Source organism: Tachyglossus aculeatus, chromosome 4 (assembly GCF_015852505.1).
Source record: "Tachyglossus aculeatus isolate mTacAcu1 chromosome 4, mTacAcu1.pri, whole genome shotgun sequence".
Lineage (NCBI taxonomy): Eukaryota > Metazoa > Chordata > Mammalia > Monotremata > Tachyglossidae > Tachyglossus > Tachyglossus aculeatus.
Genome location: NC_052069.1, coordinates 131,755,119 through 131,899,297, shown reverse-complemented (window position 1 = coordinate 131,899,297; position 144,179 = coordinate 131,755,119). Strand labels below are relative to the sequence as shown.

The window sequence follows — 144,179 nt, the reverse complement described above, 5'->3', positions numbered from 1 at the left end:
TGAGAAAACTGAGGTGCAGAGAAATTAAGTCACTTTCCCATGGCGATGCAGCCGACAAGTGATAAAGTTGGGATTAGAACCCAGGTCCTCTGACTCTTAGGCCTGGTTTCTTCTCAAAAGGAGACTGTTTCTTCACAGTTCAAAGCTTGGTGCTTCCAATAGAATGAAAGTTCTTTGGGGGCCATGATCATATGTACTGATACCGTGAACTCTATAGGTACTCAGTAAATAGAATTAATTGACTTAGTTTTATTCCTTCACCTCCAACATCAGTGTCTCTAAATTGAAGTCTTCCCTCTTCCTGTGCAGGGAGTAGACATTATTACCCAGAAATATTCAATATCTCCACGGTGAACTCAAAGGTCATTTTAAATTCAATAACTGTCTCCTCTCCATAGAGAATCACCAGCAAGTGTCCTGTCAATTCCTTCACTCATGCCATCAAATGACTCTAACTTTGGCTCTTCTTTGATCCATTGCAGAAATTCAATGTTGCCTCCCAAGAATGCCCAATGTCTCTACGGTGTGGGAATTCCTCCTGCTGGGATTCTCGGAGGTCCGGAAGCTGCAGAAGGTCTACGGCACGCTATTCCTCCTGGTCTACCTGGAGGCCCTGACGGGGAATCTCTTCATTGTTGCCGTCACCGCCCTCGACAGACGCCTCCACACCCTCATGTACTTCTTCCTCAGGCACCTGTCCGTCCTCGATCTCTGCTACATCTCCGTCACCGTCCCCAAGTCTGTCGTCATCTCTCTGACCGATCGTAGATCCATCTCCCTCCTGGGCTGTGCCGCCCAGGTCTTTTTGGTAGTTCTGTTTGCTGTTTCAGAGGTGGTCGTCCACACGGCGATGTCCTACGACCGCTACGCCGCCATCTGCCGCCCCGAATGGTGGGAAGATAGGGAAAGCTGTGCTCTGGTGGACTGGAAGGGGGGAGGAAGAAATGTGCGATGACAGATTTTACATCACTGAGATATTTTGAAAGCGGATAGGGCCATTCAGAGACGACAATGCAATGACCTCCTCATCTGCAGTTTGGTACAGTGCTTCTGTTCTGAGATAGAAGAGGACGAACCCTAGGCTATAACCTGTTCCTTCTGAAACCAGGGATTTTCCCGTTGTGTCCACCCAGCCTGTATCAGTGATTCCTTCCCAACACCCCATTTTCAGGACCCCTCAGCCCTTCCCAAACTGATAATATTAATAACAATAATAATAATCGTATTTGCTAAGTATTCACTATGTGTCAAGCCCAGTGCTTAGTACAGTGGTTGACACGAAGTAAGTGCTTAACAAATAACATATCAAAAATAGAATATATCCTCATAGCTTATTGGGTGAGTATGATTGGTTACTCAGAGTAACCAATGGAGAATCAGAGCCCTCAGCAGAGAGGTAGGGAGTAACAGATTGTCAAACTCAGTTAGTGTCTGGAGACTAGAAGCACTTTGGCCTAGTGGAAAGAGCGCGTGCCTGGAAGCCAGAGAACCTAGGCTCTAATCCTGACTTCACCGTTCATCTGTTCTGTGACCTTGGGCAAGTCTCTGCATTTCCCAGTGACTCAGTTACCCACTCTGAGGGACTGAGAGTCCTATGTAGGATAGGGACTGTATCCAACCTGATTATCTTGTAACTACCCCCAGCATTTGGCCACATGTTAGCTAGGTGACCTTGGTCAAATCACTTTACTTCTCCTATGCCTCAGTCTCCTTATCTATAAAATGGGGATTAAATCTTATGCCCTCCTTACATAGACTGTGAGCCCCATGTGGACAAGGACTACACCCACCATGATTATTCCTTCATTCATTCATTAGATCATATTCATTGAACGCTTACTATGTGAGGAACACTGTACTAAGTGCTTGGAAAGGAGAATTCAGCCACAAAGAGAGACAATCCCTGCCCACAGGAGGCTCACAATCTAGAAGACGGGAGACAGGCATTAAAACAGGTAAACAGGCATCAGTAGCATCAATATAAATAAATCGAATTATAGATATATTCACATCATTAATATAAATGAATAGATTTATAATTAGGTACAAATATACACAAGTGCTTCAGCGGGGGAGAAGGGGGTAGAACAAAGCGAGACGAGTCGGGGGGATGAAGAGGGGAAGGGGAGCAGAGGAAATGGGGAACTTAGTCTGGGATTAGCGTGTATCCACCACAGTACAAAGCTCAGTAGTTGTCACAAAGTAAGTGCATTACCAATACCTTAAAAAAAAGTCCTCACTGGCCTCTGGAAGGATTCAACCCCCTCCTATCTGGGTCTATAAAAACATGCATAACTGCAGAGGTGGTGAAAAAGTGCTGGGAGAGGTACTTTAATAAATCATTCAATCTGTAGCATTTATCGAACTCCTAAGGGGCGAGGAGTCCTATGCTAAGATTTTTAAGAGACTATTGTAGACTATCAAAACATAAACCCTCGCCTAAATCTAGAAGGGGGAGACAGACACTGCCTTTGACTCTTTCCTATCCCGCTGCTGCTCAGCACAGGTAAATCAACTGTATCTGTTTTTCCCAGAATCAGTTATGCTCTCTCATCCCTGACAATCACGTTCTTGCTGAAAACGTTTTTGACATACAGGAACAACTGACAGCCAAAATGACTGTAGCATCGTACCGGTGTTCGGTTGTAGGATCGGAGCCTGGCGGGCAGTTGCCATGGTAGCCAGGATGGGGATGCTGGAGGGAGGAGAGCTGTGTCGGTGATGGAGCCACTGGTGGATCGACCATGGGCCTGGGAGTCAGAAGGATATGGATTCTAATCCCTGCTCCCTCACAAGTCTACTGTGTGATCCTGGGCACGTCATTTCACTTCTCCGTGCCTCGGTTACCTCATCTGCAAAATGAAAGTGTGAGCCCCATGATGGACAAGGACTGTGTCCAACCTGATTAACCTTTATCTACCCCAGCGCTAAGAACAGTGCTTGGTACACAGTAAGCGCTTAATATGTACCAAAATCATTTATGATTTATTGTTGCTGGCATGTCATTCCCTTCCTACAAGCCTGCCCATTTTGGGATACGGTCTTGGTCTGAACTACTCTCTCCTACCCTTGTAGACTGTGAGCCCGTTATGGGCAGGGATTGTCTCTGTTGCTGAATTGTACTTTCCAAGCGCTTAGTACAGTGCTCTGCATACAATAAGCGCTCAATAAATACGATTGAATGAATTAATGAACTCTAACCTGTTCTCCGAGTGCGAGAATCTCCCCAGAATGACCCCATCGCTGGCTTCATCCTTCTGGTTCCATCCTGCCTCTCTCCACCTCCGCTCACTCTCACCAGGGCATATGGGAATGGCGGGGGGCACTGACCTCCTCTGGACTGGGCTGGTCTCTTCTTTCTCCTCGGATTTCTGGTTTCAGTCAGCCATAAGGGGACGGCCAAGAACACTCAGCCACTCTCCGTTCTCCCATGGATGATGACGTACTCTCCAGGCAGGCCTCGTCCTAGTAGATAAGCAGTCGCTGTTCTGAGGGGGATCCTTGGAGGACCGGCTTGGGCCGCTGTAGAGGGACCTCATGGGCAAGGAGACGCGAGAACACTCTGGAGATAAGAAGCTGGCACTCCCAACTGCAACAACTGTCCTGGCCCGTGATGTTCCCATGGCAACATGAGCATCTTCTTCTACATAAGTATACCCGTATGCAGAGAGACAGAGAGACAGGGAGAGAGTGATATGCTTTTGACTAGGAGAAGCAGCATGATTTAGTGGAAAGAACCTGGGTATGAGAATCCCAGCTCTCCCGAATGCTTGCCGGGTCACCTTGTGTAAGTCACTTCACTTTTCTGGGCCTCATTTTCCTCAGCTGTAAACTGAAGACACAATATCAGTACTCCCCCCTATATAAACAGTTCATGTGGGACAGGGATTGTGTGCAGCCTGAATGATTTGTATCTATCCCATACTTAGAACAGTGCTTGACACGAAGTAAGTGCTTAACAAATACCATATCAAAAATAGAATAGATCCTTATATCCTCACTGGGGGAGTACGATTAGTTACTCAGAGTAACCAACGGAGAATCAGAGCCCTCAACACAGAGGTAGGGAGTGAGAGATTGTCAAGCTAGTTAGTGTCTGGAGACTAGAAGCAGCTTGGCCTAATGGAAAGAACCCAGCCCTAGAAGTCAAAGAATCTGGGTTCTAAACCTGACTTCACTGCTCATCTGCTGTGTGACGTTGGGCAGGTCACTTCATTTCCCAGTGTCTCAGTTACCCGTTCTGAGGGACTGAGAGTCCAATGTAAGATAGGGACTCCTATCCAACGTGTATCCAACGTGATTATCTTGTAGCTACCCCAGCATTTAGCCACATGTTAACTAGGTGACCTTGGACTAGTCACTTTACTTCTCCTATGCATCAGTCTCCTTATCTGTAAAATGGGTATTTAATCTTTTGCCCTCCTGATTTAGACTGTGAGCCCCATGTGGACAAGGGCTATACTCAACCGGATTATTCCTTCATGCATTCATTCAAACATATTTATTGAACGCTTACTATGTGCAGAGCACTGTACTAAATACTTTGAATGTACAATTCAGCAACAGAGACAGACAATCCCGTCCCACAACTAGCTCAGAGGCTAGAAGTGGGGCGACGGGCATCTAAACAAGTAAACAGGCATCAGTAGCATCAATATAAACAAATGGTTTTATAGATATATACACATTATTAATGCAAATAAATAGAATGATAAATATGTACATATATACACATGTGCTGTAGCAGGGGGGCGGGTAGAGCAAAGGGAGTGAGTCGGGTGATGGGGAGGGAAGGGGGAGCAGAGGAAAAGAGGGGCTTAGTTTGGGATTAGCTTTTATCCACCCCATCACGTAGCTCAGTAGACTGAACAAAGTAAGCGTGTAACCAGTACCTTCAAAAGAATGCCCTCACTGGTCTCTGGAAAGATTCAACCTCCTCCTAGCAGGGTCTGCAAAAACATGCATAACCACAGAGGTAGTCCAAAAGTGCTGAAGAGGTAATTCAATGAATCATTCAATCTGTAGCATTTATTGTGCTCCTAAGGTGTGCACAGTCCTATGATAAGATCTTTAAGAGAGTATGATAGACTAACAAGAAATAAACCCACTCCTCAATCTAGAGGGGGGAAACAGACACTAATGTTATAGACAGAAGGAAGAAGGAAAAGTAAGTGCTTAAGTACAAGGGCATGTAAAAAATCAATGAGTGGTATGAATTGATTGCTTGTTATTTGCAGAGCAGTGTACTAAGGGCTTGGGTAGGGAGTACAATAAAACAGAATTAGCAGATTCATTCCCTGATAATGACAAGCTTTTAGGAAAGCAAAGGGAGTTAGTGGGTGTGATCTGGAGAGAAGAGAAATGAATGGGGAAACGTTCTGGATGATGATGATGGTATTTGTTAAGTGCTTACTATATGCCAAGCACTGTTCTAAGCACTGGGGTAGATACAAAGTCATCAGGTTGTCCCACGTGGGACTCAAAGTCTTAATCTTAGAGAATCACAGTCTTAGAGAAGCAGAGTAGCTCAGTGGAAAGAGCACGGGCTTTGGAGTCAGAGGTTTTGGGTTCAAATCCCGGCTCTGCCAATTGTCAGCTCTGTGGCTTTGGGCAAGTCACTTAACTTCTCTGTGCCTCGGTTATCTTATCTGTAAAATGGGGATTAAGACTGTGAGCCCCCCGGGGGACGTCCTGATCACCTTGTAATAATAATAATAAATAATAATAATAATAATAATAATAACAATAATAATAATGGCATTTATTAAGCACTTACTATGTTTAAAGCACTGTTCTATGAGCTGGGGAGGCTACAGAGTGATCGGGTTGTCCCACGGAGGGCTCACAGTCTTAATCCCCATTTTACAGATGAGGTAACTGAGGCATAGAGAAGTTAAGTGACTTGCCCAAAGTCACCCAGCTGGCAATTGGTAGAGCTGGGATTTGAACACTTGCCCACTGACTCCAAAGCCCGGGCTCTTTCCACCGAGCGACACTGCTTCTGATAGCATTTATTAAGCGCTTACTGTGTGCAAAGCACCATTCTAAGTGCGGGGGAGGTTACAAGGTGATAAGGCTGTCCCACGGGGAGCTCCCAGTCTTCATCCCCATTTGACAGATGAGGGAACTGAGTGACGCCCAGAGAAGTGAAGTGACTTGCCCAAAGTCACACAGCTGGCAATTAGCAGAGCCGGATTTTGAGCCCCTGACTTCGGACTCCAAAGCCCGTGCTCTTTCCACTGACGCACGTGCTGCTTGTAACCTTCCCAGCGCTTAGAACAGTGCTTTGCACATAGTAAGCGCTTAATAAATGCCATCATTATTATTATTGTTAGGAATCCCCGTTTTACAGATGAGGTAACTGAGGCAGAGTGAAGTTAAGTGGCTTGCCCAAGGTCACACAGCAGATAAGTGGCAAAAGTGGGATTAGAATTTATGTCCTCTGACTGCCAGGCCCGTGCTCTTTCCCCTAAGCCATGCCACTTCTCAGCGTGGGATGGGATGAGATTTCAGAAGGATTTTGAAGATGGGGAGAGCAGAGCCCTAGTGGGGTTGTCGATCAATCAGTCAATAAATCGTATTTATTGAGTGTTTACTGAATTCAGAGCACTGAAGTACACACTTGGAAGAGTAAATATAACAGAGTTGGTAGGCCTGATCTCTGCCCGTGATGAGCTTACAGTCTGTAATGGAGGCAGACATGAATATAAATAAATAAATGACAGATAAAAACGTATGTGCTGTGGGACCGATGAAGGGTGAATAAAAGGAGCAAATTCAAGCGCAAGAGTGAGACAGAAGGGAGTGGATTGAACGGGGAGGAAGTTCCTCACAGGACCAATGGCAAGAGCTGTATGGCTGATCAATCTCTGTGATCCGGGGCTCCTCTCCCTACTTAGGGATCAGAAATGGTATTTATTAAGCACTTACAGTATGTCAAACACTATTCTAAGTTCTGGGACAGATACAAGTGAATTAGGTTGGACACGGTCCTTGTCCCTCATGGGGCTCACCGTTTAAGTAAGAGGGAGAACAGAAGAACCGAGGCACAGAAAAGTGAAGTGAATTGCCCAAGGTCACACAGCAGCGTGTGACCTTGGGCAATTGAAATTAGAACCCAGGTCCTCTGACTTCCAGGCCCGTGATAAATCCATGAGACCATGCTGCTTCTCATTCCTCAACTTTACAGACTTCATCCTTCACCCCACCTTCTCACCAACTTGGATGCAAGCTTGATCTTGTCTACTCTAATCACTGTACATGTTTCCTATTACTGTCTTCCATCCACACGGAATCAGGGTTGCTACATTCCCGGTAGCAGTAAGAAATTATAAGTGTAATCAATCAATCGGTCAGTCATTCAACGGTGTTTACTGAGTGCTTTTTATGTACAAAGCACTATACTAAATGCTTGGAAGAGTGAATACAATAATTCAGTGAGGTGGGAGTGAGTTCTCAAAGTCACAGAAGCAACATCGCCTTGCAGGTAGAGCACGGGCCTGAAAGTCAGAGGACTTGGGTTCTATTCCCGTCTCTGCCACTCATGAGCTGACTGACTTTGGGCAAGTCACTTAATTTCTCTGGGCTTCAGTTACCTCATCTGTAAAATGGGGATTAAGACTGTAAGCGCCACGTGGGGCAACCTGATTACCTTGTATTTACCCCATTGCTTAAAATAGTGCTTGACACATAGTAAGCATTTAACAAATAACATTGTTATTGTTATTATTATTATTAATTTCATCATCTCCACTTGTCTGCTGTATGAATGTGACCTTGGGCAATTCACTTCACTTTTCTGTGCCTCTGTTCTACAACTATACCCCAGGTCACAATCTTTAGTCCCTTGTAATAATAATAATAACTGTAGCATTTCTTAAGCACTTATTATGGACCAGGCACTGTATTAAGTGCTGGGGTGGATACAAGCAAATTGGGTTATACACAGTTCCTGTCCCACATGGGGCTTATAGTCTTAATCCCCATTTTACAGATGAGGTAACTGAGGCACAGAGAAGTGAAGTCACTTGCCCAAGGTCTCGCAGAAGACAAGCAGCAGAGTAAGGATTAGAACCCAGGTCCTTCTGACTTCCAAGATCGTGCTCTATCCATTAGGCAGTGCTGCCCTTTAAACCAACCTGCTTAATCTCCTTTGCCTTCATATTTTCCACTGCTGGTATCTCGCTCACAGTTTCTAATCCCGGCTCTACCATGTGCCTGCTGTGTGACCTTGGACAAGTCACTTAACTTCTCTGTGCACCAGTTCCCTCTGAAAAATGGGTATTTGATTCCTACTCTTGCTCCTACTGTGAGATTTATGTGGGATCTGATTATCTTGTATCCATCCCAGTGCTTATTGCAATGCTTAGCACATAGTAAGGACTTAACAAATACCACAATTATTATTACAAGCCCCCATTTCCGCCCATACTAAGTCCCCATTTTCTGCCCATACTAAGCCCTCATTTTCCGCCCATACTAAGCCCTCCTTTTCCTCAGCTCCCCCTCTTCTCCGCATCATCCCATCCCTCTCCCTTTGCTCTTCTCCCCGGCCCCACAGCACGTATGTATATATGTACATATCTATAATTATATTTATGTTTATTAATACCTGTTCACTTGTTTTGTCCTGTTTGTATCTGTAATTCTATTGATTTCTATTAATACCTGCTTACCTGTTTTTTTTTTTCTGTCGCCCCTCTTCTAGACTGTGAACACATTGTGGACAGGGATTGTCTCTCTTTATTGCTGAATTGAACTTTCCAGGCACTTAGTACATTGCTCTGCACACATAAGCGCTCAATAAAGATGATTGAATGAATTAATTAATTTCCTGTTCAGATCTTGTACCACCTATGAACTTGAGTACTCACAAACCCCCTTAACATTTGTGTAGATACTGTGTATACCTTATTATTTACAGAGTAAAATATCCCCTTTTCTTTCTTCCTCTTGTCTGAAGTTTATTCTTGTGGCTTTTTCCCCTGTCAGATTGTCAGTTTGTTGAAGGCAGGGATTGTGTCTTCAAACTCTTTGTATTCTCCCAGGTGCTTAGAAAAGTGCTCTGCACATAGTCAGAGTCTAATAAATACCATTGATTGACTGAATGATCATGCCTACGACTTCCATTGTTCTTTTCAAAACACCTACTACAGTGCTCAGGCACAGCTGATTCACAATAAGTGCTCCTGAGTGGTAGACAGCTAACGTGTCTATCACCTCTGTTATACTGTCCTCTCCCAAGCTCTTAGTACAAAACTCTGCACATAGGAAGCACTCAGTGAATATGATTAATTGATGGATGAATTGATTCCTTTGGGAAAATTTGGGTAATTTCCGCTTGGGTACAAAGATCAGGTCCCTGACCAATACTGGGATCATTCAAGTCAGAAGATGACGATTTTCTCCCCAAAATGGAAGTCATTCCCTCCAAGGATCCTCCCCAGGGCGGTCATCATGTCCCGGTTCCTCAGGCTGTAGATGAGAGGGTTGAGGGTGGGGGGGTACCACGGTGTAGAACACGGACACCAGAAGGTCCAGGGTCGGGGAGGCGTCTGATGGTGGCTGGAGGTGATCGAAGGCAGACATCATGAGAAATACAGTGCCCACCAGAAAGTGAGGCAGACAGATGGAGAAGGCTTTCGACCGACTATCGGCTGATGGGATCCTCAGCACAGTGGAGAAGATGGAGGCATACGATGCTATGATGGAGACCAAGCACACAAAACCCAAACAGGAACTAATAGCAACGCTCACAATGATGGCGACGTGGTTCTCGGATCAGTTGATCTTCAGCAGCAAGGGGATGTCGCAGAAGAACTGGGGGTCGACGTGGGACCCGCAGAAGAACGGGAAGAAGGTCGAAGCTGAAAACAATACTCCAAACAGACACCCGGTGAGCCAGGAAGCGGCCGCTATCTTTCCACAGGTCCCTTGGTTCATGACGACCTCATAGCGAAGGGGACAGCAGATCGCGACTTAGCGGTTGTTGGGCATCTCCGTAAGGATGAACATCTCTGAACCGCCGAACAGAACCACCGAGAAGACATGGGTTTCACAGCCCAGGAAGGAAATGGATCTACGATCAGTCAGGGAGTTGTTGATGGCCTAGGGGCGGTGACCGACATGAGGCAGAGGTCGATGACGGACAGGTGCCTAAGGAAGACGTACATGGGGGTGTGGAGGCGCCAGACGAGGGCGGTGATGGCGACAATGAGGAGATTCCCCGTCAGGGCTGCCATGTAGAGCAGGAGGAACAGTGCGACCTGACCAGCTGCAGCTCCCGGACCTCTGAGAATCCCAGTAGGAGGAATTCTGTCTTCACGGTGACATTGGCTATTTTTCGGGAATTGACGCTGACTGCCTAATGACATTTAGAAAAGATAGGGATGAGAATTAATATTGCAGAGAAAAGTGCAGAGGAGAGGAGAAGATCATTGGGTTGGAGGGAATCTCGGTGAGGGGGCGGTTATGGTAAATTTTCATGCTCACTATGTACCAGGCACTGGACTGAGCACTGGAGTAGATAGAAGCTAATCAGGTTGTACATCTCCTCCAATTAACCTGCCTTGGTTCAGGACAGCACTGAAACCATTCCTGACTCCTAGAATTCTATTCCATTTGCGAACATCTGCAAGGATTGTGGTCACATAATTCTAAATAATTGGAGAAGCAGCACCGTCTAGTGGAACAAGGATGGTCCTGGGAGTCTAGGGGACCTTGGTCTTAATCCCAGCTCCGCCACTTACCTGCTGGGTCACCTCGAGCAAGGCACTTAACTTTTGTGTTCCTCGGTTTCCTCATCTGTAAAATGGAGTTTAAAACGATGAGTGCCATGTGGGACAAGGACAGTGTCCAATCTGATTATATCATGTCTACTCCAGCACCGAATATGGTGCTTGGCACATGGTAAGCACTTAATAAATACCACAATCATTATAATTAAGAAAGAACAAGAAAATTCCGATTATATCTTGGGTTTATATTGAAATTTCCCTTCCCTGCCCCTCACCTATCCCCTGCTCCTCTCCGCAGTCACCGGGCCTGTCCTGGGTTGGGGAGCATTTCGTGGGTGATTCCCCATGGAAGGACGGGCTCGGGGCTCCGCTGGGACGTCTGACCAGCCGGGAATCTTGGAAGGCCGGGATTGCGGGCTCCCTGTAGTCCTAGCCCTCACAATCTAAATCATTGTCCAGTCCGACGTGGTTCCCACTCTGGGACTCTTTCCTAGAACAACGTCACCGGACTAATCATCATTCCTTTTCCAGAATTAATAAAAACCCTGGAGATATGAACCTCATTTCATGCCAGGAATTAGGACCATCTGAATATCTCAGCCGAATCAGCATGGCCTAATGGAAAGAGCTCGGATACATGAGTGAGAGGACCTGGGTTGTAATTCCAGCTCCACCGCTGGTCTGCTGCGTGACCTTGGGCAAGTCACTTCACTTCCCTGTTCCTCAGTTCCTTCCTCTAAAAAAATTGGAATTCAATACATGTTTTCCCTTTTACTGTATGCCCCATGTGGGATCTGATTTTTTTGTATTTACCCCAGCGCTTAATCTAGAGCTTGGCAAATAGTAAAAGCTTAACAAACATCATTAGAAAAAATGGGGGGAGGGTAGAGAAGGGAAGCAGAGAATTGTTGGAGGAATGAAATCTAAGTGAGCCGCACTGCTCATGGGCCTTGTTCTAAGGAAGAGCAGTAGGGCAGGGGATGGGCACTGTATGACCTCCCAGAACTTTATTGAAGACTCTGGTGGCAAGCAGAACCAGAAGCCATTTTATAAAGATCTGGTACAGGACCCATTTTAGGATGCAACCAGGAGTGGCCATTTTGGGAGTGGTAGCAATCAATCAATCATATTTATTAAGGGCTTACTATGTGCAAGGCAATGTACTAAGCATTTGGAGACTACAATATAACAGAGCTGGTAGACATGTTCCCTCTCCACAGCGGGCTTACAGTCTAAAGAGAGAGACAGACTTTAATATCAATAAATAAATGACAGCTATGGACATAACTGGTGTGGGGCAGAGGGTGGAGTGAATAAAAAGGTGAACATCCAACTGCAAGTGTGACACAGAAGGGAGTGGGGGAAGAGGGCTTAATCAGGGAAGGCCTCATGGAGGAGATGCGCCTTCAATATGGCTTTGAAGGTGGGGAGAGTAATTGTCTGTTGGACGCGAAGAGGGAGGGTGTTCCAGGCCAGAGAGAGAACGTAGACAAGGGGTCGACAAGGGGTGGAGGTACAGTGAGGAGCATTGGAGGAGCAGTGTGTGGGGGCTGTGTTTTCGTAGGAAAACAAGGGCAAGGTGATTTAGAAAGGATTATTTGACTCTTGAGAAAGGGGTCTTAGCTCAAAACCTTCCTCGGGGTGACCTTCATGTCCCTGTTTCTCAGGACGATCCTCTCAGACCTCAGCAGCCTCCCCAAGGCAGCCTGCATGTCCCTGTTCCTTAGACGGTAGATGAGTGGGTTCAGGGCTGGGGGGCACGACAGATAAGAACGCGGACACCAGCAGGTCCAGGGTCGAGGGGGAGTCTGACACTGGCTTGAAGTAAGCAAAGGCTCTTGTCGAGAGTAGAAAGGTGACGACGGCCAGGTGGGGCAGGCAGGTGGAGAAGGCTTTGGCCCGACTCTCAGTGGACGGGAAGCTCAGAACGTCCAAGAAGATGCGGACGTAGGAGACGACAATAGAGATGAAGGAGACGAAACCAAAGCCGATATCCATAGCCAAGCTGCGTGCGACAACATGCGTTTCCGAACAGGAGATTTTCAGTAAGGAGGGGACGTCGCAGAAGAGATGCTGGATCACGTTGGACTCACAGAAGCTTAATGTGAATGTCCGGACGAGTACATCATCCCGAAAAGTCCTCCGTTGAGCCAGAAGACGGCGGCCATCTTTCCGAAGGCCCCTCGTTCCATGATGACGTCGTACCGCAGGGGGTGACAGATGGCTGCATAGCGGTTGTAGGACATCGCCATGAGGACAGACAGCTCTGAAGCAGCAAACAGAACCACTAAAAAGATCTGGGCCACGGAACCTTTGAAACAGATGGATCTGTTGCTGATCAGGAAGTTGTGGGTGAATTTGGAAGCAGTGACGGGCATGTAGAGGATATCGAGGACGGACAGGTTCCTGAGGAAGAAATACATTGACGTCTGGAGGCGCCGGCGTCGATGAGGAGATTCCCCGTCAGGGCCGCCAGGTATACCAGCGCGGCATGGACACGCTGCAGCTTTCGGACCTCTCAGATTCCAAGCCGGAGGAAGTCTCTCACTGCCATGTCGTTGACCATGTGGTCTGAGGACTGCCTGAGGGTAGCAAGAAAGCAATTGAGTATCACTCTGAGAAAAACAGAAACAAGTGAAATTGTTAGGTTGCATCGGACCTCATCGGACCGCTCAGATTCCTCTTTCTCCTTCCTCTGTCCTGGAATGAAGACAAGCACTCAAATCGACTTAATCTTCTCAGAACGTTCCCTGTTCTCAAATGTTTGTGAGGATTGAGATAATGCAACTCCTCTTATTTATCTATTCACACTGGACTATCTGCCTAGAACGCCCTCTCCGTTCATGTCTGGCAGATCACCACTCTCAGAAGAAAAGTCACTTAACTTCTCTTTTTTTAAAAAAATGGTACTCGTTAAGCATTTACTATATGCCAAGCACTGTTCGAAGCACTGGAGTAGATTCATTCATTCATTCATTCATTCATTCAATCACATGTATTGAGCGCTTACTTTGTGCAGAGCACTGTACTAAGCGCTTGGGAAGTACAAGTCGGAAACATATAGAGACGGTCCCTACCCAACAACGGGCTCACAGTCCAGAAAGGGGAGACAGACAACAAAACAAAACATGTAGACAGGGGTCAAAATCGTCAGAAAAAAATAGGATTAAAGTTATATGCACATCATTAACAAAATAAATATAATAGTAAATATGTACAATTAAAATGAATAGAGTAATAAATCTGTACTAATATATATATACAAGTGCTGTAAGGAGGGGAAGGAAGTAGGGTGGGGGGTGGGGAGGAGGAGAGGAAAAAGGGGGCTCAGTCTAGGAAGGCCTCCTGGAGGAGGTGAGCTCTCAGTAGGGCTTTGAAGGGAGGAAGAGAGCTAGTTTGGCAGATGTGCGGAGGGAGGGCATTCCAGGACAGGGAAAGAACTTGGGCCGGGGGTCGACGGCGGGGCAGGCAAGAACGAGGTACAGTGAGGAGGTTAGCGGCAGAGGAGCTGAGGGTGCGGGCTGGGCTGTAGAAGCAGAGAAGGGAGGTGAGGTAGGAGGGGGCGAGGTGATAGAGAGCCTTGAAGCCGAGAGTGAGGAATTTTTGCTTGATTCGTAGGTTGACAGGCAGCCACTGGAGATTTTCAGGAGGGGAGTAACATGTCCAGAGCGTTTCTGTACAAAGATAATCCGGGCAGCAGAATGAAGTATAGACTGAAGTGGGGAGAGACAGGAGGATGGAAAATTAGAGAGGAGACTGATGCAGTAATCCAGTTGGGATAGGATGAGAGATTGAACGCACAAGGTAACGGTTTGGATGGAGAGGAAAGGGCAGATCTTGGAGATGTTGCGGAGATGAGACCGACAGGTTTTGGTGACGGATTTTCGGTGTGTGGGGTGAACGAGAGAGCGGGGTCGAGGATGACACCACGGTTGTGGACTTGTGAGACGGGAAGGATAGTAGTGCTGTCTACAGAGATGGGAAAGTCAGGGAGAAGGCAGGGCTTGAGAGGGAAGATACGTAGTTCAGCCTTGGGAATATTGAGTTTTAGATGGCGGGCAGACATCCAGATGAAGATGTCTTGAAGGCAGGAGGAGATACAAGCCTTGAGGGGGAGAGAGAGAGAGCAGGGACAGAGGTGTAGATTTAGGTGTCATCAGTGTAGAGATGATAGTTGAAGCCGTGGGAGCGAATGAGTTCACCAAGGGAGTGAGTGTAGATGAAGAACAGAAGGGGACCAAGTACTTATCCTTGAGAAGCCTCTACAGTAAGTATATTGGCGGGGGTAGAGAAGGAGTCCGCAAAGGAGAGCTAAATAGGTTGAACATAATCCGTTTCCCACTTGGGGCTCACAGTCTTAATCCCCATTTTACAAGTGAGGTAACTGAAGCACAGACAAGGAGGGGCCTCTCTCTTTCGGCTTCGGCTGGTCTCGGCTGGTTCCGACACCTCTTCCATCTGTCTCCAGAATGCTCCTGGCTGATCCCAGAATGCTCTAGTGTAAATACCAAGTATTTCTGCTTAATCTGCCCTCAGTCACAGAGTCTGAAATACTCTGTTATCGAGCCTGGCTCTATGGAGAGAAGAGGGGGGTCCCTCTGGGAGGACACGCTCGGAGTTCCTCTCAGGAATTGCTCCATAGGAACCCAGCCAGTTTGTGGAGAAGCAGCGTGACCTGGTGGATAGAGCATGGGCCGGGCAGTCAGGAGATGTGGGTTCTAATACCAACTCAGCAAGCTGTCTACTCAGAGACCTGGGAGAAGTCACTTCACTTCTCTGCACCTCAGGTCCCTCATCTGTAAAATGGGGATTAAGACTTTGAGCCCCAATTGGGACGATTTGCTTGTATCTATCGTAGCACGTAGAAAAGTGTCTGACATATAGTAAGCACTTAACAAATACTATAAGTATTTCACAATCATTATCATCCCAGACTAAGCCCCCCCTTTCCTCAACTCCCCCTCCCTGTCGCCTCGACTGGCTCCCTTTGCTCTATCCCTCCGACACAGCCCCAGAACACTTGAGTGTTTATCTACAAATCTATAATTCTATTTATTTATATTACATGATTGCTTACTTGTTTTGATGTCTGTCTCTCCCCTTCTAGCCTGTAAGCCTTGAGTAGGCAGGTATTGTCTTTCTTTAGTGCTGAATTGTACTTTCCAAGTTCTTAGTACAGTGCTATGCACAGAGTAAGCGCTCAATAAAGATGATTGAAACAATGAATGAATGAATATCATTATTATTATTAATCTCAGCTCTATCACCTATCTGCTCAGCGACTTGATATCTATCTATCATAATTATGTTTTAATGGCATTTGTTCAACATATACTATGTGCCAGGCACTGTACTAAGCTCTGGGCTAGGCACGAGGTAATCAGGATGGACACAGTTCTTTTCCCATATGGGGCCCAGAGTCTTAATCCCCATTTTAGAGATGAGACAATTGAGACACAGAGAAGTGAAGCGACTTGCCCAAGGTCGCACAGCCGACAAGTGTCATATCAGCTCCTTTCGATTCTCAGGCCTGTGCTCTACCCACTAGACCATGCTTCTTCTCTTATCCCATCACTGTGTCCTGTACTTGAAACATAGTAAACACTTATGTACCATTAAACAACATTTTTAAGGTTATAGTCTTTCCCTCTAGATCCTGCTTTCTCCCTGGGCAATTATGACCCAGGATAATGATATTGCTGGCTTTTGTTATGCGCTTACTATGTGCCAAGCACTGTTCTAAGCGCTGAAAGGTACAAGGTCATCAGTTTGTCCCACATGGGGCTCACAGTCTTAATCCCCAATTTACTGATGTGGTAACTGAGGCATAGAGAAGTTAATTAACTTTCCCAAAGTCACACAGCTGATAAATTGCAGAGCTGGGATTAGAACCCATGACCTCTGACTCCAAAGCCCTGAGCCAAGCTGCTTCTCAAGATCTGTTCTATCTGGTCCTCTAATGGCCTCTGATTGTGGAACATTTCCTGTAGCAATGCTTTCTGGGCAATCGTCCTCCTCTACATCCCTACCTCATTGGTCCTGGCTGCCCTGTCTTTGTGAGACCACCACCAGCCCCACAGCAGCCTCTCAGAATCTTCTGACCACTCCACCCTTGGTTTCCGGGATCTGCCCAATTTCTCTCTGCCCATCGCCCTTCTTAACCTTCTTTGTATCTCCCATCGTCTCCTCTGAGCTTTGTGGCTTCCTGTCCCCATGCATTATTGGCAATCAATCAATGTGTTTTTATTGAGCACTTACTGTTTGCAGAGCACTTGAGAGAATACAAGGCAAAGGAGTTGGTAGAAATGATACTTGCCCTACAGGGGGAGACAGACATTAAAGTAGATCAGGGTTAGGGGAAATAGTAGATCATGAGACTATTTATACGAGTATCGTGGGGCTGGACTGAGTATCAAAGTACTTGAGGGGTACACAGCCAATTTCAGTCTAAGCAGAGGGGAGAGCAGACAAGAGAAATTGTTTCAGCCATGAACGTTCCTCAAGGCGGCCTTCAAGTCCCTGTTTTTCAGGTTGTAGTTGAGGGGGCTCAGGGTGTGGAGCACCATGGTCTAGAACACAGACACCAACAGGTCCAGCATCGAGGGGGAGGCTGACACGGGTTTGAGATGTGAAGATTCCGGTCGAGATAAAAAGGGTGACAACGGCGAGGTGGGGCTGGCAGGTGGAGAAGGCTTTGGCCCGAGTCTGGGTGGACGGGAACCTCAGCCCGGCCAAGAAGATGCTGACGTAAGAGATGACGATGGAGACGAAGGAGAAGAAACCAAACCGATACCCATAGCCACGCTGACGTCAACAACAATCTGCGCTTTTGAACAGGAGATCTTCAGTAAGGAGGGTAAGTCGCAGAAGAGCTACTGGATCACGTTGGACTCACAGAAGCTAAATGTGAACAACCCGACTGTGTACATCGCCCCGAAAAGCCCCGCTCTGAGCCAGAAGACGGCAGCCCTCTTTCACAGGCCTCTCTATTCATGACTACGTCATAGAGCAGGGGGCGGCAGATGGTGACGTAGCGATCATAGGACATCGCCGTTTAGGACGGACAGCTCTGAACCACCAGGCAGAACCACCAAAAAGACCTGGGCCATACATCTTCTGAAATAGATGGATCTGTTGATGATCAGGGAGTTAAGGATTGATTTTTAATCATGACAGAAACGTAGCAGATGTCGAGGATGGACAGGTTCCTGAGGAAGAAGTACATGGAGGTGCGGATGCGCCGGCCAAAGGCCGTGTCGGCGACGATAAGGAGATTCCCCGGCATAGCCACCAGGTAGAACAGGAGGAACAGCGCTGCATGGACCAACTGCAGCTCTCAGACCTCCGCGAAACCCAACATGAGAAATTCTGTCACAACTGTGTGATTGACCATCACAGAGTTGGGGTGGTTACAAGCAAATTGGGTTGGACACAGTCCCTGTCCCACGTGGGACTCACATTCTCGAGCCCCATTTTACAGAGGAGGTAACTGAGGCATAGAGAAGTGAAGTGACCTGCCCAAGGTTACACGGAAGACAGGTGGCATAGCTGGGATTAGAACCCATGACCCCAGGCCTATGCTCTATTCACTATGCCATGCTGCTTCTGTGGCATACTGTACTCTCTCAAGGGATCAGTACACTGCTCAGAACACAGTAAGCGCTCAATAAACGCCACTGATGGTGATGATTGATGATTGAGGGCCTTTAGCGGAGCAGGCTGGTATGATTTCTTCTTACGAGTACCATCTCCTCATAGATTCTAAGCTGTCTTCTCAGAGGCTACTTTTCTGTTATCTAAAATGATTTTTGTGATCAAGGGCATCTTTTTGATTCCCTCCTTATGATCCAGGATCCCCTCTTAAGTAACTCTTTCCTCTCTCTGCCTGTGTTTTTGTCCTCTTATTCACTGAAGATAATAATAATTATAAAAATAATTGTGGCCTTTTTTAAGCACTTACTATGGGCCCCGCACTCTATAAACACTAGAAACCATGACCACGGGCCTATGCTCTATAAGCACTGGGGGTAGATACAAGCCAATCAGATTGAACACAGTCTCCACCTCTCCGGGCCTATGGTCTATAAGCACTGGGGGTAGATACAAGCCAATCAGATTGGACACAGTCTCCACCTCACATGGGGCTCACAGTCTTCATCCTCATTTTACAGATGAGGAAACTGAACCACAGAGAAGTGATTTGACCAAGGTCACAGAGCAGATAAGTGGTAGAGAGGGGATTAGAACCCAGGTCCTCTGACTTCCATTTGTAAAACGGTGTTTAAGACTGTGAGCCCCACGTGGGACAATCTAATTACAGTGTATCTACCCCGGCGCTTAGAATAATGCTTGGCACGTAGTAGCCGCTTAAGAAATACTGTATTTATTATTAATCCACGCCTCCTAACTCAGAGACCTTTCTTCTTCGGGCGGTCAGTATCTTTTCCACAGAGACTAGTTTGCCACCCACATCCCACGTCTGGCTGCTCCTCTCACACTAAGCCTTCCCGTTCCATCCTCTCTGCCTTCCTGGCTTTTTATCTGGCCCTTCTTTACAAGCTGGATTTGTATTCTATATCTTCCATTCCGTGATTTTTGATTGGGAAGCAGCATAACCTAACTGGAAAGCATACAGGCAGGGGAGGGCGAGGACCTGCGTTCTACTCCCAGCTCCACCACCTACTCTTTTTTCGGTGGTATTTGTAGTGGTTATTATGTGCCAGGCACTGTCCTACGTGCTGGAGTAGATACAAGCTAATCAGTCTGGACACAGTCCATGTTCCACATGAGGGTCACAGTCATAATCCCCATTTTACAGGTGAGGTAACTGAGGTAGAGAGAAGCGAAATGACTTGCCCAAGGTCACAAAGAAAATAGGTGCTGGAGCTGGGATTGGAACCCATGTCCTCTGGCTTCCAGGCCTATGTTCTTTCCCCTAAGCTATGCTACTTTTCAGCTGCTTCTCACAAATGGACATATTCTTATACTCTGATGCTTCCCCTAACTGTAATTCATTTTAATATCTATTTCTCACACTAGACTGTAAGCTTCTTGAGAGCTGACATTGTGTCTACCCACTCTGTTGTACTGGACTCTCCCAAGCACTTAATACAGCTCTCTGCACACCGTCAGTTGTAATTTCCATGTGGGCACAGATCCTGTCTATCACCTCAGTTGTATTGTTCTCTCCCAAGTGCTTAGTACAGTGCTCTGCACTCCATAAGTGTTCAGTAACGACAATGGATGGATTGAGCGATTGGCTTTAACTCACCGGGGCAGTCCAGGGTTGGGGATGCTGAGTTCCTCCTCCTCGCCTCCTCATACGGGTTTGTGGCCGTGATGGGAAAGAGTCTGGTATAAAAACAGTGCTCTTGGCTCCTCGGAGACACCAGTCGCTCTGCTGGGCGGGACGCGGGGAGGGGGTTCCCCCGGGAGGACCAGCCCTGGGATTTCCCTGAGAGACTCCCTACCTGGAAGATTCAGGAGTCCAGAGGTGACATTATCACCGACGTTCAGCAAGGCTCAGTCTGCCCCAATAATGTTATGTCCCTCATCCTCGAGAATGTCCATGGTCAAAAATTCACTCAATCGTCTTTGGCGCATGGGAAACACTGTAGTAAGCGCTTGGAGATTAGAATACAACAATATATAGACATAGTCACCGCTTACAATGAATTTATAATGTAGAAACATTCTGATAAAGAACGAGACTCTGGCAAGCTGCCTAGTTATACAACCCTCCTCTGAGCTCTCACTCTCTCCATCTTTAGAGATTTATTAACAGCAACTCTCCTCAGGAGCCTATCTCCGATTAAGCCCCAATTTCCTCTTCTTCTACTCCTTCCTACGTTGCCCTTGCACTTGGATTTGCAACCTTTATTCACCCCGCTCTCACCCCCCTGCACTTAAATTCGTATCTGTAATTTGTTTATAGTAATTTCTGCCCACCCATCCCAAAAGGTAAACTTGTTGTGCGCAGGGAATGTTTGCTTGCGGTTGTACTGTACTCTCTCAAGCGCTTAGTACAGGGATCTGCACACAGTAAGTGCTCAATAAATGCGATTGATTGATTGGTAACAAGCGCTTTGCAACTACTACAGACAAATAGCCAATCTCCACAGTCACCACTGTTTGTAGACGGCTGGTGTTAGAATCAGTTCAGGCATGGAGGACCTTGACCCTGAGGTCTCAGTAACCAGGCCAGCCATCTTTCTCAACAGGATACTTCCTCATCACCGTTTACTCCCGGGGGACTGATACAAAGGGGTGGGGACCCAGCGTTATTTGGGCTAGAAGTATCTTCTACTGAGCCATTTTAGATGTATTTCCCCGCTATCATTCTCCTCTGGGTGACCTTCATGTCCCGGTTCCTCCGGCTGTAGAAGATGGGTTTTAGAGCCGGGAGCACCATGGTGTAGAACACGGACACCAGCAGGTCCAGGGTCGAGGGGGACTCAGAGAGGGGCTTGAGATAAGCGAAGGTGCCATTTGCTACGAATAATGTCACAACGACGAGGTGGGGCAGGCAGGTGGAGAAGGCTTTGTCCTAGCCCTCGGTGGCCTGCATCCTCAGTACGGTTTGGAAGATGCACACATAGGAGACAACGGTTGCGAGGAAATAACCGAAGGTGTGGCCGGCTGAGATGGTTTTTCACACAAATTCCTGGAGATTTCCACTGGACTACAAGGGACCGATGAGCTGAGGGATGACACAGAAGTACTGGGGGAGGACGTTGGACCTCCAGACGGGGACGGAGAAGGTGGCAATGGAGTGCGTCATGGCGCTGAGTGAGCCAAAGAGCTACGATGCAGCCGCCATCTTCCCATCGTCTCCATCATCCATGATGAGCCAGTAGAGGAGGGAGAGGCAGATGGCCGCGTAGCGGTCGAAGGACGTCGCCGTGAGCAGGGGAATCTCTGCACAGACACAGAGTATGAACGCAAACACTTGGAAAGCGCAGCCCAGGGACGAGATTTCTCTACCGTATTTCAGAGAGTAGTGAATGGACTGGGGGATGGTTACAGAGATGAGGCAGAGGTCCAGGATATAGAGGTCCCTGAGGAAGACGTACATGGAGGTATGGAGGCGCCAGTCGAGGGCGGTGACGGCGACAATGAGGAGATTCCCCGTCAGGGTCCCCGGGTAGACAACGTGGAACAGTGCGGCATGGACCAGCTGCAGGTCCCTGACCTGCAAGAAACCCAGCAGGAGGAATTCCGAAACCTCTGTGAGAATGGCGATTTCCTTCTGGAAATGAGAAATAAAGCGGGAGTCTTTTCCAAGTAATATCCAGGTCTTCGTAGTCACTAACACGTTATTTATTCTTCCCTTCTCGTTCAAATCCCGGCTCCGCCACTTATCAGCTGTGTGACTTTGGGCAAGTCACTTATTCATTCATTCAATCGCATTTATTGAGCGCTTACTGCGTGCAGAACACTATACAAAGCACTGTACTTAACTTCAATGAGCCTCAGGTACCTCATCTGTAAAATGGGAATTAAGATTGTGAGCTCCACATGGAATATCCTCATTACATTGTATCTACCTCAGCGCTTAGACCTGTGCTTGGCACATAGTAAGCGCCTAACAAATGCTATCATTGTTATCATTATTATAATTATCATTTTTATTATTACAGGCCAACCTTCCCACTCCACTCTTCTAGCATCAACTTATTCACTGTGCCCCGATCTCGTCTATCTCCTTGCCAGCCCCTTTTCCAAGACCTCTCCCTAGCTTGAAACTCCCTTGCCCTCCATATACACAAGACCACCACTCTCCCCACCTTCAAAACAATAATAAGGTCACATCTCCTCCAAGAGGCCTTCCCCAAATAAGCCTTCTTTTCCTGACTTTCTCTCGCTTTTCTGAGTCACCTATGCACTTGGATTTGTATCACCTCACCTTCAGCTCCACAGCACTTATGTACATACAAGAAATTTATTTTGACTGTCTCTGCACTCTAAGTGCTGTGCACAAGGCAAGGGCTCAAAAATACAACTGATTATTTTGATCGTGTCTACCAACTCTGTTGTACTCTCCCAAGCTTAGTAAGCGCTCAATAATAATAATAATAATGATAATAATAATGGTATTTTTTAAGCGCTAAGGGCTGGGGGGCTCACAGTTTTAATCCCCATTTTACAGATGAGGTAACTGAGGCACAAAAAAGTTAAGTGGCTCGCCCAAGGTTTCACAGCAGACAAGTGGGGGGGCCGGGATTAGAATCCACGTCCTCTGACTCCCAAGCCCATGCTCGTTCCACTAAGCCACGCTTGACTGACATGTCCTAATTGACCACCATATGTGTGTCCACTAGATCACACCTGTCATGTACGATGATGTGACATAAGTGTATCACGAGGATACGCCAAGTGTGGCCTCTGGAACCCCCGCTCCGCTTTAAGTAAGATCCCTTTCATCCTGGACCTATTCCTTTCCAGCTCTCTACTCCTCCTCGCCCTAACTGAAACATGGCTGTCTCCAGACGACACGGTCTCTTCTGCTGCTCTCTCCAGTGCAGGCCTCTTCTTCTCCCACTCCCTCAGACTCACCGGAAAAGGAGGAGGTGTCGGTTTCCTTCTCGCCCCCTAATGTCGCTTTCGCACTATCCCTCCTCCCCCTTCCCTTTCCTTCCCTTCCTTTGAAGCCCACATTATTCGCCTCTACCACCCCCTCCAGATTCTTGTAGCCGTCATCTACCGCCCTCCCGGCCCCACTTCCAACTTCTTTAACGACTTTGACCCCTTACTCACCTTCCTTCTCTCCTTCTCCATGCCCGCTCTGAACCTCGGAGACTTCAATATACACATGGATATCCCTAACGACTCCTCTGTCGCCCGCCATCTATCTCTCCTTGACGCAGGCAACCTCTTCCTCCACCCCACCTCACCCACTCACCAACTTGGTCATACCCTCGACCTCATCATCTCCTACCGCTGCACTGTGTCCACCCTCACCAACTCTGAAATCCCTCTCTCTGATCATAATCTTCTCACCTGCCTCCTCACTCACACTCCTTTCCCCTGTAAATCCGTATTACTCCCTCACAGAGATCTCTGCTCTCTTGACCCCACCTATCTTTCGGAGCGTCTCACACCCCACCTCGCCGCCCTCTCTTCTCTACCCAGTCTTGATGATCAGATTACTGCTCTCAACTCTACCCTTTCTACTCAGCTAGACTCACTCGCTCCCCTTTCCCTTCGCCGCTCTCGTACCACTAACCCACAGCCCTGGATCACTGCCACTGTCCGCCTACTTCGCTCTTATGCTCGAGCTGCCGAACGCTGCTGGCGAAAGTCTAAACACCATGCCAACCTCGTTCACTTCAAGTTTATCCTTTCTTGCCTTAACACAGCCCTCTCTTCTGCCAGACAAAACTATTTCTCCTCCCTCATTGACACCCATGTCCATCACCCCCGCCAGCTCTTCCGTACATTCAACTCCCTTCTCAGGCTCCCGGTTCCTCCCCCTCCTCCTTCCCTCACCCCCAACGATCTGGCCTCCTACTTCATTAACAAAATTAAATCCATCCGGTCCGACCTCCCCAAAGTCACTTCCCCCCCTTCTCCAACCCCCCGCCTCTCAACACTCTCTGCTACTCTCCCATCCTTCCCAGCAGTATCCTCAGAGGAGCTCTCCTCCCTCCCATCAAGTGCTACTCCGGGCACCTGTGCTTCTGACCCCATTCCCTCTCATCTCATGAAATCTCTCGCTCCATCCCTTCTCCCCTCCTTAACTTCCATGTTCAAACGCTCACTCTCCACTGGTTCCTTCCCCTCTGCCTTCAAACATGCCCATGTCTCTCCCATCCTAAAAAAACCCTCTCTTGACCCCACCTCAACTTCTAGTTATCGCCCCATATCCCTCCTACCATTCCTTTCCAAACTCCTTGAACGAGTTGTCTACACGCGCTGCCCAGAATTCCTCGGCAACAATTCTCTCCTCGACCCCCTCCAGTCTGGCTTCCGTCCCCTACATTCCACGGAAACTGCCCTCTCAAAGGTCACCAATGACCTCCTGCTTGCCAATTCCAACGGCTCATACTCTGTCCTAATCCTCCTCGACCTCTCAGCTGCCTTCGACACTGTGGACCTTCTGCTCAACACACTCTCTGACCTCGGCTTCACAGACTCCGTCCTCTCCTGGGTCTCTTCTTACCTCTCCGGTCGTTCATTCTCAGTCTCTTTTGCAGGCTCCTCCTCCCCGTCCCATCCTCTTTAAGTGGGGGTTCGCCAAGGTTCGGTGCTTGGTCCCCTTCTGTTCTCGATCTACACGCACTCACTTGGTGACCTCATTCGCTCCCACGGCTTCAACTATCATCTCTACGCTGATGACACCCAGATCTACATCTCTGCCCCTGCTCTCTTCCCCTCTCTCCAGGCTCGCATCTCCTCCTGCCTTCAGGACATCTCCATCTGGATGTCTGCCCGCCAACTAAAGCTCAACATGTCGAAGACTGAACTCCTTGTCTTCCCTCCCAAACCTTGTCCTCTCCCTGACTTTCCCATCTGTGTTGACGGCACTACCATCCTTCCCGTCTCACAAGCCCGCAACCTTGGTGTCATCCCTCGACTCCGCTCTCTCATTCACCCCTCACATCCAAGCTGTGACCAAAGCCTGCCGGTCTCAGCTCCGCAACATTGCCAAGATCCGCCCTTTCCTCTCCATCCATACCGCTACCTTGCTCATTCAAGCTCTCATCCTATCCCGTCTGGACTACTGCATCAGCCTTCTCTCTGATCTCCCATCCTCGTGTTTCTCTCCACTTCAATCCATACTTCATGCTGCTGCCCGGATTATCTTTGTCCAGAAACGCTCTGGGCATATTACTCCCCTCCTCAAAAATCTCCAGTGGCTATCAATCAATCTGCGCATCAGGCAGAAACTCCTCACCCTGGGCTTCAAGGCTCTCCATCACCTCGCCCCCTCCTACCTCACCTCCCTTCTCTCCTTCTACAGCCCAGTCCGCACCCTCCGCTCCTCCACCGCTAATCTCCTCACCGTACCTCGTTCTCGCCTGTCCCGCTATCGACCCCCGGCCCACGTCATCCCCCGGGCCTGGAATGCCCTCCCTCTGTCCATCCTCCAAGGTAGCGCTCTTCCTCCCATCAAGGCCCTACTGAAAGCTCACCTCCTCTAGGAGGCCTTCCCAGACTGAGCCCCTTCCTTCCTCTCCCCCTCGCCCCCCTCTCCATCCCCCCATCTTATCTCCTTCCCTTCCCCACAGCACCTGTATATATGTATATATGTTTGTACATATTTATTACTCTATTTATTTATTTATTTATTTTACTTGTACATATCTATTCTATTTATTTTATTTTGTTAGTATGTTTGGTTTTGTTCTCTGTCTCCCCCTTTTAGACTTTGAGCCCACTGTTGGGTAGAGGCTGTCTCTATATGTTGCCAATTTGTACTTCCCAAGCGCTTAGTACAGTGTTATGCACATAGTAAGCGCTCAATAAACACGATTGATGATAAGGATGATGATGATACGCGAGGAAAAGGTCTATCTGTTTAGTTGTTGTGTGTATCACCAGATGTTCTAGAGTGGCATCTCAGACCGTATGGTCTGGCTTCTCTGTATGTGTCCCAGATTTATAATTTCAGTACTAATGCTTAAAACCTAGGCTGGTACATTTCCAAGGACATGATAGAGGAATACAATTACTCTAGGGTTAGGGGGGGTCTTGATCTCCGCACTTGCCCCCATACAGCCTGGGAGAAATGGTCTAGTAAATAAGCACTTAGCATAGCCTAACATCAGTCAATGGTATTTGAGTTCTTACTGTGTGCAGAGAACTGTATTAAGCCCTTAGGGGAACAAGTTGACATGATCCCTTCCCTAAATAATCTTACAATCTAATGGTGGAATTATTGTAATTATTTATTATTAAGTGCCATTGAGTCAGCACGTATGTACATTCCAATCAATCAATCATGTTTATTGAGTGTTTACTGTATGCAGAGCGCTGTACTAAGCGCTTGAGGAGATACTGTGTAACAGAGTTAGTAGACGCATTCCCTAATCCCAGGGAGCTTAGTTAGAGTCCAGAGGGGGAGACAGATATTGGTATAAACATACAAACGACATCTATGTACAGAAATGCTGTGGGGCTGAGGGATGGGCGAATAAAATTCATTATATCCACAGACCTATTATATTATAGTACATTATATTGCATGATATTATATAATAAATTACAATTCATTAATTACATCCAGAATTGAGTTATTTATGTTTATGTCAAGCTGCTCCTCTAGATTATAAGCACACTGTGGGCAGGGAACAGGTCTACCAGCTCTGTTATATTGTAGAACAATACTTGGCACATAGTAAGTGCTTAACAAACACCATAATTATTATTATTATTACTCTCCCAAAAGTTTAGTAGAGTTCTCTGCACACATTAAAAGCTCCACAAATCAATGGATTGATCAGTGATAGGTGGTGGTTGCAGTTTGCTGGACTCATCTGCTTCTGCTGGGTAAATTATGTAAGGTTGCATCCTCCATTTGAACAGGTGCCTGGTCAAAAGAAGGACAACCCGTAGCTGTATCTGGTTGTTTGGGGTGCTCAAGGCACAGGGCGGAGAATTTGGGCTTTATTACCCAGAAGCCTTCAGGGACATGGGGATTGGAACCTCCAGGGTGAGCCCAGAATGCATACCTGTGCAGCCCTAGAGTATGCCACAGTGGAAAAAGAGGAAGGGAAGGGGTGACATCAGCTCCCAGATCTCCCCCGAGTCCAAACTCCGCAGACTGTGGAAATGCGTGAGGAGGATGAAATGGTTGCAACAGTGACTGTGTTGTCCTTTTTTTACTTTACGGTCTTTGATAAGCGCTCAATATTTTCCAGGCACTGTACTAAGTGCTGGGGTAGATACAAACTAATCAGGTTGGACACAGTCCATGTCCCACATGAGGGTCACATTTTAATCCCCATTTAAAGGTGATGGAACTGAGGCTCCGAGAAGTGAAGTGACTTTTCCAAGGTGACTACCTTGGGAAGTCCACAGAGTCCCACAGATGTGAGGAGAATTGGTATGGGGGAGGAGGATGAAGTTATGAGCTCTGATCAGCCCGTCTGGACTCTGCACCTTATGGGGTGGGAAACGAGGGTCTCAGCAGGGCAGTCTACTGGACAGGGCCCTGGAATGGCCCCTCTAATAATAATAATGATAATACTGATAGCATTTATTAAGCGCTTACTACATACAAAACACTGTTCTAAGCGCTGGGGAGGTTAACAAGGTGATCGGGTTGTCCCACGGGGGGCTCACAGTCTTCATCCCCATTTTACAGATGAGGTAGCTGAGACCCAGAGAAGTTAAGTGACTTGCCCAAAGTCACACAGCTGACAAGTGGTGAAGGCGGGATTTGAACCCATGACCTCTGACTCCAAAGCCCGGACTCTTACCACTGAACCACGCTGCTTCTCCTCTAGATTGTGAGCCCGTTGTTGGGTAGGGATCGTCTCTATACGTTGCCGATTTATACTTCCCAAGCGCTTAATGCAGTGCTCTGCACACAGTAAGTGCTCAATAAATATCTTTGAAGCTTAGTTAGGCTTCTTGCCCGCTATAACCTTTGGCAAGTTAATTAGCCTCTCCGTAGCTCAGTTTCTTTAACTGTACTCTCCCAAGCATTTAGTCATTCAGTCAGTGAAGCAACTGGGAGGGTTTAATATAATAATAGTAATAATTATGGCATTTGGTAAGTGTTTACTATGTTCCAGACACTGATGAGGAAATTGGGTTGGACATAGTCCCTTGTCCTACATGGGGCTCACAGTCTCAATCCCCATTCTGCAGATGAGGTAACAGAGGCACAGAGAAGTTACGTGACTTGCCCAGGGTCACGATCAGACAAGTGACAGAGCCGGGATTAGAACCCATGACCTTCTGACTCCCAGGCCTGTGTTCTATCCACGGTGCCATGCTGCTTCTCCTGTGAATAACGTGCACATTCACTGCCCACAACAAATTTAGTGCCTAGAGGGGGAGACAGACATTGATATAAATAAATAAATTCCTGGTATGAAAATAAGAGCTGTGAGGCTGAGGGAGATGTGAATTAAGGGAGCAAATCAGGGCAAGGTAGAAGGAAGAGGGGGGAAAGGAAATGAGGGCTTAGTCAGGGAAGGCCTCTTGGAGGAAATGTCCCTTCAATAAGGCTTTGAAAGGGGGCAGGGTCATTGTCTGTTGGATTTGAGGAGGGAGGGTGTTCAAGGCCAGAGGCAGGTTGTGGGCGAGAGGTCATCGGCACGATAGACGAGATTGAGGTACAAGGAGAAGGTTGGTGTTAGAGGAGTGAAATGTATGGGCTGGGTTTTAATCCAGTGCTCAACACAGAGTAAATGAATATCAAATGCCCAAAGGTCACAGATACAAGCGCATATATGACAAAGAAGGGAGAAGGAGCAGGAGAAATAAGGGCTTAGTCGGGGAAGGCCTGTTGGAGGAGATAGGATTTTAATAAGGTTTTGAAGGTGGCGAGGGTAGTGGTCTGTCAGATGTGAAGGGGGAAGTTGTCCTAGGCCAGGGGCAGAGTATGGACGAGGTGTTGGCGGTGACATAGACAAGATCGAGGCAAAATTGTACTACTTGAATCAGTCAATCAATGCTATTTATTAAATGTTTACTGTGTTCAAAGTACTGTTATAAGCACTTAAGAGAGGACATTACAATAGAGGTGATAGATATGTTCCCTGTCTACCCCTTTCTATCCTAATCTGGCACAAGAGTGTGTTTTTTTAGTACAGTGCTTGGCACATAGTAAACGCTCAATAAATATCGCAGAGGACAAGGGTTCTAATTTCGGCTCTGCTATTTGTCTGCTGTGAGATTTTGGGCAAGCCACATAACTTCTCTATGCCTCAGTTACCTCATCTGTCAAATGGGGATGAAGACTGTGAGCCTTATGTGGGACACTGGACTGTATCAATCCTGAGTAGCTTGAATTTACCCTAGTGCTTAGAGCAGAGCCTGGCACATAGAAAACACTTAACAAATATCATTAAAAAATGGAAGCACTCAATAAATATGATTAATTTAATATCTAGGTGCCAAAATCTTCGGATTGCACATATCTCTGTCCTCCAATGGATATACATTTAGTAGAGTGCTTGGCATACAGTAAGCACACAATAAATACAGCTGATTGATTGGTGGACAGAGTCAATGCTGATCTTCCACGCTTGAACAGACTGGGGGCATTCCATTCTACATGAAAAATTTCCACCTCAGGACCCTCCCCAGGGCGGCCTTCAGGTCCCGGTTTCTCAGGCTGTAAATGAGGTGGTTCAGGGTAGGGGGCACCACGGGGTAGAACACGGACATAAGCAGGTCGAACACCGAGGAAAAGTGTGAGGGCGGCTTGAGATAGCCAAACACGCCTGTGGAAAGGAAGATGGTGATGACGACGAGATGGGGCAGGCAGGTGGAGAAGGCTTTGGCCGGCCCTCTGGGGCTAGCATCCTCAGCACGGCCCAGAAGATGAGCACGTATGAGACGACGATGGAGACGAAACAACCGATGCACAGAAACACGCTGAGGCCCAGAACGGCGATCTCATCACTGTAGCATCTGAAACAGGAGAGCCGGATGAGGGAAGGGATGTCACTGAAGAACTGACGGATGGCGTTCGTGTCTCAGAAGAGGAGGGAGAAAGTCACGCCTGTGTGGATGCCTCCGTGTGGATGCCTCCGTTCAGCCCCCCGCTGAGCTACGAGGTGGCAGGCATCTTCCCGTAGGATCCTCTGTCCATGATGACTTCGTAGCACAGGTGGTGGCACATGTCAGCATAGCGGTCTTAGGACATCACTGTGAGGAGGACCACTTGGACACCCCCAAGGATGATTACTAAAAAGATTTGAGAGATGCAACCTGGGACAGAGATTTCTCTGCAGTCGGTCAGGGAGTTGTGAATTTATTTTGGGGACGGTGACGGAGATGAGGCAGAGGTAGAGGACGGACAGGTTCCTGAGGAAGAAGTACATGGGGGTGTGGAGGCTCCGGTCTAGGGTATTGACGGCGACGATGAGGAGAATCCCCGTCAGGGCCGCTAGGTAGACCAGGAGGCACAGCGCGAACTGGACAAGCTATAGCTCCCGGATCTCTGAGAAACCCAGCAGAAGGAATTCCCTCACTGCCGTTTGATCGGCCATTTATTCCTTGTGAGGAAATAGGGTCCTGTGGGATGGATGGAGGTGAAAATATTAAGTTATCCAAGCAGTGTGGTCTAGTGGCTACAGCATGGGCCTGGGAGTCAGAAGACCTGGGCTTAATCCCGGTTCTGCAATGTGTCTGCTGTATGACCTTGGGAAAGTTACTTCACGTCTCTCGGTCCCAGTTACTTCAACTGTAAAATGAGGATTAAATCCTACTCTTTCCACCTTTGCATTTTCTCCTCTTCTCCCCTGCTCCCTTTTGCATGGCGTCTACAAATGAAAGACATTAAATCAATACTATTGATTGATTGACGGATTGACTATTGTAAAATGCCGTCCTGGCAGGGAAATATTTGAGAAAAATCCCAGCAACTTTAATTTTTCTCCAAAACGAAGAATGCTGCCACTACAGCTGAAGACATCCTGAAGTTTTCATTCCATGGCATAAAATAACACTAATAATAATTATAGGCATTTGTTACGCTCTTACTATGTGCCAAGCACTGTTCTAAGTACTGGGGTAGATTCAAGAAATCAGGTTGTCCCATGTGGGACTCACAGTCTTATCCCCATTTTACAGATGTGGTAACTGTGGTACAGAGAAGTTGAGTGACTTGTCCAAAGTCACACAGCTGATAGGTGTTTCTCCTTCCTTATTGACCCCCTAACTCATAATCCCCGTCAGCTCTTCCGTACATTTAACTCCCGTCTCAGACCCCCTGTTCCTCCCCCTCCTCCATCCCTCACGCCCAACTATCTGGCCTCCTACTTCATTAGTAAAATTAACTTCATCAGGTCTGAGCTCCCCAAAGTTACTCCTCCCCCTTCTCCAACCCCCATGCTCTCAACACTCTCCGCTACTCTCCCATCCTTCCCAGTAGTATCCTCAGATGAGATCTCCTCCCTCCTTTCAAGTGCTACTCCGGGCACCTGTGCTTCTGCCTCATTCCCTCTCATCTTATGAAATCTCTCGCTCCGTCTCTCCTCCCTTCTTTAACTTCCATCTTCAACCGCTCACTCTCCACTGGTTCCTTCCCCGCGCTTTCAAACATGGCCACGTCTCCCCATCCTAAAAACCCTCTCTTGACCCCACCTCCCCTTCTAGTTATCGCCCTATCTCCCTCCTACCATTCCTTTCCAAACTCCTTGAACGAGTCGTCTACACCCACTGCCTTGGATTCCTCAACGCCAACTCTCTCCTCGACCCCCTTGAATTTGGCTTCCGTCCCCTATATTCCACAGAAACTGCCCTCTCAAATGTCACCAATGACCTCCTGCTTGCCAAATCCAACGGCTCCTACTCTATCCTAATCTTCCTCGACCTCTCAGCTGCCTTCGACGCTGTGGACCACCCCCTACTTCTCAACACGCTACCCAACCTTGGCTTCACAGACTCCGTCCTCTCCTAGTTCTTCTCATCTCTCCGGCCGTTAATTCTCAATCTCCTTTGCGGGCTCCTCCTCCCCCTCCCATCCCCTTACTGTAGGCGTTCCTCAAGGGTCATTTCTTGGCCCCCTTCTGTTCTATATCTACACTTACACCCTTGGTGAGTAAGGGAGTACTTCTTCTAGACTGCGAGCCCACTGTTGGGTAGGGACCGTCTCTATGTGTTGCCAACTTGTACTTCCCAAGCGCTTAGTACAGTGCTCTGCACACAGTAAGCGCTCAATAAATACGATTGATTGATTGATTGGTGAACTCATTCACTCCCACAGCTTCAACTATCATCTCTTCGCTGATGACACCAAAATCTACATCTCTGCCCCTGTTCTCTCTCCCTCCCTTCATACTCGGCTCTCCTCCTGCCTTCGGGACATCTCTATCTGGATGTCTGCCCGCCATCTAAAACTCAATATGTCCAAAACTGAACTCCTTATCTTCCCTCCCAAACCCTGCCCTCTCCCTGACTTTCCCGTCACTGTAGACAGCACTACCATCCTTCCCGTCTCACAAGTCCGCAACCTTGGTGTCGCCCTCTACTCTGCCCTCTCGTTCGCCCCTCACATCCAATCCGTCACCAAAAACTGCCGGTCTCACCTCCGCAACATCGCCAAGATCCGCCCTTTCTTCTCCATCCAAACCGCTACCTTGCTGGTTCAATCTCTCATCCTATCCCGACTGGACTACTGCATCAGACTCCTCTCTGATCTCCCATCCTCCTGTCTCTCCCCGCTTCAGTCTGTACTTCACGCTGCTGCCCGGATCCTCTTTGAGCAGAAACGCTCTCGGCATGTTACTCCCCTCCTCAAAAATCTCCAGTGGCTACCAGTCAACCTATGCAACAAGCAAAAACTCCTCACTCTCGGCTTCAAGGCTCTCCATCCCCTCGCCCCCTCCTACCTCACCTCCCTTCTTTCCTTCTATAGCCCAGCCCGCACCCTCCGGTCCTCTGCCGCTAACCTCCTCATTGTGCCTCGTTCTTGCCTAACCCGCCGTCAACCCCCGGCCCACGTCCTTCCCCTGGCCTGGAATGCCCTCCCTCCGCCAAGCTAGCTCTCTTCCTCCATTCAAAGCCCTACTGAGAGCTCACCTCCTCCAAGAGGCCTTCCCAGACTGAGCCCCCTTTTTCCTCTCCCCCTCCCCATCCTCTCCGCCCTACCTCCTTCCCCTCCCCACAGCACCTGTATATATGTTTGTATGGATTTATTACTCTATTTATTTTACTTGTACATATTTACTATTCAATTTATTTTGTCAATGATGTGCATCTAGCTTTACTTCTATTTATTCTGATGACTTCTACTTCTATTTATCCTGACCACATGTTTTGTTTTGTTGTCTGTCTCCCCCTTCTAGACTGTGAGCCCGTTGTTGGGTAGGGACCACCTCTATATGTTGCCAACTTGTACTTCCCAAGCGCTTAGTACAATGCTCTGCACACAGCAAGCGCTCAATAAATACGATTGAATGAATGAATCAATGAATGAATGAATGAAAGTTTCAGAACCGGGATTAGTGCCCACGACCTCTGACTCCCAAGCCCACGCTCTTTCCACGCTGCTTCTCATAATCAGTCAGTCAATGGATCAATGGTATTTATTGGCTATTTGCAGAGCACTGTAGTAAAGGCTTGGGAGAGGACTATACAACATAATTAGCGGACATGTTCCCTGCCCATAATGAGCTTACAGTCTAGAGGGGGAGACAGACATTAATATAAATAAATATGGTACAAGGCACCATATCACAGGTCACGGCAGGATTCATTCATTCATTCATTCAATTGTATTTATTGAGCGCATACTGTGTGCAGAGCACTGTACTAAGCGCTTGGGAAGTACAAGTTGGTGACATATTGAGACGGTCCCTACCCAACAACGGGCTCACAGTCTAGAAGGGGGAGACAACAAAACAAAACATGTGGACATGTGTCAGGTTAAAACTTCTCAGGGCAGGGTCTCTGCAACCTCCAAGGGACCCTCAAACAAGCAATCCTGGGAGAAGCAGCATGGCCTAGTGGAAAGACCATGGGCATGGAAGTCAGAGGAACTGGGTTCTAATTCTGGCTCTGCCAACTGCTTGCTGTGTGACCTTGGACTAGTCACTTAACTTCTCTGTGTCTAGTTCTCCTCTTACTTAGACTGTGAGCCCCATGCAGTACAGGGACTGTATCCAACCTAATGAACTTGTAATCTACTCCAGCTGTTAGAAGAGTAATAACAGAACAGTGGAACAGTACAGAACGTAGAGCAGTAGAATATAACAATAATTAGAATAATAATAATAATATACCATAATAATGAAAAGTAATGATAATACTGATACAGTAAGCACTTAACGAATACCACGTAACAAATAGAAGCAGCATGGCTTAGTGGATAGAGCCCGGTCTTGGGAGTCAGAAGTCATGGGCTCTAATCCCAGCTCCACCACTTGCCAACTTTGCGACTTCGGGCAAGTCACTTCACTTCTCTGTGTCTCAGTTCCCTCATCTGTAAAATTGGGATGAAGACTGTGAGCCCCACGTGGTGCAACCAGATTACCTTGTATTTACCCCAGTGCTTAGAACAGTGCTTGGCACATATTAAGCGCTTAACAAACACCATCCCCATCATAAAAAAGCTTCTCCGTTCTCAGTCCTAGCTTCAGTCCATTACATCTCTTCCCAGCCTTGTCATCCCTTGTCCTGTAAACAGTACCCTGAGCTTAGTCTAATAAAAAGAGCATAATACCGGCTCTGCCTGCTGTGTGACCTTGGGCAAGCTACTTCGCTTCTCTGCATCTCAATTTCCTTAACCTATTACCCCAATTATTAAAATCAGGAAAATCAAGCTCACCTTCCTCACCTTCCTCACCTTCCTTCGTCTTCTTAGAATCAGGTCTGGAATGAAATGAGAGAGCTTTGCCTGTTCCCTCTAGACGATCAGCTCGTTGTGGAGACGGAATGTGTCTGCCGGCTCTATCGTACTCTTCCAGTTGCTTATTTCAGTGTTCTTCACACTGACTAATTGACTAATGTCTGCCTTCCCAACTACAGTGTAAACTTGCTGAGTCAGTGATCATGTCCACCAACTCTGCTATATTGGACTCTTCCAATCGCTCGCTCAGTGCTCTGCACACAGTAAGCGAAGGATAATGCCACTGATCGTTTGACTAACATCTGTCTCTAATTCTAGACTGTAGGATCATTGTGGGCAGTGAACGAGCCTACCCACTCTGTACTAGTGCTTAGTGCAGTGCTCTTCACCCAGTAACACCCATTGATTGATGGATTCTCTCCTTAACTCTCACAATTACCCGGGTCTCAGCCACCACACTCACGATCTCCAGAAAGTGCTCTAAATCTCTGATGTTCATCCCATCGGAGCCCAGAACTGATGGCAAATACTCTCAGAACAACGTGCTGCACAAACAGAGGAGCGGGTTTTATGAACTGAAAAATGTACGACTCTCATCTTCTCCCATCCCCTGGGGATCTTGTCTGCTCACAGAGGCTAGGATTCCCTATAGGCCATTATGTTCAACCTCTAGAAGCAGAAAAATTGCAAACCTCACGGGAGAGATTGGTCCACCTAGATTTATCTGCCTAGATTTATAATAATTATTAATATGATCATAATTGCTGTTGCATTTGTTAAGCGCTCACTGTTCTATTCTGATATTTGTTTGGCAATCACTCTCCTATTGTCATTGTATATATTAAGCACTCACTATATTACCACTATGACATTTGATAAGCACCCATATTGTTATTATTATGACACTCGTTAACCACTCACTATGTTATTATTATGGTATTTGTTAAGCACTTATGAAATTCTTATTATGGTATGTGTTAAGCACTAACTACATTATTATCGCATTTGTTAAGCACTTACTATATTATTATGGGATTTGTTAAGCACTCAGTATAGTATTGTGGCATTGATTAAGCACTCACTTTATTATTATTATGGGATTTGTTAAGCAATCACTATATCATTACTACAGCATTTGTTAAGCACTTACTATATTATTATCATGGCATTTGTTAAGTACTCAGGATACTATTATTATGACATTTGTTAAGCACTCACGATGTTATTATTATGGCATTTGTTAGACAAAATAATATGATATTATTGTATTATATTATAGATATAATATAGGTTACTATATTATTATTATGGTATGTGTTAAGCACTCACTATATTATTATTATGGCATTTTTAAGCCCTTACTATATTATTATTGTGGTATTTATGAAGCACTCACTATCTTATTGTTAAGGGATTTAATAACAATAATAATACTATGGATAATAGTATTTGTTAAGGGCTTACTATGTGCCACTAGGCACTGTTCTAAGCACTAGGGCACTCTTCACTCACTACATTATTATTATGACATTTGTTAAGCACTAATTATGTTATTATTATGGGATTTGTTAAGTGCTTACTACATTATTCTTATGGAATTTGTTAAGCACTTATTATATTATTATTATTATGGCATTTGTTAAGTACTTACTATGTTATTATTATGGTATTTGTTAAGCACTCACTATATTATTATTATTATGGCACTTCTTAAGCAATTATGATATTATTATTATGATATTTGTTAAGCACGCACTGTATCATTATTATGGCATTTCTAAAGCACTAACTATATTCTTATTATCGATGTGGAATCTTCTTCGAGGATGAAGGACAACTATCAATCAATAAATGGTATCTACTAAAGACTTAAGTGGTTAGTACAGTGCTCTGCACATGGTAGGCAATCAATAAATACCATTGATGATGATGATGATGATGCAGAGCACTGTACTGAGCGCTTGGGAACATTCGATACAACAGAGTTGGTAGATGTGATTCCTGTCCACTTTTCGACTGTAATCTTCATGAGGGTCAGGGACTGTGTTTAATCCCCTCACGTGTACCTAAGTCCTATCATTTATTATTCATGCAGTTGTATTAACTGAGCTCTTACTATGTGCAGAGCACTGCACTAAGCGCTTAGTACAGTTCTCTGCGCATTGTAAGGACTTAGTGAATACAATTACGACTTCTACTACGTACCTGAGTATGAATTCCTGGACCCCTGGTTAAGTGAATTGTTCAAACAGCACTTAGAATAGTGTTTGACGCATAGTATGCCCTTAATAAATACCATTACGAATTCTACTATGTACCTGAACATGTACTCCTGGACTACTGGTTAAGTGGATTGTCCAATCAGCACCTAGAATAGCGTTTGACGCATAGTAAGCTATTAACAAATGCCATAAAAACAAAAAAACTCCAAGTGTGCCAGGAGATTGGCAAAGGCCTGTTAGGAATTGCAGTGTCTCAGGTGGTTTCACTTTGTCTCTGAGCTCCTTGGCTGTCCCTGGACTAGCACCCCAACTAGTAAAAGTGGTGACGGAGGGAACACAATGATACAACGATGCCCTGCAACATCTCCCAATCGGAGAGGGATAAAACAATTCACCCCCTCCACGGCTCGGCTAGTTCGTCAAACAGAGAGGAGGTGAAAATCAGAGATTTGCTCTTGGGGTTCCAACATTCAGAGAAGAGGAGGCAGACGAGATTGGTCGACACAATCCCTACCATCTCAGTTGGTGAACAGTATGTGAGAACTCTAAGTGCTATTCTGTCAGTTGTCAGGTTGTCAGGAGAAGTGTTGGGTGTGGGTTTAGCGGCCACAGTGGAGAAGCAGTGTGGCCTAGTGGAAAGATCCCGGGCCCGGGAGCCAGAAGGATATGGGTTCTAATCCCGACTCTAACGCTTGTCTGCTGTGTGCCTTGGACAAGTTACTTGACCTTTCTGTGTCAGAGTTACCTCAACTGTAAAATGGGATTAAGACTCTGAGACCCATGTGGGACAGGGACTGTGTCCAACCTGATTAGCTTGAATCTGCCCCAGTGCTTAGTATAGTTCCTGGCACATAATAAGGGCTTAACGTATACGATAAAAATATATTTTTTTCCTGAAAGGATCCAGACAGTCGCCATGCATCTCTAGACTGTATGCTCGTCTATTTTTATTTATTTATTATTTATTATGTGCCCCCCTCGTGTCAAGCACTGTTCTAAGCACTCGGGTAGATACAGGTTAATCTCTTTGGATACAGTTCCAGTCCCACATAGAGCTCACAGTTTACTTAAGAGGGAAAACAAGCTCATTGTGGTCAAAGAATGTGTCTATCAACTCTGTTGTACTCTCCCAAGTGCTTAGTATAGCATAAAGTGAGCGCTCAATAGATACCACTGGTTGATCTATATTGATGTGGGGATAAAGGTTGTATACTAGTGGAAAGAGCAGAGGGATGGGAGTCAAAGGGATGGGAGTCACTTGCCTGCTGTGTGATCTTGGACAAATCACTTAAATTCTCTATGATTCAGTTTCCTCATCTGAAAAATGGGCATTAAAATACCTGTTCTCCTTCCTCTTAGACTATGAGCCCCGTGTGGCACAGGAACTGTTTCTGATCTGATTGAACTTTATCCGTTCCATGCTTGGAACATAGTATGTGCTGAACAAATACCACAAGTGGTATTCAAATCTGGTTAATTGAACATATTATTATTATGCTATTTACAGTCTAATAAAAATGGGTAACCTCAAACTCGCTGTGTGTCATCAATCAATCGATCAATCAATGGTATTTATTTAGTGCTAAATATCAATTAATCGTATTTATTTAGCCCTTACTACATGCAGAGCACTGTACTAAACACTAGGGAGAGTATAGTACAACAGAGTTGGTTGATTTGTTCCTTGTCTACAAGGTGTTTATAGTCTAGAAGGGGAAGCAGCCATTGATTAATCAAACCATCAGTCAGTGGCATGAATTGAGCTCTGACCATGTGCAAAAAACTGTACTAAGCACTTGGGAGAGTCAAATATGTGTCGCCATGATCTTGCCCATCAGAAGAAAGTAGGAATAGTAGTATACGTATTTACGAAGAGCTTTCTGTGTGATTATTTGACACATTTTTAGTGGTTAAAAACGGCCTTCTCCAACACAGCTAAGATATCGTATCTCTGGGAAGGAAATGGCCAATCTCACACCGGTGACGAGATTCCTCCTGCTGGGATTTTCCGAGGTCCCGGAGCTGCAAATGGTCCACGCCATGCTGTTCCTCCTGGTCTACCTGGCGGCCCTGACGGGGAACCTCCTCATCGTCACCGCCACCGCCCTCGACCGCCGCCTCCACACCCCATGTACTTCTTCCTCAGGCACCTGACCGTCCTCGACCTCCGCTACCACTCCATCACCGTCTCCAAATCCATCCACAACTACCTGACCCACTGTAGAGAAATCTCCTTCCTGGACTGTGTCTTTCAATTGTTTTCCCTCCTGCTGTTCGCCTTTTCTGAGCTGTACTTCCTGATGGCCATGTCCTACGACCACTATGTCGCCAGCTTTGCACATAGTAAGCGATTAATAAATGCCATTATTATTATTATTATCTGCCGCCCCCTGAGCTACGAGGTTATCATGGACCGAGGGGCCTGTGGGAAGATGGAGGCCGCCTCCTGGCTGGGTGGTATCGTCAGCATCGCCATGCACATGGATGTCACCTTCTCCGTCGGCTTTGGCGGGTCCAACGTGATCTGCCATTTATTCTGTGACCACCCCCCCCAAGTGATGGAACTTTCAGACCCCAGTGGGAACCTCCAGGAAATTGGAGTCACGGTCTTCTCCACCATTCTGAACGTCTCATGTCTTGTCTCCATCGTCATCTAGTACGTGCACATCTTCCGGGCTGTACTGAGGATGTCGGCTGCCGAGGGCTGGGCCAAAGCCTTCTCCACCTGCCTGCCTCACCTCGCCATGGTGACTTCATTTACCTCCATGGGGACTGTCGCCCAGCTCAACCCGCCCTCAGACTCCTCCTCGACGCTGGACTTGGTGGTGTCCATGTTCTACACCATGCTGTCCCCCACCCTGAACCCCCTCATCTACAGCCTGAAGACCCGGGACATGAAGGCAGCTCTGAGGAGGTTGCTGGGAGTGAGAGGACGGCTTTTAGAAATAGGGACACATGAAGTTCGTCCTGGGGATGGGTACCTTGGGGAAAATATCCTGGAGGAAACACGTGACCTACTTCTAGGGAAGGCTCAGGCAATCGATCACTCAATTAAACTATCAAAAGTTCTTGATGGTAGTTGTTTAGCATTTACTATGTGCCAGGCACTGAACTAAGCGCTGAGGTAGATACAAACTCATCAGGTTGGACACAGTCCCTGTCCCACATGGTAACCACTCCCAGTTCACTAGTGGAACCCCGAAAGCAAACTCCATTTAACGGTATCAGTGGTATTTTGTGAGCACTTACTGTGCAGAGCACTGTTCTAAGCACTTGGGACAATACAACACTGTTGGTAGAAACGTTCCCCGAGCTCACAAACTATGTATGCAGGAACCCCTGAACTAAACCACTCAGACCTGTAATTCTAGAGCAAGGCATACAAGCCTGAGTAGCAGTGTGAAGAGTGGAAAACGCACGGGACATGGTGTCAGAAGGCCCTGAGTACTAATCTCGGCTTCACCACATGCCTGCTCTGTGACCCTGGGGAAGTCACTTCACTTCCCTGTGCCTCAGTTACCTCATCTGAAAAATGGGGATTAAGATTGTGAACCCAATGTCGGACAGGGGCTGTGTCCAACCTGATTAGTTTGGATCACCTCCAGCCCTTATTACAGTGTCTGGCCCATTGTAAGTACTTAATAACATCAACATCAAGCAGGAGAAAGAATCAGAAGCAGTCAAGGGTGTGTCTGTAAACAGACTGGACTTTGTCTCAGCAGGAACTGGCCTTCCCAGACTAAGCCCCCCTGTTCCTCAGCTCCCTTTCCCGTCCGCATCACCTTAACTCACTCCTTTTGCTCTTCCTCTCACCTCTCTGCACTCCACAAAACTTGTGTATTTATGCATATATGTATAATTCTATTTATTTATATTGATGCCTGTATACTTGTTTTGATGTGTCCATATCTATAATTTAATTTATTTATATTGATGCTTGTTTACTTGTTTTGAAGTCTGTCTTCCCCCTTCTAGACTGTAAGCCCTGTGTGGGCAGGGATGGTCTCTCTTTATTGCTGAATTGTACTTTCCAAGCGCTTAGTACAGTGCTCTGCACACAGTAAGCGCTCAATAAATGCGACTGACTGAATTAATGAATGAAGGATGAGGATCAAGGATGAAGACTTGTCATGCTGTCCACCCCATTATTCATTCAATCAATCATATATGATAATAGCAATAATGGTATTTATTAAGTGCTTCCTATGTGCCAAGCACTGTTCTAAGAACTGGAGTAGATACAAGGTAATCAAGTTGTCCCATGTGGGGCTCACAGTCTTAATCCCCATTTTCCAGATGAAGTAACTGAGGCACAGAAAAGTTAAGTGACTTGTCCAAGGTCACACAGCAGACAAGTGGCAGAGCTAGGATTAGAACCCAAGACCTTCTGACTCCCAGGCCCGTGCTCTATCCAGTATGCCATGCTGCTTACTATGCGCTAACATGTGCAAAGCACTGTACTAAGCTCTTGGGGTAGTATAATACAACAATAAACAGACACATTTCCAGCGCACAATAAGCTCACAGAGCTTCTGGAGGGCAGAACCAACCATGTGCCTTGGTTTCGTTGCACTCTCCCCAGCACTTAGCACAGAATCCATCTCTCAGTAATCAGTCAATCAATAGCATTTGTAGAGTGCTTACTGTGTGCAGAGCCCTGTACTAAACTCTTGGAAAAGCACCATACACTCGAATTAGAAGTTGCAATCCCTGCCCACGATGAGTCTTTCAGTCTAAAGGAGGAGACAGACATAAATAAATTGGAGATATAGTACAAGGATGTGTATGTAAGAACTGTAGACTGGACAGTAAGCTCCTTGTGGGAATGTGTCTGCCAGCTCTGCTATATTGTACTCTCCCAAGCTCTTAGTATAGTGCTCTGCACACACCAAGCACTCAAATACGATTGATTGATTCATGTGGGACTGGGGTGCATATTATAGTGCTTAAGGAAGACGCAACGATAATCATAGGTGATGCAGGAGGAAGGGCAGATAGGGGAAATGAAGCCTTGATAACGGAAAGCATCTTGAAGGAGTTGTGATTTTAGGAGGGTTTCATCACTCGGTAATTCCACTGATGAGGTAGTCAATAGGATAATAATAATAATAATAATAATAATAATAGCAATAATGATGGTATTTGTTAAGCGCTTACTATGTGCTGTGCCAAGGACTGTTCTAAGCGCTGGGGTAGATACAAGGTTATCAGGTTGTCTCAGGTGGGGCTCACAGTCATAATCCCCATTTTACAGATGAGGTAACTGAGGCACAGATAAGTTAAGTGACTTCCCCTAAGTCACACAGCTGACGAGTAGCAAAGCCGGGGATTAATGAATTTGAGGATGCTTCGAAGTGCTCGGAAGCTGGTAGCTAAGGCATCTCTCCCCGTAAGGCTCTCTCCCAGGAGTCCCTGATATGGCCGCCTCTGTGCCCAACTAATTGTTGCAACTGGAGGGCTTGAGAGTCCCGGGGGGGGGGCTCTCCCCATCTATGCCAACATATCTCTCTCTCTCCGGCGATCCCGTGCTCCGGAAATATTGGTTCCCCCAGCCCCCAAGTGTGAAGAGCACCTAGAGAGACATTCTGGTCCATCTTTCCTGATTGACTCTCAATTTCGTAGATCCTACATAAAGGGCAGTAGGACCCTGGAAAGACGAAGAGATCTAGAGCAGAGGCGATGGGAGGAATTAAATTTCCTCGGAAGTCAGCCAGACCCCTAATCATCTTCCCACCGGCCACCCACTCCTAGAGGGATTTGTGAAAAGGGTCTGGGGATAATCATTTATCTGCCTCCCAACTCAGTTGTTTCCTGCTCAGCTTCCTTCTCACCTCCTCGCTCACGAGGCTGAAGATGGACTCTCCAACACTGACTCCTACACAGCTCATCCAGTTGAATCTTTTCACCGGACCAGAGTGGGAATCTCTTTGCCTTTTCTTAGCACCAGGACTGGTGATTTAGGATGAAACAAAGAGCCCAACACTCCCCCCGGTCATTCTGTAGCCTCTATCGTATTTAGGAAAATGGAAATTGGGTATATTTGCTACTAATCCAAAGTTTTTATTGAGCACACCTTCTGTGCAGGGCAGGGGAAAGTGCAATATAGGACATCATCTCTACCTTCGAGGTGATTATGGTTTAGGCTGACCTCCGTGGATGGCCCTACCTCAAAACTCCACCCTGCCTGCAAAATCGCAGACGCTGAAGAAGTCAGGGAGAAAGGCTTGGCCATCACTAGCCCACAATTACTAGCCCTGTTCCAGCCAAACAGAGATGGTCCACTCCTAAATCTGAGCCCAGGAGTGGCTTGGAAAATAGTCAAGGGTACCAAGAGTGTGAGCTGAGGTTCTCAATGACCTCGGGAAGCTGAGAAGTGGAAGGCATTAAGGAAGAACTGAGGAGTGAGAAGTAGCGTCGGATTGTGAATAGAGACAAGGCCTTGGAGTTAGAAGGATCTGGGTTCTAATCCTAGCTCAGCCACTGGTCTGCCACCTGCTGCGTAACTCTAGGGCAAGTCACTCCACTTCTCTATGTCTCCATTTCCTCATCTGCAAAATGGGGTTTCAATACATGTTCTCCCTCCTACTTAGACTGTGAGCCTCATGTGAGACCTGATTATCTTTTGTCTGGCCCAGTGTTTAGTACAGTGGTTGGCATATAGTAAGCACTTAACAAGTGCTGCCTACTTGTTTTGTTTTGTTGGCTGTCTCCCCCATTCTACACCGTGAGCCCCTTGCTGGGTAGGGATTATCTTCATCAGTGGCCGAATTGTACTTTCCAAGCGCTTAGTACAGTGCTCTGCACACAGTAAACATTCAATAAATACGATTGAATGAATGAATGAACCAGCTAGAGTAATCCATCAGTGGTATTTATTGAGAACTTACTCTGTAAAGAGCACTGTGTTAAGTGCTTGGGAGAGTCCAGTATAACAGACTTGATAGGCACATTGGTCCCCAGAGAAAGTCGAAGGGAACAGAGAAGGTTAGGAAGGAGGAACAGAAAGGGAACGTGTTAGAAAAATAGATGGAAAATCTAATTTCTCTCTATTTCTGTTAGAACCTGTTGGGATGCAGAGTCGATATCCTACTTCTCCTTTTTCAGTGTTAAATGAGTAGAGATTCCTTCTAAGAATCTACCCTCAATGCCTCTTGCTTCAGGGTCAGCTACTGACTTTTATCCTGGCTCAAGAGAGGCGGAATGAAAATCCTTCCCTTTATGATCTGGGAAGAACCCTTGGGCCCAGTGCATTTCTGTAGAAAGATAATCCGGGCAGCAGAGTGAAGTGTACACTGAAGCGAGGAGAGACAGGAGGATGGAAAATCATCGAGGAGGCTGATGCAGTAATCCAGTCGGGATAGGATAGGATAGGATAGGATAGGATAGGATAGGATAGGATAGGTATAGGATAAGATGAAAGATTGAACCAACAAGCTGGCGGTTTGGATGGAGAGGAAAGGGAGGATCTTGGCGATGTTGTGAAAGTGAGAACGGTAGATTTTGGTGACGGTTTGGATGTGTGGGATGACCGAGGGAGCGGAGTCGACACCAAGGTTGCGGGCATGTGAGACGGGAAAGGTGGAAGTGCCGTCAACAGTGACAGGAAAATCAGGGAGACGACAGGGTTTGCGTGAGAAGATAAGGAGCTCAGTCCTGGACATGTTGAGTTTTAGGTGGCGGGCGGACGTCCAGGTGAGATGTCCTGAAGACAGGAGGAGATACGAGCCTGGAGGGAGGGAGAGAGAATAGGGGAGGAGATGTCGATTTGGATATCATCTGCGTAGAGATGATAGTTGAAGCCGTGAGAGTGAGTGGAGATGGGTACAGATGGAGTGAGTACAGATGGAGAACAGAAGGGGACCAAGAACTGACCCTTGAGGAACCCCTACCGTAAGGGGATGGGAGGGTGAGGAGGAGCCCGCGAAGCAGACTAAGAATGTACAGTCAGAGAAATAAGAGGAGAACCAGGAGACAACGGAGTCCGTGAAGCCAAGGTTGGATATTGTGTTGAGGGGAAGGGGATGGTTCATAGTATCAAAGGCAGCTGAGAGGTCGAGGAAGATGAGGATAGAGTAGGAACCATTAGATTTGGAGAGAAAGAGGTCATTGGTGACCTTTGAGAAGGCAGTTTCGGTGGAGTATATGGGACAGAAGCCAGATTGGAGGGTGTCTAGGAGAGAGTTGGAGTCGAGGAATTCGAGGCAGCGACTCTAGACGACTCGTTCTAGGAGTATGGAAAGAAAGGATAGGAGGGAGATAGGGTGATAACTGGAAGGTGCAGTGTGGTCAAAAGAGGTTTTTTGTAAGATAGAGGAGACGTGGGCATGTTTGAAGGCACAGGGGAAGGAACCAGTGGAGAGCACCATCCTTCCCGTCTCACAAGCCCGCAACCTTGGTGTCATCCTCGACTCCGCTCTCTCATTCACCCCTCACATCCAAGCCGTGACCAAAACCTGCCGTTCTCAGCTCCACAACATTGCCAAGATCCGCCCTTTCCTCTCCATCCCAACAGCTACCCTGCTCATTCAAGCTCTCATCCTATCCCGTCTGGACTACTGCATCAGCCTTCTCTCTGATCTCCCATCCTCGTGTCTCTCTCCACTTCAATCCATGCTTCATTCTGCTGCCCGGATTATCTTTGTCCAGAAACGCTCTGGGCATATCACTCCCCTCCTCAAAAATCACCAGTGGCTACCAATCGATCTGCGCATCAGGCAGAAACTCCTCACCCTGGGTTTCAAGGCTGTCCATCACCTCGCCCCCTCCTACCTCACCTCCCTTCTCTCCTTCTACAGCCCAGTCCGCACCCTCCGCTCCTCCACCGCTGATCTCCTCACCGTACCTCGCTCTCGCCTGTCCCGCCATCGACCCCTGGCCCACGTCATCCCCCGGGCCTGGAATGCCCTCTCTCTGTCCATCCTCCAAGCTAGCTCTCTTCCTCCCTTCAAGGCCCTGCTGAGAGCTCACCTCCTCCAGGAGGCCTTCCCAGACTGAGCCCCTTCCTTCCTCTCTCCCTCGTCCCCCTCTCCATCCCCCCATCTTACTTCCTTCCCTTCCCCACAGCACCTGTATATATGTATATATGCTTGTACATATTTTTTTACTCTATTTATTTATTTATTTATTTTATTTGTACATATCTATTCTATTTATTTTATTTTGTTAGTATGTTTGGTTTTGTTCTCTGTCTCCCCCTTTTAGACTGTGAGCCCACTGTTGGGTAGGGACTGTCTCTATATGTTGCCAATTTGTACTTCCCAAGCGCTTAGTACAGTGCTCTGCACATAGTAAGCGCTCAATAAATGCGATTGATGATGATGATGAAGATGGAAGTTAGGGAGGGGAGGATGGAAGGGGTGAGAGTTTTCATAGGATAAGAGGGAATGGGTTCCGAAGCACAGGTAGCACTTGAGAGGAGGGAGGAGATCTCCTCTGAAGATACTGCTGGGAAGGATGGGAAAGTAGAGGAGAGGGTTGAGAACGGGGGTTGGAGAAGGGGGAGGGGTGAAGTTGGGGAGCTCAGACCTGATGGAGTTAATTTTCCTAATGAAGTAGGTGGCCAGATCGTTGGGGGTGAGGGATGGAGGAGGGGGAGGAACAGGGGGCCTGAGGACGGAGTTAAATGTCCGGTGCGGCTGACGGGGGCGATGGACATGGGTGTCAATAAGTGGTTATATTGGGCATGGGTGTTATATTGTACTCTCCCAATGGCTTAGTACTGTGCTCTGCACACTGAAAGCACTCAATATGTCCGACTGACTGATTCCGAGTCCCAGGCCTATATTCTTTCCACTAGGCTATTGTTTCTGGGAAGGAAACATGTCTATCAACACTCTCATACTGTACTCTTCCAAGTGCTTAGTTTAGTGCAGTAAGCGTTCAATAAATGCAATTAACAGATGTATTGCTGCTTTTCCAGCCCATGAACAAATCCACTCCCTTCCTGATTCCTTTTGAAGCTTGCGGACATGAAAGAATGCAGTTCTTCCCACAGTATCAGAATTTCCACTTCACGTTGTAACACAAAAAGCCGCTGGGAAACAGAGAAGACATCTCACCGTCTGCTCCCTGCTCAATAATGCCCTGATGGTTTAGAGTTCGAAAGGTATTTTTAATGTGCAATAGGTTTTTTAATGTTATCTGTAAGCGCTTATTATGTGCCAGGTACGGTACTAAGAACTGTGATAAATAGAAGACTGTTCAGTTGGACACAGTCCATGTCCCATATGGGGCTCACAGTTTTCAATCGCATTTTACGGATGAGGCAACTGAGGCACGGAGAAGTGAAATGACATGTCCAAGGTTCATCAAGGCTTCCTGGCAATTTGTTGATGTGAGCCCGTTGTTGGGTAGAGATTGTCTCTATCTGTTGCCTAATTGTACTTTCCACACAGTAAGTGCTCCATAAATACGATTGAATGAATGAATTTCATGAGAAGCAGTGTGGCTTAGTGGAAAGAGTACGGGCTTGGGAGTCAGAGGACGTGGGTTTTGATCCCGACTCCGCCACCTGTTTGCTGTGTGACCTTGGGCAAGCCACTTAACTTCTCAGTGTCTCAGTTACCTCATCTGTAAGGTGGAGATTAAGACTGTGAGCCCCATGAGGGACACCTGATTACCTTGTATCTACCCAGCGTTTAGAGCAGTGCTTGGCACCCAGTAAGCGCTTAACAGATACCGTAATTATTAATTATTATTATTTTTACATCAGGGTTTCGGCTGTCGACAGCACACCTGCTCCTAAGGAGTTGACAATCTAAAGGAAAGTTCCTTGGAGCGGCTTCTGCCCTAAAAGTTTTTCCATCGCCGCCTTCACGTACTGACTCTTCAGGCTGAGGGAGTTCAGGGTGGGGGACACCACAGAATAGTAATGGTTCTCCTCCTCCTGGTTCTCCTCTTATCTCCCCGGCCGTTCATTCTCAGTCTCCTTTGCGGGATCCTCCTCCCCCTCCCATCCCCTTACTGTAGGGGTTCCTCAAGGGTCAGTTCTTGGTCCCCTTCTGTTTTCTATCTACACTCACTCCCTTAGTGAACTCATTCGTTCCAGGGGCTTCAACTATCATTTCTACGCTGATGACACCCAAATCTACATCTCTGCCCCTGCTCTCTCTCCCTCCCTTCAGGCTCGTGTCTCCTCCTGACTTCAAGACATCTCCATCTAGATGCCTACCCACCATCTTAAACTCAATAAGCCCAAGACTGAACTCCTTATCTTCCCTCCCAAACCCTGCCCTCTCCCTGACTTTTCCATCACAGTAGACGGCAGTACCATCTTTCCAGTCTCACAAGCCCTCAACCTTGGTGTCATCCTTCTCGCCTGTTCTCGTTCTCGCCTGTCCCGCCATCGACCCCCGGCCCACGTCCTCCCCCGGGCCTGGAATGCCCTCCCTCTGCCCATCCGCCAAGCTAGCTCTCTTCCTCCCTCCAAGACCCTACCGAGAGCTCATCTCCTCCAGGAGGCCTTCCCAGACTGAGCCCCTTCCTTCCTCTCCCCCTCGTCCCCCTCTCCATCCCCCTCATCTTACCTCCTTCCCTTCCCCACAGCACCTGTATGTATGTATATATGTTTGTACATATTTATTACTCTATTTATTTAACTTGTACCTATCTATTCTATTTATTTTATTTTGTTAGTATGTTTGGTTTTGTTCTCTGTCTCCCCCTTATAGACTGTGAGCCCACTGTTGGGTAGGGACTGTCTCTATATGTTGCCAGCTTGTACTTCCCAAGCGCTTAGTACAGTGCTCTGCACACAGTAAGCACTCAATGAATACGATTGATTGATTGATTGATCCTTGACTCCGCTCTCTCATTCATGACACATATTCAATCCGTCACCAAAACCTGCCGGTCTCACCTCCACAACATCGCCAAGACCCGCCTTTTCCCTCCATCCAAACCGCTACCTTGGTGGTTCAATCTCTCATCCTATCCTGACTGGATTATTGTATCAGCCGCTCTCTGATCTCCTATCCTCCTGTCTCTCCCTGCTTCAGTCTATACTTCACTCTGCTGCCCGGAATATCTTTGTACAGAAACGCTCTGGACATGTTACTCCCCTGCTTAAAAATCTCCAGTGGCTGCCTGTCCGCCCATGAATCAAGCAAAAACTTCCTCACTCTCGGCTTCAAGGATCTCCATCACCTCGCCTCTTCCTACCTCACCTCCCTTCTCTCCTTTTACAGCCCAGCCCGCACCCTCCGCTCCTCTGCCGCTAACCTCCTCCTTGTGCCTCGTTCTCACCTGTCCTGCCTTCGACCCCCGCCCTACGTCCTTCCCCTGCCCTGGGATGCCCTCCCTCAACACATCTGCAAAGCTAGCTCTCTTCCTTCCTTTAAAGCCCTACTGAGAGCTCACCTCCTGTAGGAGGCCTTCCTAGACTGAGCCCCCTTTTTCCTCTCCTCCTCTCCATCCTCCCCCGCCTTACCCCCTTCCCCTCCCAACATCACCTGTATATATGTGTGTACAGATTTATTACTCTATTTATTTTACTTGTACATATTTACTATTCTATTTATTTGGTTAATGATGTGCATATAGTTTTAATTCTATTTGTTCTGACGATTTGACACCTGTACACATGTTTTGTTTTGTTGTCTGTCTCCCCCTTCTAGACTGTGGGCCCGTTGTTGGGTAGGGACCATCTCGACGTTGCCACCTTGTACATTCCCAAGCGCTTAGTACAGTGCTCTGCATACGGTTAGCGCTCAATGAATATGACTGAATGAAGGAACAATGTAACAGACACACTCCCTACCTAAAATGAGCTTACGGTCTCTGTACATATCCGTAATTTATTTTATATTAACATCTTTATCCCCACTTTAGACTGTAAGGTTGTTGTGGAAAGGGAACATGTCTACCAACCCTGTTACATTGTATCTCCCAAGCATTTAGTACAGTGCTCTGCACACAGTAAAGGATCAAAAATACGATTTCCCAATTGCTTGATTGGCTGATACTACCACTTCTAGTAGGGCTTTTGCTGCTATTACTGCTATTACTATGACTGCTTTCCCATCTTAGATCTTTGTCATCTTCTTGCCCTCACTTGTAGAATTATCGTGTCAATCCTCCTTTGTAATTCCCTCCTAGTTACGTGGAAGTTCTTACCAAGTTTCTAGGTCATTTTGTAATTGATAACCCTCTTCCAATGTACCATAAATTTCTCCATCAATAGACTCACCGGCAAAATTCCTGTTGATTTCTTCACCTTAACAAGATCTTTGTCCTGTGCTGGGAGTCATCATCATCTACCAATCATCAACATCTCCACGGTGAGGGAACCCCTCCTGCTGGGTTTCCAGGCGGCGCTGTCCCTCCTGGTCTACATGGCGGCCCTGACGGGGAATCTCCTCATCGTCACCGTTACCGCCATCGATCGGCACCTCCACACCCCCATGTACTTCTAAATCAGGTTCCTTTCCGTCCTCGACCTCTGCTACATCTCCGTTACTGTCCCCAAATCCATCCAGAACTCCCTAGTCAACAGGCGATCCATCTCGCTAGAGGGCTGTGCCGTCCAGGTCTTCTCCGTGGTCTGGTTTGGCAGCTCAGAGCTGTCCGTCCATACGGTGAAGTCCTATGACCGCTACGCTGCTATCTGCCACCCCCTGAGATAAGAAGTCGTCATGGCTCGAGGGTCCTTTGGGATGATGGCCGCCACTTCCTGGCTAAGCAGGGGCCTGTTTGCAGCAATTTGGTCATCTGGGACGTTCGTCCTGCCCTTCTGCGGGTCCATCACCCTCCCCCAGTTCTACTGTGACATTCCCCCGCTGCTGAAGATCACATCCTCCGAGAAGCACATCGCCATCGATTCGACTGTGAATTCTGGGGCAGCCTTAGGCGTCGTCTGCTTCATTTCCATCACTGCCTCATACATGCACATCTTCAGGGCCGTGCTGAGGATGCCGGCCGCCGAGAGCCTGTCCTAAGCCTTCTCCACCTGCCTTCCTCACCTCTTCGTCATCACTGCTTTCCCCTTTACGGGCTTATTTGTTTGTATCAAGCGCCCTTAGACTCCTCCTTGATCGTGGACCTCCTGGTTTCCGTTTTCTACACGGTGGTGCCGCCGGCCCTGAACCCCCTCATCTACAGCCCGAGGAACAGGGACATGAAGGCCGCAGTGGGCAGGATCCTAAAAGGGTCATTCACCCAGCCTCTGTTCTGGGACAAAATGTCTCCTTCCTTGAGCAAATAATCTCACACCACCACTTAACCAAGAAATTGCCCTTGGATCTAGCCATATACTTCGCTGTCCTACAGGGTTCACAGTAAACACTGGACGCTGATGAATTGTCAAAGTCTGGGAGGGAGGCGGCTAAGACTGAAGTAGGACTGACAATTCAGTTTTGGGGAGGCATCATGGCCTATGGGAAGGGGAGACCTTGTAGACTGAAAACTCATAGTGGGCAGGGAATGTGTTAAACAACTCTGTTAAACTGTACTCTCCCAGGTGCTTAGTACAGTAAACCCTGTTTTGGGGCGGTTCTAATCACTGCTCTGCCACATGTCTTATGTGTGCCTCTGTTACTTCATCTGTAAAATGGGGATTAAGACTGCGAACGTCACATGGGACAACCCGATTACCCTGTATCTGCCCCACTGTGTTTAGAATAGTGCTTGCCACACAGCGAGTGCTTAACAAATACCTTAAGTTTTTTAAAAAATTAATCATGGCCTAAAAGAATGGGAATCGCTCTAGGCTATAAACTCATTGTGGGTAAGGCTAGACTGTGAGCCCACTGTTGGGTAGGGACTGTCTCTATATGTTGCCACCTTGTACTTCCCAAGCGCTTAGTACAGTGCTCTGCACACAGTAAGCGCTCAATAAATACGATTGATTGATTGATTGGAACGTGTCTACCAACTCTGCTTTATTGAATTTTTCCAAGTGCTTAGTACAGTGCTGGGCCCAGAGTAAGTGCTCAATAAATGTGTTTGTTTGATTGATTGATTGAGTCTCGAGGTTTGATGCCAACTCTGCTACTGGCTTACTGTGTGACCTAGGGGCAGTGACCTAAAATCCCTAGAATTTCTCTTGCTCTTCCATTCTGAGCCCCTGTGGGACAGGAATTGTGTCTGAACTGATTTTTTGTTTCTACTACAGCACGTGGAACAATTTAGGCACACAACCTCTTAAAAATACAATAAACACAGCTGGCACCTGTCAGCTGTGTGACTTTGGGTCAGTCACTTAACTTCTCTGTGCCTCAGTTACCTCATCTGTAAAATGGGGATTAAGAATGTGAGCCCCACCTGGGACAACCTGATTACCTTGTAACTCCCCCATCGTTAGAGAAGCAGCTTGGCTTAGTGGAAAGAGCACGGGATTTGGAGTCTGAGGTCATGGGTTCAAATCCAGGCTCTGCCAATTGCCAGCTGTGTGACTTCGGGCAAGTCACTTCACTTCTCTGGGCCTCAGTTACCTCATCTCTAAAATGGGGCTCAAGACTGTGAGCCCCCCATGGGACAACCTGATCACCTTGTAACCTCCCCAGCGCTTAGAACAGTGCTTTGCACACAGTAAGCCCTTAATAAATGCTATCATTATTATTATAGTAAGCGCTTAACAAATGTCATCATCATTATTATTATTTAAAATGATATCATTATTAGTAACGATTATGGAAATATAAGGATATACTCTTTAGCAAGACTCTGGGGGTGGGAATGAAAGTTGGGAAATGGGAGATGGTATGGAAGAAGGGAAGAAAGGGTGATTGCAGCTCCATCTTTCTTGTCAACTCCATCCTCTCTCATTAATCCGTCTTTTCTTCCTTCCATCCATTAATCCTTACAACCATTCATCTATCCATCCATCCATCCATCCATCCATCCATCCATCCATCTATCCAGAGCACGAGCTTGGGTGTCAGAGGTCGCAGGTTCCTAACCCAGCTCCACTATTTGTCTGCCCTGTGATCTTGGGCAAGTCACTTCACTTTTCTGTGCCTCAATTACCTCATCTGTAAAATGGGGATTGAGACTGTGAGCCCCATGTGGGACAGGGACTGTGTCCAACCTGATTACCCTATCTACTACAGCACTTAGAAGGGTGCTTTGCACATAATAAGCTCTTAACAAAGACTATAAGTATTATTATTATTATTATCAGTAGTATTTATCGACCACATGCTGGGTGCAAAGCACTGTAGTAAGCTCTCAGGAGAGTTGAAGAGAGATATAATCACATTATTCCTGCTCTCCAGGAGATTATTATCTAATGGGGGAGATAGACAGAAAACAACTTCCGTGGAGGAGGAAGGAGAGAAGGGAAAGATGAGAAAGTGGACGATTGCTTGATTCAGGAGTATTATTTATATAGTCAGTATGAACAGAGCTTTAACTGATTTGCAATCAGGACAAGTCAGAAGAAGCAGCGTCCCCTAGTGGGTACAGCAGGGACCAGGGATTCAAAAGGACATGGGTTCTCATCCCACTTCCACCACTTGTCTGCTGTGTGACCTTGGGCAGGGTCGCTTAAATTCTCAGTATCTCAGTTCCCTCATCTGTAAAATGGAGATTGAGATGTGAGCCGCACGGGGGACGTGGACTCTGTCCGATCTGATTCGCTTGCATCTACTCTGGCACTTAGTATAGTACTTGATACATAGTAAGCCCTTCACAACGACCATATGAAAAAGTTAAAAAAGGATGATTGACTGGCAGATTGAATGTCTCAGATTGTGAATTAGGCAAAGGTGAAACCATTAAAAGTGGCTAAAGGCTATCGTTGAAAACAGGAAGCAATGGGACACTGGGATGCAGATGACACTGTTTCCACAGGGACCCGGAGGGCCGGCACCATCGTTGATGCTGCAGTGACCGGGTCCTTGTCTCCCAGGAACCTCTGGAACCACCTGACAAGAGGGTTCTTGATTTGTCCAAGCTATGGGTTCCCTCGGCAGGGCCCGTGCCATTCTCCAGAGATCCCCCTCGGAGCAGCTTCTGCTTTATCTACGGGGATCAGGGCCCATCTGGAGAGCTTCTCAGGGTCTGAGGGACAGCGGAGAGGGACCGAGGGCTCCTCTATGTTCCTTCTTGGCTGATGGAATCCAGGAGTCTGAGATGAAAGAGGGGACCAGACCAGCCCTGCAGAGGTCAGGGACCCCCAGCCCCATGCTGCCCTGATGAGAGTGACCGGGGATGAGTGGGATGCAGGGGTTGGGGGGACAAAGATGAGGATGGAAGAGATGGAGCCAGTCTGGGGCCTAAGTTGGGGTACGGACTAGGGCCGCGGCTCCGAGAGGGGCAGTGGTGCTAGAAGGAGGGGAGGTGATTCCCATTTCAGTAATCTCCAACAAGTACACACCTCTCCTCCTTCCTCCTCAAACATCGCTACCACAATAATGATGACATTTGTTCAGCGTTTACTATATGCGAAGCACTCTTCTAAGCGCTGGCGGGGATAAAACGTGATCAGGTTGTCCCATGTGGGGCTCACAGTCTTAATCCTCACTTTACAGATGAGGGAACCAAGGCCCAGAAAAGTTAAGTTACTTGTCCAAAGTCACACAGCTGACAAGTGGCAGAGCCAGTATTAGAACCCATGACCTCTGGCTCGCAAGCCCGTGCTCTTTCCACGATGCAATGCTGCTACCATGCCAACTACCTGCCATGCTACCGTGCTGCAGCACAGTGTCAGCTCTATGGACAGTCACTTTGGGCTTTCCTGGGTCCCAGAATCCCTTGCAGAGGGTAATGACATGCAGGGTGGGAGAGTGTGACCAGTTTTGGACAGTCACTGGCACTATTAGCAATTCCTCCCTGTAAGTGTTTTTCCAAAATGGTGGGAGAAAACAAATAGCGGGAAAGGTTGGAATGATTGAATGAATGAATGAAAATCCCTGCCTTCACGGGATTTCCAACTGGCTGGACTACGTTGACACAGTATAATTTACTATCAATCAATGAATTATATTTATTGAGAGCTTACTGTGTGCACTAAGCACTTGGAGTGTAATAACAATAATAATAGTACTTGTTAAGCTCTTACTATGTCCCAAGCACTTTCCTAAGCGCTGGGGTGGATACAAGCTAAGTACAGTCCTTGTTCCACTTGAGGGTCACATTCTTAACCCCATTTTACAGATGAGGTAACTGAGGTTCAAAGAAATTAAATGACTTTTCTATGGTCACACAGCAGACATGAGGTGGAGCCAGAATTAGAACCCAGGTTCCTCTGGCTCCTTCTGACTCCCACGCCTGTGCTCTATCCACTTTAGAACACCATAACAGACACATTCCCTGCCCCTTCTAGAAGGAAAGAAAGAATGGAAAGATGAATATGCAGTTATTGCGTGCCATTTTACAGATAAGGAAACAGAGGCCAAAAGAAGTGAAGCAACTTGAACAAGGTCCCACAGCAGCAAAAGGAGAGGCAGGATTAGAACCCAAGTCCTTTGACTCCCTCTAAGCTAAGCTTGGGAGAGTACAATAAAACAGACCTGGTAGATGTGTTTGCTACCTACAAAGAGCACATAGGCAAGACGAGAACACCTGGGCCCATGCTTTTTCCACTAAATGAGGATGGAAATGAGTTGAATCACACTTGAGGTTGGTGAACTTTGTTTAGAGGGCTAGGTAATGAATGGGGAAGCTGCTTGGAGGAGTGGGGGATTTTAGCAGTTCTCGGAATTCTAGAAGACCTCTGCGCTCTCTGATTTTGAGTAGTTAAGAGAGGGAGTTCCAGGCTAGGATGGAAACGGGAGATTCGATCTTGAGTAACAACTAGAAAGTTGGTTGAGAGCTGAGAGGACAAATTGAACGATGGACAAGAGTGAAGTGAAGTCATAGGGCAGAAAGCCTTTAAGCCGATTGTGAGATTGTGAGAAGAGACAACTTGTCCTGCTGAAGGCTAAGGAGAGGAGAAGACGTAGGCTGAGCGATGCTTTAGGAAAGGACTAGATGAGGTATTCTTATGTTTGTGTGAGTCCACGTGTGAATGCAGATATTGAGCAAATTGAATCAGTTTGATGTATATGTGGGTTTTATTTTCGTTGTTTGTTTTATGGTATTGTTATGTACTTATTATATGCCAGGTACTGTACTAAGCACTGGGGTGGATACAAGCTAATCAGGTTGGACACAGTCTATGTCCCACATGTTGCTTTCAGTAATAATCCCCAATCTACAGATGAGGTAACTGAGGTATATCTGAGGCACAGAAAAGATACGTTACTGGTCATAGGTCACACAGCAGACAAGGGGCAGAGCCAGGGCTATAATTCAGGTCATTCTGTTTCCCAGGCTAATTCTTTCTCAATGAAATGGATGAATTTATGCATAAAGGCACTTCTTGATTGACTCTAAAGCCACCGAAAAAATTTCACAAGTCATGTTCATATCTTTATGTTCTCTGAACTCTCTTATCCCCTATTCATTTTAGTTTCAGTCTCCTCAACCAAAAATAATACTATTGATAGTTATTAAGTGCTTACCACGTTGCAAGCAAAGTATTAAGTGCTGGGGGAGATTCAGGACAATCTGGTAGAACATCTCCTTCTACATCCCAGCCTGCACCCTTCTCTTCTCTGCTGCTAATCTCCTCACCGTGCCTCGTTCTCGCCTGTTCCGCCATCGACCCCCGGCCCACGTCATCCCCCGGGCCTGGAATTCCCTCCCTCTGCCCATCTGCCAAAATAGCTCTCTTCCTCCTTTCAAGGTCCTACTGAGAGCTCACCTCCTCCAGGAGGCCTTCCCAGACTGAGCCCCTTCCTTCCTCTCCCCCTCGCCCCCCTCTCCATCCCCCATCTTACCTCCTTCCCTTCCCCACAGCACCTGTATATATGTATATATGTTTGTACGTATTTATTACTCTATTTATTTATTTATTTATTTATTTATTTTACTTTACATATCTATTCTATTTATATTGTTTTGTTGGTATGTTTGGTTTTGTTCTCTGTCTCCCCCTTTTAGACTGTGAGCCCGCTGTTTGGTAGGGACTGTCTCTCTATGTTGCCAGCTTGTACTTCCCAAGCGCTTAATACAGTGCTCTGCACACAGTAAGCACTCAATAAATACGATTGATTGATTGATTGATTGATCCGTGTCCCACGAAGAATTCACAGACCATGTAGGAGGTAAAACACGTATCGAATCCTCATTTTACTATTGAGCAAACTGAGGCGAAGAGAAATTAAATCACTTTCCCATGGCTATGCAGCTGACAAGTGGTAGCGTTGGGATGAGAAGCCAGGTCGTCTGACTCCCGGGCCTGAGTTCTTCCCAGCAGCACCCTGTTTCTACACACTTTATAACTTGGTGTTTCCAATAGAATGTAATCTCCTTGGGGGCAGTGATCACATGTACTATTACTGTGTCCTCCTTAGGTACTCAATAAATAGAATTGATTGACTGATTCTTATTCGTTCAGCCCCAACATAATTGTCTCTAAATTGAAGTCTTCCTTCCATCTTCCTTTTCAGCGAATTGACACCATTTCCCAGAAATGTTCAATGTCTCCACGGTGAACTCAAATATCATTTTGAATTCAATAACTGTCTCCTCTCCATAATCACTAGCAAGTGTCTTGTGAATTCCTTCACTCATCACATCAACTGACTCTAACTTTGGCTCTTCACTCATCACATACAGAAATCAATGCTGCCTCCCAGAAATGCCCAACGTCTCCATGGTGAGGGAATTCCTCCTGCTGAGTTTCTCAGAAGTCCGGGAGCTGCAGCTGGTCCACGCTACGCTGTTCCTACTGGTCTACCTGGCAGCCCTGACAGGTAATCTCCTCATCGCCGCGGTCACCGCCCTCGACCGGTACCTCCACACCCCCATGTACTTCTTCCTCAGGAACCTGTCCGTCCTCGACCTCTGCTACATCTCTGTCACCGTCCCCAAGTCTGTCGTCATATCACTGACCGATCGTATATCCATCTCCCTCCTGGGCTGTGTGGCCCAGGTCTTTTTGGTGGATCTGTTTGTTGCTTCAGAGCTGTTCGTCCTCACGGCAATTTCCTATGATCACTACGCTGCCATCTGCCGCCCCCTGCACTATGAGCTCATCATGAACAACACGGCCTGTGGAAAGATGTTGGCTGCCTCCTGGCTCAGCGGGTGCGTTGGCGTCCTGTGTTCAGCTTCGACTTTCTCCCTGAGATTCTGTGGGTCCAACATTGTCCAGTAGTTCTTCTGTGATGTCCCCCGCCTGCTGAAGATCTCCTGCTCCGAGAACCACGTCGCCATTGATGTGAGCGTCACCGGTGAGGTAGCTTTAAATGTCATCTGCTTCATCTCCATCATCATCTCCTACGTGCACATCATTCAGGCCGTGCTCAGGATGCCGGCCTTCCGAGAGCAGGGCCAAAGCACTCTCCAGCTGCCTGCCCCACTTCGCCATCTTCACCGTCTTCCTCTCTACGGCCATCATCTCCTACCTCAAGCCCGTGTCAGACTCTCCCTCGACCCTCGACCTGCTGGTGTCCATGTTCTAAACCGTGGTTCCCCCCATCCTGAACCCCTTCATCTACAGCCTGAGGAATTGGGACATGAAGGCCGCTCTGGGGAGAGTCCTAAAGAGGAGATTCCTTCTCCCTCTTCTAAGAGACAAAATGTCTGTTTCCTTTTGCTGAACTCCCCCATTCCTCATCAGGGTTCTGATCGTGGGTGTATCCATATAAAGAGACAGAGGCTGATTAGACATGTGTGACTGTAAGCCCGGTGTGGGCAGCGATTGTCTCTCTTTAGGATTATCTCTCTTTATTCTGAACGGTACTTTCCAAACGCTTAGTACAGTGCTCTGCACATAGTAAGCAGTCTATAATTATGATTGAACGAATGAATAAATGACTGGCAATTGATTGTTTGGCATAGTGGAATCATGGCATAGTGGAATGAGCATGTAGCTGGGAGTCATGAGATTTGAAATGTCTGCACGGTTCTGCCACAGGCCTGCTGTATGACCTTGGTCCAGCCATGTAACCTCTTTGAGTCTCTCTGTAAAATCGGGATTCAGTATGTGCTCTCTCTTTCTGCTATAGTCTGAGCCCCTATGGATCAGGAAACGTGTCTCATCTGATTAGTTTGTTTCTACTCCAGGACTTGGCACTCTTTTTCAAGTAAATTCTTAATAAATTCAATAATGATAATGTTGACAGTACTACAGATAATAACAGTAATTCTATGAATTTTAAGATCACTCTTGCTGAAAATCGGAAAATCAGAGGGTGACAAGGGAGAGGGGGCACAATCGTGGAAACTGTACCCCACATTTGACTGCCTGTTTACTTGTTTTGATGCCTGTCTTCCCCTTCGAAACTGTGAGCCCATTGTGGGCAGGGTCTATGTCTACTTGTTGATGAATTGTACTTTCCAAGCGCTTAGTACAGTGCTCTACACAAAGTAAGCACTCAATAAATACAATTGAATGAATGAAGGAATTAATATGACTGATCAAATCCTTGTCTCGAATCCATTCGTTCATCCATCCACCCATCCATCCGACTGTCCATCCGTACATCTGTCCGTCTGTTTACACCTCTGTCTGTCCATTCATTTATCCATCCGCCCATTCACACATCCATCCATCCATAATAATGATTATAATAGTGATATTTGTTAAGCGCTTAGTATGTGCCAGGCACTGTACTAAGTGCTGTGGCAAATACAAGCTAATCAGGTTTTACACAGTCCTTATCACACGTGGGGCTCACAGCTTCAATCCCCATTTTACGGATGAGGTTACTGAGGCACAGAGAAGTGAAATGCCTTGCTTAAGATTACACAGAACACAATCCACGCATCTATCCATCCATCTATCCATCCATCTACCCACCCATCCTTCCACCATCCATCCATCCAACAACCCATCGATGCATCCATCTATGAATCATTCCATCAATCAGTGATATTTGATGAATGCATCTTGGGTGTAAAGTCCTGTAGTGAACATTTCAGGGGGATCGAAATAAATTAAACACCATCCCTGATTTCCAAGAACTTCAAATCTAACAGGGGAGATCGATACCGAAGCAATTAATGGGAGGACAAAGAAGAGAATGGAAAGAATGGTAAATAGATGACTGTGTTCAAAGAATACATTTTATAAAAGCCACTACATACAAAACTATAATGGTGGGTGTGAGCACTAAAATGGAAAATTGGTCTAAGATGCTGATTGGTAGTTGGGAGAAGATGATTGGTCTAAGATGCTGATTGGTAGTTGGGAGAAGATGACTTAGGGAGAAGAAAAATGCATCGTGCAAGGTATCGTGGAGGTGATGGGGTGACGGAAGGGCACTGAGGCTGTGGTCTGATGGACTGGAAGGTGGGGGAGGAGGAAATGTTGACTGGCAGATTATTTCTCCATTTTCCATCACTGAGATATTTTGAAAGGGGACAGGGCCATTCAGAGGAGAGACTGCAGTGACCTCCTCACCCCAGTTCGATACAGCAGCTCAGTTCTGAGGTGGAAGAGGATGATGTCTAGGCTACAACCTATTCCTTCTGTAACCAGCGATTTTCCCGTCGTGTACACCCACTCAGTATCAGTGATTCCTTTCCATTACCCCGTTCTCAGAACCTCTCAGCCCCTCCTAAACTGATGATAATAATAATAGCAATAATAATAATTGTGAATATAACTTTAATTCTGTTTGTTCTGACAATTTTGACACCTGTCTACATGTTTTGTTTTGTTGTCTGCCTCCCACTTCTAGACTGTGAGCCCATTGTTGGGTAGGGACCGTTTCTATATGTTGTTGACTTGTACTTCCCAAGCGCTTAGTACAGTGCTTTGCACACAGTAAGTGCTCAATAAATACAATTGAATGGAAAATTGCATTTGTTAAGCACTTACTATGTGTCAAGCATTGTTCAAAGCATTGGGGTAGATAAAACGTAATCGGGTTGTCCCATTTGGGATTCACAGCCCTAATCCTCATTTTCCAGATGAGGTAACTGAGGCACAGAGAAATTAAGTTGCTTGTCCAAAGTCACACAGCAAACAAGTGACAGAGCCAGGATTAGAAACCATGTCCTCTGACTCCCAAGCCCCAGCTCTTGCTACTAAACTATGCTGCTTCTCATGCTGCATGTCTGGGTTGATCCCCCATGCCAGCCTGGGGGAGGCTGTTAGGATGTATTTAGCGTCATTTATCGTTCTCTCTAGATTTGCAATCAGAGGACGTCAGAAAATACGACTGATTGATTGTCTGAGGTCATGAACAATATGAAACTGATGGAAGCAGAGTGGTCTAGTCCATAGAGCATGGGTCTGGGAGTCAGAATGACCTGGGATTTAATCTCGGCTCTGTAACCTTCTGCTGTATGACCTTAGCAAGTCTTTTCACTTCTCTGGTCTTCAGTTCTCTCGTCTGGAAAATGAGGATTGAGACTGCGAGCCCCGTGTGGGACAGGGATTATGTCCAACCTGATTAGCTTGTATGGAATTACAGCACTTAGTATAGTCCTTGGCATATAGTAAGTGCTTAACAGGTACCATAGAAGGAAAGAAAAGAAGCTGAAGCGCCCATACGTTGACCCAGATGCTCACTAACAGCAGGAACCGTTAGGATGCTGTTGCCATGGGAACCGTGCAGATGAGTGTCATCACCTGATGCTCAGCTCTGCGGGGACTCCGACTGTGGGGATGAGCCGCCGTGATCCAGTCAGATGTTTCATCACCAATTCCTCCTCACAGGACTTCCCCTACCAAATCTTGAGAGGATTCAAGAAAGAAGCAGTGTAGCCTAGCAGGTAGAGCATGAGCTGGGTGTCTGTGGACTGGGGCTCTAATAACGGCTCCCTGTCTTTGCATTTTTAATGGTATTTTTATGCACTTACTATGTGCCAAACATTGTTCTAAGCACTAGGCACAGTCCCTGTACCTTTTCAATGCTGCCTGCCACACATGCCCAACGTCTCCATGGTCACGGGATTCCTCTTGCTGCGTTTCTCGGAAGTTCGGGAGCTGAAGCTGGTCCACGCTGCGCTGCTCTTCCTGGTGTACCTGGCGGCCCTGATGGGGAATCTCCTTATCGTCACCATCACCGTCCTCGACAGATGCCTCCACACCTCTATGTACTTCTTCATCAGGAACCTGTCCGTCCTCGACCTCTGCTACATCTCCATCACCGTCTCCAAATTCATCCTCAACTCCCTGACCAACCGTAGAGAAATCTCCTTTCCTGGGCTGTTTTTCCAGGTCTTCTTCGTGATTCTGTTTGCCGGAACAGAGGTCTTCATGCTCACGGTGATGTCCTACGACCGATACTTGGCCATCTGCAGTGCTCTGTACTACGAGGTCATCATGAACCACAGGACCTGCCTTGAGATGGCAGTCAGGTCCTGGCTTACCGGGGCAATGTTAGGACTCTTCGTTTCAGCTGCGACATTCTCCCTGCCTTTCTGCAGCACCCATGTGATCGCACAGTTTTTCTGCGACGTCCTGTAGGTAATAAAACTCTCCTGCTCTGAAACGTATACAGTCTTCAAGGTGCCTGCTGCCACCGGTGCCAGTTTCAGAGTCTTCTGCTTCGTCTCCATCGTGGTCTCATAAATGCGCATCTTCCGGGCCATGCTGAGGATACCAGCCTCCGAGAGTCGGGCCAAAGCCTTCTCCACCTGTCTGCCCCACCTCGTCTTCATCACCGTTTTTTTCTCCACTGCCGCCTTCGCCAACTTAAAGCCGATTTCCAGCTCCTCCTTCCGGCTGGACCTGCTGGTGTCCGTGTTCTACACCGTGGTGCCCCCCACCCTGAACCCCCTCATCTACAGCCTGAGGTACAGGGACGTGAAGATGGCGATGGGGAGGGTCCTGGTTGGGACTCTTTTCACCGGAGATAGAAAATTTCACTTCACGCTCTTGACACTGTTATTTCTCTCCATAAGGACTGAATCTAGACAGACTTGGGAAGCCTGCAAAGATCTGTGTATTTGTCGTTAGAGTCTTTCCCTGGCTGCACGCTGCCTATTATCAATGGCTTTGACTAGTTTGGTAGAAGAGTTTTTATCCATCTGTTCTTAACTGGTATTTAAATCTATTTCTCATGCCTGGGGATGGATTTATGCACGTAGATTCACCCCTTTTATTCACCACCAGCAGAGGGTAGAGCATGGGCTGGGGAGTCAGAAAGACCTGGGTTCCAATCCTGACTCTGCCACTTGTCTTCTCTGTGACCTTGGGCAAGTCACTTCACTTCTCTGAGCATCAGTTCCTTCATCTGTAAAATGGGGATGAATACTGTGGGCCCATGTGGGACATGGACTGTGTCTAACCTGATTACCTTGTATCTACCCCAGTGGTTAATACAGTGCGTGGTACATAGTAAGTGCTTCACAAATACCATTAAATAAAATGGAAGAGGTAGCTGCAGAAGGATGTTTTAGGCTTAACTTTGATCCTCAAATCTGCCCCAGAAGCCAGGAGCAGGAGTACAGGTTGAGTTTTTCCAACCACTTAATACTCTCAGTTGTCACTCAATAAACACCATTATGATTTATCTTCCTACTTTACTTTACTGTTGTTACTATTATTATTTATTGTATAATGTACTTTAATATTTAAGTATTATTTCAATCGATCAATCAATCAAATTGAAGTACAACAGAAGACCAAGGTACATTCTTTGCACACAAGGAGCTTAAATTTTTCAAAAATGTTACAGGTGCCTGTGACACACAACCATTCAGTGGCAGAACTGGAATGAGATCTTGGGGTCCTTTTATTTTTTTTTGCCAAGTCATTCTGAATATTACATTCAAGCATGACTAACTAAATGGGCTATGGTGCCTATTCCTCCTACCACAAAATATCTCCAATCCCCAGAGTTGAAACATAAAGCTAATACTAATCATGGAAAAAGAATGACAAGTCCGTTGAGGTTGTTCTAGGAAGCTGTCCCAGAGTGGCAACAACGTGGGACTGGGCAGTCATTTAGGTTGTGGGGGCCGGGACCACAGAGAGCCCCCGATCCCGGCCTACCGAGATTCCCAGATGGTCAGCCATCTCAGCGGAGCCCCGGGCCCATCCTCCCATGGGGAATCACCCAGGATATAACCTGGCTGTCGTCTGAGGGGATGGCGTAGGCATCAGGAGAGTTGAGAGAGGGAGGGAGGGTCCCAATGGCTCCTGCCCCTACCCAGACCTTCCTGTCACCCCCACCAGCGTCCAGGACCGACGAGATGAAGTGAGCCTCTCTCTCAGCAGAGGCCGGTGCTCCCCAGCCCAGGACAGGCCTGGTAACTCTGGAGAGGAGCAGGGGAAAGGTGAGGGGCAGGAAAGGGAAATTTCAATATAAGCCCAGAATAAGAGGATCAAAGTTAGAATTTCTCCTATTCTTTTATTTTACTTTCCTGAGGATAGATGAAAAACTCCAGCTAGTACCCCCTCCATGGCCAGATGAGGGGCCGTGGGTCTTTGTGAGTGAGGGGAACTCAGCCACCAATCAGTTGTCAATGGAAACACCCAGGTTCTGGGACTCAGAAGACCCCCCCCATCTCCGCCACTGGTCTGCTGTGTGATCTGGGAAAAGCCACTTAATCTTTCTGTGCTCCAGTTTCCTCGTCTGCTAAGTGCTTAGTACAATGCCTAGTATCCGGTAAGTGCTCACCAGATATCACTGACTGATCAATCAATCTGTAGCTTTCATTCAAACATCATAGCTTCGGGAAGCATCGTGGCCTAGTGGATAGAGCATGGGCCTGGAAGTCAGAAGGACCTGGCTTCTAATCCCGCCTCTGCCATGTGTCTGCTGTGTGACCTTAGCCAAGTCACTTCCCTTTTCTGAGCCTTCAGTTGCCTCATCTCGAAAATGAAAGTTGAGACTGAGCACTGCTTGGGACCAACCCGATTTGCCTGTATCTGCCCAAGTGCTTAGTACAGTGACTCACATATAGTAAGCTCTGAGCACATACCATAATTATTATTTGAATGGGTGGGAGTTCTAAACTGGGGGAGCAGCCCGAGAGAGGGAGAGACATGGGAGTAATGAGAGTGAGGCAGAGCTAGACGATTGGCCAGGGATGAATTAAAATAATATGTTGGGGAAGAGAAGGTGAGGCGAATAGATATGAAAGGTAAAGGAGCTATTGAATAGGCATAAAAGGATAGGAAGGGATTTGACTAGTTCATAATAATAATAATAATGGTATTTGTTAAAGCATATACCTCGCCAGGCCAGAGTAGATTCAAGATAATCAGCCAGTCAGTTGTTCAGTTGTATTTATTGAGTGCTTATTGTGTGCAGAACACTGTACTAGGGGCGTAGGAGAGTACAATAATACAATATAAAAGACGCATTCCCTGTCCACAACGAGCATGCAAGCTAGAGTGGAAGGCAGACGTTAATGTAAATAAATACTGCAGATGGGTAGAAGTGCTATAGGGCTGGATGAAAGAAGTGAGCAAATCAGGATCTCAAAGATGGAAGTGGGAGAAAAGGAAATCAGGGCTTATTCAGGGACAACGTTCTGGAGGAGCTGTGCCTTCAATAAGGCTTTGAAAGTGGGGAGAGTGATCGTCCATCGGATATGAAGACGAAGGGCACTCCAGCTCAGAGACAGGATATGGGTGACATTTAGGCAGTGAGATAGACTAAATCGCGGGGCAGTGAGTAGGTTAGCACTAGAGGAGTGAGTTGTGCAGGCTGGGTTGCAGCAGTGAGGTGAAGTAGGAGGGGGCAAGCTGATTGAGAGCTTTAAAACCATTGATAAGGAGTTTCTGCTTGATGTGGAGGTGAATTGGAAACCACTGGAGGTTCCTGAGGAGTGAGGAAACATGGCCTGAACGTTTTTGTAGTAGAATGATCCGGGCAGCAGAGTGAAGTATGTCCTGGAATGGTGAGAGACAGGAGACAGGGAGTTCAGCAAGGAGGCTGATGTAGTCATCAAGTTGGGACAGGATGATTGGATTAATGTGGTAGCAGTTTGAATGGAGAGGAAAGAAAATTATTTTATGAATCAAATCGAAGTACAACAGAAGGGCAAGATATGTTTTTTGCATATAAGGAGCTTACATGTTACAAACGTTTTATAGGTGCTTGTGAATGCCTGAGTTCTAAAATGACAGATGGGAAAACGAAATTTAATTGAAAAATACTGCTGGATGAGGTGGGCTTCCAACAGGGATTTGAAAATGGGGAGAAATGAGGCTTGGCAGGTTTGAAGGAGGGAGGGCGCACCAGGCAGGAGGAAGGGTGCAGCCCATGGGATTTAGGAAGGGGAGTTAAGTAGACACGGTAAGAAAGTCTGGGGGGATTGGAGAGTGTGAGCCGGGGTGTAGTGGGAGAAGAGAATGAGTAGTTAAGGGAGAGAGAGCTGATTTAGGATGGTCCACGGTCTTTGCCTGAGAATATCTCCAATCTCCAGAGTTGAAAGAGAGACCACTTATTAATCACGAAAACAGAATGATGATGAGTCCATTGATGTTGTTCTAGGAAGGAGTTCCAGAGTGGAAACCACGTGGGCCTGGGCAATTCTTTAGGTTGTAAGGATTGAGACCACATGGAGCCCACGACCCTGGCATTCTGAGATTCCCGGACAGAAAACTGTCTCAGTAAAGCTCCAGGCCTGTACTCCTATGGGTAATCCCCCAGGAAATAACCCGGCCGTCGTCTGAGTGGATGACATAGACATGCGGAGAGCTTAGAGGGGGAGGGAGGATCCTGACAGCCCCCTCCCCTCACCCAGACCTTTCTATCACCCCCACAAGCGTCCAGGAGAGCCTCTCTCTCAGCAGAGGTCGATGCTCCCTAGCCCAGGACAGGCCCAGTGTTTCTGGAGAAAAGCATGGGAGGGTGAGGGGCAGGGAAGGGAAATTTCAATATAGCCCCACGATACAACAGGAATTTTCCTGTTCTTTCTTAATAATAATTGTGGTATTTGTTAAATGCTTACCACGTGCCAACACCATACTCATTGCTGGAGTAGATATGATATAGTCAGATTGGACAGTGTCCCTGTCATTCAGGGACTCACCCTCTTAAACCCCATTTTACAGATGAGAAAACCGAGGAACAGAAAATTTAAGTGACTTGCTCGAGGTCTCCCAGCAGGTAAATGGCAGAGTCGGGATTAAGACCAAGGACCCCTGGGCTCCCAGAACCATACTATCTCCACTAGGCTGTACTGCTACTCCATTTATGTAGAATTATGTGACCAGAATCCTTGCAGATGTTTGCAAATTTAATAGACTTCTAGGAGTCAGGAATGGTTTCAATGCCGTCCTGAAACAAGGCAGGTTGATTGGAGGAGATGAACAACCTGATTAGTGTTTGGTACAGCGTCTGGAACATAGTGAGCGTGAACAATTACCATAAAAAAAACCCCGAGATTCCCTCCAACCCAAAGATCTTCTCCTCTCCTATGCACTTTTCTCTGGAATATCATTCTCATCCGTATCTTTTTCTAAATGTCCTTAGGCAGTCAACGTCAATTCCCAGAAAATGAACAATGTCACCGTGAAGACAGAATTCCTCCTGCTAGGATTCTCAGAGGTCCGGAAGCTGCAGCTGGTCCAGGCCGCGTTATTCCTCCTGATCACGTGACCATAGGGTGCCTGGCTTGTCCAGGCCACGAGGTGGTCCCGAGCCATACTCTAGGGATCCCCCTCGGAGCAACTCCTACTTTATCTACAGGGACAGTGCCTTGTCTGGAGGGTTTCTCGGGGTCTAAGGGAGAGCATAGAGGGATCGAGAGCTCCCCTCTGTTCCTTCCTGGCTGACCGAACCCAGGAGTCTGAGGGGAAAGGGGGGACCAGCCCAGCCCTGCAGAGTTCAGCGACGCGCAGCCCCATACTGCCCCAGTGCGAGTGACTGGGAGTGAGTGGGATGGAGTGGTCGGGAGGGGGGCGACCAAGATGAGGATGGAAGGGATGGAGCCAGGCTGGGGCCAAAGGTGGGGTTAGGAAAAAGGCCGCGGCCACTAGTAGGGGAGGTGGGCTTGTAGGAGGAGAGGTGTTTTCAAGTTCAGTAGCCCCCAACCATCACACAGATCTCCTCCTTCCTCCTCAAACCTCACTACCATGTCAACCACCTGCCGGTATACGGTGCTCCAGCACAGTGTCAGCACTACAATGACCTCGGCCTTCAGTGGGTCCCAGAATCTCTTGCAGAGGGTAAATGACAAGTAGGGCTGAGAGAGTGTGACCAGCTTTGGACAGCCACCAGCACTATCAGAAATTCCTTCTTGTAAGAGTTATTCCCAAATGTTGGACGGAGACAAATAGTAGGAAAGGTTGTAATCCCTGCCCTCAAGAACTTTTCAGTCCACCGGGCTAGGTTGACACAATATAATTTACAATCAATCAATCTTGAATCATATTCATTGAGCACTTACTGTGTGCACTAAGCCCTTGGGAGAGTAATAATAATAATAATAACAACTATTATTATTGATAATAATAACAGCAGTACTTGTTAAGCTCTTACTCTCTCCCAAACAATGTCCTAAGTACTGGGCTAGGTATATGTTAAGCAGGTTGGATGCAGTTGTTGTTCCACATGGGGCTCACAGTCTTAACCCCCATTTTACAGATAAGGAAACTGAGACTCAGAGAAGTTAAATGACTTGCCCATGGTCACACAGTAGACATGAGGCGGAGCCGGAATTAGAATCCAGGTCTTCTCACTCCTGACTCCCAGGCCCGTGCACTATCCACCTTATAACGCCATACCAGACACAGTCCCTGCCCCTACTAGAAGGAAAAGAAGAATGGAATCAATCAATCAATCAATCGTATTTATTGAGCGCTTACTATGTGCAGAGGACTGTACTAACCGCTTCGGAAGTACAAGTTGGCAACATATAGAGACGGTCCCTACCCAACAGTGGGCTCACAGTCTAGAAGGGGGAGACAGGGAACAAAACCAAATATATTAACAAAATAAAATAAATAGAATAGATATGTACAAGTAAAATAAATAAATAAATAGAGTAATAAATATGTACAAACGTATATACATATATACAGGTGCTGTGGGGAAGGGAAGGAGGTAAGGCGGGGGGGATGGAGAGGGGGAGGAGGGGGAGAAGAAGGAGGGGGCTCAGTCTGGGAAGGCCTCCTGGAGGAGGTGAGCTCTCAGTAGGGCCTTGAAGGGAGGAAGAGAGCTAGCTTGGCGGATGTTGGGAAGGAGGGCATTCCAGGCCAGGGGGATGACATGTGCCGGGAAAGATGAAAACGCAATAATTGCGTGTCATTTTACAGATGAGGAAACTGAGGCCCAGAGAAGTAAAGCGACTTGCCCAGGGTCCCACAGCAACAAAGGGACAGAGACAGTATTAAAATCCAAGTCCTCTGACTCCCTCTAAGCTATGCTTGGGAAAGTACAATAGAACAGAGCTGGTAGATATGTATGGTGCCCTCAAGGAGCCCACACTGAGGCAGAGAACTTCCAGGCCCTTGCCTTTTCCACTGAAGGAGGATGGAAATGAGTTGAGGTCGCCATGAAACAAGAGGCCTGTGGGAAAATGCCGGCCGCTTCCTGGTTCACCGGGAGTCTGTTTGGAGTCTTGTTCTTCTGTTCTTCTGAGGGTCTCACGTCGACCCCCAGTTCTTCTGCGACGTCCCCTCGCTGCTGAAGATCAACTGCTCTTAGAACCACGTCACGATCGATGTGAGTGTTGTTATTGGTTCCTGTTTGGGTTTTGTGTGCTTGGTCTCCATCATGACCTCATATGACTCCATCTTCTCCACTGTGCCGAGGATCCCATCAGCCGATAGTCAGTCGAAAGCTTTCTCCATCTGCCTGCGTCACCTTCTGGTGGTCACCGTATTTCTCACGATATCTGCCTTCGATCACCTTAAGTCACCATCAGAAACCTCCACGACCCTGGACCTTCTGGTGTCCATATTCTACACAGTGGTGCCCCCCACCGTCAACCCTCATCTACAGCCTGAGGAACCAGGATGTGATCGCCGCCCTGGGAAAGATCCTTCGAGGGGATGGCTTCCGTTCTGAAGAGAAAATCGTCATCCTCTGACTTGAATGATGCCAGTATCGGTCAAGGACCTGATCTTTGTACCCAAAACCGAGTTACCCAAATTTTCCCAAAGGAATCAATAAATCCATCAATAAATCATAATCATTGAGTGCTTACTGTGTGCAGAGCACTGTACTAAGCGCTTGGGAGAGGACAGTATAACAGAGCTGATAGTCACGTTCGCTGTCTACCACTCAGGAGCACCTATTTTGAATCAACTGTGCCTGAGCACTGTAGTAGTTGCTTTGAAGAAAACAATGAAAGTCGTAGGCATGATCAATCAATCAATGGTATTTATTATGACTATGTACAGAGCACAGTTCTAATGACTTGGGAGAATAAAAAGGGTTAGCAGACACAATCTCTGCCTTCAACAAGCTTACTAACTGAAAGGGGGAAAAGCCACCAGTATAAACTGTAGACAGGAGAAAGAAAAGGGGATATTTTACTGTGTAAATAATAAGGTATTCACAGTATTTACACTAATGCTAAGGGGGTTTGTGAATACTCACGGTCATAGGTGGTACAAGATTCTGAACAGGCAATTCATTTATTCATTTAATCGTATTTATTAAGCGCTTAATGGGTGCAGACCACTGTACTAGGCGCTTGGAAAGTATAATTCAGCAATAAAGAGAGACAATCCCTGTCCATAATGTGCTCACAGTCTAGAAGGGGGGTGGGGAGACAGACAACAAAACAAGTAAACAGGTATCAATAGAAATAAATAGAATTATAGATCTGTACATATATACATAGGTGCTGTTGAGGAGAGCAAAGGGAGAGAGAGATAGGGTGTTGCGGAGGGGAGAGGGAGCTGAGGAAAAGGGGGCTTAGTCTGGGAGGAAAGGGGGGACTTGTAATAATAATACGTGTGGTATTTGTTAAGCGCTTACTAATTGCTAAGCACTGAAATAAGCACTGAGATGGATACAAGATAATCATATCCCACATAGGGCTCACAGTAGGAGCGAGAACAGGAATCGAATCCCCATTTTTGCAGATGAGGGAACTGGTGCACATTAATTCATTTATTCAATCATATTTATTGAGCGCTTACTGTGTGCATAGCACTGTACTGAGCGCTTGGGAAGTACAGGTTGGCAACATATAGAGACGGTCCCTACCCAACAACGGGCTCACAGTCTAGGAGGGGGAGACAGACAACAAAACAAAATATGTAGACAGGTGTCAAAGTCTTCAGACCAAATAGAATTAAAGCTATATGCACATCATTAACAAAATGAATAGAATAGTAAATATGTACAAGTAAAATAAATAGAGTAATAAATCTGTACAAATATATATATACAAGTGCTTCGGGTAGGGGAAGGATGCAGGGTGGGGGGGATGCACAGAGAAGTTAAGTGACTTGCCCAAGGTCACATGGCAGGCACATGGTAGAGCTGAGATTAGAAACTGTGAGCAAGACACCAGCAGCGGAAAATAGGAAGGCAAAGGAGAATAAGTAGGTTGGCTTGAAGGGCAGCACAGCCTAATGGATAGAGCACGTTCATGGGAGTCAGAAAGTCCTGGGTTCTAATCCTCACTCTGCCACTTAATAATAATGATGGCATTTATTAAGTACTTACTATGTGCAAAGCACTGTTCTAAGCGCTGGGATTAGAACAAGGTTACAAGGTGATCAGGTTGTCCCACGGGGGGCTCACAGTCTTAATCCCCATTTTACAGATGAGGTAACTGGGGCCCAGAGAAATTGAGTCACTTGCCCAAAGTCACCTAGCTGATGAGTGGCAGTCAGAATTAAAACTCAAGTCCTCTGACTCTCAGGCTCATGTTCTACCTGCAAGAACATGTTCCTTCTTTGACTTTGAGAGCTCACTCACAGCTCATTGAACTATTTTATCGGACTCTCCCAAGCATTTAGTATAGAGCTCTGCACATAAAAAGTGCTCAATAAACACCCTTGATTGATTGACTGACCGATTGCTTGATTACACTTATAATTTCTTACTGCTAGCCAAAATGTAGCAACCCTAATTCCTTGTGGATGGAAGACAGTAATAGAAAACATGTACAGTAATTAGAGATGATATTGTCAAGCTTGCATCCATGTTGGTGAGAAGGTGGGGTGAAGGACGAAGTCAGTAAAGTCGATGAGTGAGAAGCAGCATGGCCCCATGGGTAGATCACGGGCCTGGGAGTCAGAGGTCCTGAGTTCTAATTTCAGCTCCTCCACTTGTCCGCTTTGTGACCTTGGTCAATTCACTTCGCTTTTCTGTACCTCTGTTATTCTGTTCTCCCTCCCACTTAGACAGTGATCCCTATGTGGGACAAGGACCGTGTCCAACCTATTGCACTTGTATCTACCCCAGCACTTAGAAGAGTGTTCGACACACAGTAAGCGCTTAACAAATACCATTTCCGATCCCTGAGCAAGGAGGGGAGACTCTAACAGCCATCCAGACCCTAGCTCTTTCCATTCCTCCTGTCAGGAATTTCCTCCCCGTTAAATCCACTCCCTTCTGTGTCACTCTTGCGCTTGGATTTGCTCCTTTTATTCACCCTTCATCGGTCCCACAGCGCTTATGTCCATATCCATCATTTATTTAGTTATATTCAAGTCTGTCTCCCCTTATAGACGGTAGGCAGGGATCGGGCCTACCAACTCTGTTATATTTACTCTCCCAAGTGTGTAGTTCAGTGCTCTGAACTCAGTAAACACTCAATAAATAAGATTTATTGATTGATTGATCGATAACCCCACCGGGCCCCTGCTCTCCCCATCTTCAAAATCCTTCTGAAATCTTATCCCATCCCAAGATGAGAAGCAGCGTGGCTTAGGGGAAAGAGCACGGGTCTGGGAGTCAAAGGATATGGGTACTAATCCCAGCTCTGGCACTTGTCTGCTGTGTGACCTTGGGCAAGCCACTTAACTTCTCAGTGACTCAGTTACCTCATCTGTACAATGGGGATTAAGACTGTGAGTCCCACGTGGGACAATCTGATAGCCTTTTATGTACCCCAGCGTTTAGAATAGTGCTTCACATATAGTAAACGCTTAACAAATACCATCATCATCATCATTACAAAGAACGTTTCCCCGTTCATTTCTCTTCTCTCCGGATCACACCTACTAACTTCCTTTGCCTTTCTAAAGATTTCTTAAGCTTGTTATTATCAGGGAACGTATCTTCCATTTCTGTCGTATTGTATTCTCTACCCAGTCCCTTAGTACACTGCTCGGCACATAATAAGCACTCAATAAATACCACTGATTGACTTTTATACATGCCCTATTACTTAAAAACTTACGTTTCCTTCTTCCTTCTGTCTATAACTTTAGTGTCTATTTCCCCCCTTTAGATTGAGGAGTTTTTATGTTTAGATAGTCTACAATTGTCTCTTAAAGATCTTAGCATAGGACTCTGCACACCTTAGGAGTTCAATAAATACTACAGATTGAATGATTTATTAAATTACCACTTCAGCACTTTTTCACCACCTCTGCGGTTATGTATGTTTTTATAGACCCAGCTAGGAGCAGGGTGAATCCTTCCAGAGGCCAGTAAGGACTTTTTTGTAAGGTATTGGTAATGTGCTTACTTTGTGCCAACTACTGTGCTTTGTGCTGTAGTGGATACAAGCTAATCCCAGACTAAGCCCCTCTTTTCCTCTGCTCCCCCTCCCCTCCTCATCACCCCGACTTGCTCCCTGTGCTCTACCCCCCTCCCCCCCGCTGCAGCACTTCTGTATATTTGTACCTATATATAATTCTATTCATTTATATTAATGATGTGTATATAGCTATAATTCCATTTATTTATATTGATTCTACTTATGCCTGTTTACTCGTTTTGATGCCCATCTCCCCGCCTGTAGACTGTGAGCCCGTTGTGGGCAGGAATTGTCTCTCTTTGTGGCTGAATTGTACTTTCCAAGTGCTTAGTACTGCGCTCTTCACATAGTAAGCGCTCAATAAATATGATTGAATGAATGAAGGAAGGAATAATCAGGTTGGACAATAGTCTTTGTCCACACGGGGCTCACAGTCTAAGTAAGGAGGGCATAGACTTTAATCCCCATTTTACAGTTAAGGAGACTGATGCTTAGGAGAAGTAAAGTGATTTGACCAAGGTCACCTAGCTAACATGTGGCTAAATGCTGGGGTAGTTACAGGATCATCACGTTGGATACAGTCCCTATCCTACATAGGACTCTCAGTCCCTCAGAGGGGGTAAATGAGGCACTGGGAAATGAAGTGACTTGCCGAAGGTCACAGAGCAGATGAGCGGTCGAGTCAGGATTAGAACCCAGGTTCTCTGGCTCGCAGGCCCACACTCTTTCCACTAGGCCAAGCCTCTTCTAGTCTCCAGACACTAACTGAGCCTGCCAATCTGTCACTCCCTACCTCTGTGTTGAGGGTTCTTATTCTCCATTGGTTACTCTGAGCCAATCATACTCATAATCATACCAAATGAGCCTATGAGGAAATATTCTATTTTTGATATGGTATTTGTTAAGCCCTTACTTCGTGTCAAGCACTGTTCTAAGCGCTGGGATAGATGTAAATCATTCAGGTTGCACACATTCCCTCTCCCATATGAGGTACACAGTCTACATAGGAGGGAGAACAAGTATTGCATCTCCATTTTACAGCTGAGGAAGCTGAGGCCCAGAGAAGTGAGATGAATTGCTCAAGGTCACCTGGCAAGCATTCGGGAGAGCTGGGACTCTCGTGCCCAGGTTATTTCCACTAAGTCATGCTGCTTCTCCTATTCAGAAGCGTATCTCTCTCTCTCTCTCTCTCTCTCTCTCTCTCTCTCTCTCTCTCTCTCTCTCTCTCTCTGGATAAGGGTATACTTATGTAGAAGAACATGCTGTTGTTGCCATGGGAATATCACGGGACAGGACTGTTGTTGCAGTTGGGAATGCCAGGTTCTTATCTCTGTATGACCTCAGAAACCATGTGACTAGAGGTTTCTCGCGTCATCTGGCCCACGAGATCCATCCACAGGGGCCCAGGTCGGTCCTCCAGGGATCCCACTCGGAGCAATGACTGCTTTTATGTAAGGGAACAGGTTCCGTTTTGATAGCTGGTCAATATCCATGGGAGAGCAGAGAGTGGCTGAGGTCTCCTGGCCGGCCCTTTGTGGCTGAACGAACCCAGGAATCCTAGGAGAAAGAGGGGACCAGCCCAGCCCAGAGGAGGTCAGTGCCCCCCGCCAGCCCCGGCTTCCCTGGTGAGAGTGAATAGGAGTGGAGAGAGGCAGGATGGAACCAGAAGGATGAAGCCAGAGATGGAGCCATTCTGGGGAGATTCTCGAAGTGGGGGAGCAGGTTAGCGTTCATTCATTCATTCAATCGTATTTATTGAGCGCTTATTGTGTGCAGAGCACTGTACTGAGCGCTAGAAAAGTACAATTCAGCAACAAATAGAGACAGTCCCTGCTCACAACGGGCTCACAGTCTAGAAGAGGGGAGATAACAGTTCAGAACAAGACCATACCCCAAACAGGGCAGGCTTGTAGGAGGGGAATGGCTTGCCAGCAATAATAAATCATAAATAATTTTGGTACATATTAAGCGCTTATTGTGTGCCAAGCACTGTTCGAACCTCTGGGTTAGATACAAGTTAATCAGGTTGGACATAGTCCCTGTCCATCATGGAGCTCACACTCTTATCCCCATTTTACAGATGAGGTAACCAAGGCACAGGGAAGTGAAGTGACTTGCCCAAGGTCACACAATAGACTTGTGAGGGAGCCGGGATTAGAACCCACATCCATCTGACTCCCAGGCCCGTGCTGTATCCACCAGTGGCCCCATCACCGACACAGCTCTCCTCCCTTTAGCATCCCCACCCTGGCTACCGTGGCACCCGCCCGCCAGGCTCGGATGCTACAACCGAGCATCCGCACGATGCTGCAGTCACTTTGGCTATCAATGGTTCCTGTATGTCAAAAACGTTTTCAGCGGGAACATGATTGTCAGGGATGAGAGAGTGTTACTGATTCTGGGAAAAACCCCGGTACCATCATCAGTTCTTCTGATCCCACGTTCTCCTATTACCGTGGCAGGAGAGTTTTCATACACCAGTGTAGTTTAGAGCTATGCCATTGAGGGATACTTTCGCTAGGGTTATCCATAACCGAAAGGTCTAAGCAGAAGCATCAGACAAAGTTGATTTGTCTTTGCTGGGCAGCAGCGGGATGGTCAAGAGTCAAAGGCAGATGAACAAATGATCAAAATGTGAGTCAAAGACAACGGCAGAGACTCAGGTTTTCACTGCGCAGAAGGAGGCAACGGCAAAGCACTTCTTTATGTTTACCAAGAAAGCTCTATGGATATACGTACCAGAATGACCTCTGGTAGTTTATCCTTAAAGCCTTTTTGGTAAACATGTGGCAGTGATTTACCTTTTTCCATGCAGTAAACTTGAATCTCTGCCCTCGACTCTCTCCCATGCCCAGCACAGCTGAATTTTGACTTGTAGCAGATTGCCTTCCACTCACTAGCCACTGGCCAAGCCAGGAATGGAATGGACAGGCCTCTGCTTGACTCTCCCTCCCGTAGCCGAGGCTGGTAGAGTACTGGAAACTCTCCAGGTGCGATCCTGAGAGGGGCTGAGTATATTAGTTTGAGTATAAAATCACTTCTAGACAATACGCTCGTCATAAGCAGAGACTGCACCTACCAACTCTATTATGCTGGACTCTCCTGACCATTTATTACAGTGCTCTGCACACAGTAACTGCTCAATAAATATGTCGATTGACCTACAACATTTCACAGCAGCCAAGTTCATCTTTTTATGTTCTCTGGTAGCCTCCTATCTTCAACTTATTTTATGTTTCTGTCTCCCCAAATAACAATAATGCCTGTGTCTCTTGTTAAATGGTAATTATACAGCAAGCACAGTAGTACGTACAGAGGTGGATGCACAGTAATCAGATAGGACTCAGTGTTTACCCCACACTGGGCTCACAGTCTCAGTAGCGGGGAGAAATTCAGGTCTTGAATTTCTGTTTTATAGATGAAGAATCTGATGCGCAGAGAAGTTAGGGATGTTGCCCAAAGTCACACAGGAGGCATGTGGTCAAGCCAGAATTAGTAGCCAAGTCCTCCAACTCCAAAGACCATGCCCTTTGTACTACACTATGCCACTCCAACATGACTGTGGGCCTGGAATTCCTTGACAGGAGGGATCGTTTGTACTAATACTACTGAACTCTGTAGGTGCTCAGTACGTGCAAATGATTGATTTACTCCTACAGAAATTAATGTTGATTCCTGTATCTATGCCATCAAGGTCTGTAAATTGAAATCTTCCCTCTTCCTGTGCAGGGAGTCGACATCATCCCCCAGAAATGTCTAACATCTCCACGGTGAGGGATTTCCTCCTGCTGGGATTCTCGGAGGTCCGGGAGCTGCAGCTGGTCCACGCTGCTCTTTTCCTCCTGGTCTACCTGGCGACCCTGACGGGGAATCTCCTTATTGTCGCCATCACCGCCCTCGACCGGCGTCTCCACACTCCGATGTACTTCTTCCTGAGAAACCTGGCCTTCATCGATCTGTGCCTCATCTCCACCACTGTCCCGAAATCCGTTACCATCTCCTGGACTAACTGCCGATCCATCTCGTTCTTGAGCTGTGCCACCCAGCTCTTCCTGATGGTTCTATTTCCTGCCTCGGAGTTTTTCATCCTCACGGCGATGTCCTACGACCGCTACGCCGCCATCTGCCACCCCCTGCGCTACGAGGTCCTCATAAAACCAGGGACTTGTGGGAAAATGGCGGCCGCCTCCTGGCTCAGCGGAGGGCTGTTCGGGGTCTTGTTTTCAGCTTCGACCTTCTCCTTGTCCTTCTGCGGGTCCAACGTAGTCCAGCATTTCTTCTGTGACGTCACCTCCCTGCTGAAGATCACGTGCTCTGGAGGCCACTCCGCCATCGACGTGAGCGTGACCTTCGGGCTAACCATAGCTGCCGTAGGCTTGATTTTCATCGTCGCCTCATATGTGCGTATCTTCCGGGCCGTTCTGAGGATGCCGGCCGCCAAGGGTCGGGCCAAAGCCTTCTCGACCTGCCTGCCCCATCTCGTAATTGTCACCGTCTTCCTCTCCTCAGGCATGTTTGGCTATCTCCAGCTTCTCTCACACACTTCCTCGGTGTTCGACCTGCTGATGTCGGTGTTCTTCGCCGTCATGCCCCCGGCCTTGAACCCCCTCATCTACAGCCTGAGGAACCGGGACTTGAAAGCTGCTCTGTTGACAGTCTTAAAAAGGAGATTCCCCCAGACTCTTCCTAGGTCGAAATGTCTGTTTCCTTGTGCTGATAGTCAATCCATAAGTCAATCATGTTTACTATAGGATCAATCATATTTACTACTATGGAATAAATGATTGGATTAACGTGGTAGCAGTTCAGACGGAAAGGAAAGGGCATATTTTGGCGATGTTGTGAAGGGGGAACTTACAGGATTTAGTAAGGGATTGAATTTATGGGTTGAATGAGAGAGAGGAGTCAAAGATAATTCCAAGGTTATGGGCTTGTGAGACAGAAAGAATGGTGGGTCATGTATGGTGATGGGAAAATCAAGGGGAGGATGGGGTTTGGAGAGGAAGATAAAGATTTGGTAGGCATGTTTCCTGCCCACAAGGAGTTTACAGTCTAGAAGGGATTGATCATGCCACGGGGAGCCATGGCACTTGAGTTCTAATGCCAACCCTACCAGTGACCAGCTGTATGACCTTAGGTGACTAACTTAACCTCTCTGGGCCCCTCTGTAACATGAGGATTTGATACATGCTTTCTCTTTCTCTTATATTCTGAGCCTCTTACGGTCAAGGGGCTTAGTCGGAGCTAATCATTTTGTTTCTACTCAGCACCTCTTGCAGCCTTTTCATTCATTCATTTAATCATATTTATTTAGCACTTAGTGTGTGCAGAGCTCTGTAGTAAGCGCTTGGGAAGTACAAATCTGCAACATATAGATACAGTCCCTACCCAACAACGGGCTTACAGTCTAGAAGGGGGAGAAGGACAAGAAAAAAACACAAGAAAGCAGTAGATAGGTGTAGGTACCAACAGTATAAATAGAATTATAGCTATCTACACATCATTAATAAAATAGAGTAATGAATATATACAAATATACACAAGTGCTGTGCGGAGAGGAAGGGGGAAGGGCAGGGGGATGGGGAGGGGAAGAGCGAAGGACAGAGGGAGGAGGGAAGGGGAGGGAAGGAGGATGAGGAGAGGAAAAAAGGGGGTTCAGTCTGGGAAGGCCTCCTGGAGGAGGTGAGCTCTCAGTAAGGCTTTGAGGGAAGGAAGAGAGCAAGTTTGGCGGATGTGCGGATTGAGATTATTGCGGGCCAGAGGTAGGACGTGGGCCAGGGGTCGACGGCGGGACAAGCTAGAACATGGCACGGTGAGGAGGTTGGGGCAGAGGAGCAGATTGTGCGGGCTGGGCTGTAGAAGGAGAGGGAGGAGGTGAGGTAGGAAGGGGCGAAGTGATGGAGAGCTTTGAACCCGAGAGTGAGGAGTTTTTGCTTGATTCAGAGGTTGATAATAGGCAACGACTGGAGATTTTTGAGGAGGGGCGTGACATGCCCAGAACGTTTCTCTGCAAAGATAATCCGGGCAGCAGAGTGCAGTATAGACTGACGCAGGGAGAGACAGGAGGATGGGAGATCAGAAAGGAGGCTGAAGCAATAGTCCAGTCGGGATAGGATGAGAGATTGAACCAACAAGGTAGCAGTTTGGATGGAGAGGAAAGGACAGATCTTTGCGATGTTGTGGAGGTTTTCCTCTTTTTCCTCTTATTTTTTCCTCTCCTCCTCCTCACCCACCCCGCCCTACCTCCGTCCTCTCCCCTCAGCACCTGTATATATGTTTGTATAGATTTATTACTCTATTTATTTTACTTGTGCATATTTACTATTGTATTTATTTTGTTAATGATATGCATCTAGCTTTATTTATATTTGTTCTGAAGACTTGACAACTGTCCACATGCATTGTTTTGTTGTCTGTTTCCCCCTTCTAGACTATGAGCCCGTTGTTGGGTAGGGAACGTCTCTATATGTTGCGAACTTGTACTTCCCAAACGACTAGTACAGTGGTCTGCACACAGTAAGCACTCAATAAATACGATTGAATGAATGAAATGAATGAATGAGGTGTGATCGGCAGGTGTTGGTGATAGATTGGATGTATGGGGTGAATGAGAGAGCAGAGCCAAAGACGACACTAAGTTTGCGGGCTTTTTGAGATGGAAAGGATGGTAGTGCCGTCTACAGGAAGGGAAAGTCAGGGAGAGGACAAGATTTGGGAGCGAAGATAAGGAGCTCAGTCTTGGACATGCTGAGTTTTAGATGGCGGGCAGACATCCAGATGAGATTTTCTGAAGGCAGGAGGAGATACAGGCCTGGAACGAGGGAGTGAGAACAGAGGAGGATTTGGGTGTCGTCTGCATAGAGATGATAGTTGAAGCCGTGGATCGAATGAGTTCACCTAGGGAGTAAGTATAGATAGAGAACAGAAGGGGACCAAGAACTGACCCTTGAGGAACCCCTACAATTAGGGAATGGGAGGGGGAAGAGAAGCCCTTGAAGGAGACTGAGAATGAACGTTAGAGAGATAGGAGGAGAACTAGGAGAGGACAGAGTCTGTGAAGCCAAGGTTGGATAGCGTGTTGAGTACAAGGGGATGATCCACAGTGTCTAAGTCAGCTGAGAGGTCGAGGAGGATTAGGATAGAGTAGGGGCCATTGGATCTGGCAAGACAGAGGTCATTGGCGACCTTTGAGAGGGCAGTTTCTGTGGAGTGTAGGGGAAGGAAGCCAGATTGAAGGGGGTCTAGGAGAGAGTTGGAGTTGAGGAAGTCGAGGCAGTGAGTGTAGACGACTCGTTCTAGTAGTTTGGAACGGAAAGGTAGGAGGGAAATAGGATGATAACTAGAAGGGGCAGTGGGATTAAGAAAATTTTTTTTAGGATGGGAGAGATGTAGGCATGTTTGAAGGCAGAGGGGAAGGAACCAGTGGAGAGTGAGTGGCTGAAGATGGATGTTAAGGATAGGAGGAAGGAAGGGGTGAGAGTTTTTATACGATGAGAGGGACTGGGTTCCGAAGCACAGGTGGATGGGGTGGCACTAGAGAGGAGGGAGGAGATCTCATCTGAAGATACTGCTGGGAAGGGTGGGTAAGTAATGGAGAGGGTTGAGAGCAGAGGGGATGGAGAAAGGGGAGGGGTAAGTTTTGGGAACTCAGACCTAATAGTGTTAATTTTATTAATGAAGTAGGTGTAAACCTTTGCATGTAAACTCTTAATAAAGACTATAATGATAATGTTGATAATTATGGTCATGCCAATTAATTATGCTTATGATCAGGAGCCCATGAATTTATAATTCCTGGGTTAGATCCAGCTACCCCCTGCAGAGTCTTACAGCAGTATATTTAGAGGGATCTTGTAATTGTTTTTTTAGGTCATCTTCCGTGCTGGGTTAATGATAATAATAGTAATGATAATCATCATCATCATCATCATCATCATCATCATCATCATCATCATCATCATTATTATGGTATTTGTTAAGCGCTTTCTTTGTGCCGGGCACTGTACTAAACACTCGGGGGGAAACAAGCAAATCGGGTTGGCCACAGTCCCCTGTCCCACGTGGGGATCACAGACTCGATCCTCATTTTACAGTTGAGGTAACTGAGAGCCAGAGAAATGAAGGGACTTGCCCAAGGTCACACGGCAGACTACTGGCAGAGCCGGGATTAGAGTCCGGATGGATGGACCACAGTGATTCCCTGAATTGCTTTGATTTTTCCTAAATTATTGGGATTAGGAAAGATAGCCTGTAGAATCCCGATCTAATATCCAAGACATTTCAGCCGCCCAACTTTGCCAGGTCTGGGTGATTTCATCCAGTGTGCTGACCAAATATTCAATTAGGTGGTCTTCTAGACTGCTAGTTTGCTATCGGCAGGAAACGTGCTGGGTGATTTTGTTGTAGTATTGTACTCCCCAAAGATGTTAGCACAGTGCTCTCTGTATAGTAAGTGCTCAATAAATACTTTTGATTGAGGATGATGATGATGAACTGTGTACAAACATGGTGCTATTGTGAAGAACACAGGCCTGGGAGTCAGAGTACCTGGGTTTTAATCCCATCTCTACCACCTGTCGGATGCATAGTGATGGGATGGTAACTTAATTTCCCGAAGCCTCAGTTTGCTCAATGGTAAAATGAGGATTCGATTCCTCTTTTCCCTCCTACTTTGTCTGTGAATCCCATGTGAATCTACCAGATTATCCTTAATCTCCCTCAGCACTTAGTACTTTGCTTGGAACATTGTAAGCATGTAACAAATATCAAGAGTGTTATTTTTGGTTGAGGAGACTGAAACTAAAATGAATATGGGATAGGAGATGTCTGAGAATATAAAGATATGAACATGACTGTGGTGAACTCTTTTCGGTGGTTTTAGAGTCTAAGTGCCTTTATACATAAATTCATCCATTTAGTGCAGAGAGAATGAGCCTGGTAGACAGAAGGACCTGGATTCTAATCCTATCTCTGCCCCTTGTCCCCTGTATTACCTAGGGCCAGTAAATTACCATCTCTGTGCCTCAGTTACCTCATCTGTAAATTGGGGATTATGACTGAAAGCACAATGTGGGGCATGGACTGTGTCCAACCTGATTAGCTTGTATCCACCCCAGTGCTTAGTACAGTACCTGGAATATAATAAGCACATAACGATACCATAAAACAAGCAACAACAAACCACCCATATATACATCAAACTGATTCCATTTACTCACATTTCTGCATTCACATCTATACACACACAAACACAAGAATACCTCGTCATTCATCTAATCCTTTCTTTAAGCATCGCTCAGCCTACGTCTTCTCCTCTCCTCAGCCTCCTCTCATGACAAGTTGTGTCTTTTCACAAGCAACAAATACTCACAATCGGCTTGAAGGCTCTTTACCTTCTCACCTTCTTTCCATCGTTCAACTCGTCTTTTCAGCTCTCAAAGCAACTTTCCAGGTATGACTTACGATCGACTCTCCCATTTCCATCCTAGTCTTGTACTCCCTCCCTTATCCACTCAAAATCAGAGAGAGCACAGGTCTACTCGAATTCCGAGCACTTCTAAAATCCCCCCTCCTCCAACCAGCTTTCCCGATTCATTTCCCTGCCCTCTAAATCCACTTCACCCAACTCAAACGCGAATCAACTCATTTCTATCCTCATTTAGTGCAACAATCATGGACCCTGGAGGTATCTTCAATCAATCAATCAATCGTACTGGGGATTCCTGACTGTGAGCTCTTTGAGGGCAGCATACACATCTACCAGCTTTGTTCTATTGAGCTCTCCCAAGCATAGCTAAGTGGGAGTCAGAGGACTTTGGTTTAAATCCTGGCTCTGTCCCTTGGCTACCGTGGGTCCTTGGGCAAGTCGCTTCACTTCTCTGAGCCTCAGTTTCCTAGTCTGTAAAATGGCACGCGATAGTGGCATATTCATCTTTTCATTCTTTTTTCCCTCCTAGAAGGGGCAGAGAATGTGTCTCTTATGGCGTTATAAAGTCGATAGAGCACGGGCCTCGGAGTCAGGAGTCAGAAGTACCCGGGTTCAAATTCCGGCTCTGCCTCATGCCTGCTGTGTGACCGTGGGCCAGTCATTTAACTTCTCTGAGCCTCGGTTACCTCAACAACTCTGAAATCCCTCTCTCTAATCATAACTTTCTCACCTGCCTCCTCACTCACACTCCTCCCCGCTGTAAATCTATATTAGCACCCCACAGAGACCTCTGCTCTCTCGACCCCATCCATTTGTCTCTGAGCATCACACCCCACCTCGCCTCCCTATCCTCTCTACCCAATCTTGATTACGAGATTACTGCTCTTAACTCTATTCTGTACTCAACTCGATTCGCTTGCACCCCCTTCCCTTCGCCGATCTCGTACCACTAACCCACAGCCTTGGATAACTGCCACTGTCCGCCTCCTTCGCTCTTATGCTCGAGCTGATGAATGCTGCTGGCGAAAGTCTAAACACCAAGCCAAACTTGTTCACATTACGTTTATCCATTCCTGCCTTACCTCTGCCGATCCTCTGCTAGATAAAACTATTTTTCCTCCATTATTGACAACAATGCCCATCATCCCCGTCAGCTGTTCTGTACATTCAGCTCCCTTCTCAGGCCCCCTGTTCCTCCCCCTCCTCTATCCCTCACACCCACGATCTGGCCTCCTACTTCATAAGTAAAATTAACTCCATCAGATCTGAGCTCCCAAAGTCACCCCTCCCCATTCTCCATCACCACCACTCTCAACCCATAGTCCTCTAGACTGTGAGCCCGCTGTTGGGTAGGGACCGTCTCTATATGTTGTCAACTTGTACTTCCCAAGCGCTTAGTACAGTGCTCTGCACAGAGTAAGCTCTCAATAAATACGATTGATGATGATGAATAAATACTATTGAATGAATGAATGAATGAACCCTCTCTGCTACTCTCCCATCGTTCCCAGCAGTATCCTCAGATGAGATCTCCTCCCTCCTCTCAAGTGCTACTCCATCCACCTGTGCTTCAGGCCCCATTCCATCTCATCTTATGAAATCCCTCGCCCCTTGCCTCCTCCCCTCCTTAACTCCCATCTTCAACTGCTCACTCTCCACTGGTTCCTTCCCCTCTGCCTTCAAACATGCCCACGTCTCCCCATCCTAAAAAAAAATCCTCTTGACCCCACCTCCCCTTATAGTTATCGCCCTATCTCCCTTCCTTTCCAAACTCCTAGAACGTGTAGTCTACACTCGCTGCCTCGAATTTCTCAACGCCAACTCTCTCCTTGACCCCCTCCAATCTGGCTTCAGTCTCCTTCCGTCCACCGAAACTGCACTCTCAAATGTCACCAATGACGTCTTTCTTGCCGATTCCAACGGTTCCTACTCTATCCTAATCCTCTTCGACCTCTCGGCTGCCTTCGACACTGTGGACCACCCCCTTCTCCTCAACACGCTATCCAACCTTGGCTTCACAGACTCCGTCTTCTCCTGGTTCTCCTCATATCTCTCCGGCCGTTCATTCTCAGTCTCCTTTGCGGGTTCCTCCTCCCCCTCCCATCCCCTAACTGTAGGGGTTCCTCAGTGGTCAGTTCTTGGTCCCCTTCTGTTCTCTATCTACACTCACTCCCTTGGTTAACTTATTCACTCCCACGGCTTCAACTATCATCTCTATGCTGATGACACCCAAATCTACATCTCTGCCCCTGCTCTCCCTCCCTCCCTCCGGGCTCATATCTCCTCCTGCCTTCAGGATGTCTCCATCTGGATATCTGCCCTCCATCTATAACTCAAAATGTCAGAGACTAAACTCCTTATTTTCCCTTCCAAACCCTGTCCTCTCCCTGACTATCCCGTCACTGTAGACTGCACTCCATCCTTCCCGTCTCACAAGCCCGCAGCCTTAGTGTCATCCTCTATTCCGATCTCTCGTTCACCCCATACATTCAATTTGTCACCCCAACCTGCCGGGGTCACCTCCACAACATCGCCAAGATCCGCCCTTTCCTCTCCATCCAAACCGCTACCTTGCTGGTTTAATCTCTCATCCTATCCAGACTGGATTACTGCATCAGCCTCCTCTCGGCTCTGTTGTCCTCCTGTCTCTCCCCACTTCAGTCAATACTTCACTCTGCTGCCCAGATTATCTCTGTACAGAAACGCTCTGGGCATGTCGCCCCCCACCTGAAAAGTCTCCAGTGGCTGCCTGTCAACCTACGAATCAAGCAAGAACTTCTCACTCTCGGCTTCAAGGCTGTCCATCACCTCGCCCCCTCCTACCTCAGCTCCCGTCTCTCCTTCTACAGCCCAGCCCGCACCCTCTGCTCCTCTGCCGCTACCCTCCTCACTGTGGCTCGTTCTCGCGTGTCCCACCGTCGAAACCCGGCCCACGTCCTTCCCCTGGCCTGGAATGCCCTCCCTCCACACATCCGCCAAGCTAGCTTTCTTCCACCCTTCAAAGCCCTACAGAGAGTTCACGTCCTCCAGGAGGCCTTCCCTGACTGAGCCTCCTTTTTCCTCTCCTCCTCCCCATCCTTCCCACCTTACCTCCTTCTCCTCCCCACAGCACTTGTACATATTTATTACTCTATTTATTTTACTTGCACATATTTACTATTCTATTGTTTTGTTAATGATGTATATATAGCTTTAATTCTATTTGTTCTGAGGATTTTGACACCTCTCTACATGTTTCGTTTTGTTGTCTGTCTCCCACTTCTAGATTGTGAGCCCGTTGTTGGGTAGGGACCGTCTCTATATGTTGCCGACTTACATTTCCAAATGCTTAGTACAGTGCTCTGCACACAGTAAGCGTTCAATAAATACGATTGAATGAGTGAACGAATGAATCTGTAAAATGGAGGTTAAGACTGTGCTCCCCATGTGGAACAAGGACTGTATCCAACCTGCTCAATTTGTATCTACCCCAGCACTTAGGACAGTGCTTGGGACAGATTAAGAGCTTAAAAAGTACTACTATTATTATTATTACTCTCCATGTGCTTAGTATTACTGCCTGGAGCCTCTAGGAGAACGCTTGTGGGTGGGTGTCGGGGGAGGAGGGGAGGGGGAGAGCAGTATCCATCCATCCTTTCCCAGAGCTGAGCAGGGCTTGCAGGTGACACTGGCCCTAAGGACCCAGAGGACCCGGGTGATATTGGGTGGGGACGGTTAGGGCCTCACAGTTCGCTGTCCTACATTTTACAGAGGAGGAAACTGAGGACCAGAGAGGGTAAATCAACAATCAATCAATCAATCGTATTTATTGAGCGCTTACTATGTGCAGAGCACTGTACTAAGCGCTTGGGAAGTACAAATTGGCAACATATAGAGACAGTCCCTACCCAACAGTGGGCTCACAGTCTAAAAGGGGGAGACAGAGAACAAAACCAAACATACTAACAAAATAAAATAAATAGAATAGATATGTACAAATAAAATAAAATAAATAAATAAATAGAGTAATAAATATGTACAAACATATATACATATATACAGGTGCTGTGGGGAAGGGAAGGAGGTAAGATGGGGGGATGGAGAGGGGGACGAGGGGGAGAGGAAGGAAGGGGCTCAGTCTGGGAAGGCCTCTTGGAGGAGGTGAGCTCTCAGTAGGGCCTTGAAGGGAGGAAGAGAGCTAGCTTGGCGGATGAGCAGAGGGAGGGCATTCCAGGCCCGGGGGATGACGTGGGCCGGGGGTCGATGGCAGGACAGGCGAGAACGAGGTACGGTGAGGAGATCAGCGGCGGAGGAGCAGAGGGTGCGGGCTGGGCTGTAGAAGGAGAGAAAGGAGGTGAGGTAGGAGGGGGCGAGGTGATGGAGAGCCTTGAAGCCCAGGGTGAGGAGTTTCTGCCTGATGCGCAGATTGATTGGTAGCCACTGGAGATTTTTGAGGAGGGAAGTAATAGGCCCAGAGCGTTTCTGGACAAAGATAATCCGGGCAGCAGCATGAAGTATGGATTGAAGTGGAGAGAGACACGAGGATGGGAGATCAGAGAGAAGGCTGATGCAGTAGTCCAGACGGGATAGGATGAGAGCTTGAATGAGCAGGGTAGCGGTATGGATGGAGAGGAAAGGGCGGATCTTGGCAATGTTGCGGAGCTGAGACCGGCAGGTTTTGGTGACGGCTTGGATGTGAGGGGTGAACGAGAGAGCGGAGTCGAGGATGACACCAAGGTTGCGGGCTTGTGAGACGGGAAGGATGGTAGTGCCGTCAACAGAGATGGGAAAGTCAGGGAGAGGGCAAGGTTTGGGAGGGAAGACAAGGAGTTCAGTCTTTGACATGTTGAGCTTTAGGTGGCGGGCAGACATCCAGGTGGAGAAGTCCTGAAGGCAGGAGGAGATGCGAGCCTGGAGAGAGGGGGAGAGAGCAGGGGGAGAGATGAAGATCTGGGTGTCATCAGCGTAGAGATGGTAGTTGAAGCCGTGGGAGCGAATGAGGTCACCAAGGGAGTTCGCGTAGATTGAGAACAGAAGGGGACCAAGCACTGAACCTTGGGGAACCCCCACAGTAAGAGGATGGGAGGGGGAGGAGGAGCCTGCAAAAGAGACTGAGAAAGAACGACCGGAGAGATAAGAGGAGAACCAGGAGAGGACGGAGTCCGTGAAGCCAAGGTCAGATAGCGTGTTGAGGAGAAGGGGGTGGTCCACAGTGTCGAAGGCAGCTGAGAGGTCGAGGAGGATTAGGACAGAGTATGAGCCGTTGGATTTGGCAAGCAGGAGATCATTGGTGACTTTTGAGAGGGCAGTTTCCGTGGAATGTAGGGGACGGAAGCCAGACTGGAGGGGGTCGAGAAGAGAGTTGTTGTCGAGGAATTCTAGGCAGCGCGTGTAGACAACTCGTTCAAGGAGTTTGGAAAGGAATGGTAGGAGGGATATGGGGCGATAACTAGAAGGTGAGGTGGGGTCAAGAGAGGGTTTTTTTTAGGATGGGAGAGACATGGGCATGTTTGAAGGCAGAGGGGAAGGAACCAGTGGAGAGTGAGCGGTTGACTTGTTCTAAATGACTTGTTCTCAGCCACCTGGTAGGCTACTGGCAGACGTGGGGCTCAGACCCAGGTCTCTCGGAGCCAGTCCCACCGTCTTTCCAACGGGCAACGGCACCCCCCAGCGGGTCAGGACAATGGCTTCCCTGGGGCCATCCCGTCCACAAAGCTTGCTTCCTTGAGGGGGCAGGGCTTCAGAGAGGTGGGGGTGGAGGTTTGGGGGCCAGTCTTCTGCCTGCCTCCAGTGGACTCTCCCCTTTGCCAGGGCGCTGCCCGATGGGCAGGCTCACAGAGCATCCCGTGGGGCGGGGGTGTCCGTGCAGTGTCGGGTACTCGACCTCAAAGGCCCCCTAACCTCCCCTCTCCACTCCCTTTATCACCAGGCAGAGCTCCTGCCGGTCCTGGTGCTGGTGAATGGGCGCAACGAGAACGGGAAAGAGAAGGAGCCGCGGGAGAACGGGCATGTCGAGGACGAGGAGGGACCTGGGGAGCCGGACGACGAGCAGGAGGTCATCGACATCCAGGGCACAGGCTTCACCGTTCAAGATCTTCGCGCCAGGGACGGAGCATTTTCTCTACAGGTGTGGAGAGGCGACGGGAGGAGGAGGGCGGCTGGCCTGTGGGGGAGAGCAGAGCCAAGGTGGAGTCAGGGGCGGCAGCCGCAGGCCGAGAGGGCGTCCCCGGGCTGAGCCCCAGCCATCGCACCACTGCTGAGGATAGCCCGTCGGCTGAGTCCACCCAGCCTACCCGGGCCTGTGGAGTGACTTCCGGTGAGGAGGACCGGGCTTAGCCCCCGAGGGTGATGGGGTCCGGGGGCAAGGTCTAGCTAGACCCCCCCCTGCCCCAGGCCAACACAGCCGCTCCCCTCATAGACAAGAGCAAGATGCTCCTGCTTCTCCTCCTTCCGTCCCCGAGGAGGAAAGACCTTGGGGTCAGAGGCTCAGAGGCCTGATGGGAGCGGGCAGAAGGGGCACCCAGGCCGGACCCTGATTGTTGGCCCTGTTGGCTGCAGGTCTCTCCGCAGAAGATGGAGCAGGAGATCCACCAGGTGCTCATGGACCGCGAAGACACCTGCCCCCGCACCTGCTTTTCCCTGCAGCTGGACAGCAACGTTGTAGACAATTTCGCTGAGCTCAAGACCATCAAGGGGCTGCAGGAGGGGGCCTCGTTCCGAGTGGTGGAAGGCAAGCCCTCCCCCTCATTTTACCCTGTAAGGGGCCGGGTCAGAGGGTGGCGGCCTGGATCCCCGCTGCGGGGGGTGGGAGAAGGACATGGGACCCCGGTCATCCTGGGACCTCGCCGGTCTGCATCTCTGGCCGGTGGGGGGAGATTCTGGGATTGCTTCCTCTTCGCCATGGCCTCAGCCTCCCCCCGCCCCGCCCATCAGCCCCCTCTCCCCATCCCCCAGAGCCTTACAAGGTCCGAGAAGCCTTGATCTGCGTACGCCACATCCTAGGCTTGCTGAAGAGCCTGGATCCGTCCGACGCCTTCAACGGCCTGCACTGCAACTCGTTGTCCTTCCTGAGCGTCTTCACCGACGGTGACCTTGACCGTACGGGCCGGGGCGGGGGGGGGGGGGTGGCGGCGGGGCCCTCTGGGAGTGGGAGAGGGAGGGCTTCCCCTGCCTGCTCTGGCCCCGGGTGGGCGATGGCAAGGCGCTGATGGCGGCCTCCACCCTCACAGACAGCGGCAAGCGGAAGAAGAAGGCCGAGGAGCTGGAGTAGATCGACTGTACGACCCCCGAGCACATCCTGCCCGGGAGCAAAGAGCGGCCGCTGTGCACCCTGCATCCGCAGAACAGCTACTGGAAGGTGGGGCGGCCGCGGGGACCGGGCTTGGCGCCGTTGGGGCAATGGCAACCATCCCCAGTGGGAGGGGATTTAAGGGAAAGGCAACAGCCTCGGCCGGCCTCCCCTGATGTCCATGCCCCTCGCCTGCCCAGCCCCTGCAGTGCCTCAAGGAGGTCACTGAGAGGCTGGAATCCACCCCCCGGCAACCGCAAGGTGCACAGCGACCTGGTCTACCTGTACGTCGTCACGGCCGAGGACGGCCATGTCAGCATCACCGCCTCCACCCACGGCTTCTACCTAAACCGGTGAGTCTCCTCGGACGGACTCTGGGCTCATGGCATGGGGGCAGGCGGGGTGGGAGGGGAGGTGAACGTGCCATGTCCCCCTGCAGGTCCACGGCGTACAGCTTCAACCCCAAGCCTGCAAGCCCTTGCTGCCTCAGCCACTCCTTGGTGGAGCTCCTCAATCAGATCAGCCCGGCTTTCCAAAATATACTTTGCCGCCTTGCCGAAGAAAAGCTACGGCGGGAGTCCTCCCATCCTATCCCTAGGTGTAGGACGCCAACGGCCATGGCATCGCAGCAGCCTCCGCTTGAAGGGCTTGGCTCCAAGTGGTCCCAGCTTCCAGGACCTGGGGAGGGGGAAGAACTTATCATCGGGACTCCTTCCGTTCTCTTCGCACCTGGTGGGGAGGCGGTGAGAGCTGGGGCCCCCGACCAGCTGGATAAAATGAGCCCCAAGAGCTGTGCTGGTATGGGGGCTGCTGGGATTCCCCGGGCTCCGTGAAGGGCCAGGGTGGAGAGGAGCGTCCTCGTGCCCTGGGGCTGATGGCTGTGCCCCCTCCCACCCCCAACCTTGACTGCAGGGTACAGAGCCACCCCTTCGAGAAGATCGCCACCCAAGTCCACATGTAAAGCTGGACGGCGCCACAGGCTCACTACGCCATGGACTGCGTGCCGGCTGAGGACACCTACACCTCGCGGCTGGGCTACGAGGAGCACATCCCTGGACAGGTACCTGCCTGCCCAACCTCCTCGCCCCCTGCCCCGTGGGGTCAGCATCCAGGCATTCCCAAGTCCTGCCATCCTCCCTGGCCTGTCACTGCAGCTCCAGGGTGAAGGCGGCAGGGCCCGGGCCCAGCCCTGTCTGAGGGAGTGGCTGTGGGGGTTTGGGTGAAACAGTGTTTGCCCTCCCCATCTCCCTGGCGTAGAGCCCTGGCAGAGTCGTGGCATCGCCCCTCTGAAAACCCAGCGAGGCCAAGGTGGGGGTGCAGGCCGCACCGTGCAGATTGATGGCCCCCTGACCCTCGCCCTCCCACCTCCCCTCTCCCACCCACTGTGGTGTATGAAGGCACGGACTCCGGCTAGGGTAAGCACGAAATCGTTTATTGGGTTAAGCAGCAAGACTTTTATATCTTTCAGTCACATTCTGTATTTTTCCATGTTCCTGTGTTTATAACTAACACAGCAATTCTGTAACCTTCAAGACCAGTAACAAGTAACACCCGTCTATGCAAGGCCGTAGGGCCGATAACAAGTAACTCTTGCCTGTACAAGGCTGTGATAACAGAGACCAGCCTTTTGGCCACAGCTCTCCTCTCGGTTCCTTGTTTACTTGGCCCTGCTGTTCCCCACATCTCCCCCTCCTTTGTTTATAACTATACCATTAATGAGCAACGCAAGGGAAATATAAAGGTAAGATTGTTACCTAGTGCATCTAAAGAAGAGAAACAATTCCCATACCATACATTGGTCAGGTTAATACAGTAAGTGTGGTTGCAGTGGCTTATGGTAGCCGCTTGTGCCATCGCAAAGACGTAGGGATGTGAAGTGCAAATCATAACTGTGTAGCGTTAGCAGTATGATTAGACAAGGTAAGATTCCATAAGGTACGATTAATAAACGCGAAGCCTAAATGCCAAATTCCCGTATGTAATGGGGAGGCGGTGTTGTTGGCGGGCATATAAAACTGTAAAAGAGGCCCAGCCAACCCACCGCCATGCCAGGATACACTGTGGTTATGGATGCCGAACCCAACAGAGTGGTTGCTCGCCGGGTCCCACAAAACCCCATGAGGGCCCCAGCCCAAAATAGTTCCCGTAGTTCCGTTGACGCTAACAGGATCAGGACCGAGCCCACAACATGGCTGCCAATTTATCCGTGCGTTGTTTGCGAGTGGGTCCTCCGTACAACGGGGCAAGTCGGGGGTATATATCCCCACTTCCATCAGGTTGTGGAGAGACGATGCTCCAGACACACCCGGAATGTATATTAAAGTGTAATTCTTTGTTCCACTTTTGTCCCTCACTATCAGGTGTTGCTGAGGTGACACCGGAATACAGCCGATGTCGCTGTCATTACTAGTTGTCAGACAAAGGGGTGGAAGGTCAGTTACAAACTCAGTATTGTTGAGAGCAAAAAAACTAGTATTGTTAGGTCCTCCGTCTATCGCCGGGGGCATCCATACCCCACCTATCCATTCCATGTCATTATTTCCGATAGGTGGTGTAGGATCCCACCAGGTTATAGGTTTGAAGACGTGTGGATCAAGAATATGTGCCCAGTAAAGACCATTCCCCGTGACAGGCAGGCAAAGACTTCCCATCAGGCTCCAGATCATAAGCATTGTGACCGTATCGAGCCCCGTATCAGGGGGCGCCGCCCGCGCCTTCGCCATCCTGGTGGCCCTCCGCAGATTGTGGTATCCTTGTCTTGAAGGGCTTGACACAACGCGCCGGCAGCCAGTAGGGGCCAGAAGGCAGAGAAACACAGGCGTACCCACGGCCCCAAGTGATCAGAGGTGCAGGTCCTTGCCACTGTCCCGACCCAAGAGGTCTATAGTACACACGGGGCCGTTCGGGCCACGTAGTGTCTCGTCCAAAGTGGCGCTGTGCTGTCGTAAGGGACAAATCAGACAAGGTTAGAAAATTTAAAACGTATGTAGCCTTGTATAACCGTTCCTGGGGAGTCATTCCCGTGGGATTCCTCCTCTTTGGTTTAAACAACAGAGCTTTAAGCGTGTGGTGCATCCGTTCCACAGTGGCTTGCCCGGTAGGGGAATAAGGGATACCAGTGATATGGCGCACCCCCCAATCTTGGAGAAAGAGTTGTACCCTACGAGAGACATAGGCGGGACCATTATCAGTTTTAACAGTAACCGGGACCCCCATGACGGCGAAACAGTGCAGCCAATGTCGAACCACATCACGAGAATTTTCACCTGCATGGGCGGTGGCCACAACAAGATGCGAGAAGGAATCAACAGTAACATGAACATAACGCAGTCTACCAAATTCGGCCACATGAGTGACATCGGATTGCCAAATGTCATTGGATGGAAGGCCGCGGGGATTTATCCCCGCAGGAACAGGTACTGAGGACAGTTGCTGACAATCAAGACAAGCGCGAACAATATCCCGCGCTTGTTGAATAGTCAGAGAAAATTGTTTGCGCAGAGACCGCGCATTCTGGTGGAAGAACTAGTGTGAAAGCCGCGCCTGTGTTAACAGATTTGGCCATACGACCTGCATTGTTAAAGCATCCGCTACAGCATTGCCCTCGGTCAGCGGGCCAGGCAATGCCGTATGTGATCTGATATGGACGACAAAATACAGGTGAGACCTTTGTGTTAACAGGCGCGATAATCGCAAAAGCAATTGGAATAAGAGGCGATTCTCTACGTCCTTAATAAAGGCTCCTTCCAGGCGTTGGACTATACCCGAGACGTACGCAGAGTCTACTATCAGATTCAGAGCTTCTGATGCAAATAATTCAAAGGCGCGCACAGCGGCGGCCAATTCTACAATCTGGGTTGATCCCTGTACTTGGAAAACGTCCGATTCCCAAGCGTCCGAGGCACCTTTCCAGACGACTACCGCCTTTCATGGTTAAGGAGGCAGCCTGGGTAAAGGCCACCCGGTTTAATTGAACCTGTGCTTGGGGCGTGGCAAACTGCCCTTGCCCTACTAACTCATCCACCCCAAGGTTAATATTGTTAGCAAGATTATCCATAACTTGCAGGGTAACAGCTTCCCGATACTCAGTGTCCCAAACAGAAAGCTGGGCCGGACTGAGCAATAAACGCAACAAGGTACGCCAATCATGGGGTGTCATCACATACGATTCAGAGACAGCCACTATTAGATTCATTGTGTAGGACGACTGTAAACCATAATCGCGAACACTTTTCCGCAACTCCTTAATCAAGTCATAAGGGAGAGAGTCATACTGAGCCAGCCGCCCGGGAAGATACACCACCGGCATTGCTTGCAGTAGCTGCACGTCCCCTCGGCACAATGCCTCCTGCCGGCAGTCCGAAAGGGCCCCGGCATAGGCAGGCTGAGCCGTAGCAGGCGCAGCATATACATACGGTGGCGCAGCAGACAAAGGGGGAGCAAGTGGGGGAGGGCGAACGATCGACGAACGGGATACCGCCTGCAGGTGCTGGGTCTGCAAAAGGTCCTTTGCTGTGGGCGCGGCAGCAGCCGTCGTTGTAAGAGGGGCCAAAGGCGGGTATAAATCAGATCCCTCCTTCGGGTCTGCAGTCCCAGAGTCAGAAGGATCGCCAGAGTCATTATGATCCTGGTCCCGATACAAGTCCTCGGGATCCGGAACAGCAGCGTACACCGGCTCCAATTCTTCTGTTAGAGGCAAAACTTCAAAGGACAGGGGGTCCTCCTGATCACTCCCTGCCCCCAAGTCGCGCGCCGCCGGCGCCTCCTGCAACACCCGTTCAGCGGGATGCAGCGCCCGCAGCGCCGTAAAAACAGTTTTCCATGTAATCAGTACCCCTTTGGGTAGGGGCTGGGACAAGCTTTCACGAGTCTGTAGCTCCTGGCCCACCTTTTGCCATAAGGTAAGATCATAAGAACCACCTTCAGGGAACCATGTACAATGATCCCGAATCCATACTAATAACTGGACCAACTGCACAGGTGGCACCTTGAACCCCTGCTCCTTCAAAATACGCTGTAATATTTCGAGCTGTAATTTTTGCTCTCTCGTGGCTGATTGCCCCATGCTGTCAATTCTTCCGCGGCTGCTCACCTGTCCGTCCTGCGAACGGTGATGTCCTAACGTCTCCGGCCGGAGTTTCTACGAACTCATATCCTCCGTCCAGCCGCGGGTACACCACCGGATCATAAATTCAGATTTGCATTCCCGATTCGGGCGCCATTTGTGGTGTATGAAGGCACGGACTCCGGCTAGGGTAAGCACGAAATCGTTTATTGGGTTAAGCAGCAAGACTTTTATATCTTTCAGTCACATTCTGTATTTTTCCATGTTCCTATGTTTATAACTAACACAGCAATTCTGTAACCTTCAAGACCAGTAACAAGCAACACCCATCTATGCAAGGCTGTAGGGCCGATAACAAGTAACTCTTGCCTGTACAAGGCTGTGATAACAGAGACCAGCCTTTTGGCCACAGCTCTCCTCTCGGTTCCTTGTTTACCTGGACGTGCTGTTCCCCACAACCCACCAGACACGGGATTAGAACGAGGAGCTGCAGACAAAGAGAGAGATGCCCCAGAAGAACCTTCTTGAGTGCCTGCTGAGACAACGAACCATCTTCAGGGTACGCAGTGGCTAGGGGCTGGTTCTGTGTGGGCGGGGGGGGTGGGGGCAGGCATCTGGCGCAAGTCCCCCCATACACCGCCTCTGGGCACTTGAGCCCACAGACTAAGCAGCAGCATCCGCCCCGGGGACTCCCTCCCTGAGCCGAGCCCCTGCCCCCTCTAGGTACACTGTGACCTCATGGCGTCAGCCACCCGGGGGTCCAGGCGGTGATAGACGGGAACGTGATGGCCATCAACTCCGGCGAGGAGACCAAGATACAGATGTTCATCTAGAACAACATCTTCTTCAGCCTGGACTTCGATGGGCGCGACCACTACAAGGACTTCTGTGGCGAACCGGCCACCTAAGCCTCCCACAGCAATGACCTGAACTGCATGAGCACCTCCAATGCCGTGGACGTGGAGGGCCTGAACACACAGGGAAACGTGGTGGTGGACTACCTCGGGTACTTAGTGCACACAATAAGCGCTCAGTAAATATGATTCTAAATTAATTGAGTGATGGGAAATTATACTGTGTCAAACTAGCCCAGTAGGCAGGAAAATTCTTGAGGGCAGGGATTACAAAGTTTCTCACTATTTGTCTTCTCCCAACATTTGGGAAGAACTCTTACAGGGAGAAATTGCTGAGAGTGTCAGTTGCGGTCCAAAGGCTGGTCACACTTTCTAATCCCTGCCTGTCATTTAGCCTCTGCAAGGGATTCTGGGACCCACTGAAGGCCAAATTGAATGTCCACAGGGCTGAAACTGTGCTGGAGCACCGTAGCCCGGCGGGTGCTTGACATGGTAGCAAGGTTTGAGGAAGACGAAGGAGAGGCGTGTAATGGTTGGGGATTACTGAAATGGAAAACACTTCCCCTCCTGCTAGCACCTCTGCCCCGCTGGGGGCCGCGGCCCTGATCCGAACCCAAAAGTAGGCCCCAGACTGGCTCCATCTCTTCCTCCCTCATCCTCGTACCCCACACCTCTCCATCCCACTCACGCCACGTCACTTTCACCGGGGCAGCGTGGGAATGGTCGCTGACCTCTATAGGGCTGGGCTGATCCACTCTATCCCCTAAGATTCCTGGGTTCGGTCAGCCAGGAAGGAACAGAGAGGAGCCCTCAATCCCTCTCCGCTCCCCGTAAGACCCTGAGAAGCTCTCCAGACGGCCCCAATCCATGTAGATAAACCAGGAGCTGCTATGAGGGGGATCCCTGGAGGATATCTCTGGGCCCTACCGAGGGACCTCAGGGCCTGGACAAGCCAAGCACCCTCTGGTCACTTGGTGTCTGAGGCTCCTGGGAGACAGGGGCACTCCTCTGCAGCATCAGAGAGGGTGCCGCCCTCGGGGTTCCCGTGGAAACAGCGGCAGCTGCATCTCAGCGTTCCAACGGTTCCTGTTATCAACGACAGTTTTTAGCCACTGTGAATGGTTTCACCTTTGTGTAATTCACAACCTGAATCACTCAATCTGTCAGTCAAGCAGCCAACTGTAACTTTTTCTAAAGGTCTTTCTGAAGCACTTACTATATCTCAGGCACTATAATAAGTGCTGGAGTAGTTACAATCTAATCAGATTGTACAGAGTGCATGTCCCCCGTAGGGCTCACATCTTAATCCCCATTTTACAGATGAGGGAACCGAGGCACCGAGAAGTTAAGCGACTCTGCCCAAGGTCACAAAGCAGACATATGGTGGAACTGGGATCATAACCCATGTCCATTTGAATCCCTGGTTCCTGCTCTACCCACTCGGCAAAGCTGCTTCTTCTGACTTTTCCTGATTGCAAATTCGTTGAAGGTCTGTTCATACTGATTATATAAACTGTACTCTTGAATCAAGCTTTCATCCACTTTCTCATCTCGTGACAGACTGTGAGCCCGTTGTTGGGTAGCGACCGTCTCTCCATGTTGCCAGCTTGTACTTCCCAAGCGCTTCGTACAGTGCTCTGCACACAATGTGTCCAGCTCAGATCCTAAATGTTTCAGCTTCAAGATGACCCCAGATGAAGAAACTGAGGCGAAGTGAAGTGACTTGACCACACAGCAGACAAGTGGCGGAGGCGGGATTAGACGGCCCCTGCGGCGGGGGCGGCGGAGGCGCGTGGTCCTTCCTGGCAACAATGATCGCGGCCGAGAGCCTGCGGTGGTCCGGCCCTGCCCCGCCTCTTCCACCTCCTCCTCCTCCTCCTCCTGCTGCTGCTGCTGCTGCTGCTGCTGTTGTTGGGGTCCGGAGCGGTGGCGGCGGCCGCCTGCGAGCTGGACCCCCGGGGCCTGCGGGGCCGCCAGCCCGGGACCCTGCCCGGCCCCGCCGCCGCCGCCCTCCTCCCCCCAACACCGGGGCCCAAGCAGGCCCTCGTGACAGCCCAGCCCGCACCCTCCTCTCTTCTGCCGCTAATCTCTTCACCGTGCCTCGTTCTCACCTGTCCCGCCGTCGACCCCCGACCCACGTCATCCCCCTGGCCTGGAATGCCCTCCCTCCGCACATCCGCCAAGCTAGCTCTGCTTCCTCCCTTCAAAGCCCTACTGAGAGCTCACCTCCTCCAGGAGGCCTTCCCAGAATGAGCCCGCTCCTTCCTCTCCCCCTCCTCCCCCTCCCCAACCCCCTTGCCTTACCTCCTTCCTCTCCCCACACCACCTGTATATATGTATATATGTTTGTACGTATTTATTACTCTATTTATTTATTTTCTTTGTACATATTTATTCTATTTAGTTTTATTTTGTTAATATGTTTTGTTTTGTTGTCTGTCTCCCCCTTCTAGACTGTGAGCCCGCTGTTGGGTAGGGACCGTCTCTATATGTTGCCGACTTGGGCTTCCCAAGCGCTTGGTGCAGTGCTCTGCACACAGTGGGCGCTCAACAAATACGATTGAATGAATGAATGAATGAATGAATGAATGAAAGGAGGGCTTAGTCAGGGAAGGCCTCCTGGAGGAGATGGACCTTCAGAAAGGCTTTAAAGAGAGCGAGAGTCATTGTATGTTGGATTTGAGGAGGGAGGGCGTTCCGGGCCAGAGGCAGGATGTGGGCGAGAGGTGGGAGGCGAGATGGATGAGATGGAGGTACAGCGAGAAGATTGGAATTAGAGGAGCCAAGTGTGCGGGCTGGATTGGAGTAGGAGAGGAGCCAGGTGTGGTCACAGGGGGCGAGGGAATGGACGGCTTCAAAGCCGATCGTGAGGAGTTTTTCCTTGCTGTGGAGGTAGATGGGCAACTCCCCCTTCTATACTGTGAGCCCACTGTTGGGCAGGGACTGTCTCTATATGTTGCCAGCTTGTACTTCCCAAGCGCTTAGTACAGTGCTCTGCACACAGCGCTCAATAAATACGATTGATTGATTGATCTTTCCCTTCTGTCCTTCCTCCTCTACAAAATTTATTCTGTGCCTAGCTCCCCCATTAGATCATAATATCCTAGAGGGCAGGAGCAATGCAATTTTATCTCTTTTCTACTCTTCTGAGTGCTTACTATTCATTCATTCAATCAATCGTATTTATTGAGCGCTTACTCTGTGCAGAGCACTGTACTAAGAGCTTGGGAAGTACAAGTCGGCAACATAGAGAGACGGTCCCTACCCAACAATGGGCTCAGAGTCTAGAACGGGGAGACAGACAACAAAACAAAACATGTAAGACAGGTGTCAAAATCGGCAGAACAAATAGAATTAAAGCTGTATGCACATCATTAACAAAATAAATAGAATAGTAAATATGTACAAATAAAATGAATTGAGTAATAAATCTGTACAAATATATACAAGTGCTTTGGGGAGGGGAAGGAAGTAAGGCTGGGGTGATGGGGAGGAGGAAAGGAGGGGGAGAAGCTTTGCACCCAGGATGTGGTCAATAAATACCATTGATAATAATAATAGTAATAATTATTGTCTTTGTTAAGCGCGTACTATGTGTCAAGCACTGTTCTAAGTGCTGGAGTAGATGCAAGGTAATCATTTTGGACACAGTCCCTGTCCCGCATGGGGCTCACAGTCTCAATCCCCATTTTACAAATGAGGTAACCGAGGCACAGAGAATTGAAATGATTTGCCCCAGGTCATATGGCAGACAAGTAGCAGAACGGGGATTAGAACCTGTGGCCTCTGACTCCCAAGCCTGTGCTCTGGGTGGAAGGATGGATGGATGGATGGATGGATGGATGAATGGATGGATGGATGGATGGATGGATTAGATTACTGCTCTCAACTCTACCCTCTCTACTGAGCTCGACTCCTTCGCTCCCCTTTCCCTTCGCCACTCTCGTACCACTAACCCACAGCCCTGGATCACTGCCACTGTCCACCTCCTTCGCTCTTATGCTCGAGCTGCTGAACGCTGCTGGCGAAAGACTAAACACGATGCCAACGTCGTTCATTTCAAGTTTATCCTTTCCTGCATTAACTCTGCCCTCTCTGCTGCCAGACAAAACTATTTCTCCTCCCTTATTGACACCCATGCCCATCATCCCCGTCAGCTCTTCCGTACATTTAACTCCCTTCTCAGGCCCCCTGTTCCTCCCCCTCCTTTGACCCTCACCCGCAACGATCTGGCCTCCTACTTCATTAATAAAATTAAATTCATCAGGTCGGGACTCCCCAAAGTCACTCCCCCTCCTTCTCCAACCCCCCGATTCCCAACCCTCTCTGCTACTCTCCCATATTTCCCAGCAGTATCCTCAGATGTGAGCTCCTCCCTCCTCTCAAGTGCTACTCCGGCCACCCGTCCTTCTGACCCCATTCCCTCTCATCATATGAAATCTCTCGCTCCATCTCTGCTCCCTTCCTTAACTTCCATCTTCAACCACTCACTCTCCACTGGTTCCTTCCACTCTGCCTTCAAACATGCCCAAGTCTCTCCCATCCTAAAAACCCCTCTCTGGACCCCACCTCACCTTCTAGTTATCGCCCTATCACCCTCCTATCATTCCTTTCCAAACTCCTTGAACGAGTCGTCTAACGCGCTGCCTCGAATTCCACAACGCCAACTCTCTCCTCGACCCCCTTCAATCTGGCTTCCGTCCCCTACATTCCACAGAAATTGCCCTCTCAAAGGTCACCAATGACCTCCTGCTTGCCATGTCCAACGGCTCATACTCAATCCTAATCCTCCTCGACCTCTCAGCTGCCTTCGACACTGTGGACCATCCCCTTCTCCTCCACACACTATCCAACCTTGGTTTCACAGACTCTGTCCTCTTTGGTTCTCCTTTTACCGCTAGGCCCGTTCGTTCTCAGTCTCTTTTGCGGGCTCCTCCTTCCCTTCCCATCCCCTTATTGTAGGGGTTCCTCAGGGGTCAGTTCTTGGTCTCCTTCTGCTCTCTATCTACACTCCTTTGGTGGACTCATTCGCTCCCACTGCTTCAACTATCATCTCTACGCTGATGACACCCAAATCTACATCTCTGCCCCTGCTCTCTCTCCCTCCCTCCAGGCTCGTATCTCCTCCTGCATTCAGGACATCTCCATCTGGATTTCTGCCCGCCATCTAAAACTGAACATGTCCAAGACTGAACTCCTTATCTTCCTTCCCAAATCCTGACCCTCCCTGATTTTCCCACCACTGTTGACGGCCCTACTATCCTTCCCGTCTCACAAGCCCGTAACCTTAGTGTCATCCTCGACTCCGCTCTCTCGTGCACCCCTCACATCCAATCCATCACCAAAACCTGCCGGTCTCTCCTCCGCAACATCGCCAAGATCCGCCCTTTCTTCTCCATCCAAACCGCTACCCTGCTAGTTCAATCTCTCATCCTATCCCTGCTGGATTACCGCATCAGCCTCCTTTCTGATCTCCCATCCTCCTGTCTCTCCCCACTTCAATCTATACTTCACGCTGCTGCCCTGATCGTCTATGTGCAGAAACGCTCCGGGCATGTTACTCCCCTCCTCAAAAATCTCCAGTGGCTACCATTCAACCTACGCATCAGGGAAAAACTCCTCACTCTGGGCTTCAAGGCTCTCCATCACCTCGTCCCCTCCTACCTCACCTCCCTTCTCTCCTTCTACAACCCAGCCCGCACCCTCCACTCCTCTGCCGCTAATCTCCTCACCGTGCCTCATTCTCGCCTGTTCCGCCGTCGACCCCCGGCCCACGTCATCCCCCTGGCCTGGAATGCCCTCCCTCTCCCCATCCGCCAAGCTAGCTCTCTTCCTCCCTTCAAGGCCCTACTGAGAGCTCACCTCTTCCAGGAGGCCTTCCCAGACTGAGCCCCCTTCCTTCCTCTCCCCCTCGTCCCCCCTCCATCCCCCCATCTTACCTCCTTCCCTTCCCCACAGCACCTGTATATATGTATATATGTTTGTACATATTTATTACTCTATTTATTTATTTATTTTACTTGTACATATCTATTCCATTTATTTTATTTTGTTAGTATGTTTGGTTTTGTTCCCTGTCTCCCCCTTTTAGACTGTGAGCCCACTGTTGGGTAGGGACTGTCTCTATATGTTGCCAACTTGTACTTCCCAAGCGCTTAGTACAGTACTCTGCACGCAGTAAGCGCTCAATAAATGCGATTGATTGATTGATTCCTCTCCCCCTCCTCCCCCTCCCCATCCCCCTCCTTACTTCCTTCCCATCCCCACAGCACCTGTATATATGTATATATGCTTGTACATATTTATTACTCTATTTATTTTACTTGTACATTTCTATTCTATTCATTTTATTTTGTTAATATGTTTTGTTTTGATGTCTGTCTCCCCCTTCTAGACTGTGAGCCCACTGTTGGGTAGGCAACAGTTGTTTGGATGTCCTGCTGGCGTTCAGTTTTCTACGTGTCCCCCTTCCCCAGCACAGTGGGGTAGCAGTGAGCATAGCTTCAGTGCTTAGGAGACTAACGTCCTTCCAGGTCTCCGTTGCCCATGATACTGCATTGATATCTGATGTCGATAACTTGAATCAGAATGTTGCCAATGAAAATGCTCATGATGTCAGAAGTGACATCTGTAGTGGTAGGACATTCAGACAACAGTCTAGCCAGGGCATGAAAAGTGCCTCCACCAGGATGCTGTCCATTTGCATCGTGCGAAAGGAGTCGATCTGCGAAATGCTATGAGGAACATCCAATGGGATTTAGCCACAGACTGAATGTATGAATGGAAAGAGCTAGGAGTCAAGGATGATAGCAAAGTTTTGGGTGGGATGCCAGTGTTACCAAGCATAAAGGGAGTGTTAGGAGAAGGAGTGGCAGTGGAAAGGAAGATGGGGAGTTTAGCTTTGGACAGGGTGAACTTAAGGCCTCAATGGGTCACGCCTGTGGAAATGACTTGGAGAGAGGGGCAAATCCAAGATTGTAGCAGAGGAGAAAGGTCAGGGTAGTTGGGACAGAATTGGGAAAAATCCTTGTGAAAACTCCAATTCTAGGAAGGCACTAAACACCACTAGATCCTGTGGCAAAGGATCCGTAGGGAGCGGGGGAAGGCGATGAGACAGGCAGTATGTGCACACAAACCGTACCCAACGGCTCAAGGCCAAACAGACTCAACAACAGGAGATAAAGAGACCAGGGCAAGGAAAACAAGCTTGCACCTGCAAGGCTCGGAGGCAACCTCAAGGCCATATCCGCAGCCAGCGATGGTTGGCAACGGGTGGCTGGGGGCGAGCCAGAGCAAACGCTTCGTGACTGGACAGAGCTGTTGTTAGGCTAGTGGCTGGAGGGCGGTGTGTGCTACATGGCAAAGCCTCGATACGCCATCCCCCGAGAAAACCCTGCCCCCGGGCAACGGGGGGTATAAGAGACGAACAAGACAAAGGGGGGGGCACGCGCCCGCTCTCTCGCTCTCTCTCGCCTCTCTCCCTCTCTCTCTCTCTCTCTCTCTCTCTCTCTCTCGCTCTCTCTCTCTCTCTTTCAACCATGTAACCGCTGATAGCAAATAAACGGCAACCAAGCTTTGAACCTCTGGCTGACTCTTCCTGGTAGGAACGCGCGGGCCGCGTCCGGAGACATCCGAAGACCCGGAGAGGGTAAGAACCCGAGAGTTGCCCCCGAAATCACGGGGAGCAACGAGTGGCGCCCAACGTGGTCTCAGATGCCCCCATTTGGGAAGACCAGAGAGAGTGCCTCGTAGGCCAGGTAGCTAAAGGTCAGGCGGGAAGATGGGGACGGCACGATCGTTACCCATATATAAGCCAGAAGATAAGGAATTGTACACCCGGCACTGTTACAAGATATTGAGAAGTAAGGGGGTAAAGATTGAGCTGAAAACAATAAGGGAATTTATAGGGAAGATAACTATGACCTCCCCGTGGATATTTGATTCCGGGATCACAGAGGAGCGGTGGGACGTTATTGGGGAACGGATGACGGCCTATGAAGACTCCCACCCGGGGGAGCTAAAGGACCTGGACTTCCTTATACACGGTATCCTCCGTGCAGCCTTTCAAGGGCGGCAGACTCTCCTAGCTTCCATCCAAGAATTGGGCCGGAAACCTACTAATTGGGACTCCTTCCACGGGATGATCCAGAGGGAAAGGGAAACCTCTGATGACTTTTTCACTCGTCTTAGTGAGAGAGAAGAGACGATGGTTAAAACAATTGTATGTGTATAAAGGAAGAAGGAGGGAAAAGGAGAAAGACAAGAGAAGGTGAAGCAATTGCAGTTGAAGGAAATTGTCTGCTGAGGCATCTACACCCTGCGAAGCAGGTGTCCCATAAGGGCGGATGATGGGTGGAGAGATTGCCTCTGAAGGAAATTGTATGTGTATGTAGGTTAGAGTAAGTGTGTGTGAAGGAGAAAGAGAAGAGACACGAGGGAATTTTAGTCGAATGTCTATCTTCCTGTAATACTCCTGTGTTGCCTGTGCGAAAACTGGGCTCCCCTCTGTCTTATCGGTTAGTCCAGGACTTGCGTGCAATTAACTCTTACGTTTTGCGCATGCATGCTGTGGTTCCAAGTCCCATGGCAGTAGTTAGCTCCGTGAGCCCCGAAGCAACCTGTTTTACTTGTATTGATCTAACTGGTGCTTTCTTTACTATCCCGGTGTCCTGTGAGAACCAGTACCTTTTTGCCTTTACCTGGGAAGGTCGTCAACTAACCTGGACGAGACTTCCCCAGGGTTTTGTTCACTCCCCAACTATCTTTTCGAGAGAATTGTGCAGAGCTTTATCTCCCCTCATTTTACCCGAAGGGATCAGTATGTTCCAGCATAGGGATGATATCCTTATTGCTGGGGACACGAAGGATCTGTGTCGGTCAGGTTCCCTCCAGGTCCTAGCATGTTTGCATCAGCTTGGTCTTAAAGGTAGTCGCGAGAAACTGCAGTGGTGTCAGCCCCAGGTAAAATATCTTGGGTTCAGGTTGCGGGCGGGAGAAAGAGCAATCGCCCCCAAGCGAGCAAGCCTTATTCAATGCATGCTTCGCCCCACCACTAAGAGGGCCTTGAGAGGTTTTCTAGGTGCGGCTGGGTTTTGTCGAGCTTGGATTCCAGAATTTGGGTTGTTAACCAGACCCCTTTTTGAGCTCCTAAAAATGACTTCCCCAGAGCCCCTGGACTGGACTTCCGAGGCTGTAGAAACCTTTCAGACACTAAAATCATGCCTGAGTTCGGCCCCTGCCCTGGGACTCCCTGACTATAGTAAGCCATTCTATTTGTACATTCATGAACGCCGCGGAGTGGCCTCAGGTGTTTTGTGCCAAACTCTCGGTACCCACTATCGACCAGTAGCATTTTATTCAGGTGTCCTTGATCCTGTCATTCTAGGTCAAATACCCTGTATCCGCTGCATAGCTGCGGTGGTAATACTGCTTGAAAAGTCTCAGGATATCCTCTTGGGACATCCCGTTGTTGTTCGGACTCCGCATGAAGTTGTGCACCTCCTTCGTGGAGCAGCCACCCGAGCCTTATCTGTGGCATGCCTGACTAAATATGAAGTTGCTTTATTGGAAAATCCGCAGGTACATGTGGAGCGCTGTGGCTCCTTGAATCCAGCTACCTTGCTTGAGTCCTCTCCTATGACTGACAAAATCCACGATTGTGATGAAGTAGTTCGGGAAACTGTCGCTCCTCGATCTGACCTTCGCGATGGGCCTTTGTCCTCTTCTGATCTAACTTTGTTCACAGATGGCTCCTCCTTTATGGATCAAGGGGTGCGCCTCACCGGTGCTGCTGTTGTTACCCTAACCTTTGTGCTGTGGACCGGCTCACTCCCAGCTTCTTGCAGTGCGCAGGCAGCTGAGCTTGAAGCCCTTACACAGGCATTATTACTTGGTAAAGGGAAGCGTGTGACCATCTATACAGACTCTAAGTATGCCTTTGGGGTCTGTCAGGCTACAGGTGCCCTGTGGCAAAGTCGTGGGTTCCTCACTTCAGCGGGTCGTCAGGTTGCTAATGGGGATCGTATAGAACGCCTATTACAGGCCCTCTTGCTCCCAGCCGAGGTGGCTATCGTGCATGTGCATGCACACACCCGAGGAAGTGATTCCCCGAGTTTGGGCAATCGCCGAGCCGACGAGGCCTCTCGTTGGGCAGCTCGGCATGCCCTCCTTGTATGTGTAGCTCCTGTTATGACCCTGGCCCCCACGTCTATGCCTGGCACTCTGTTGCCCTCCCTGATTACTGATAAGGAAAGAGCTGAGTGGCCTCGACAATATGAGGCACTGGAGCGGGACGGACTCTTTTGGGTCCCTGATGGACGCCCTATTTTGCCCGCTGCTGCACTGCGACCAGTTTGTCTGGGTCTTCACCAGGAGACTCACTTTGGTGCAGATGCCTTGGCAGCCACAGTTCTTCGAGTTTGGTTTGCCCCAGGTATCCATCCTGTTGCCAAACGTGTCACAGCCAGTTGTGCTACTTGCCAGAGCTTCAGTGCTCACCCTGGTCATCGGGTTCCCTTGGGGGGGACGCCCTTCGGTCTATTCCCCTTTTGAGGGTTTGCAGGTTGATTTTGTGACACTTCCAAGGGCTGGTCGTTTCCGATATTTACTAGTCATTGTTGATCACCCGACTAGGTGGATGGAGGCTTTCCCTTCCTCCGGAGTAACTGCTCTTATGGTGGTGAAATGTCCCTAGCGGGAAGTCATTCCCAGGTTTGGGCCACCTACTGTTATTGATTCTGATCAAGGATCACATTTTACTGAGTCTGTTCTATCTGAAATTTATCGACCTGTCTCTATATGTTGCCAACTTGGACTTCCCAAGCGCTTAGTACAGTGCTCTGCACACAGTAAGCACTCAATAAATACGATTGAATGAATGAATGAATGAATCGACCACTTGGAATTGAATGTTCTTTACATGCACCATACCAGGGCGATGATGCCCTGCGAGCCTATGTTTTGTCTCTCCAGGCAATTCTAGCTGAGCTGCAGGCTGCTGGAATCCTTCATCAGCGCATCCCTCTCACGGTTCATCTGCATCCATTCATCGCTGGAGATTGGGTTTGGGTTAAGCGCATGGTCGGCAACGGTTCACTTAAGCCATCCTGGGAGGGGCCCTACCAGGTTCTCTTGTCTTCCTTTTCTGCAGTTCGTGTTGCCGAGCGCCCCTCATGGATCCATCACTCCCAGGTGAAGCCAGCCGTTTTTGATGCTTCGCCTCCTGATTGTACTCCCCCATCGGTTTCTGCTGACTCTCAAGATTCCGAGCCACCCACTGTCCCAGCTTTACGGCTGCGTCGAACTTCTACCGGATGGGCCTCGGTCCTGTGAGATTTTGTCTGGTTGCTTATTTGTGTGTCTTGCCGCTGGTTTGGTTTTTTGCTGTGCTGTGTTTTTCAGCTACTGGAGGCCTGCCTCTGATGTGCTTCATCTACCCTGATGCTTCTACAAACCCCGACCACATGCCTGTCCAAAGCTGAAGTCACGGACATGCAGCGCCGTCTGGACGCTGTGTTTCGCTGAGGAGGGGGATTGTTGTGTGTGCTCAGTTGTGCTTGAATTTTTCTGTTGGATTTTTCTATCTTTTCTTTTTGCCTGGATTTTTGTCTTTTCCTTGTCCTTTACTTTAGGCGCCGGCTTTGCGGAAGACCTTTGTTATCCCGAGGAGGGTCGTATGTGATCCTCCCGGTGGCCATGGGCCTCGGAAGGATCAAAAGGGGGTTTTGCTTTTGCTCATGTGCCTCCCGTGCCTCCTTCGTCTCTTTTGCTCCATTGTTGCCCGGGTGGTCCACGAGATTAAGGTCGAGATGCTCCCATTGCGCGGACGCCCTTAGCGGTCCCCGCCATAACGGGAGGGGGACACATATGGAGCGGGGGAAGGCGATGAGACAGGCAGTATGTGCACACAAACCGTACCCAACGGCTCAAGGCCAAACAGACTCAACAACAGGAGATAAAGAGACCAGGGCAAGAAAAACAAGCTTGCACCTGCAAGGCTCGGAGGCAACCTCAAGGCCATATCCGCAGCCAGCGATGGTTGGCAACGGGTGGCTGGGGGCGAGCCAGAGCAAACGCTTCGTGACTGGACAGAGCTGTTGTTAGGCTAGTGGCTGGAGGGCGGTGTGTGCTACATGGCAAAGCCTCGATACGCCATCCCCCGAGAAAACACTGCCCCCGGGCAACGGGGGGTATAAGAGACGAACAAGACAAAGGGGGGGCACGCGCCCGCTCTCTCGCTCTCTCTCGCTCGCCCTCTCGCCTCTCTCCCTCTCTCCCTCTCTCTCTCTCTCTCTCGCTCTCTCTCTCTTTCAACCATGTAACCGCTGATAGCAAATAAACGGCAACCAAGCTTTGAACCTCTGGCTGACTCTTCCTGGTAGGAACGCGCGGGCCGCGTCCGGAGACATCCGAAGACCCGGAGAGGGTAAGAACCCGAGAGTTGCCCCCAAAATCACGGGGAGCAACGGAATCAGCTTCAACTGTATTGGACCCCAGACTGTCTTCGTGGTAAGGGATTGTTATCTATTTCTAAATATTATTCTAATTCTTATTTTTATTCATATCTTTGTCCTTATTTTTATTATGCTATATGTTAATAACTTACTATGAGTCAAGCTCTGTTATGAGTGTTGGTGCTGGTGCTGAGTGCTCCCCCTGGCCTGGAATGCCCTCCCTCCCAACATCCGCCAAGCTAGCTCTCTTCCTCCCTTCAAGGCCCTACTGAGAGCTCACCTCCTCCAGGAGGCCTTCCCAGACTGAGCCCCTTCCTTCCTTCCCCCTAGTCCCCCCTCCATCCCCCTCATCGTACCTCCTTCCCTTCCCCACAGCACCTGTATATATGTATATATGTTTGTACATATTTATTACTCTATTTATTTATTTATTTTACTTGTACATATCTATTCTATTTATTTTATTTTGTTAGTATGTTTGGTTTTGTTCTCTGTCTCCCCCTTTTAGACTGTGAGCCCACTGTTGGGTAGGGACTGTCTCTATATGTTGCCAACTTGTACTATCCAAGCGCTTAGTACAGTGCTCTGCACACAGTAAGCGCTCAATAAATACGATTGATTGATTGATTGATTGAACATGGGGCCCGAGTGCGAGATTCTCCACAGATTCATTACGGGTTGCTGGCCTCTCACCGCCACCCTAGGGCACACTCACAGGGACAGCGTGGGGCTGGGGGTAGCCGTCCTCTGTCAGTCTGGACTGGTCCCCTGTCTCCCCCGGACTCCTGGGTTCTGTCAGCCCAGGAGGGACATCGAAGAGCCCTCAGCTCTCAGCTCTCTGTTGCCCGCGGACACTGAGATGCTTCTGCAGATGGATCCCTTCCCCAAAGATAAAGCAGCCGCTCCTCTGAAGGGAATCTCTGGAGGTCCGGATCGGGGCCCAAAGACCTGTAGTGACTTGTCCAATGTCACACATCAGATAAGTGGCAGACCCAGCGCTTAGAACAGTGCTTTGCACATAGTAGGCGCTTAATAAATTCCATTATTATTATTATAACTGGGATTAGAACCCAGGTCATCTTGACTCCCGGCCCCATGCTCTTTCCACTAAGCGACACTAAGAAATTGTGACTCTGACCCTGGTCATACAGTTCCCTATTGAAATTTCCCTCACATGTCCCCTGCTCTTCTCCGGTGCCACCGGGCCTGTCCCGGGCTGGAGAGTATCTACCTCTTGCTGAGAGAGAGGCTCACTCCATCTTTTCGGTCCTGGACGCTGGTGGCAGTGACAGGAAGGACTGGCCGAGGCGTGAGAGCTGGCAGGATCCCTCATGGCTCTCAGGATGGCTGCGCCATCCCCTCAGACGACGGCCCTGTTATTTCCTGGGGAATTCCCCTTGGGAGGACGGGTCCGGGGCTCCGATGAGACAGCTGACTGTCCAGGAATCTCGGAAGGCCGGGATCGTGGGCTCCTTGTGGTCCCAGCCCCCACAAAATAAATGACTGTCCAGTCCCACGTGGTTCCCACTCTGGGATTCCTTCCTATGACAACATCAACAGACTAATCATCATTCCCTTTCTTTGATTAATAATAGTATTCTGGTTAAGCTCTGTGGTTTGGAGCTTCATCCCATGCCAGGGCTTGGGATCATGTGAAATATGCAGCAATCCACCTTAGACATTGCCCTCTAGACTGTAAGCTCATCATGGGCAGGGAATGTGGCTACCAACCCTGTTATATTGTTATGTCGTACTCTCCCAAGCACTTAGTACCAAGGTCTGCACATAATAAGCGCTCAATAAATATGATCGATCGATTGATATGCATTGTTTTCCCCTACTGAATCCCTATCTGCATTCTCCATTCCTCCCAAGTTCACCATCTCACTGTGCCTCGTTCCCAACTCCCCCCACTCAGATCCCTACCTCACCACCTTTCCCCTGCTTGGAATTCCCTCTCCCTTCATATCCACCAGACCACAGAGCTTCCCATCTTCAAAACTACTTCCTGAAACTCTATTAAATCCACGGAACCATTCCTGATTATTTTTTTCATTATGGTACGTGGTAAGTGTTCACTATTTTCCAGGGACCGTTCTAAGCATAGAAGTACATACAAGCTAGTCAGGTTGGACACAGACCCTGTACCGCACAGTCTAATCCCCATTTTGCAGATGACGAAGTTGAGGCAAGAAGTGAAATGACTTGCCCAAGGTCACATGGCAGACAAGTGGCAGAGGCTGAATTAGAAGCCAGGTCCTCTGATTCCCAAGTCCATGGTCTATCAATTGGGCTATGCTGCTTCCCTGGGCTTCCCTGTCTCAGGGTGCTTAACTGTCTCGGTCTGGGCCTGTGTAAAAAGCCCCCCTCCCCATCCTTAATAATAATAATAATAATAATAATAATAATAATAATAATAATAATAATAATTGTGATATTTGATAAGCGTTTATTAAGTCCCAGACACTGTACTAAGCCCTGGAGTGGATACAAGCAAATTGGGTCAGAGAAGTCTCTGTCCCACATGGGCTCACATTCTCAACCCCCATTTCAAAGATGATGGAACTGAGGCCCAGAGAACTGAAGAGATTTGCCCAAGGTCACATAGCCTAAAGGAGGCAGAGTCGAGATTACAAACCGGGTCATTCTGACTCCCAGGTCCATGCTCTATAGTCTAGGCCATGCTGCTTCTCTGGGTTACAACGATCTGAAACAATCAATCCGTCATTCAATGAGTTGTATTTACTGATATCTTCTGATTGCAAATCTAGAGATAACGAGAAATTACTCTAAATCCATCCTAAGACCGTCCCACTGGCTGGCTTGGTGGCTCAACCCGGAGAAGCAGCATAAGAAGCCACATAGTTTAGTGGCAAGAAGGCGGGCTTGTGACTCAGAGGACGTGGATTCTAATCCCAGCTCTGCCACCTCTCTGCTGCGTGACCTTGGGCAAGCCACTTAACGTCTCTGGGCATCAGTTATCTCATATGAAAAATGGGGATTAAGAATAATGATTATAATAAGCATCATAATAATAATCGTGGTATTTGTCACGTGCTTACTATGTGCCAAGCACTCTTCTAAGCGCTAGGGTAGATACAAAGTAATCAGGTTATCCCATGTGGAGCTCACAGTCTTAATCCACATTTTCCAGATGAGGTAACAGGCACACAGAAGTTAAGTGACTTGCCCACGGTCACACAGCAGCCAGGCGGCGGGGGCGGGATTAGACCCTACGTCTTTTGACTCCCAAGCCCATGCTCTTTCATGCAAATCCCGTCAAATTCCCCAACGAATGGGGTACAATGATCGGGATAGCATTTTTGGGTTCTCTGGAGTCATTTTTTCGTTTCGATATTATTTGAAAGGACTCCTTTCCTTCAACTCCCTTTCGTGGCCAAGCCTCATTCCCCTTCTCCTCCCCTGTGTCCTAGGCGCTTACCTCGAGCTGGAAGCTCTGCTCGCCCCTCACTGAAACCTATAGGCCAGCTAGTCAGTGGCTCGGTGACCCAATGGGTCAGCAACAGAGGTGGTCGGGGCCCGAGTCACGCAACGAGTCCAATAATCTCCATTAAAATACCTTGAAGGCCTCAAGTTGTGTAATGAACAGGAGATATATCTGCTTCATATATATGCAGCAAACCTCTCTTTTCTCCCCTCAAATACTTTGTTTTCAGGCCCTGAAGACCTTGTAGAGTGAAATTAAAGCAATTTTTTTTTTGCATGAAACAAATTTCTCCCATTCACCACCAATATACTCTGTTCATTCTCATTTCAGAGGACTTGAGGGCCTGAAGTGAACTATTATTACACAGTAGATGTTTCTCCAGGAAGCCAATTTCTTCTCTTCAAGTTCCTACTATTTCCCTTCAGGTCTTGAAGACCTTAAGTGGAAAATTATGAGGTGAGTTTTTGTATCAAGAAATTTCTCCTTTTTGAACTCCATATATTACTTTCTCGGGCCCTTAGGCAGAGAAACAAAAGCAGAAGATTATTTGCATGAAGAAAACTTGTCCTTTCTCAACACACATATTCTCTTTCCAGGTCCTGAAGACATTCATCATGAGAAATCAAAGTAGGAGATGGTTTGCATGAAGCCGTGAGGACCTTTAGAGATGTAAGAGCTGGAGATTGTATACATGAAGCATATTTCTCCATTTTCACATCAAATACTCTCTTTTCTGGCCTTGAGGACCTTAGGTAGCGAAATAATGGCTGGCAGTTGTTTACATGAAGAATATTTTCTCCTTTCCCACTTCAAATATTCCCTTATGCGGCCTTGAAGACCTTAGACAGAGAAGTAAAAGATGGAGACGATTTTCACATGAAGTGAATTTCTCCTTTTGCATGTCGATTCTTCTCTTTTCTGACCTTGAAGACCTTAGGGTAGAGGAATAAAAGCTGGAGGTGGCTTGCATGAAACCCATTTTCTGTTTTCCCTCTAGTATTTGCTTTTGAGGTCTTGAAGACCTTAGAGAAGGTAAATACTGGGGATTCTCCTTTTTACACCTCCACATAATCTCTATTCATTCTCAAATAAAAGGCCTTGAAGGCCTGAGGTGGAGCAATGCACAAGAAGTATATCTGCGCTTAAAGGTCTGCCTTGAAGACCTTGTATAGAGAAATGAACTCTGGGGGTGTTTTGCATGAAGCAAATTCTTCCTTTTTCACCACAGATATTCTCTTTAATGGCCTTGAATACCTTACGTTGTCAAGTAAGCAGGACATTTTTTTGCATGAAGCAAAAGTCTCCTTTTCTAATGCCATACATTATCTCTTCTGGCCTTGAAGACCTTAGAGAAATAAAAGCTAGAGTAGGACTGCATGAAGCAAATTTAGCCCTTTTCACCTCAAATAATCTCTTTGGAGACCTTGAAGACCTAAAACCTTACAGAAATAACACCTAGAGATTGTTTACTTGAAGTAAACTAAGCATTTTCCACCTCACATATTCTCTTGGAAAGGCCTTTTCATTCATTCATTCAATCGTATTTATTGAGCGCTTACTGTGTGCAGAGCACTGTACTAAGCGCTTGGGAAGTACAAGTTGGCAACATATAGAGACTGTCCCTACCCAACAATGGGCTCACAGTCTAGAAGAGTGGGCTCAGAGTCTAGAAAACCTAAGCCTTGAAGACCTAAAGTGGACAAATATGAGCAGGCAGATTTTTCATGAAGCAAAATTATCCTTCTTTAACCTCATATATTTTTTTAAATTCCTTTAACATCTGATTTAGAAAAATGAGTGCAGGAAATTGTTTTGCTCAAAGCATATTTCCCCCTTTACATTTGGGATCCTCTCCTCTGAGGCCCTGAAAGCCTTAGAGACATATAAACTGGAGATTGTCTGCATGATACTTTCTCTTTTTTCCAGTAAAAGCTGGAGAAGGTTTGCATGAAGCACGTTTCTGCTTTGGCACCTCAAATATTCTCTGTTCATTCTCAAGTACAAGGGTTTGAAAATGAGTAGTGCACAGGAAGTGTATTTGTCCTTGGAAGTCTCCCTTGTATGGAGAAATAACAGCCGGAGATTGCTTGCATGAAGCAAATTCATCGTTTTTCACTACATAAATTCTCCTTGTTGGCTCTGAAGCCCTCAGGTTGACAAATAAGCAGGACATTGTTTTCATGAAGTAACATTCTCCTTTTATAATGTCATATACTATCCCTTCAAGCCTTGAAGACCTTAGAGAAATAAAAGCTATAGTTTGTTTGCATGAAGCAAATTTCTCCTTTCCCATCTCAAATATTCTCTTTGGAGGCCTTGCAGTCTTTATTAATCAAAACTAGAGTTGGATTGCACGAATCAAATTTCGCCATTGTCACCTCTAGTATTCTCTTTTCTGGCCTTGAAGATCTTAGATTGAGAAATAAAAGCTGGAGCTTTTTTGCATGAAGCAAATTTCCTCCTTTCCCTCCTCACCTATTCTCTTTTAAGGCCTTGAAGACACATAGACAGAGAAGTAAAAGCTGGAGATGGATACTCTCAATTACAATGCCTTAAAGGCCTGAAGTGGAGTAGTGCATAAGAGGTGTATCTGCCCTTGAAGCTCTGCCTTGAAGACATTATATAGAGAAGTAAAAGGTAGAGTTTGTTTACATGAAGCAGATTTCTCCTTTGCCACCTTAAATATTCTCTATGGAGGGCTTGAAGTCTATTAGTGAAATCAAAACAGGAATTGGCTTGCATGAACCAAATTTCTCCTTTTTCACCTCAAATGTTCTCTTTGGAGGCCTTGAAGACCAAACCCTTACAGAAATAACACTTGGAGATTGTTTTCCTGGAGTAAACTAATCATTTTTCACCTCATATATTCTCTTGGAAAGGCCTTGAAGACCTAAGGTGTACAAATGAGCAGGACAGCTTTTTCCTGAAGAGAACGTATCCTTCCTGAACCCCACACATCATTTTTTCATTCCTGGAAGATCTGATTTAGAAAGCTGAGTGCAGAAAATTGTTCGCATAAAGCAGATTTCTCCTTTTCCACTAGATATATTCTCTTTGAAGGGCTTGAAGACGTTGGAGAAATTCAAACTGGGAGATTGCATGAACTTTCTCCGTTTTACCTCAGATACCCTCTTTCAGTGCCTTGAAGACCCTTGGAAGAGGACTCAAAGCTTCAGGCACTTTGCATGTAGAAAAGTTTTCCTTTTCAATCTTAAATATTCTCTTTTCTGGCCATGAAGACCCTCGATAGATAAATCAAAGCTGGAGGTTGTTTGCAAAGAGGAAATGTTCTCTTTTGTCATCTAAAATACTTGCTTTTGAGGCCTCAAATACTATACAAGAGAAGCAAGAGCTGGAGTCGCGTTTGCACGGAACGAATTTCTCCTTATGCACCTCAAATACTCTCTCTTTTGGCCTAGAAGGCCTTGGGTAGAGAAATCAAAGTTGGAGTTCTTTGCAGGAAGCAAATTTCTCCATTTCACCCCAAATTTTCTCTTTTATAAGACCTTGAACACCCTAGGTAGAGAAATACAAGCTAGAGAGGGTTTGCATGAAACAAATTTCCCCTTCTTCACCTCAGATATTCTCTTTTCAGGCTTTTAAGTCCTTGAGTAGAGAAATCAAAGCTGAAGGTCTTTGCAGGAAGCAGATTCCTCCTTTTTCTACCTTAAATAATTTCTGTTTTAAGGCCGTGAAGACCTTAATAAGAGAAATAAAACCTGGGGATGATTTGCATGGAACAAAGTTCCCCTTACTCACCTCAGGTATTCTCTTTTCGGGCCTTGAAGATGTTCGGTAGCGAGGTAAGAGCTGGAGATGGTTTGCATGGAGCAGATTTCTCCTTATGCTCCTCATATATTCTCTCTGCCAGCCTTAAAGACATTCAGGAGACAAATCTAAGCTGCAAGTCTTTGCATGAAGTACATTTCTCCTTTTCCATCTCAAATATCCTCTTTTCAGGTCTTGAAGACTTAGACAAATGAAAGCAGGAGATGGTTTTTCATGAAGCCAATTTCTTCAATTTCACCTCAGCTATTCTCTTTGGATGCCTTGAATACCTCAGATGGAGAAATAAAAGCTGGAGATGAAGCATGAAGCATGAAGCAAATTTCTTCTTTGGAACCTCAAATGAAATTTGAAAATTTCAGTGAAAATGCCTGGAAGGCCTGAAGTGTAGTAATGAACAGGAGATGTATCTGCCACATGAAGCACATTTCTCCCTTTTCACCTAAATCATTCTCTTGTAAGGCCTTGAAGGTCTTAAAGGAATTAAAGCTCGAGATTATTTGCATGAAGCAAATGGATCATTTTTCACCTCTCACATGCCCTTGGAATGCCTCGAAGACCTAAGGTGGACAGATAAGCAGGACAGTTTTTGCATGAAGTAAAATTTTCATTTTTTTAAATGCCATATCACATTTTTTCAGGCCTTCAGGACCTTAGTGATCAAAATGAAAGCAGGAAATGATCTGTTTAAAGCAAATTTCTCCTTTTTCCCTGGAAAGATTCTCTTTTGAGGCCTTGAAGACCTAGAAGATAATCTTTCCAGGGAAAAAGGAGAAATTTGCTTTAAACAAAGGCCTTAAAGACCTTAGAAAAGCATAAATTGGAGACTGTGTGCATGAAACAAACCTTCTCCTTTTTCACCTCGAATACCCTCTTTCAGAGGCCTCAAAATCCTCAGGCAGAGAAAGAAAAGCCAAGATCGTTTACATACAGAAGGTTTCTCCCTTTTCGCCTCAAATATTCTCTTATTCACTCTTAATTAAAAGACCTTGAAGGCCCGAGGTGGAGAAAGGACCAGAGGATGTATGTGCAGGGAAACTGATTTCCTCTTTGGCACCTCATGTACTCTCTTTTAAGGCCTTGAAGACCTTGGGTGGAAAAATAAGGAGGATAGGTTTTGCCTGAAGCACAATTCTCCTTTTTAAACCCCAAATATTGTCTTTTCAGGCCTTGAAAATGTTAGGTAAATACATTGCAGGGGGAGATTATCCTCTTAAAGCAAATTTTCTCTTTTGTATCTCAAATGTTCTCCTTTGTGGCCCTGAAGACCATCTTAGCTAGGGAAAACAAAGTGGAGATTACTTGTTTGAAGCTAATTTCTCCGTGGGCACCACGAATAAGACTGTGAACAAACCCCAGTTGGGGAACCTGATTACGATGCATTTACCCGAGTGCTTTGAGCAATGATTGACACATAGTGAGTGTTTAACAAATGTGATTATTATTACTGTTATTACTATTATCAGGTTGGGAAGGGCTGAGTGGTTCTGAGAATAGGGTGATGGGAAGGAAACACTGATACTGGCTGTGTGGACACGACGGGAAAATCCCCAGTTTCAGAAGGAACAGGTTGTATCCTAGTGTTCATCGTCTTCTATTTCAGAGCTGAGACACTGACCAAACGGGAGATGAGGAGGTCATTGCATTCTCTCCTCTGAATGACCCTGTCCCCTTTTAAAATATATCAGTGATGGAAAATGGAGAAATAATGTCAGCCCACATTTCCTCCTCCCTCCTTCCAGTCCATCAGAGCACAGCTTTCCCCATCTTCAAATCCCCTCTGTCTTCCCACCACTTCCAGGATGCCTCGCACGATTCACTTTTCTTCCCCGTAAGTCATCTTCTCCCAACTTCCAATCACCAACTTAGGCTACTTCTCCGTTTTTGCACTCACATCCAGCATTATAGTTTTGTACATAGTGGCTTTTTAGAAAATGTACTCTTTAAGCACATAGTCATCTATTTATCATTCTTTCCATTCTCTTCTCTGCCCTCTCATGAATTAACTCTGTGTCTATCTCCCCTGTTCGATTTTAAGCTCTTGGAAAGCAGGGATGGTGTTTACTTTATTTTGATCTTTCTGAAGGGTTCACTACACTACTTTACACCCAGGATGCATTCAACAAATATCATTGATTGAAGGATGGATGGATTGATAGATGCATGCATGGATGGGTTGTTGAATGATTGGTTGGAAGGGTGGGTGGGTAGATGGATTGATAGATAATCCTATTTGATATTATGTATTTGTGCTTGCTCTCTCTCTGTCTCTGTGTCTCTCTTCTCTTTTTTCCTCATGCTGTTGCTACTTCCTTTTCTGCTAAAGCCATCACCCCGGAGGTTCATAAAATCATGAATACTTATGGGGAAGCAGTGTTGCCTGGAGGAGTCGGAAGGATCTGAGGTCTAACCCTGGCTCCACCACTTGTCAGCTGGGTGACCTTGGGCAAGCCATTTCACTTTCCTCTCCCCGTCCGCATCCCCGTGTCCTACCTCCTTCCCCTCCCCAGAGCACCTGTATATATGTTTTTACTTATTTATTACTCTATTTATTTTACTTGTACATATTTACTATTCTATTTATTTTGTTTATTGTTTTGTTTTGTTGTCTGTCTCCCCCTTCTAGACTGTGAGCCCGTTGTTGTGTAGGGACCGTCTCTATATGCTGCCAATTTGTACTTCCCAAGCGCTTAGTACAGTGCTCTGCACACAGTAAGAACTCAATAAATACGATTGAACGAATGAATGAATAGATGGATGGATGGATGGATGGATGGATGGATGGATGGGTGGAACGTCTGCTGTGTGACCTTAGGCAAGGCAATTCACTTCTCTGTGCCTCAGTTATTATATTTGTAAAATGGGAACTGAGACTATGAGCACGATGTGGGATAGGGACTGTGTAAAAGCTGATTATCGTGTATACGTCCCAGCACTTAGTACTGTGCCTGGCACATAATACGCGCTCAACAAATACCACTATTATCATTATTATTGATGGATGTATGAGTGCGTGTATGTACGTATGGATGTATGGATGGATGGATGGATGGATGGATGGACGGATGGATGGATGGATGGATGGGTGGTCGGATGGATGGATGAACGAATGGATTCGAAGTAAGGATTTCATCAGTCAAATTCGTTCATTCATTCATTCATTCATTCATTCATTCATATTTAGTGAACGCTTACTGTGTGCAGAGCACTGTACTAAGTGCTTAGAAAGTACAATTCCAATAGAGATAATCCTTGCCCCCAACGGGCTCACAGCTTCGAAGAGGGAAACTGTAAGCCGTTGTTGGGTAGGGACCGTCTCTATATGTTGCCGACTTGTACTTCCCAAGCGCTTAGTAAAGTGCTCTGCACCCAGTAGACGCTCAATAAATACGATTGAATGAATGGATGAATGAATAACAGGCATCAAAACAAGTAAGCAGGCAATTAAATGTGGGGAACAGTTTCAATGACTGCCTCCCTTGTAACCCTCTGATTTTCTGATTTTCATAACGACCAAGAGTGATCTTAAAATTCATATAGTTACTGTTTTTATCAGTAGTAGTATCAGCATTATCATTATTGAATTCATTAAGAATTTATTTGCAAAAGACTGCCAAGTGCTGAAGCAGAAACAAACTAATCAGATGGGACAGGTTTCCTGACCTACACGGGCTCAGGTTGTAAGAGAAAGAGAGAGCACATATTGAATCCCGATTTTACAGAGAGACCCAAAAAGGTTACATGGCTGGACCAAGGCCATTCAGTAGGGCAGGGGCAGAACTGGGCAGACATTTCAAGTCTTATGACTCCAAGCCACATGCTCATTCCACTAAGCCATGGTGCCGTCCAAACAATCACTTGTCATTCATTCATTCATTCATTCATTCAATCATATTTATTGAGTGTTTACTGTGTATACAGAACTGTATTAAGCGCTTGGAGAGTACATTTCAGAATTAAGAGAGACAATCTCTGCCCACACCGAGCTTACAGTCACACACGGCTTATCAGCATCTGTCCCAGACATTGACAAATCCTCAGATGCTGGACTTTCTCTTTGGACAGCTCTTTATATGGATACCCCTATGGCCAGAACCTTGATGAGGAATGGGATAGTCAGCAAAAGGAAACAGACATTTTGTCCCTTAGAGGAGGGAGGAGGAATCTCCGTTTTAGGAATCTCCTCAGGGCGGCCTTCATGTCCCTGTTCCTTAGGCTGTAGATGAGGGGATTCAGGGCGGGGGGCACCACGGTGTAGAACACGGACACCAGCAGATCCAGGATCGAGGGGGAGTCTGATACGAGCTTGAGATGGTCAACCGCTCCAGTAGAGAGGAAGGCGGTGATGACAGGGAGGTGAGGCACGCAGTTGGAGAAGGCTTTGTCCCGGCTCTCGGAGGCCAGCATCTTCAGTACGGCATGGAAGATGAGCACGTAGGAGATGATGATTAAGACGAAGCAGACGACACCTAAAGCTACCCCACCGGTGATGCTCACATCAAAGGCGACGTGGTCCTCTGAGTAGGAGATCTTCAACAGGGAAGGGACATCACAGTAGAACTGCTGGACGAAGTTGGACCCATAAAAGTTCAGAGAGAACGATGCTGATGCAAATGAGACCCCAAACAGCACCCCGCTGAGCCCGGAGGCAGCCACCACCTTTCTAAAGGCCGATTTGTTCATGATGGGCTCATAGCACAGGGGGCGGCAGATGGCAGCGTGGCTATCGTGGGACATCGCCGTGAGGACGACCAGTTCTGAAACACCAAGCAGAAAAACCAAAAAGACCTGGGCGACACAGCCCAGGTGGGAGATAGATCTACGATCGGTCAGGGAGATGAGGACAGACTTGGGGACGGTGACGGAGATGTAGCAGAGGTCGATGACGGACAGGTGCCTGAGGTAGACGTACATGGGGGTGTGGAAGCACCAGTCAAGGCCGGTGACGGTGACGATGAGGAGATTCCCCGTCACAGCCGCCAGGTAGACCAGGAGGAATAGCGTGGCATAGACCAGCTGAAGCTCCCGGACCTCCGAGAATCGCAGAAGGAAGAATTCCCTCGCCGTGGAGACATAGGGCATTCTTGGGATGCAACATTGACTTTCTGCAATGGATCATGGAATAGCCAAAGTTAGAGTCATTTGACGGGATGAGTGAAGTAATTGATGGGACACTTGCTGGTGATTCTCTATGGAGAGGAGACAGTTATTGAATTTAAAACGATCTTTGAGTTCACCGTGGAGATACTGAACATTTCCGGGGAATGAATTCGACTTCCTACACAGGAAAAGGGAAGACTTCAATTTAGAATCCCTGATGTTGGGGGTGAAGGAATAAGACTAAGTCAATCAATTCTATTTACTGATTACCTAAAGAGTTCATGGTATTAGTACATATGATCACTGCCCCCAAAGAACTTCCATTCTATTGGAAGCATCAAGCTTTGAACTGTGTAGAAACAGGCTGCTATTGGGAAGAACCAGGCCTCGGAGTCAGAGCACCTGTGTTCAATCCCGACTTTACTACTTGTCCGCTACATAGCCAAGGGAAAGTGACTTAATTGATCTACACCTAAGTTTTCTCAATAGTAAATTGAGGATTCGATACTTGATTTCCCTCCTACTTAGTCTGTGAATCCCTTGTGGGGCACAGACTGTGTTCTACTAGATTGTCCTGAATCTCGCCCAGCACTTAATACTTTGCTTAGAACGTAGTAAGCACTTAATAAATATCAGGAGATTCATTTTCTATTAAGGAGACTGAAACTAAATGAATAGTGGATAAGAGGTCAGAGAACACAAAGATATGTACATGAGTATTGTGAAATTTTTTCGGTGGTTTTATGGTTAAACGAGAAGTGCCTATATACATAAATTCATCCACCTAGTGGAGAGAGAATGAGCCTGATAAACAGAAGGACCTGGATTTTAATCCTGTCTCCTCTTCTTGTCTGCTGTGTGACCTGGGGCCAGTCACTTACCTTCTCTGTGCCTCAGTTACCTCGTCTTTAAGTTGGGGATTGCAACAGTGAACACCCTATGGGTCATGGACTATACCCAACCTGATTAGCTTGTATCAACCCCAGTGCTTAGTACACTACCTGGCATATAATAAGCCCTTAGCGATACCATAAAGCAAACAACAAAAATGAAACTCACATACACACCAAACTGATTTCATTTGCTCACATATCTGCATTCACACTTGTAGTCACACAAAAACAAGCATATCTCATCATTCATCTAGCACTTTCCTTGAGCATCGCTCAGCCTACATCGCACCTCTCTTCACCCTCCTCTCATGACAGGTTGTGTCTTTTCAGAAGCAACAAAAACTCACAATCAGCTTGAAGGCTCTCCACCATATAACTGCACTTCACCCCCTTTCCATCGTTCAGCTCGTTTTCTCAGTTCTCAAAGCAATTTTCTAGTTGTTACTCATGATCGACTCTGCCTTTCCAACCTAGCCTGGAACTCTATCCCTTACCCACTCAAAATCAGAGAGATCACAGTTCTTTCCGAATTCTGAGCACTGCTAAGATCCCCCCTCCTCCACCCAGCTTCCCCGATTCATTTTCCAGCTCTCTAAATCTATTTCACCTAACTCCAGCGGGAACAACTCATTTCCATCCTCATTTAATGGAAAAAGCATGGGTCCAGGAGTTCTCTTTTTGACTGTGAACTTCTTGAAGGCAGCATACACATCTACCAGCTCTGTTCTATTGCACTCTCCCAAGCATAGCTTAGAGGGAGTCAGAGGACTTATGTGCTAATTCTTCCTCCGTCCCTTTGCTGCTGTGGGAACTTGGGTAAGTCCCTTTACTTCTACGGACCTCAGTTTCCTCATCTGTAAAATGGCATGCAAAAATTGCATATTCAACTTTACATTCCTCCTTCCTTCTAGAAGGGGCAGGAAATGTGTCTTTTAGTATTCTAAAGTGGATGGAGCACTGGCCTGGGAGTCAGAAGGAATCAGAAGTACCTGGGTTGTATTTCCGGCTCTGCATCATGTCTGATGTGTGACCATGAGCAAGTCATTTAATTTATCTGAGCCTCAGTTGCCTCATCTGTAAAATGGAGGTTTGGACTGTGAGCCCCATGTGAAACAAGGTCTGTGCTTAACTTGTATCTACACCAGCGCTTAGGACAATGTTTGGGACAAATTAAGAGCTAACACTGCTATTATTATTATTATTATTATTATTATTACTCTCCCAAGGGCTTAGGGCACACAGTAAGCATTCAATAAATATGATTCAAGATTGACTGACTGATAGTAAATTATATTGTGTCAACCTATCCCAGTAGACTGGAAAGTTCTCGAGGGCAGGAATTACAACCTTTCCCACTATTTGACTCCTTCCAACATTTGGGAATAACTCTTACAAGGAGGAATTTCTGATAGTGCTGGTGGCGGTCTAAAGCTGGTCACACTCTCTCAGCCCTACCAGTCATTTACCCTCTGCAAGTGATTCTGGTACCCACTGAAGGCCCAAGTGACTGTCCGTGACACTGTGCTGGAGCACCGTAGCCGGGTGGGTGGTTGGCATAGTAGCGAGGTTTGAGGAGGGAGGAGGAGATGTGTGTGATGGTTGGTGGTTACTGAACTGGAAAACATCACTCCTTCTACAAGCCCACCTGCCCTGCTAGTGGCCGCGGCCTTGTTCTGAACCCAAATTAGGCCCCAGACTGGCTGCATCTCTTCCATCCTCATCCTCGTCCCCCACCTTCCCCTCCATCCCACTCACCTCCGGTCACTCTTACCGGAGCAGCGTGGGGCTAGGGGTCACTGACCTCTGCAGGGCGGGGCTGGTCCCCTCATTCCTCTCAGACTCCTTGGTTCGGTCAGCCTGGAAGGAACAGAGAGGAGCCTTCGATCCCTCTCTGCTCTCCTTCAGACACTGAAAAGCTCTCGAGTCAGGGCCCCATCTCTGTAGATAAAGCAGGAGCTGCTCCGAAGTGGATCCCTGGAGGATGGCTCGGGGCCCTGCCGAGGGACCTCAGGGCCTGGACAAGCCACTCACCCTCTGGTCACGTGGTTCCTGAGGCTCCTGGGAGAAAAGACCCCAGTCTCTGCAGCATCAGCGATGGTGCTGGCCCTTGGAGTTCCCATGGAAACAGCGGCATCCGCATCCCAGCGCCCAAAAGATTCCTGTTGTCAATGACAGTCTTTATCCACTGTGATTTGTATCACCTTTGTCTAATTCAAAACCTGAGACACTCTATCTGTACGTTAATCAGCCAATTGTAACTTGTTGTTACAGTATTTGTGAAGCGCTTACTATAAATCAGGTACTATACTAAGTGCTGGAGGATATACAAGCTAATCAGGTTGGACAGAGTCCACGTTCCCCGTTGGGCTCACATCTGAAACCCCATTTTACGGATAACGGAACTGAGGCACGGAGAATTCAAGAGACCCTGCCCAAGGTCAAACAGCAGACAAGTGGTAGAAACGGGATCGGAACCCTTGTCCATTTGAATCCCAGGCCCGCGCTCTATCCACTAGGCAACGGTGCTTCTTCTGATTTGACCTGATTGCATATCCGTTTAAGTTTTGTTCAGACTAACTATATAAACTGTACTCTTGAATCAAGCGTTCATCCCCTTTCTCATCTTTCCCGTCTCTTCTTCCTCCTCTATGTAATTTACTCTGGGTCTATCTCCCCCATTAGATCATTATTTCCTGGAGAGCAGGAACAGTGCAATTTAAATTATTTTCACCTCTCCTGAGAGCTTAGTACACTGCTTTGCATTCAGGATAAGGTCAATAAATACCATTGATAATAATAGTAATAATTATGGTCTTCTTTAAGCGCTTAACTCTGTTCCAAGCACTATTCTAAGTGCTGGAGTAGATACAGGGTTAACAGGTTGGAAAACGTCCCTGTACCACATGGGCCTCACAGTGTCAATCCCCATTTTGTAGATTAGGCAACGGAGGCATAGAGTAGTGAAGTGACTTACCCCAGGTCACAGGGCACAGGGTAGCTGAACTTAGAATAGAACCCGCGACCTCTGATTCCCAAGCCCGTGCTCTGGATGGATGTATGGATGGATGGATGGATGGATAAATGGATGGATAGATGAATGGATGAATGAATGGTTGGAAGAATGGATGGATGGAAAGAAGGAAAAATGGATTAATGAGAGAGGATGGATTTGAAAAGACAGATGGAGCTGCAGTCATTCTTTCGTCGTTTCTCCCATACCTCTTACCATTTTAAAAATTCCATACCGACACCCGGAGTCATGCCAGGGAGCATACCTATCAGCATATTTTCATATTCATTGCTAATAATGATATCATTATTGTATTCATTAAGAGGTTGTATGCCTCAATTGTTCCACCTGCTGGAGTAGAAACAAAAGAATCAGTACAGACACAATTCCTGTTCCATAAGGGCTCAGAGTGTAAGAGGAAGAGAGAGTTTAGGGATATTAAGTCACCGCCTCTAGGTCACTCAGCAGGCCAGTAGTAGAGCTGGCAACAGAACTTGTGTCAATCAATCAACCAATCATATTTATTAAGCACTTACTCTGGGCCCAGCACTGTACTAAACACTTGGAAAATTTCAATATAAACGAGTTGGTAGATACATTCCCTGCCCACAGTGAGCTGACAGTCTAGAGCGATTCCCATTCCTTTAGTCCATTATATAAGTTTTTTTAAAATTACGATATTTGTTAAGCATTTGCTATGTGCCAAGTTCTGTTCTAAGCACAGTGGGGTAGATACAAGGTAATCGGGTTGTCTCATGTGGGGTTCACAGTCTTAATCTCCATTTTACAGATGAAATAACTGAGGCCCAAAGAGGTTAAGTGGCTTGTTCAAGGTCACACAGAAGACAAGTGGCTGAGTAGGGATTAGAATGGCCCCCAAACAGGATTTACTGTACTAAGCACTTGGGAGAGTTCAGTTTACCAGAGTTGTTAAAAACATTCCCTGTCCAAAATGAGTTTACAGTCTACAGGGACTCCACTTCCTTAAGGCCATGATGCCTCCCTAAAACTGGACTGTCGATAGTCCTTCAGTCTTAGCTGCCTCCCTCCCAGACTTTGACAATTCATCAACGTCCAGCGTTTTCTGTGAACCCAGTCGGACAACTAAGTATCTGGTTATGTCCAAGAACAATTCCTTTGTTAAGTGGTGGTGTGAGATTATTTACAGAAAGAAGGAGACATTTTGTCCCAGAGCAGAAGCTGGGTGAGTGGTCTTTCAAGGATCCTGCCCATGGCGGCCTTCATGTCCCGGTTCCTGAGGCTGTAGATAAGGGGGTTCAGAGGAGGGGGATACCACTGCATATAACATGGACACCAGCAGGTCCACGATTAAGGAGGAGTCTGAGGGCTGCTTCATGTAGACAAATGCACCTGCAGAGAGGAAATCAGTGACGACTATGAGGTGGGGCAGGCAGGTGGAGAAGGCTTTGGACCGGCCCTCGGTGACCGGCATCCTCAGCACGACTCGGAAGATGAGCATGTACGAGACGACAATGGAAATGAAGAGGCGACAGCTACGGCTGCTCCAAAATTACAGTCGCATCGATGGCGATGTGCTTCTCGGAACAGGTGACGTTCCGCAGCGGGGGAACGTACGAGAACAACTGGGGAACGGTGTTGGACCCGCAGGGAGAACGTACCTGCTGAACACATCGCTGCAAACAGGCTCCCGCTGCACCAGGAGGTGGCGGCCAGCTTCCCACGGGCCCCTTGAGCCACGAGGACCTCGTAGCTCAGGAAGAGGCAGATGGCAGCGTAGCGGTTGTAGGACATCACCGTGAAGACGGACAGCTATAAGCGGGGAAACCAGACCACTGAGAAGACCTGGACGGCAAAGCCCTCTAGGGAGTTGAATGTCTTGTTGGTCAGGGATTTGTGGGTGGATTGGGGGATGGTGACGTAGATGTAGCAGAGGTCGAGGACGGACAGGTTCCAGAGGAAAAGGTATATGGCGGTGTGGAGGTCCCAGTCGAGGGTGGTGACGGCAACGATGAGGAGATTCCCCGTCAGGGCCGCCAGATAGACCAGAAGGAACAGCGCGGCCTGAACCAGCTGCGGTTCCCGGACCTCCGAGAATCCCAGCAGGAGGAATTCTGTTTTCACGGTGACATCGGTCATTTTCCAGGAATTGACGTTGGCTGCCTGAAGATATTTAGAAAAGATAGGGATTAGAATAATATTCTAGATAAAAGTGCACAGGAGAGGAGATAATCTTTGGGTTGGAGGGAATCTCGGGGGTTTTATGGTAATTTTTCACGCTTTGTTCCAGATATTGTACTAAACACTAATCAGGTTGTTCATCCAATCAGCCTGCCTGGGTTCAGGACGGCACTGAAACCATTCCTGAATCCTAGAAGTCTACACCATTTGCAAACATCTGCAAGGATTGTGGTCACATAATTCTACATACTTTGGAGTAGCAGCACAGCCTAGTAGGAAAGAGGATGGTCCTGGGAGTCTATGGTACCTTGCTTTTAATCCCGACTCTGCCACGTACCTGCTGGACGACCTCGGGCAAATAACGTAACTTTTCTGTTACACGGTTTCCTCATCTGTAAAATGGGGTTTAGGAAGGTGAGTCCCAGTGTACAGGGACAGTGTCCAATCGGATTGTTTCATGTCTTTTTCAGCCTGAGTATGGTGTTGGGACATGGTAAGCACTTAACAAATACCACAATAATTTTTATTAAGAAAGAACAGGAAAATTCCTGTTATATCCTGGGCTTATACTGAGATTTCCCTGCCCTGCCCCTCACCTTCCCCTGCTCCTCTCTGGAATCACTGGGCCTGTCCTGGGCTGGGGAGCATCGACATATGGTGAGAGAGAGGCTCACTCCATCTCATTCTGGCTGGGGTGACAGAAATTCTGGGTGAGGGGAGGGGGCTGTCAGGATCCTCCTTACCTTTCTAGGCTCTCCAGATGGCTGCGCCATCCCCTCAGATGATGGCTGAGTTGTTTCCTTGGGGATTCCCCGTGGGAGGACGGGCCCGGAGCTTGGCTGAGTCAGTTCACTGTCCGAGAATCTCAGAAGGCCGGGATCGTGTGCTGCCTGTGGCCTCAACCTAAATAATTGCCCAGTATCACGTGGTTTCCAATCTGGAACTCCTTCCTAGAACAACAATAATGGACTCATCATTATTCCGGTTTCATGATTAATAATTGGTCTCTTTTTCAACTCTGGAGATTGGCGATACTCAGGCCAAGACCGTGGACCATCCTAAATCAGGTCTCTCTCTCTTACCTATCCATTCTCTTCTCCACCTACACCCCAGCTCACACTCTCCACCCCCCCAGACCTTCTTACCGTGTCTCGTTCTGAGCTTCCCTGCCTACAACCTTTGTATTGTTCACTTCCTCCTGCCTGCTGCGCCCTCCATCCCTCAAACCCGCCAAGCCTCATTACTTCCCAATTTCAAATCCCTCTTAGAAGCCCAGCTCATCCAGGAGGACTTTCCAGTGAAATTCCATTTTCCCATTTGTTATTTTAGACCGTAGGCATTCACAAGAACCTGTATAACTTTAGTAAAGTGTAAGCTCCTTATTTGCAAAGAATATATCTTGCCTTTCTGTTGTACCTTAGTTTGATAGACATAGTACGTAAATATTGAAGTACATAAGACAATTTCCTTTCCTCTCCATCCATACTGCTACCACATTAATCCAATCACTTATCCTGTCCCACCTGAATGACTGCATCAGCCTCCTTGCTGAACTCCCTGTCTCCTTTCCCTCTCCATTCCAGTCCCTCTTCCCTCTTCACTCTGCTGCCGGACCATTTTGCTACAAAAACGTTCAGGTTATGTTTTCGCACTGCTCAGGAACCTTCAGTGGTTTCCGATCCATCTCCACATCAAGCTGAAACTCCTTATCACTGGTTTTAAAGCACTCAATCAGCTTGCCCCCTCCTACTTCACCTCACTGCTGCATCCCAGCTGCACACCTCACTCCTCTAGTGCCAACTTACTTACTGTACCATGATTTAGTCTATCTCACTGCTGACCCGTCACCCACATCCTGTCTCTGAGCTGGAGTGCCCTTCGTCTTCATATCCGATGGATGATCACTCTCCCCGCTTTCAAAGCCTTATTGAAGGCACAGCTCCTCCAAAAAGCCTTCCCTGAATGAGCCCTGATTTCCTTTTCTCCCAGTCCCTTCTGTGCCATCCTGATTTGCTCCCTTCTTTCATCAAGCCCCATAGCACATATACCCGTATCCAGTATCTATTTACATTAACGTCTGTCTCCCCCTCTAGCCTGTAAGCTCATTGTGGACAGGGAATGCATCTTTCATATTGTATTGTACTCTTCTAAGCACCTAGTACAGTGTTCTGCACACAATAAGCACTCAATAAATACAATTAACCAACCGACAGACTGATTATCTTGTATCTACTCTAGCACTTAGCACTTAGCACATACTAAGAACTTAACAAATTCCAAAAAAAAGGAAGACATGCACATTCTGGCCTCAGGGAGTTCACAATTTAGTGAAGAGAGTAGACACCAGTGATTCTCATCAGAGAACGAAAGAATTTTACAGGGAGGCGTACCAATGCCAGGATGAAGTAGATCCATTACTAACTGAATATACAATTGGTAATCTGTGTATAGGTAAGAATTGGGAGTATAAAAGCATACATCGGGATGAAAGGTAACTGTTGAACTGATACAGGTGAACTGTTGTGAGTTGCTTGGTGCAGACTTACAGGAATTGGGGAAATGGCAACTGTGTCTCTTGGGTCTTGGTAGCCTCTTCTATACCCCCTTCTGTGTCCCCGCTCACCCCACCTCATCAAGTAATCAGTCAATCAATCCATGGTCTTTACTGAGCGATTACTGTGTGCAGAGCACTATACTAAATGTCTGGAATTATACAGTAATACAGAGTTGGTAGACAGGTTTTCTGTCCACAGTGAGCTTACGGGCTAGAGGGTGATAGAGACATTAATCAATCGTGCTCTGCACACAGTTAGCGCTCAGTAAATACGATTGAATGAATGAACGAATGAACTCACAGCACATGTATATATATTTGTACAGATTAATTACTCTGTTTTATTTGTACATATTTACTAGTCTATTTCTTTTATTTTGTTAATGTTTTGTTTTGTTGTCTGTCTCCCCCTTCTAGACTGTGAACCCACTGTTGGGTAGCGACCGTCTCTATATTTTGGCGACATGTACTTCCCAAGTGCTTAGTACAGTGCTCTGTACACAGTAAGCGCTCAGTAAATACGATTGAATTAATGAATGAATTAACCCAGGGCTCTCCCCGCCCCTCACTCCCCGCTGCCTCCTCCTCAGTATTCGTTCAGTCCTATTTATTCAGCGCTTACCGGATGCAGAGCACTGTACTGAGCGCTTGGGAGAGGACAAAATGGGAATAACCAGCCACATCCCCCCTCTCCATCCCACCGCCTTACCTCCTTCCCCTCCCCACAGCACCTGTATATATGTATATATGTTTGTACATATTTATTACTATATTTATTTATTTTATTTGTGCATATTTATTCTATTTATTTTATTGCGTTAATATGTTTGTTTTGTTCTCTGTCTCCCCCTTCTAGACTGTGAGCCCACTGTTGGGTAGGGACAGTCTCTAGATGTTGCCAACTTGTACTTCCCAAGCGCTTAGTACAGTGTTCTGCACACAGTAAGCGCTCAGTAAATACGACTGAATGAATGAATGAATGATCACTCAATCAATGGTACTTAGTGAGCACTTTCCATGTACAGAGCATTGTACTAGGTTCTTGGGAGAGTACAATCAATCAATCAATCAATCGTATTTATTGGGTGCTTACTGTGTGCAGAGCACTGTACTAAGCGCTTGGGAAGTACAAGTTGGCAACATAAAGAGACAGTCCCTACCCAACAGTGGGCTCACAGTCTAGAAGGGGGAGATAGAGAACAAAACCAAACATAGTAACAAAATAAAATAAATAGAATAGATATGTAAAAGTAAAATAAATAAATAAATAAATAGAGTAATAGATATGTACAAACATATATACATATATGCAGGTGCTGTGGGGAAGGGAAGGAGGTTAAACGGGGGGATGGAGAGTGGGACGAGGGGGAGAGGAAGGAGGGGGCTCATTCTGGGAAGGCCTCCTGGAGGAGGTGAGCTCTCAGTAGGGCCTTGAAGGGAGGAAGAGAGCTAGCTTGGTGGATGTTGGGAGGGAGGGCATTCCAGGCCAGGGGGATGACGTGGGCCGGGGTTCGACGGCGGGACAGGGGAGAACGAGGCACGGTGAGGAGATTAGCGGCAGCGAAGCGGAGGGTGCGGGCTGGGCTGTAGAAGGAGAGACGGGAGGTGAGGTAGGAGGGGGCGAGGTGATGAAGTGCCTTGAAGCTAAGGGTGAGGAGTTTCTGCCTGATACGCAGAGGAGAAAATCTTTGGGTTGGAGGGAAATCTCAGATTTGGCGGCGGGGGGGGGGGTGTTATTTGTTAAGTTCTTACTACGTACCAAGCACTGCATTAAGTGCAAGCACTTAAGTGTGTTCATCTCCCTCATTTTACCTGTCTCTGTTCAGGCCAGCCAGAAACCATTCCTGACTCCTAGGTGACTATTCCATTTGCAAATATCTGCAAGGATTATAGTCACTTAATTCCACATCATTTGAGAAGCAGTGGAAAGAGCTCGGACCTGGGAATCAGAGGACCTGGCTTTTAATTCCCGCTGTTTCATTTACCTGCTGTGTGACCTTGGGCAAGTCACTTCATTTCTCTTGGTCTCAGTTCCCACATTTGCAAAATGGAGATTCAGTACCTGTTCTCTGTCCTATTTAGACTGTGAGGTCCATGAGGGGCCTGATTAATTTGTATCTACGCCAGCACTTAATACAGTGCTTATCACGGAGTACATGCTTAACAAATAACATTGTTATCATTATTATTATTATTATGAACTAGTCAAATCATTTCCTATCTTTTTAGGCCTATTGACTAGCTCCTCTACCTCTACCTTTTATACATATTCGCCTCACCTTCTACTCCCCAACATATTCTTTTAATTCATCTGTGGCCAATCTTGTAGCTGTGCCTCACTCTCATTACTCCCACGTCTCTCCCCTCTCTCGGGCTGTTCCCCCACCTTAGAACTCCCACCCCTTCAAATAAAATTACGGTGTGTGCTAAGCGCTTACTGTGTGTGAGTCACTGCACCAAGCGCTGGGGCGGATACAGGCAAATCGAGTTGGTCCCACCTGGGGCCCCCAGTCTGAAACTCCATTTTCCATATGAGGTAATCGAAGATCCAGAGAAGTGAAGTGACTTGCCCAAGGTTACACAGCAGAGAGGTAGCAGAGCCGGGATTAGGACCCATGACTTTCTGACTCCCCGACTTGTGGTTTATCTACTCTGCCATGCTGCTCCCCCAGGCAGACCGCAATCTTTCCACGTTCCAGTTCCCGCACAAGAGTCCTGCTCCTCCAACGGTCTTTTCCCAATTAACTCTCAGGCAGACAATCCCATCCACCATCTCTACCCGTCCTGGACCTACTGATACTCCTCCTAGGCATGTATATTATTTACTCCATTGCACAGTTACCTCTCTAGTTTGCTCTTCTGTAAATACTTCTATGTCTATCTCCCCTTTCCTTTATTTTTATTAATGTCCGTCTCCCCCTTTTGAAGGTAAGCTTGTAAGCAGGGAACATGCCTAGCAGCTCTGCTCTATTGTATACTCCCAAGTGCTTAGAATAGTACTCTACACCCAATCAGCGCTCAATAAGTACCATTAATTGATTGACTGATCATAGTCTAAGCTCTTTGTGGGCAGGGAATGTGTCATCACTGTCTTATCCTTCCAATTGGCCAACACTTAATTATGACTTCTTCCTTATCCCTAAACCCGTCTCAAACCAGAGGACAACATTAATCAATCAATGATAATTATTGAGTATTTACAGTGCAGAACACTGTCCTAAGCACTTGGAAGACTACAACACAACATGGCAGAGAACCTCCCTGCCCACATTCAAACAATTAATCAATCATTGGCATTTACTGAGTGCTTACTATGTGCAGAGCACTGAACTAAGTGGCTGGGAGAATACAATACAGTGGAGTTGGTAGACACGTTACCTACCCACATTCAATCAGTAGATAGTATTTATTGAGTGCTTACTGTGTGCAGAGCAATGTACTCAGCGCTTGGGAGAGGACAATGCAACAGAATTCGTAGATTTGTTTCCCTACCCACAGTAAGCACTCAGTCTAGATACCAGTTTAACTTATTTCTATCCCTCACCGTATGCTCAAACCTGCTTCTTTTCCTTACTTTACAATTTACAAATCAGTAAGATACCTAGAGTCTTTTATAAGCACTATAATAAGAATCGTTATATTAATATATGATATAGATAATATAATAACAACAATTATGATATTTGTTAAGCGCGTACAATGTGTCAAGCATTATACTAAGTCCTGTGATATATAGAAAATAAGTAGGTCCCTTTTAGGGCCGCAGCCTCAGTAGGAGGGAGAACGTATGTTGAATCCCCATTTTGCTCCTACTGTATGCCAAGCACTGGGATAAGTACGTTGGATACAGTCTCTGGTCTGCCTGGGGCTTACAGTCTAAAAGAGAAGAAGAGCAAAAATGAAATCCTTTCCTTGGAGGAGTTTACAATATAATGGATTGTTGGATCTCTGCCCACAGTGTATGAAAGAAACCAAGGTTCCAGGCAACTTATGAGTTATGGTAATATTACTGTGGACCAAGCACTTATCTACGCTCTGGGGTATATGCACATTAATCAGGTTGGACACAGTCCCTGTCCCACATGAAGCTCACACTCTTAATCCCCATATTGCAAATAAGATTACTGAGGTTCCGAGAAGTGAAGTGAGTTTCTCAAAGTCACACAGCAGACACATAGCAGAGGAGAGATAAGGAGCCAGGTTCTACTGACTTCCAGGCCCGTGCTCTATCCACTAGGCCATGATGCTTGCCGAAAGCTATGATGCTTGAATGAAAGCTATAGATTGATTGATCAATCAATGATATCTGTTGAGCACTTACCGAATACTAGGCACTGTACTAATCACTGAGCAGATGAGGAAACTGGAGCACAGAGAGATTAAGCGGCTTTCCCAAGATCACACAGCAGGCCAGTGGCAGAGATGGGGGTCTTCTGAGTTCCAGAACTTGGCTCTTTCCACTGACAATTGATTGGTGGCTGAGTTCCCTTCACTCCAAAGATTCACGTCCCCTCATCTGGCCCTGGATAAGGTACTAGCTGGAATGGTTCATCTCTCCTCAGGGAAGTAACCTGAAAGAATAGGAGAAATTCTAACTCTGATCCTCCTTTTCTGGGCTTAAATTGAAATTTCCCTTCCCTACCCCTCACCTTTCCCCTGCTCCTTTCCAGAGTCACATGGCCTGTCCTAGGCTGGGGACCACCCACCTCTGCTGGGAGAGAGGATCACTTCATCTCATCGTTCCTGGACGCTGGTGGGGGTGACAGGAATATCTGGGTAGGTGGTGGGAGCTGTCAGGATCGTCCCTCCCCCTCTCAGCTCTCCAGATGCCTGCGCTGTCCACTCAGAAGATGGCCCGGTTATTTTGCTGGAGGATTCCCCGTGGGAGGACGGGCCCGGGGCCCCGCTGAGATGGCTGACCATCTGGGAATCTCGGAAGGCCGGGATCGTGGGCTCTCTGTGGTCCCGGCCCCCACAACCTGAATGACTGCCCAGTCCTACGTGGTTCCCACTCTGGGACTGCTTCCTAGAACATCCTCAACGGACTCATCATTCTTTTTCCATGATTAATACTAGCTTTATGTTTCAACTCTGGGGATTGGAGATATTTCGCGGTAGGGGGAATAGGCACCCTAGCCCAGTTGGTTAGTCATGGTTGAATGCAATATTCTGATTAACTTGGCAAAAAAAAGAAAAGCACCCCAAGATCTCATTCCAGTTCTGCCCCTGAATCACTATGTGTCACAGGCACGTGTAACGTTTTTGAAAAGTTTAAGCTCCGTGTGTGCAAAGAATGTACCTTGGCCTTCTGTTGTACTTCAATTTGATTGATTGATTTCATACTTAAATATTGAAGCATATTATACAATGAATAATAATAGTAACAACAGTAAAAGTTGGAAGAGAAATCATAATGGAGTTTATTGAGTGACAACTGAGAGCATTAAGTGGTTGGAAAAATTCAACCTGTACCCTGCTCCTGGCTTCTAGGCCAGATTTGAGAATCAAACCTAAGCCTAAAACACCCTTATGCAGCTACCTCTTCCATTTAATTTAATGGTATTTGTGAATCACTTACTATGTACCAGGCACTGTATTAACCACTGGGATAGATGCAAGGTAATCAGGTTGGACACAGTCCATTTCCCTCATGGCACCCACAGTATTCATCCCCATTTTACAGGTGAAGGTACTGAGGCTCAGAAAAGTGAATGGACTTGCCCAAGGCCACACAGCAGACAGGTAACAGGGCCAGGATTAGAACTCAGGTCTTTCTGACTCCCGGGCCTGTGCTCTACCATTACTGGTGGTGAATAAAGGGGGTGAATCCAAGCGCAGACATCCATTCCCAGGCATTGGGAGCTAGATTTAAATACCAGACAAGAAGAACTGGTAAAAACTCTTCTACCAAACTAGGCAAAGCCACTGATAATAGGCAGCGTGCAGCCAGGAAAAGTCTCTAAAGACAAATGTCACAGATCTTTGCAGGCTGCCCAACTCTGTCTAAAGTCACTCCTTGGGGAGAAAAATAACAGGGTCAGAGCCTGAAGTGAAATTTTCTATCTCCGGTGAAAAAACACCCAACCAGGACTCTCCCCATTGTCATCTTCACGTCTCTGTTTCTTAGGCTGTAGATGAGCGGTTTCAGAGTTGGGGGCACGACGGTGTAGAACATGGACACCAGCAGGTCCAGATGAAAGGAGGAGTTGGAAATCTGTTTTAAGTGGGCGAAGGCAGCCGTAGAGAAAAAACGGTGACAACGACGAAATGGGGCAGGCAGGTGGAGAAGGCTTTAGCCCAGCTCTCGGAGGCCGGCATTCTCAGCACGACCCGGAAGATGCGCACGTAGGAGACCACAATGGAGACGAAGCAGAAGACAATGAAACAAGCACCAGTGGCTACAGCCACCTTGAAGGCAACATACGTTCTAGAGGAGGAGAGTTTTATTACCGACGGGATACCATAGAAAAACTGTGTGATCACATGGGACCGGCAGAAAGGAAGGGAGAATGTCGCAGCTGAATCGAAGACTCCGAACATTGCCCCGGTAAGCCAGGACCCGACTGCCATCTCAAGTCAGGTCCTGTGGTTCAGGATGACCTCGTAGTACAGAGCACTGCAGATGACCAAGTATAGGTCGTAGGACATCATCGTGAGCATGTAGAACTCTGTGCCAGCAAAGAGAACCACGAAGACGACCTAGAAAAAACAGCCCAGGAAGGAGATTTCTCTACTGTTGGCCAGGGAGTTGAGGAAGGATTTGGGGACGGTGACGGAGATGTAGCAGAGGTCGAGGACGGACAGATTCCTGAGGAAGAAGTACATGAGGGTGTGGAAGTGCCGATCGAGAATGGTGATGGCGACGATGAAGAAATTCTCCGTCAGGGCTTCCAGGTAGACCAGAAGGAACAGCATAGCGTGGACCAGCTGCAGCTCCCACCTACGAGAATCCCAGTAGCAGGAATCCCCTCACTGCCGTGAACTGAACCATTTCACAAGGACTGCTGAGCCCACCTACAAAACCAATGAGGAGGAAGCTATTTCAGAGCCTCAATAGACAATGACAGTCAAATGAATCCATCAATGGTATTTATTGAGCACTTACTTTGTGCACAGCACTATACTAAGCGATTGGGAGAGTGTAAGATAGCAGAATTGACAGACATATTTGCTTTAGAAAAGGAGCTTACAGGCTAGAGGGGAGACATACATTGAAATAAATTTCAAATATGTACATAAGTGCTGTGGGGATGAAAGTGGGGAGAATAAAAGGTGCAAATCCAGGTACAAGGGCAAGGCAGAAGGGAGAGGAAGTAGGGAAAATTAGGGCTCAGTCGGGGAAGGCCTCTTGGAGGAGATGTGACTTTAAGAAGTCTCTGAAAGTGAAGAGAGCGATGGTCTGTTACAGGAGATAGCGAGGCCTAGTGGAAAGAGCAAGGGCCTGAGAGTCAGAAGGACCTGGGTACCAGTCCTGGCTTTGCCTCTTGCCAGCTGTGTGACATTGTGCAAGTCGCTTCACTTCTCTGTGCCTCAGTTCCCTCATCTATAAAATGGGGATTTAGCCCATTAATCCCATGTGAAACAGGGGCTGTGTCCAACCTGATAGCCTTGTATCTACCCCAACGCTTAGAATAGATGCAATTATTATTATTATTATTATTATTATTATTATTATTCATTATCATTATTATTATTATTATTATATGAAGAGGGAGGGAGTTCCAGGCCAGTGAGAGGGCATGGGCTGGGGATCAGTAGCGGGATAGATGAGACCAAAATACAGTGAGTAGGTTGGTTTTAGACGATCCAAATGTGTGTACTGGGTGACCATAAGAAACTGTCCCTCTTAGCCTTCAACCTTCAGGCAGAATGAAACCAAAGTCAATCAATCGATCAAATATGTTCAGCACTTACTATGTGCAGAGCGCTGACCCAACCGTAACCAAATAAATGACCTTTCACCGGACATAGCCTCCTGTTTCATGGCAAATCTGGGGTAGGAGAGCCTTTTATCTACCATGTGAGCTTAACCCTCATCTAGTTGTCAGTTACTGCCCTCTCAAATGAACTGTGTCTAATGAATTGTTCTCTTCCTCAGAATTTAGTACGATGCTCTTTAGATAGCAGGTGCTTAGTAAACACCACTGAGACGCAGACATTGCCAGCTCTGACCATGGTTCCTCACTCCTCAAGAACCTGCAGTGGTTGTCCATCCAGCTCTGCATCATACAGAAACTCCTCACCATCATCGCTAAAGCTCGCAATCACCTAGCTCCCTCATATCTCACCTCGCTACTCTCCTACTACAAGCCAGCCCGAACACTTTGCTCCTCTAATGCTAACCTATTCATTGTACCTCCATCTCATCTCTCCCGCCAACCACTTATCGACCACGTCCTGTCTCTTGCCTGGAATGTCCTCCCTCTTCATATCCGACAGACGTTCACTCTCCCACCTTCAAAGCCTTATTAAAATCATATCTCCTCCAAGAGGCCTTCCCCAACTAAGTCCCGATTTCCTATTCTCCCACACCTCTCCGTGTCACCCTTCACTTGAATTCGCCTCCTTTCTTCACCACTCTCTCGATCCCATGGCACTTATGTATAGATCCATACTTTATGTATTTCTATTAATGTTTGTCTCCCCTTCTAGACTGTAAGCAACTTAATAGCAGGGATTATGTCTGCCAATCTTATACTTTACTCTCCCGAGCTCTTAGAACGGTGTTCTCCACAAAGGAAGTGCTCAAGAAATATGATCGATTGGCCACCCAGAACGTTATTCACCGATCCATCCCTGTCCATGCCATCCACCCACCCAGTAGATCCAGCCGATCGAGAGCCATGGAGACGCCGGGAGGAGAGATCGGTTTTGCGCATGGTGTTGTGTGGGGATTCTAGTTCTCTGTCACCGCCGTCTCTCCTGTAAGACCCCAACACATACGTGTTCTCCCCGGCCTAGACTAACTGGTCAAACTGGAGCGAGCGGGCTCTGGTCTCTGTTGTCCTTCAACCGTCCTCTAAGCTCCCGTACGTCGCTCACAGGAGGATCTAGGGGAGGTGTGAGGTGTCCTGGTTGTTTTTGCTTCCTGCTTGGAGCGTGCTGGGCTCTCGGGGAAGCCTAGCCTTTCTGGAAATGCTCCCTACCGGTGCTGCGAGACTCCCCCCGGGGGACCGGTCACACGTTGGGCTGAGAAGCCTCATTATGTCTTGTTTGGGCCTGGCTCCCCGGGAGTCAAGAATACCTGGGGATCTCGGAGTCCTTGGGTAAGGTAGTGGCACTGCCCCAATTGACTACCCCACTGGGGACCATGTGGCCCGTAACACTGGCGTGCGTCGCACCGAGAGAGTCGCCAGAGTAACTGTGGAGATGACAATGAGATATACACCTTATTTTATTGTCAGTGACCCACCGGCTTCATCCGCTTCACGGCAGTGGGGCGGCCATTTTAAAATAGTTTAGATGTACCAGTTCTCCCTCCTCCAGACCTCACTTTAACCCTCCCATTCCAGATCCCGTTCGCTACCCTCCCCACCCTCTCTAAGACTACGCTCCTTCTGTCAACTGCCACCCCCCTCACTTCTCCCCACCCTCCTACCCACAGCTCCATTCAATGTCCTGCCCCAGCCCCTCTGCACCTCCTGCATCCATTCAGTATCGTTATTATTATTAATAGTATTATTATTATCATTATTATTATGGTCCTTGTTAAGCATTTACTATGTGCCAAGCACTGTTCTAAGCGCTGGGATAGATACAAGTGAATCTGGTTAAACACAGTCCGTATCTCCCTAAGGGTTCACACCCTTAATCCCCATTTTACAGATGAGTTAATTTAGGCACAGAGAAGTGAAGTGACTAGTCCAAGATCACACAGCATTAACTTCTTCGTTGCCGTGAGAATTTGGGTGGGTTTAAGGACATCCAAGTCCAGGTAGGTACAAACGTCCAGCTCTCTCTCTCTGGGTTATTTACATCTGACTTTCAAAGTCAAGGCTGGAGTCAGACATGCATATCCAATCAGCTGTCGGGAGACCGTGGTTTAGTGGCAAGAGCACGGGCATGGGAGTCAGAGGATGTGGGTTCTAATCCCAGCTTCGCTACTGGTCTTCTGTATGGCCTTGGGCAAGCCACTCCACTTCTCTGTGCCTCAGTTACCTCATCCGTAAAATGGGGATGAAGACTATGAGCCCCACGTGGGACCACCCTATTACATTGTGTCTGCCCCAGTGCTTAGAACAGTGCTTGATGCATAGTAATAACTTAATAAATACCATTACTATTATTCATATTATTACTATGATCCGGTTCCATAGAATCCTTCCCTGACTCACATTCTCAGAGTCATGACAACCTAGCCAGTTACTTTCTCACTGAGATATTCAATCCTCACCCGCACTGTATATCTTCAACTCCAAATAGGATTCACTGCTACGTGTAAGCACATCTCCTCCAAGAGGCTTTCCCCAGCTAAGCCCTCATTTCCTCTTCTCCCACCCCTTTCTGCGTCACCCTGGCTTGCTACCTTTTTCACCTGCCCAGTCCCAGAACACATATATACATATCTGTAGTATATTTATTGATACTAATGTCTGTCTCCCCGTCTAGACTGTAATTGTGCTTTGGGAAGGAATGTGTTTATTATACACTCCCAAGTCCTTAGTACAATACTCAGGACACAATAAGTGTTCAATACATACAGTTCATTGATCAATTCATTCATTCATATTCAATTATAATCTTCTCCCATGAACCCCCATAACAGTTCCACCCTTCTCCAGAACTGCCAGCCACAGGACGCCATCCTCAACCACCTCAGAGACAATTCCGCCAAGAGCCCCTGGACTCTCCTTGCCTAATGGCCTTTTTGCCTTTTTGATTTGACTGACTCATGGAAAATTCTATATTCTGCTCTGGGCATTATCCGCCTCTGATATTGTTGCTACTGCATGTTGTTAACTGCTCTCTGTGATGTCATCATTTGCTTATTTTATTGTTGCCATTGCATGTTAATTGTTAACTGTTCTTTGTGCCGCCATTTATCTCACTGACCTCACCATGAATTATGAATTCTTGTTAACTGTTCTATGTGCTATAATTTACCTCACTGACCTCACCATGAATGACCAATTCCCCTGTTACCATCTGCTCTTCCTAGTCCTCGCCTTCCCCTTCTCCTCTCCTACCCAGCTCTTTCCTTCTCTTTCCCCTGCCCCCACCCCTCTTCTCACCCCCTCTCCAGAATCCCTCTGTACCAGCGCTAACCCTCAACCCCTCCTTACCAACCCCTCTAGCCTCCCCTCCTCCCTGCCCCGCTCCATCCCAGCTCTCCTTTCTCATCGCCACCCCTTTTCTTCCTCTCCCCGCCGAGGTCCCCACCAACTTATTCCCATCCAAAGCCTCCCCACCTCTCGCACCCTTCCCTCTCCCTCCTCTCCACCCACAGCTGCTACCAGGTGTGGCCTAAGGAACTCCCGCTCCATTACAGGTAAGCTCCCTTTCATCCTTGATCTGTCCCTTTTTCGCTCTCTCCTCCTCCTCGCCCTAACTGAAACTTGGTTCACCACAGACGACACGGCCTCTTCTGCTGCTCTCTCCAGCGGAGGCCTCTTCTTCTCCCACTCCCCCAGACTCACCAGGAAAGGAGGAGGTGTCGGCTTCCTTTTCGCACCCCAATGTCGCTTTCGCACTATCCCTCCTCCCCCTTCCCTTTCCTTCCCCTCCTTTGTAACCCATATTATTCACCTCTACCATCCCCTCCAGATTCTTGTAGCCATCATCTACGGCCTCCCTGGCACCACCTCCAACTTCTTTAACCATTTTGACCCCTTTCTCACCTTCCTTCTCTCTTTTCCCATGCCCACTCTAATCTTCGGAGACTACAACATCCACATGGATGTCCTGGGTGACTCCTTTGCCTTCCGCCTCTATCTCTCCTTGACGCTGCCAAATTCCTGCCACACCCCACCTCTCCCACTCACCAAGTTGGCCACACTCTCAACCTCATTAGCTCCTACCGCTGAACTATCTCCACCCTCACCAGCTCTGAAATACATCTCTCAGATCATAACCTTCTTACATGCCTCCTTATTCACTCTCCTCCCCCTGTAAATTTATATTATTCTCCCACAGAGAACTCCGCTTTCTCGACTCCATCTTGTGCCTTCAGTAATATTTCAGTTTAGTACAGTGCTTGACACATGATAAGCGCTTAACAAATACCATCATCATTATTATTATTATTTATTATTATGGAAGCTCGTTGTGGGCAGGGAATGTGTCTGAAATTGTTGTTAGGTACTTTCCCAAGCGCCCAGTGCAGTGCTCTGAACACAGTGAGAGCTCAATAAATATGATTGATTGATTGATGCTCTCTCCATCTTATATCTCCTACCTCTCCTACTCTGACACTCATCCATTCCCCAGCTTCCAAAATGTCTCTCCCACTCCTGCCTCCCCACCTCCAGCCTCTCACGCCATCTCTCCAGCTCCCGCCAAGCTCCAATGACCAACCCTGGTTCTGAGGAAAGAGGCCATCTTGGTTTCCACAAGCCCAGCCCCTCCTCTGTGAGCCCCCACTCTGGGAAGAATCTGGGCCTGGCTAACACCCGATACAATTCCCAGAGAGGTGGACCACTTCCAAATTTTCCCTTCCCCGGTCTTCACTTCCAATCCACGTTAATCAGTCAAACAATCCAGCAATCCCTGGTATTTAATGAGCACTACTCACCTACTCTCTGTCAGTCAGTCAATAGTATTTATTGAGTGCTTACTGTGTGCAGAGCACTGTACGAAGCAATTGGGAGAGTCCAATATGACAGAGTGGGTAGACACATTCCCTGCTCACAACGAGTTTACAGTCTAGAGGGGGACACAGACACAATAATAATAATAATGGTATTTGCTAAGTGCTAACTACGTGCCAAGCACTGTTCTAAGTGCTGGGATAGATACAAGGTAATCAGGTTAAGGTAAGAGGGGTTCTATTTTACAGATGAGGGAACTGAGGCACAGAGAACTTGCCCAAAGTCACACAACTGACAAGTGGCGGAGATGGGATTAGAACCCACGACATATGACTTCCAAACCCATGCTCTTTCCACTAAGCTATGCTTCTTCTCTAATATAAGAATTACTATAGACTAATATAAAGACATTAATGTAAAGGATTCATTTTATATAATTAATATAAATAAATAATCCACCACTTGTCAGCCCTGAATAACAATAATTATATTTGTTAAGTGCTTGCTATGTGTCAAGCACTGTTCTAAGCACTGGGGTAGGTACACGCTCGGCAGGTTGGACACAGTCCCTGTCCCCCATGGAGCTCACAGTCTTACTCTCCATTTTACAGATGAGGGAACTGAGGCACAGAGAAGTGAAGTGACTTGCCCAACGTCACACAGCAGACAAATGGAGGTACGGGATTAAAACCCAGGTCCTTCTGACTCCCGGGCTTGTGCTCTATCCACTTGGTCTCTAGACTAAAAACGTGCTGTGGGCAGGGAACGTATCTATCAAATCTGTTGTATTGTACTTCCCCAAGGTACTTAGTATAGTGCTCTGCACACAGTAAGCGATCGATGAATAGCATTGATGATGCTGATTGTACGTAGGTGTTACAAGGGAATGGACAGACAATAATCCTGAAGAAAATAGAGGTCGTGTGCCAGCCTCATCATCATCATCATCATCAATCGTATTTATTGAGCGCTTACTATGTGCAGTGCACTGTACTAAGCGCTTGGGAAGTACAAATTGGCAACATATAGAGACAGTCCCTACCCAACAGTGGGCTCACAGGGAATCCCAAGACCAACCAACATTGTACAGGCCACTTAGATACCAGGGCTGCCATTTAATTCTTCTACCTAGGCAGTATGATGATTGAACAATCCAGGGGGTGAAAAATGACAGTCAAGGCAGAAGGAGAAACTTTCTACCCTGCGTGAAAGTATTCCCACATAGAAACCTCCCCGCCTCCGCCTTCACGTCCCTGTTCCTCACCCTTAAGACGAGGGGTTCAGGGCAGGGAGCACCACGACGTAAAACGCAGAGAGTACCATAACCAGAGCAGAGGAGCTTGACTGTGGTTTTAAATTAGCGAAGGCAGACGTGGTGAAAAACAGTCTTGTTGGCGAGGTGGGGCAGGCAGGTGGAGAAAGAAGGCTTTTCTCGGCCCTCGGTCGCTGGCATCCTCAGCACGGTCCGGAAGAT

At 47.7% G+C, this 144,179-nt stretch overlaps 1 non-coding gene and 1 pseudogene across 1 annotated transcript; one reads left to right on the top strand and one right to left on the bottom strand.

The window, feature by feature from the left end:
• Nucleotides 1-76,813: 76,813 nt before the first annotated feature.
• Nucleotides 76,814-76,951, bottom strand: LOC119927600. The gene has a single exon (XR_005450587.1). It is a non-coding gene; the product is annotated as a small nucleolar RNA SNORA7 (small nucleolar RNA).
• A 912-nt stretch (nt 76,952-77,863) lies between these two features.
• Nucleotides 77,864-116,551, top strand: LOC119927166 (annotated as a pseudogene).
• The last annotated feature ends 27,628 nt before the right edge of the window (nt 116,552-144,179 follow it).